Here is a 144,179-nt window from a genome sequence, read left to right as displayed (position 1 = left end):
AAAATAAATTGTACTTACTCTCAGTATCTGCTTGAGCATTAATTCTGAAAAAAAAAACATGTCAGCTATTGTCTACATTACCACAACCATGCAGAATAGCCAATAAACTCATTTCCCTAGCTGTTTGTAGTTATGTCATATTGTAATGGTGTTACAAATGACACTTTGTACCTGCTGTAATGGCATTTGTTCAGTCATTGTGTCATCACTGTGTGTGGCAAATGAGCCCATTAATATGAGAAAGTTTATGTATGTGTATGTACCCTGTCACACACATGTACACGGAGGACCAATTACACTCTATGTGTGTGTGTGTGTGTGTGTATGTGTGTGTGTGTGTGTGTGTGTGTGTGTGTATGTGTGTGTGTGCGTGTGTGTGTGTGTGTGTCTTAGGGATTTCTATCTCTGTGAGGACCACATCTAAATGAGATACGCACCAATGAGCAGGTACACTCTAAATTTCTCTTTTCTAGTTATATTATCTGCTGTGAACAATTGACAGGCCCCCATGTAGGTAGGATGCTCAGAATGTTCATTTTAAAAGACAAAATCTGTATTGTTACATAGGCTTTTGCAGCCAGAGCATGATGTGTTTAATCTTATTCCATAGAACTGATTAGATCCACCCCAGTAACCAGTATCATGTTCAAATTCTCATATTTATAAAAGCTAAATTTCATAAACAAGTTACAGTCCATATCTGTCAATATACATTGTATTTGTTTACGCATAGGGGCCAATGATGTATCAATGTTTCTATATCTATGGTTGTATCAGTTTAGTGTGGGGCGGATGCTCTGCAGGTGCACTTGATTTGACCGACTGGGAAAGAGGCAGAAAAAAGGCACATAGAGGCATGAAAGAGAGTGCACAGTTAAAACACCCCAAATAACAATCACTCTGACAGAACACAAAGTGCACGAGACATAACAAACAAATGTGTCGAAACACAAGTCACTCAACGGTGTGGCTCACTGATGTGTTTTTAAAAGCTTTTGGACAACAATAGAAGTCTACAGCACAAAGGAATACAATGTAACAAGCTTTGGATATACTGTACAAACAATACTTGTAAGTAGGAACTGTTCATTGTTTGTTTGGCTCTGTACGTGAGATTTGTTGACATTATTCTTTGAATTTAATAACCCATAAACATTTAAAATTATTACATATGAGTAACACGATTTTTCTATAGTGCTAAATATGTCATATTCATAAATCAACTGTAGATAAAAGGACAGAGATTATATATGAATTAATGTGTGAAGTTATCAGACAGAAATGTCAGGAAATTGATTTTACACATCTGCCTGAAGCCATCAGATCAAATAAGGAAAGGACTCAAGCATTAATTATTTGTCTCATTCATGATTTTTACTGGTGAGAAATCTTCACCTCATGTAGCATGAGCAGAATAAGATACTACAGTTAATCCACCGAGACGTATTAATCAATGTGAAAGACAAGAGCTTTGTTATGTTCAATTAAAAAAAAAACAGCCATGCGTCATGTGCACTGATTTCTTTTGAGACCAGTGTTGTTAATTTCCCCTGGATCTAAGTCAGTCGCCACAGTTTGACACATACCACAATCACTGTATTGGCATGAAAATGATGTATGCTTAGGATCATTTAAAAAGTGAGTGTTTTTGTTAGGGAAAATAGATCTGATTAGTGACCACAAGGACACCCACTATTAAATTACCCTACCTTCCATGAAGACTGTATCCAAGGTTATTATAATTAAAGTAAGACTAACATCTGCTGAGCAGCTGCAACAGTAGCCTTTGCTGCCACAAGTGTTAATTAAAGGACATATCCTACTTTCCTGTTTGTATTTGAAGATATCAGCCTCATTTTACTACTGTTTTCTGATTGCTTTCAGATGAATTGGAGCTGTGTTGTTATCTCTGATGAAAACATTTCTGAGTATGTGTATGAGTCTTCAGCTAATTAGCACCAACTGATTCACCTGATGAGCCCTTCATTGAATTACTAATTTATTATCACATGTTATCTCGCCAAAGTGTCAACAGAATTAAGATACATACGAGCAACCACCAAATTCTTTCCCGCAGTGTGTGAAGATGATAATATGAAGCAGTAGCAGCAGGAAACAAAGTTGGAACCAGGCAACTCAAGTCAGTCAGTGTACCATCAAATGATTTTGAAGCTGTTATTTTAAGGTAAAATACTTGGATAATGTTGCTTTAGAGCTGGAGTCCAAGACTTTTGTCTCCCCCTTCTGGCAGTGGGAAGTTACAAAAACCAACAGACAAACAGTATCTCAAAATTAAGTAAAGGCTAAGACAAAGCAGCCCCTACTACCTCAACCAGCACCTGCAGACAGTGAATCACATCAGTAGCAGAGGAAGGAGGACATAGGACAAAAGTAAAAACTGTCTGTACACAGATAGGTTGAAATTGTGCAGACTTGTCTGTAGATTGTGTTATATAGACAATCTGGCAACTTGGGTAACAACAGACAAACATACAAAACTTGCACAATTATTATTCATTAAAAAAAAGGTTGAGGGCCATGCAAATAAAGGGATGTTCCTAGGAGAAAAACAAAACAGTAGCAGAGTGGGAGAAACCAGGGAAAACGGGAGTGTTGACAAGTCTGGTTTTATGTGGATAATTACTGCATAAAGGATCACTCCAGTCCAAATTGATTTAGTAGTCACAAGCAGTAAAACAGTTGCATAATATCCTGTGTGCCAAGAGGGAACTTTGTCATGTCTGAGAAATGTACAAGTGGCAACAACTGGTATCATAGATTGGAGACTCTTTTTTTGTGTTTTGTTTTGTTGTTTGCCAGAAATCCTATTTGGGCACAGAGTTTGATGGACCCACACTAGGGACCAGTCAGATTATGATTATGACCCTGAGCAATAGTGAAGATCACACACACACACACACACACACACACACACACACACACACACACACACACACAATACACAAATATGTATACATGTATATGTCAACAATTTTCCTCATCCAGAGGAGGTGGGGTGGATGGAGGCATTAACCCAACAGTGAATTTTACCACAGAATAATGCTGTTTGTCCTGTTTCCGACTGTGAGTCAGTGTCCCAAACCTTAACTCTGACGTGTTTCTCTTTCCTTAACAAAGCAATAATTTTAACCAAAACCTTGATCAACCCAGGTGATTTTTGTGCCTAAATCTAATCAGATCCTAACCATCAACCTCCAACTATCTTAGCAGTGATTTGTAATAATTGTGAAAAACATTTTGTCATTCTGGAGTGTATGATCAAATGACATATTTGGTCAGTAAATTTGGAGGACTTGTTGCATCAGGGTTATGTTCAAGTCTTTTAATTTCTGTCTTTACAGTACTTACATGCCCATATGTAACTACAATATAAGAGATGGGGGACAAAATCTGCTAATATGGGGCTTCAGCAGTCTGAGTTAGCTAAATTGTTAGGGCATCCTTCATAGTTACAGTCCATTACATTAAGTCTCTATCCAAAATGTAGTACAGAAGGAGAACGCCAGGACTAGCAGGAGCATGATGCACCAACAATTAATGAGTAGCCACAATCAAAAAGAGTTGCAGTGGTGCCCTCATACTGTTGCTGAGTGGTTACTGCATATGCCATACACATTTCAATGTCCCTAGTTCACATCTGGCAAGGAGCCTTTGTTCAATGTCATACCCATTTCTCTCCCCCCTGGTTTCCTGTCTGTTTTTGGATCCACTCAGGAACAAAACATAATGACACATTTTCTTTACTCTTTTTTCATTTAAGCTACCGGGTACTCTTTTAAAAAAACGAAACCTTCAAGCCATACTAACCAAGAACAAAGTTCGTGACAGTAAAGCAGTTAAATAAACGTTGAATATTTCATTTCATTCATTGTATACTTCTGTAGAAACACAGGTGCAGCTCCACACTTTACTGCGTGCTTATTTCTGCCACCTCGTCATGTTGTTTAGGTCTGGAATGTCAAGACAAACATGATAAGTGGCCTCCTGAGGAAACACAGCCCGTCAGCTGAGACAAGAATAGGAGCCACTCCAATTGAGCTCTGTTGTCTAGAGCTGCCTGTGTTGGCATGATAGGCAAAGGGGGAAGATTAGTGTCAGCATTGATTGTGTTTAAACTGCATAAATTTGAATTCGGCATGCTCACATTGAAACAGTGAATCAAAAAATAATGAATTATTAGAGTAAGTTATTCCAAATCCTATATTTGTAAGAAATCCTCTTTGCACCTTGTTGAATCCTTGACAGCATTGCTTTGGTGTAAAAAGGCCATTGAGGGTATACTCACTCTGACTGTACTGTATGTGTAAGGGGTCTCAGTTCAGGTTGTGACCTATACTTAAATGTATCTATAGCGTGCCTATCTGCATTACATAAATCTTCATTATTATACTTAATGCACACTATGACATTTGGGTCAACAAGCTGAGGTTAAACAAACACCATGTACCAAACCTCTGATACTAAACAGAGGTTTGACTAGATTGGAGCAGTCTGGGCAAACTAAACCCAACCCCCTTTGAAAAATAAATCTCTTATCAGTAGACAACCTTGTGACATCTCCTGCAAGACCCTGAAAGAAAACCACACAGAAACGAGAAAGATAGGCAAGGCAGCTCAAAGTCCAGTCCAGACCCTTCTGTCAACACTGGACAGCTAATCCGTGCAGTGCAAATGTATTCCACGTTGGCATTGACCTAATGCAGCGGCTCACTCTGTAGCACTCAGTTAGCAGTGACTTTAGACTGAAAGAATGGGAACTTTTCAGCACACACCAGAATAAAAGCATACATTCTGGTGATCTCATATTTTGCACATTTGATTGCAAAATATCTTCCGCTATAACAGCATAAAAAGACAGAACTGCACAAGTGTACTTTTGATGGCATTTGGAAAATGGTAGGACATTGCATCATGTTTATATGAGATTATAATCAGCAATGAAAGTATATAGGATGATACCTCTTTTCTGGTTTCTTGTTGCTCAAAATCAAGAGCTTATAATCAATTTAATTTCCCATTATTCCACTTAAAGAAAATAACAAAAAGGTCCCCAATGATTTATCGTTTTGTCTTATCACTATCTTATCACTATTTAGACTTAATTTTATCAACACTGAGATGAAGATTTTGCAACTCTAAAATCCCTTGTTATGTAAGGCAAAGAATCTAAACTATTCCGTTTGTACCTGTCACACAGATATATCAGCACCTTATGAAAATGATGTGGTTCAAAATGAGCCAAGTAAATCCAACAGAATCTTGGGTTTCATGTCAAGTTGTTATTCCATGGGTTATGGATCTGGTTAATGTGCCCTTGGAGCAGGTCTTAGGAGGGCTTATTCCCAGTGCACAGAGCTTCACTTCTTCCACTATATATGGAAAAATCTGTCAATACAGAAGAAAAGCAGGATGACCACAGCTATGGATCAATAAGGTTAGAGCTTTTTTTGAATATATTTTCTTGTAATAATGATTTTAAAATGGCTTGGTTCACGTAATAATCAAAACTTCATCAGAGATTTATTTTTCATTTTGCTGTCTTTTTGCATCATGATTTCTCCCACACGATATCTCTGCACGGTCCCACAGAACACCACTTGGCACATCATACATCTCATCAGCTTTTCATTATAATTTTTTAGAAAATGTACAGGCACACAATGTCAAGGGGCCAAGTGGCCACCGTGGCTCAGAGGAATCGCAAGGATTAGAGTCCAACTCTCTGTGGTTAAACGAAGTGAAAGAAAAATGTTCAAACTCCCTAGACACTCATTGAAACGCCTACTGATCCAACAGTAAGCCAATCTGTCGCAGATCCTAATGGCAGATACTACAAAGGAACAACTTGATCGGTGATCCCACATATCCTTCTTTGTGATAGCCCAGCACTGTAGCGTGAGACAAAGCAATAACGGTAAAGCTGCTGTGCTGAGGTAATGTGCCTGCCTGAGACAGCTCAGAGTGCTTTTGTGTGGTTACTTGGAAAATCACCAATCTTCATCTTGATTCAGAGAGCTGAAATCTGTCTCGTATTTCTTTGCTCTTAAGCTGATCAACACAGCACCATCTAAAGAGAATTTTAAGAAAACGCTTGGGTGGAATAGCCGCTTCATGTTGGAAAAAAAGAAAAGAAGTGTTGCTTTGTGTTTGTCAAGTATCTGTCTTTTCATTGTCACGGCTGGTAGACAAGAAGGATGTAAAAACATGAAAAGCTTAAAACATTTTGTCCTTTATTTAGGGGCTTTTTCATGTGACTAAATGCATAATTTCTATCTTTTTCCTCCTAAACAAGATGAAGAAATTTCTTAACACTTTTGTCCTGTATGTAGGGGCTTTTTCTCCCTCTGTGGGGACAATATATGGTGTCAACACTTTGCAGTTTCCTCTGCAAACCGGATCTCTGGGTCATCCTTAACGGAAAGCAGAGTCATTGGGGGCAGAGTGGCTGCTTTTTCATTCACAATAAGCAGCCTGGGTCCAATCAACCTCCCACCAACATGCTGACACTTTGACCAGAGAAAGCATGTCTGAGTATGAATGCATTCAATAGCTCTTCTTGGATCAGTAATTTATGAAATGAACTGCAGTACATAAAGCAGAAGGAAAAGTGAGTGTAAGCTGACCATGATCTGCAAAAAATGTTGTAAGCTGCACATTGAAATGTCTTTGGTTCAGGATACAATCCAATCACTGAAAGATATAGAAAGGCTGGTGACGCACAGTCCAGTGACATTTTAAACCTCAAACGCTAAATTTAACATGGGGTTAACAACTGAGCCAGTGAATTAAAACAACTCATCACCGAGCCATAACGGAATCACCAAAGGCCCAGCGGGAGCCTTTCACTGATGTGCTGCTGAAATACGACTGTCTCACATGTTGAACAGATGTACGAGGGGCAAATGAGGCAAACATCCTTGTGTGTGGGGGGGATTTTTTTTTCATTTGCCTTAAAAGTAAAGAACAAAGATAGTAAAAAATGTAAACATCATGTCTGTGACATCACATTTCTGAAAAGAACATTTGCAGTTGTTTACCACCACCTTTGTAAGTTAATTGAGCCAGAAAATCAAAAAATCCCTTTTTTCATTTTCTTGTCTTAAATGAGAGTTGATTAAAGGGGGCATGTTTGTTACTTTCCATAATTGATATACTGTTATAATGTCAAATTTCTATGTTAAACATTGTTTTAAAACTTGAGATGAGCATATAGTGTATATATATGTCTCAAAAGCCAGGTTTTCAGCCGGCTTTGATGCTCTTCTGCAAAATTACCTCTCCTTGCCCATCAAGCTGACGTCAAATCGTCCGTGCATGTCTGTTCCATAGTCTTTGTTGCCATGGGTTGTTTGTGTTGTTCGCTCACATATTTCAGATCAGATTTGGGCATGAACATGTAAAGATGTGTTAGTGAAGTTTATATTTTGAGTAAAGAATGGAAAATAAATCAAAATCAATCTACTATTGTATATTTACATAGCCTCTGGAGCTGGCCGAGGGGCAGTTTTTGGAAGCTAAACAATCACAACGTAGTGAGCTCATTTGGAAGAGGTCCTTAAAGAGACAGGAGCTAAAACAGCCTGTTTCAGACAGAGACTTAAGGACGTAACTGCTCCAAGCCAGTGCTCCAGCAGCCAATGTTTATGCTAAGCTAAGCTAACTAGCCTCAAACTTCATTTATAGATAAGAGAGTGGTACTGATCTTCTCATCTAACCCTCAGCAAGAGAGTGACTCTTGCTGAGGGTTAGATGAGAAGATCAGTAAACACATTTCCTAAAAGGCCAGAGTATTCCTGAAAATATCTTCTTACAGTAATAACAACAACCACCAAATCACAACACAATAGAGGGGAAATAAGCTACATACTGAGACTTCTCCAACACAAAAGTTGGGGGTTTTCTTGTTCCCAATTTCCTGTTTGTCTTGGAACAAGTATTTTGTGTAGCATCATTAGAGGAACTGCATCATAAGGAGTCACATTGGCCTCATTGTTTTGCTGTGGTGGCTGTTGCTCCGGAAACACATTAAAGACATTTCCAGCTTGGATACCTTTTTAAGAGGTTTGCAGATGTTTTGCCTTGTGCTGTGGCAAGACCGGTGGTTGTATAAAGACATTCAACTTTTTTTGTTGGGACATCATCTGTGACCTTATCTCGTTCTGTTTCTAACCCAGATTATTTTTAAGGTTTTACAATTTAATGCACAAGTCCAACATTTGACAACATCCATCATCGTGTCCAAGCCTGGATTTGGTCCATATGAGCTGAACTTCATTGAAATATAAACACTCGTGAGCGTAGTGTAAACACTCAGACATTCTGTTGGTATACAAAACCAGTCTAATATTTACCTCAGTCAGCATGGAGGTTATGCAGTAGACAACGTGGGTCTATCTCACACAATAAGAGGGAGAGGGAGGGCTGTAATTGGGTAAAAGGCCATGCTGGAGTGCCATTATCAGGAACACGGCCCCAAACTCAGACAAATCTATTTCTGTTTGCCCTTCGGCTTTCTCAGCAAGGCATCACAGAGTGGTATAAGTCACCAACAACTTTTGATTTGGTGTAACATGCAAATAAACTGATGCAGGAATGTATATGTATACATGAGGAGGCTCTTTAACTTTTGTTTAAATCTCCTTTTGGCTTTAAAGTCTGTGGAATTCCAAGCATCTTGTTATGAGTAGAAGGGATAATGATGCATGCAGCATGTATCTGAGGTCACCCACTTGATGTACACAAACATCATTTCTGTTTTATGTGACAGGTAACATTTGCTGCACTATTTTGATGTGCTTTCAGCTCTGGACCCTTTTTGTGTCAAAGCCTCCACCGAGTAACCTCAAAAACTACATCCAGGGTGTTCTAAAAAAAAAAAAGAAAAGATTATTCAATTATCAAAACAGTGGCTGATTAATTTTATGCTGATTGACTAATTGTTGCAGCTCTACTTTGGGGTTACAATAGCTCATGCCCATATTTCATGGTTTTCCCCTGAGCTGCTGTAGGTTAAAAATGACGTATAGTTACTGTGCCTCTCCAAAGAGAGATGTGATTGAGTACTCTATGTTCAGCCATCACTGGAAATTTAGAAGCTGAAATTGACTTAGTGGCAACATCTGTTATTTCTCTGGAGCTTGGCCAAAACCAAGATAAGACGGTAAAGGAACTGGTATTCTTTTTTATTTCAATTTTCAAATTTTTCGTAATATTTCACTTCCGGCAATGGTTGAACAGAGAGTGGATTGAACCTATCTCTGGTGTCCACGGTGTAAAACAATATTTTAAAACAGCATGTGTGGGTTTATACCATAATTGTGTGGGATGCATGCATCCATCTGTATCCTAAAGATAGTGATTGTGAGAATGTAAACAAAAGCAAGGATGTTTAGTGATGCTCCATCCACATTCTATTTTTGAGTATCAAATACACAGTCTGCTTGGGTTGATTTTTTAATGAACTTTTTATTCATGAAGTTTGTCTTTTCACAATATTGACCAGAAATTGATGCTTTATCAGAGACCGGCATTATCTCTGCCAGAAAAAGCAAACAAATGAAGAGATTGAAATAGAAGATAAGACTAACATAATATTTAATCAAATAGAACAACATGTGATACAGACATATTTTTTATAGATCTACCCAACAGTCCAGTTCCCTCCTAAACTGGACCCAAATTAACAGAGGGGGATCGGAGTGAGGCCTTGATTCTTCCCCAGGGGGTTGATGTTATTCGGTCACATGTGCGGATTCAAAGAGACAGCAGTGAGAACATTGCTGTCTACTCTCCTGATAGATGATACATTGTGTCATTGCCTGCAAGTTTCCCATAAGCTCTGATTGCAAGACACACATGGACACACGGGAACCCACACATATGCACACAGGAACCCTCACTGCAAACGCACCCACACATACGCCTTTCGAATTCCCTTTCAGCTAATCTATCTTCTTATAAATAACTTTGCTTCGTTTGGTTGTTTATATTGGAAATAACTTTCTCATCAGTACTGCATGCATATCCCTATTAAATGTCTCCTATTGACTGCTTAATGCAGGATTTTCTAACATGGATTATGACCATCAGAGCAAACTTATGAGATCAGGAATGGGATCAGGTGTTCTTTTTTTTCTTCATCTTACATTTGTCTTTAAAGATCAAGGCTCTGTTTCTCCCTCTTTGGATGATGCAACAGTCTCTTTGTTCAACGAAAACCTTTCAGTTCATATATCCTTCAAACAGCATCAACTTTCTGACTGATACTGACCATCGTTCTAAGCTGGGAGCGATTTCAAAGTATTTTGCAGCATAATATAGTAGTAGTTTTTAGTCACTCAACAAGAACAATGTGATCATACCTCAAAACAGATGTTCGCAAAGACAAAAGTGCAAGTGGTTTAACTGCACGGCTAGTAGTGAAATGTACTTTATTTTATTGTTTACTGTATCAGCTATGGGTCGGGGTCAAGTACAATATATCACACACTCAATCTGCACACTTTGAAGTGCAGTCAACTTCAATTACATCTATCTTGAAACAGTAAATCAGATGAAGTACTTTAGTTAGTCACGTGGGTGATGCCTTTACAAATAACATCTGACATAAGATAAACTTTTCAGGGAGATAGCTATATAATATACTCCATATCTGATATACAATGCAGTATAGTGAGTACACACTGCAGTTTGTCTCTCTCTAAACTCTATGCCAATACTGTCCAAGTATTATTTCCAAGTGTTATTACAACAACAGGAAGAGAGATGGTACCCACATGTCAATGGTTAACCATGTATTGCCCAGCAGGTCAGTTTCTATCTCAATTAATTGACCAAGTTCTGTCGTGCCAATGAGATTATTGATTATTGCAGCTGTTCTGATAACCATTGCACCTCTCTAACCTTCTGTTTATTTGAACACCTAAGCTGCGTGTCCCTCTTTCTTATCTCCACTATTTTCTCCTCCTGTCCTCTCTTGTCTCTCAGGCATCTCTTGTTGGACCAGCACCCATCCTGGAACTGCTCTGCTTCCCTGGCTGTCAGTGCCATTTCCTGAGATTTTGGATCTGGTTCAGCTTCACCTCATGTCTCTTTCTCTCTCTGGATGATGTCTTTATATTTCTCCCTCTACTCTGTGAATAATGTCTTTTTTTTGTCTCTTTCCCCGTGTATATGAATGGTGTGCATATGTAGTCGGTGGTGTCCTGCCAAGTCCCTATGACCCAGGTCCTATTTTGTTCTGGTGATACCTGAAAGCTGCTTGGCATCCTCTTTGTCCCTTGTGTTATAATTGTTATAATTTTGTTATTCTGTTCATCACTTTATTTTGTAGTTTGTGTTTTATTCTGTACACACAACATCTGTGTGCCTGTCCTGGTAGAGGGATCCCTCCTCTGTTACTACCATTTTTTTTCCTCCATTAAAGTTTTTTTTGTGAGTTTTTCCATATCATCAAACTCAGGGTCTTAGGACAGAGGATGTTGTCTTGCTGTACAGACTGTAAATTCCCCTGAGGCAAATTTGTGGCTTGTGACATTAGGCAACACAAATAAAACTGACTTGACTTGACATACTACACCACCCACATAATTTTTATACTCAATGGAAATATACTGTGATCCCCTGTGTTTTTGTTAGTTTGTTTGTTTCTTCATTCATTCATTTGGTTTTGTTTCTTTTAGTAACAACAGTTATTTTAATTGCAAAACTTAAAAACACACCATTTTTATGCCTGCAACCATAATTCATTCCAGCTGAAATGCGTTTTTTGTCCCTGAGGAAGACACCAAATATATCAATTCCACCAATATCTGTTGAGCCATTTCACTCAGACCAGAATTGTCAGGGAAATGTCAGAGGCTCACCAAAGTCATTGTCTGTGAACCAAGTAAAACATTTTGTGTCATTCCATGTAGTCGATGTTGAGATCATTTATTGGACAAGAGAAAGGTTTGATGGATTCATCCTCTGGGCTCTGTGGATGTTTTTTTTCTTTTGTTTCTTATTAATTCAGCCTGGACCAAGGCAATGAATCAACTGACCAAGACACTCACTGACTGACCTTGCCAGCTTTGCATGGCACATAACATGCTTGATTTTCTGTCATTGATACACTTTTATAATATCAGCTGTTTATGATACACATGGACAAAATTGTAAAACCTGAGGTGAACATCTGTAAAAGTGCTCCCTGACAGTCGAAAGCTCAGGGTTGTTCATATTGTCCACTTGCGTATTTGGGATTGGATTTTGGCTCAAACATACATGGATGTATTTCAGAAGGTAATATTTTGAGTAAAGACCAGGAAAAAGAAGTAAAATTCTACTAGAATTGTTTGATATGTCCCCTTTAAAGAGCAACTACTCACATAAATTCTGCTATCTCCCTCCCTCCCAGCATATTTTAAAAATTCAGCGGAGGCGTCACGGGCAACAACTGTCGGAAGTGCTGATGCCTGATGGCTACGTAGTGTGAGTGAAGTCAGCTGAACTGAATTTTCTAATCCAAGCAGACAGAAATAAGAACATTTCTGAGAAAAAGCAGGACATTTTTCAGAAAAAGCAGCCTACATGTGTACGTAAATCTATATGATTGTGTGTACAAGGTAGAAAAAGAAAGATTCAATTTAGGCTATAGTTACCCTTTAAGTATGCCGTACATTGTATATTATTTAAGACACTGATGATATTGTAGCATTTGTTATTAAGTGTGCAAAAACTATAAAGTGCTGTAAAATTATACATGAAATTCTCCAATAAAGCAATGAGGTGAACAAGAAACCAAAATTCAATGACATGAGAAGAGAAGTCTTTTAATAGGGTACTAATGGGTCAGTGATCTTGCAAAAGATAGGATCAGACTCTCATGTCCGTGAGAACAGTCGGTCATTAAACTGGCCAAGTGGATCTGAAGCCTGTGCTCAGCTGTGGAAATGGTCTCAAACAACTCACTGACCCATTGAAGAAGAGATGTAGAAGCAATTAGATTCAGCCTGGCTGTTATTGATTGAGTAGATTATACATGGCACTGTGAGATATTTTGAAAGCAAAAGAAACCAAAACAATGTTAAACATACACATACATATTTACACCCAAGTGTTGTGCTATGTTAAACAGATGGGCACTCATGTTTGGTTTATAAAGCCTGGCAGTTAATCTACACCAAACTGGGATAAACATTTCTTTATGGTGATGGCTTTTTGTAAGGTGGCATTGTCATGTTGAAACAGGAAAGGGCCTTCCCCAAACTGCTGCCGCAAAGGTAGTTTTATAGTATTGTCAGAGAAGCCCCAAAATCTGTAGGGGTAATCCTCTAAAATATAATTGTATTCTGTTAAGTTTCCTCCTAACAACTGAAAATAGACACTCACCAAAAGTACAGCCTTTTTTCATATACAGTAGTTCCTTTTGGACATAGAGTTTCTTTCTGTTTAAAACTTTCTTTGCCTCATGTTGCTTTGAAGTGTTATTATAATGCCTTTTATTGTAGAACTCACTTGTTTTCAGTGCCTCCTTTGTAGTGTTTCATTATTTTATTCAAAGGTTGTTGTAGGTCTACAAATTTAGAGAAATGTGTAGTGGCATACATTCATTTTTATGCAAAAAGAAAAAACTATGTTCCTATTTAACTGTTATAAATGAGACTATAAATCTCACTATAAAGTAAAATAAAAATGTTGCATAAGTGCACTCCTCTTATTATTAATTGTGTAATAATTTGTGGGTAGTAAGTGTGTTTTTTGGCCTATTCAGCCTTTTACATTCGCACCTAAGCAGCTGCTTTGAAGTTTTCATCATCGAGGTCTAGGTTGCATAACTAATGTGTGCTTGGTACGGATTTTCACGATCATAAACCTGAGCGACATGTTTACTGAAGCCCTGATTTATAATCATCCCTGAGGCCAAAGGTGAGCATGCAAACCTACATAAAAACTTACATAATTAATGTATTACAGGTAGACTCTGCAGAGGCCCTGTTTATTTTCATAACTTCATCCACAAAGTAAACAGATAATTCAATATTTCATTTGACGTAATCCGCAGTTGTCCAGGAGACAGAGTTTTGCTTTTATCAATATTATGTAGACAAACAGAGACAACTCTCTGGATCAGAAGTTCCAAACTCTTTTATGAAGTCTTCTAGATACAGTATTAGGAGGGTATTAGCCCTTCTTAAAATACTATATATTTTATATATATACATATATATATATATATATATAAATAGTACATATATATATATATATATATATACATATATATACTGTATGTCATATAGGTTGCATGATGATGATTATAATGCATGAGATGTTCAAGATATAAGCCAGACAGAACATAGAAAGCATGCATACTATGCAGTTTGCTAAAAGCAGACATTCACATGCAAGACATTATGTATGGCAGTGACCTACACAACATATGGAGTCCATAGAAGTAATGTTAAGCTTTCAGAAACTTTTTGTTTTGTAGTATTGGGATACACGATTCTTACTGATATATTCCATCAACTAGAAGATCAAGAGATTTCAGCCGTTGTGCTTAAACACTAAATAAAAAAAGGAGAGACATACAGTATGAGGAAGAGAAAACAAGATAAAAAGGAAAAAAGGCTGTAAATTCCATCCTGACTTTACTAAAGCAACATACTGCATTTAAAAGGTGTAATGAAGGTGTAATACTTTCTGATTTTAATTTAAAGTTATGTAAGGATTACATTATGTTATTTCACTTAGAAAATCTTAATTCTTTAACCCCAAGGATAAAAAAGAACTCCCAGTGAGTCTGAGGAGCTCTTACAGAACCTTAAGCCCGTGAGGAAAAGGGAAACATCACGGAAATGATTCAGACTGACTGCTCTGGCTACTGGAGACACAACATGCATTCCCATGATTCCCGGACTGAGACACACAGTCCGTAGATGAGGTAGCCGAACAGTCTTCATGTTTTGCAGCCAATGAGACAAACCGAGCCTGGAGCTGTAATAACAGCACAACATATCCACAGTGAACGTCTTCAAAAACAGGAGATGAGGGTAAACATGGTTCAGTCCAGCGTGAAGAGAGACATCCGTTCTGCTGTCCTTGAACCCTCAGGAGAAGATGAGACTGAACCAGGGTAGACGTTAATGGAGGCGGGGGGGGGGGACACAAAGTCTCCCATGGGAGGCCACTGGTTAGGTGGTCATCAGAAGTCTGCGGCATTAGAAATTTCCCTCACTGTGGTTCTGATGGGAAGATAGCGGAGCCTGACACACAGGGATAATTGAGGAAACTTCATTATTCCACTAAGCCAGTTCAACTGGCCAGCAGGACATTTTTAGAAAGGGGCTCCACTTTGCAAAACTCACAAGGGCCATCGGAAATGAAAGACAACAGACCTGGATGGTGAATGCAATGTGAACGCAATAAAGATAACTTTCCTCACTATCAGCACATGGATCAGATGAGCTGAATAGCTGCCGGATACCCACAACCAGTCAGTAATCATGTGCTTTCGCAATGGAAAATGTAATAAGCAATTTACATTGTTATGGGTCACTAGGAAACTGAGGCAGTGGTGCAAAAAATCCTGAACTAATTAAGTGCTAGACAAGTGTGGGATAGTGGATACTGAAGGGATGCTCAAAACAAGTGGAGATGAACAGAAATAGAAAAGGATAAAAACAGTGCAAAATGCTACTTCCAAAATGTACAATTTTAAATGTTGATGAATTTGTCAGGATTTCAAATGGTCAGTCCATCAAATTATATTAAAATATATTTCTCACCTACTTCTGATAGTATCTAAATATTCTGATAGTTCTGGTTTTCAGCTATTTTCCTCTGATATATTTGCATTCATGCCACTACAGTAAGAGTCGATAAAATATTATTTATGGAGATAACAGCATTGAAATATGTTTTAACCATTCAACAACTTTTTTTCAGTTACTGAGGATAATCTACAGAAGAGATTTGTGTATAGAGTAGTTCCAGTGAAATCTGCAGTGAGATGACTGAGGCACTGTTGAATATTTTAAATGAAATATTTCAGTGGTCTGAACACCACAAGCAACATTCTGCTCACTTCCATTGTACTGAGCTTGGTAGAAAGCTGTAGAAAAACTGCTCAGACGTACGTGAGATTTTGATGTTTGTGTGTTTGTTTTTTTAGAACTTAGAATTTAATACTTAATAATTATTAAGTCTTATAAGATGTTTTTAATGCTAAAAGTGCATGGTACCAGACACAATTAATGCAAGTGAAAGTCATCTAAAAAAAACATGACTGCTGACTCTCCATATATCTAAATTGATATTTGACTTTATATTAGAAACACTGGCCCAATAGAAATCAAGCCTTATGCTTCTTTGAGAAAAAAACTTCAGACACTTTTAATGACTTTAAACAGTCATTAGTTGCACTAGGTAATTGCTTTGCAGAGATGAAGGCAAACAACATTCCAGTCTGTTGGTTCAATGCATTTCGTATGCAGTAAATTATAATTTATGGGCCACATCACAAAATGCAGTAACAGTAAATTTTAATTTGAAGTTAAACTAACCTTACAAAAAGATATGGATGCTTCAGCTAAAACTTAACTGCACTAAGAACTGTGTCAATTATGAATAATTCATTCTGCACTTGGAAACACTCTGCTGTATGTATACACTCTTCAATTGCGTTTACTGTTATCTTTTTTAATGCAGACACAAGTGATTTCTAAACATGTGGCTCACCCTAAGTAGGAAATGATGTAGTGAGGTGGAGATTGTGTGCACCATGGGGGAGGGTTTGACTGCACACTGCAAAAAATACTTACATTTATTGTATAAGTCACTGCATGCCTGGCAAAGAATGTAAAAGTCATATTAGGCTAAAGGCAAAAGGAAAGAAACACATACTGCTAATAAATGTTTTTGTTGTTGTTTTTTTATTAAATAATTACTGATATGAGTACAATTTCAGGACATTTTTTCTTATGTTCAAACACATTCATTTTCACTGGAAAACTGAAATTAAACCAATTAAAACGTTAGGCTAATGCCCTACAGAGCGCACATATGTTGTTTTAGGAATAATGTGTCTTTTATAGAAAGTGTCACCTCAACAAATAACTTTTCATGGTCTTTTGGTTTCAGTCTTGTTTTTTGCAGTGTATCCACTTTACGCACAGGCGGCCTGAAATTTGATTCGAGTTTAAAAAGCCCCACCAGCATCTGAGAGCCACAGAACAACGGGTTCCTCTCACTCAGCATCAGGTAGTTCCATATAGGGATCGGAGAGGCACTTCACAGCCCCTCTGGCACTGTATCTACTAGGGCGCACAGAGGGGCAGTGCCATGCACACTCCTGACTATGCGCTGCTCCTGAGCGGAGGCAACCAGTCTCTGGCTTTCAGTTCAACGTATGATCTAATGATGGGGACGACGGGAAACAACACCGTCCACCCGAACGGATCCGACCCGTTTGCCAGAAATGAGGATGTGGCACAAATTGAGATAATGGTCCTGAGCATCACATTTGTGGTTGCTGTGATTGGGAATGTCAGCGTCCTGCTGGCCATGTACAACACTAAGAAGAAGATGTCGAGGATGCACCTTTTCATCAAACACCTCAGCCTGGCCGACCTGGTGGTCGCCTTCTTCCAGGTGCTACCACAGCTCTGCTGGGAGGTTACCTTCCGCTTCTATGGTCCAGACTTCCTCTGCAGGATAGTCAAACACCTCCAGGTGATGGGGATGTTTGCGTCCACATACATGATGGTGATGATGACCCTGGACCGTTATATCGCCATCTGCCACCCTCTGAAAACCCTCCAGCAGCCCACCCAGCGCTCCTACATCATGATCGTCTCCACGTGGATGTGTAGCCTGGTGCTCAGCACTCCGCAATACTTCATCTTCTCCCTGAGCGAGATCAAGAACGGCTCGGACGTCTACGACTGCTGGGCGAACTTTATCGAGCCGTGGGGCGCCAGGGCGTACATCACCTGGATAACCGTGGGCATCTTTCTAGTGCCAGTGGTCATACTCATGATGTGCTACGGGTTCATCTGCCACAGCATATGGAAAAATATCAAATATAAGAAGAGGAAAACGACAGCTGGTGCTGCGAGTAAGAACGGGATGATTGGAAAGAATTCAGTCAGCAGCGTCACAACTATATCAAGAGCCAAATTGAGGACTGTTAAAATGACTTTTGTGATAGTTTTAGCGTACATCATTTGCTGGGCACCGTTTTTCACAGTGCAGATGTGGTCTGTGTGGGATGAGAACTTCCAGTGGGCAGGTGAGTGCTTAAGAAACTAAAAGAGATATTTATTAATTATTACTGAATTTAAAACTTTTACAGCTTTAGGAATTATTTGATACATTAACAAAGAATAACACCACAAAAAGCAGTTGGTCACTGGAAAAAAAACTTACCGTGCACAAACACAACTCCAAGTACGCACAGACTTTACGCATGTATTTATTTGGTACACAAAAAAGCACAATATGCGTAAATAGAGTACAGATTGATAAAAAGAAAAAAAAAACAGAATTAAAAATACAAAATACAAATTGTTCAAGCGAATTTATTGTTTACAAGCCACCCTATATACATTAAATAACAGAATGCAGCATTGTGAGCCTTCAGAAATAACATTTCACTGTAGGAACGCTCTTAATTAATTAGGAGAAGTGTCCCCTGATATCATTACTTTAGTCTCAAAATTTTCTTTAACAAAGAGAAACAAGAGGAAAAATTTTTGCCTCCTTAGACATGACTTTATAGAAATGTTAACACCTTTCATTCCATTGCAAGATTCTCTATTCTGCAGAAGATATTTATCTTGAAACACTTCAGTTTCTTAAATTCTTTGAACATGTCTGGGACAGACTCAACATGCCCACCACTTGGACTCCTCAAGAAAATTAGACTTGATTCAAAAACGTCACAAAATAAATTTGATGCGCGACTGAAACAATACATTTGGTAACTCAAACCTGTTGAACTATTTGGCAGATTTTCTTTTACAGAAAAAATTGGTTTTACATTTCACCACCAGATGACCTGACTTAGGCATTTCTGCAGCTTAGCCTGAACCAGATGTCTTGTGGATTAATCATCCTTTTCCTCTCTCCTTTCTCTGGTCTCTAGATTCTGAGAACACAGCAGTGACTCTGTCTGCACTCCTTGCCAGTCTCAACAGCTGCTGTAACCCATGGATATACATGATCTTCAGCGGTCACCTCCTCCAGGATTTTGTGCACTGCTTCTCCTGGTGTCACAGAATGAACACTGACTTCAAGAAAGAGGACTCAGACAGCAGTCTCCGTAGAACAACACTGCTGACTAAGATGACAAATCGGAGCCCAACTGGCAGTACTGGCAACTGGAGAGAACTGGATAATTCTCCAAAGTCCTCCATTCAGGCGGAGTAAACATGTAACTAGGCAACAATGTTTACAGGGGTTGGGAATTTAAACATGCCCGGTAATGAAGGTACACATTATCAACTGATCTTAACTTTGGACATCTGACAATGACTGAATTGTTGCACATACTCTAGAAATATAAAGCTGATCTTTTTTTTGTATGGGAAAGATGAAACCGAGCGTGAGGTATAGATTGGTAATGATTCGCAACAAGAAAAGAAAATATGGACATGTTCCCTGTGTTTTCTTGCTGTAATCTCTGCACGAACATGTTCCTTTTCACATAACCTCAGCAAAAATGTTAGAAAAACATTTGGAAAGGAAGTGAACTTTCTAAAACCCACATACAATCATAATATATCATGCATGCATGTCTCCACAATTGTTTATAAAAGCACTAGATGCTGACAGTTACCTTTTTACATCATTTTGTTGAATTCAGTTGTAATACTTGGAAACCCAAAGTTTTCACTGAGTCCCAACATGATATCTCTTAGAAAGCCCTTTTCCAGGCATAATGATGCTTTTATGGGTGGTTACGTTTCCCCGCAGTGCCGGCGAACACCGTTTTGTCTTGGACTGTTTACAAAGATAAACCTTACTTGGCAGCCTGGTGGTGTGTGGTGGTGAATACAACTCTTCCAAACCACACGTCTTTAAGTAACTGAGACAGTCACCTCATCCTTTGTGTTTAGCTTTCCACTCTATTGTTTTTCTCAGAATAAGATTTTAGTGGGTTTTGTAAAAAAAAGCTTCAAACCAACCTTTCATTTCACCTGTAACAAAAAAGAGGAATCAAGGGTGTAAGTTGTGCCCTTGCGTGCATCCACATATTTATAATTTGATGAAGGGTTTGTTTTATGTTGCAGCAGGCAGCCATTTGTGTGGATCCTGGTTTTCATTTCTGTTCAGCAAAGGCATACAGGATCCCCTTGAGAATAGCAAGACATTACCAACACACATGCACATATGGGTGTGTAGGGGCTGGTGGGGGTTTGATGAAGTGAAATTGGCCACAGTTGGAGGAGTCCTACCTACCGACTCACAGACCTCTCCAATTGGCTTTCACAAAATGTTGGGGAAATGCTCACGCATTCCACACACACTACGTCAACATGCTTCCTGATTTTTTTTTTCTTGCCTGACATCCTGCACCATGGGGGGGTGGGGGGTCATGTTTGGTCTTCATTTGCACTCCAGACAAAAACAATTTCCTGCACATTACTGTGATTTGCAGAATCATAATGTTTATCAGACTACCTGTACATAGTATTGAGATATTTCTATCTGAATGTATATTTGTATATAAATGGCACTTAAATATATCTGTAAATAGGAGCAATATATGTAAATCTGGTCTCAACATGAATTCTATTTGTCTGTAATGGCTTGTGCACATTGAAATAATCTAAATATTCTATAAATATATATGTTGAAATATATATATTGATGTACTTAATACTGGCTTTGCCTCCTGTTTTCACAACCATGACGCAGATTATTTCCTTCATTATGCTTCATACAGTTGTAACACAACCATATATGATTGATTTTCTTTTATTTCCATGCACACAGTGTTAAACCCTCATAGATCTAAAAAAAAAGGAGTTTACAATAAACATCTCTGCTGTTATTCTTGCTGAAAATTGAGCAATTTCAAACTTATACTGTATTGCTTGCCAATGTAAGGCTAATAAGCACAAAAGCCTGCCAGACTTTGGAATTATGCAACAGCATGTCCTTTCAGTTGAAAATAAGGAAGAAAAAGGAAGATAGCTCTGTTAATGAGAGGCTCCTTGTCAAAACGTTGCCCTTTCCCACAGAACATTTGAAAGTCTTGCTTCAACTGATGATATATTAACAGATACCATAATAATCTAAAAAATTAAATTCTTAGTTCAGTGTATTTCTTTATATACAGCAGCAACATCATTGCATTAAATCGTCAGTTTACCCATAATTACCAGACAAATATTTTCTTGGTGGTATTAAGTGGTATTAAGCCACGCAAACAACATTCTGCATAACTTTCTGTTATTTGTCTCTAAGATTCCTCAAGCCAACCCAAAACACAGGAGGGAGAGAGAGAGAGAGAGAGAGAGAGAGAGAGAGAGAGAGAGAGAGAGAGAGAGAGAGAGAGAGAGAGAGAGAGAGAAACTGCGAAAACATGCAGTGACGCATGCAAAAATTGAAGCACACTAAATTTGTCAATAGATGATGTTTACTTACAGTAGCATGGCTTGATGGCTGAGGTGCACAGACCTCTCTAAAGTGGAGGGAAAAACAAAACTTTCGTGTTTGGTGGATTTAATTTTGATGGTCTCCATATGACAATAGGCATAAAGACCCACATTTAACCCAGCACATAAGTGACATGAGAGTGGTATTGTTATTCTCATCTAAATCTTGGAAGAAAGAAAGCTACTAATGACATTCCCAAAAACGTTAAACTATTCCTCTAACGACACATCTTCCCAGACACAATGACTCAGTAAGTCTGCATGGTGATAGATCATCTCTTTCGTAAAGAGTCGTTCCAAGGAAAACTGTTTAGAACAAAGCAAATGGATTATCCAGAGTAACAGAGGCATTAATTTCTGGAAGGGTTGGCTGCTAATCATTTTTCTTGTAATTCTTGTAATTCTTTAAATGTCTTGAATGCTGCAAAAGATTAAATGCCTTTATTTAAAGGGCAGGACATGTTAAAAAATGTACTTCTACACGTTTTGGCTAAGGAGCCTTCACCAGGAAGTGAGCAATGAATCTGTAACAAGTCAGGTTAAAACGCAAGTGACATCCAACAGGTGTGGACAATCAACAATTGCCAGTGGCAGACTCAGACAACAGGGTAAAAAACAAAATACAAAATACAAGTGAACAGCAAGGGGGCTCGTATCTCCCCAAGGGAGTAGGAATCTCTATAGAAGAAGAAAATCAGACATCAAACACACAAGCAAATATGGAAAACAATAAATGTATGTATTCACAGAAAATGTCAATATTGAGACCCAGATAAAGGGTTGCTTTTAACGTGAAGATCCAAAAACTCTCTAAGTTGTCTAAATCTATTCAATACTTATAGCCCTGAGGATGGAGGGATCACTGTTGTGTTTGTCCTTAAAATGACAAGCCATTGGGTAGTTGTCATTTTTAGTTTTTATCGCATATTTATGTTCAGAAACTCTATCCTGTAGACAGCGTTTAGTCCTGCCAACATAAAACACATTCCAATTTGTAAATCACAAATGTAGTCTTACAGTAAATAAAATGTTTGATTTCATAAGTTTTTCCTCCATGTATATCCTCAAAGATTTTACATTTGATAACATTGGAGCAGTGATTACAATGACCACACTTAAAGCTGCCACAAGGTCTGTAGATTTTGGGGGTGCTGATAAATAGCTATGGACAAGTTTATCATTCAGAGTAGGTTGAAAACTGAAAACTAGAGGCTCCGAAAAAATATTTCTCAAAGAAGCATCACATTATAGTAGATTCCAGTTTAAAAAAAATAATTTTCTTAATGTGATTTGCTTCTGTATTGAATCTTGTAGAGAAGAAAACCCTAATAAAAAACCCTCTAAAAGAGACTGTTTTGTTGTAACCTCTCTGGATACAACAATTTTCCATCCCTGTAGCCTTAGCATCAAAATCATTCATTTGATCACATACCCTTCTAAGTCTTTGGAATTGGCCATAAGTTATGTTTTCTTTAAGATGTTTAGGATGACAGCTTTTGGCGTGTAGTATAGTATTATGAGAGGTAGGCTTTCTGTGGATTGTGGAATGAAGAAGACCTCCTTTATCTTTATAAATTTCCAGATTCAGAAAACAAATCCTGTGTTTATCAAATTCCTGAGACAATTTAATGTTATCATTTGTCTTATTGAGAAGTAAGACAAATGTCGTCTATGTACCTGCCCCAATAGATGATCTTATTATGAAAGGAATTTTTGGTGGGGTCAAATACAAAGTCTTTTTCCCATTTACCCATATACAATCCTGACTGTAGCATGCTCCCATTGCACAACCTTTAGCCTGCCGGTCTTGAAAAAAGAAATGACACTCATGATCAGAAATCCAGTTGCATGGTTGTCTATTGGATTCAATCATTCATATAATTTGATTATTAAATGATAATATTTGCTAATTGCAAGACTAAATTCTAAATACTATTTTTTGCTGTAACAATCTTATAAAATCATAATGATGTAATGTACTAATGCAGTGATATTATGTCATCCAGCAACTTGTATGTCTTTATTGAATCTTTACTTCATTTGAACACTATTTTCTAATATTAGACAACAGTAACATTAGTTAGCTGCTACGAGTCTGTTCCTAAATGGTAATACAGTATCAACCATTTTTAAGGGTTCCCTTATAGTAACTAACTTTTGTTCCCATGTGGTTAAGTTTATCTTTGACTATCTCACCTTATGACATAAATGATCTGACAGTCATCACAGAGACCTACAGTATGGGAGGGGGAGTCCTATAGGAAATTGTGTGATTCCCTTAAATAGAGTAAGTCAAGACCTGCCACACACTGCAGAACAGAGATGGTTATTATCAGTAATAAAAAAAGAAGAAAACAAGCGTCAGGCAATCCTGGCTAGTATCAACTGGGATCATGCAGCTTAGATCTCTATTTAAGGAAATATGGCAGAAGGATGTCTGTAGGCTTGACGGACATCTCTCAAATTACCAGTCAAGCAGCCACTCTGCATCTCATTAGACATGCCAATCACTTAGTACCCTCTGAAAAGCTACTCATGCTAACATGATCTAGGCTAAGGTCATCAGTCACCGTCTAGACTGAACAAATACTTCAGAAGGCACAACTGAGTTTCCCCAGAGAGTTTGAAAATCTATGACTCCAAAACAGACAGAGAGGCTCATAAAACAAGTAGTAAAGAGTCTCTTTGTACTAGCAGACCACTGAATTCTCAGCTCATGAAAACACATTCATTCCATTCAATATATTTATGTGTCTGTGATATAAAATATATATGTGCTCTGTGACAATCTATAATTTATCAGCTTCATGATTGGTTTCATTGACGGACAAAAACAAAATGAATCAGAAAATCTATTTCACTATATTTCCTCTCATTCATACGGTATGTACTGAGCTGCAAGAAAGATAAATGGACCTGGCAGAGGTCTGTGAGGAGTGTAGAAATGCTCAGCCACAAAGAACATTATATTCTGTGTGCCCTTCGTGTGTTTTGTATATCGATACCTCAGGCAAAAACAGAGGTGGAGGGAAGTGAGGGGTTGAGCAAAGAAGCAGAATTGATCAGACATTTGAGCTGCACACACATATGAAGGCCATTGTTCCCTGGAATAACTCTGAAGAATGATTTCACACATACTGTTTCTAATGTTTCTCAGGCGTTAAACATGACTTCAAGAAGCAGTTTGCTGTTTCTTGGCAAACCGCTGAAATTTCCAAGTGGTTTTAAAGAAATTGAAAGAATTCCAATACTCACAGAAAAAAAGACTTATCCCATAGAATAGGACTCAAGATTGCTTAACAGAGGTCTCTTTGATGCATTCTTTAAACTAGAAAAACAATTTGGTCGTGTATCGTGTGGGACTTGTGCCAAGAAGATCCATGTTTCCTCTCTGAGTAAGTAAACATCTTCAACCATGTTTTTCTCTCAGGAAACAAGCCTTTTTTTGTTACGATTAGGACAATTGTGTCCACAGCTGGCTTCCCTCTACCTGACAATCTGGCCTTTCCTCAACCCAATGCTGAAATTGTTATTGGCAGACCAGTGTAAATTAAGCAAGCTAAGAAAAAGTCAGTTTACAAACATCCTCTTGTGGCAGAAATGATTATTTTTAACAAATAAAAATGTGCATTTTTTAAATTAGAATACTGGTCAGAGGTAACTTAGCGTGCCAGATTTGTTGGATCAGTGAATTAGACATCAACATGTCTGCAATACAGGAAGTTCTTTCAGCACCGTGATCAGAGGAGTTAGAAGAGACAAGGCTCTCCTGGCGTATCTGCCTCCATTACATGCAGCCCCCCCTTCCTGCTCCATTGTTCTCTTTCCATCATCCTTGAAAATAACACACATTTCTATTTACTATTGTGTTATTTAATCACTCCCTAGAGGTCATTTATTTTATGCAACCAACAAACAATGTCTAAAAATGCAGGTACACAAAATCTGGAATCTGATCAATCAGTATTAGCTTATCCAAGAGTGGTCACGTCCTGACAGTGGGTGACGAACCTAGATTGTTGGTAACAGTTTGAAAATTACCAGCAAAATTGGGTTTGCATCATGTAATTTATTGCTTCCTATAGTACCAGAAGGTCTAAGATCCTCTACAGGGAAGTGGATGTGGGTGACATCATAGTAAAGGGCAATTTAATGTTTGTCTTTGCTAATATTTCACAGTAACAACACAATTATTGATGAAACACACAGACAGTTACAATGAAACAAGAAACCATTATTGATCTGAAAACATTATACAGTTAGAAAACACACACACACACACACACCAAAACAATGTCAAACACCTTATTAGTGTTAATGATTGATGGTGAATATTATCACAATAAATTACTAAAGAAGTACAAAAAAAAGTCAAAATACGCCCCAACAAAAAGAGTCTACCACAGATTATTACAAATGATTGTTAAATTTTGACTTGTTAGCATCCATTAGTTTTTAACATGCATATTGCTATGCTAACATTTGTGCAGTAGCAATGTTAGCATTTAACTCAAGTACAGCAACAAATGACTCCGTTTAGACTGATTAGTTGAGCCATGTTAGAGCCTGAAAAGTTGAGACTGTAGCCATGTCCTAAAAATTACATTTGTACACTAAATGGTATTGACGTTTTATAAGAAATGTAATTGCTGCTTGAAATACAGTCACCAGCAAAGATTTTACGTTTGTGCTCTGTGGAGGTAGTGGGTGTACCAAGCCAAGAGTAGGATTTCTGTCCTGCATGTATTCAGGCAAAGGTTACAAAAACACTTGGGATAGTATGTGATTTGTTGAAGTTTCGGAAAAGATAACATTTTGGTTAAATAGTGAAAAACATGTCCTGTCTCACAGGCTAGCTTTCCAAACAAATGCAACGCATATTTTAACTGAATTTCCAGAAAATCAATGAGCATTTTTACCCACTGATGTTATGCGAATATTTGGAGTTGGCTTGTTGAGATAAACAGGTGGTGGCTTAATTTTTCACTTGGGGGCCATTAAATCATTGCAGAAGAAGTGAGACTATGGAATAATAACAGTGCCAGTCAATGTCATTAGGATTCCTCTTTATATACAGTCAATGAGATTCCTTCTCTTGGCAAAATGGATATCAGCCAATTTTCTATATATTTCTGTTGTTTGTTTGTTTTTGGTTTTTGTCTTATTTACCTTATTGTGGTCCTGACATTTAAAATCCTGGTTGAAGCCTGCAAAGCACTTCTAACTTTGTTTTGAAAGGTGCTGCATAAATAAAGTTTATTTTTATTAATGCCAGTATTGCCAATATTGAACTGTTCAATTAGACAGACTAATCTGCAGTATTAAAGAAGGGGGGGAAACAATGTAGGCTGTTTCAGCCACTGAATGAGTAAGTTGGGCCCAGGTCCTAATGGACTTAGCAATGCAATATTTTTAAAATATATTTTTTGGCATTTTGTGTCTTTGAATGACAACAAAAAGTCTACTGCAGGAATCAAATGTCAGTCTTTAGATATGACATACATCTTAATCAGTCGGCTATAGGGACACACCGGCATTAGAGTATTTTCACATTGAATTAGTGAATGATTTTTTTTTAAATTAACTAATTAACTTAAATAATTAACTAATGCAAATCAACACTGTTCACAGCATCTCATCAACATCTGGGATGAGAAAAAGTTGAAACACCCTTTCCATGCTCTCCTAGAAAACATAAATTACCCTCCCTTGAACAATAAAAAAAACACTCATGCATCCACCTCCTTGCCAGGCTTGGAAATGAATTTTGTACAAACCATAATAACCTTATAGAAAATAATCTAGCTATTTGCATAGAAACTATAATTAATCACGAGATCACTAATGACACTATGTTTAAAATAATAGAGAGGAATGCTTTCTCTCTGTATTTCATCCATTCAAATGTTGTTTTCTGGCTTTACATTACAGCTTCACACAAGTATAAGAATATGTAGCTTTTCAGTTTCATATCTCAAAGAGAGGTGGAAAGGTCACATCAAAACATTATTAATCAAAAATGTACTTTGATATGCTTTGGGATCACAGCATGACCGTTGCACACAGATGATAGACTTGCTCTGTGAGCATACAGACCAGGTGAGAATCAAAGGCAGAGCCAGGGAGCTGAGATGACTGACTGCTGGACATGTTATCTACACCTTCATCCTGTCTGTTTATGGAGAACACAGATAACACAAAACATGACACCAAACCTACAGTAAAATTTCTGCTGCCATCTATCTCACTGAAATAATCTGTCATTAAGTTCTGATGTTTCCAGATATATCTTATGTTATATATGAACACTATAAACATGAAGAAGTGTTTATGTCACACACAAATGTCAACCTTTATTATTTGATATAGAACTGACTGATACACACAAAAATACACACTGCAACCACCAAAATATGAGTGGCATGTAATGCCTTCACAGCCAAGTTGTTGCCTGGAAACCAGTAGCACGTTAAATTGTCTCAGCAGGCAATGATTAATGAAGTGTCACTGCGGTAGTTTTCACTCTTCATGCCCACAGGTCAAGGAAAATTAACCCTTTCCAATAATGAAAGCCATATTTGTGAATAGTAATGTCAGTAACACAGAGAGATGCAGAGAGAGATGAGGTGTTTCTCCTAATGCCTTTATGCCTGGTTAATGCTGCATGTTCCAGTATCTGACAGAGCAAAGCTGTTGCCTTCTTTCAGATGTGTTTTCTGAGATTTTATCACAGCTTGTCATCTGGACCATGTTAGGCAGTGGGCAGGCTAAATGCCAAGTTCAAAGCGCCAGATTTGTAGTACACTGTGTTGTGTTCAAGGAGAATAGATCAGTCACTCAGATCAACAACTGGCAGGATCTTGGTTGACTGTTTGTTGGATTATTACAAATAGGGTGTGATAAGAAAAAACTCTACAATGAGAGTTAGATAGTGGGGCTAGCTTAGAATTCTAAAACCAAATCTCCATCAGGGGATGCTAGGTTGTCATGGAAACACACCTGTTGACATGCAAGTTTAGTAGAAGTTACTATATGATTTTATTCAGGACTTTTAGGACTTTTGGTCCATGTTAGCTGAAAATTTACTTCAGATTTGACCAAAAAATCCCAACCACCTCACCAGCTTTATCTGGAAATTTCAACTAAATAACAGCACTATTTCCAATACCAATGCTTAAACACAGTTACATTTGCATTCAGTGTTTCTTAGTAAAGTACTTAGTGTGTTTCCATTAGGCATAAACCTCTATTGTTATCATCAACGTTACCTCCAACAAGCAAAAACCTCAAAACCTCTACAGGGTACTTTTAGCTGAAATTGCTTTTTACCACAACAATACCACCCTTTCCATGAACCCAGTTGGAATATTGCAGTTTGTTGCCCCTCAGTGTTTTTTTTGCTGTTTTTTGATTTCTGTTGGAGTTGAAAATAATTTTAAATTAGTACATTTTCCATCAACCTTTGACTTGTTAAACCATCTCTCTGCCATAGCTCTGTTTGCAGCAGAAGAACAGCAGTCCCCTCCTAGTTCTGTGACATACAGCAGTGAGAAAGCAACAAAAGTGACACATTTGCACATCATGTAAAATGCCATCCTGTGTTAATGTAATCTACTACACAAATGCATCTCATTTAAAACAGGTACAATTTATTTACGTTAACATTCAGCAACTTAAAATCATTTAACTGAACATCTTCAGGTTTTTTAAATCTCAAAGCATACTGTATAAGTAAAGACCACTTTAATTTACACTATTTTACTGTCTTTTGTTGAATTAGCCAAACATTTGTATTGAACAGTCTATCTGTGACTTGTAAAAACTCATTAAAAATGTGACTACATGATTTTCTGTTCCCTTGCATGCTACAATAGAGGCATCAGTGCTCCGGCTCTCTATTATCAACAAAGGCTGCAGAGGTGTTTACTGCTTAGTATGCATTGATTTGTACATTGATTAGTGTTTCTAATGTCATTGTGTTGAGGAACAAAGTAGCAATATCCAATTATTTCTTCCAAACTGCAGCTAGAGTTGTCTTCTGTAATTAAACATGGACTTCAAATATGATCATGTGTGCTTGTCAGGTACATGAAAACACTTCCAAAATGGTCAATTTGAAACAGCTCCTCTTCTAAATAATAAGTTAACAATTGGGACACACATTATAAATTAATAAGCTGTCTTGCTTGGTAAATAGAATAGATAATACAGAATATAACTTAAAAGTTTGGGGATTGATTGTTTTTTCAAAATGCATTTTTATATTTGAGTACCAGATGAGAATGCTAATTATATTATCACAATTGCCTGTTCTAACAGACTTTTTTACTTATCGCCATGTGACTGTAATATCCTTCATAATACACCATTTCCTTGAACAGAGTTTGATGCTAAACTCCATCTTGTTATGAGTGTTTACTGCAAGTATATTTCATAAAACACTCAACTGATCACGGATAACCATTCACCAGGTAGTGAATTACTTTTTGTGTAAACTACAATCTCAATTGTACTGACAGTAAAACTGAAACAAGACCAACTTTTAGGGATATTACAAGAATTTCCTTTTATTTTATGCGCCCTGCTTCATTTTTATTTATATCTTTATATATAATGTTATAACATGGTATTTGATTACAGATGATACATCTTTGATTTGGCTAATTGTAGCACATCACAGGCTTTTTTTCTGTCTTATACGGACCTTCTCAAGTTATAAAAACAATATATGACCAGAGCTTGAGTGATTTGTGAATTCTCTAAAGGATTAGAATGACAACACATGCATGCGCATACTTTACAACAGCACAGCCTGTCTCTATTCCTTTTCCAGAGGCACAACCTTGGAGGAGGAAGGTGTTGTTTACTGCAATGTGAGGAAGGTAATAACGGAGACAAATGGTCATCCCCAGCTTAACCCTCTGATGGGACAGATGGGAATGGAATCTGCACCCATCAACACCCATAAATCAGAGACATTCACAGATCCAAGACTAGGCCATTCCTGGTGCTGTGTGACCAGCTGTATGGGTGAGTATATGTGCATTGACTACATGAACAAATGCAGACATATGTTTTGCACTATGAACTTATCATACATATATATATATTCTTACACATGCACACACATACACACCAACAGATGCCTTGGTTTTATAAAGTTGAGGATCAGAAAAGATTTCCCCTGAAAGATTCTCAGTATGTTGGTGACATCTGTTGGTCAGAGATAAAAACAACAAGCTGAGCTATACAGGAAGTAATAAAATTATCATCACTATCACTAAGTTAACTCACACTTTCAGTGCAACATGTACAGAATACTGAACAAATGAATTAGTTAAGATAGCATAAGTGTCTTGAGATGCATCATCTTGTTATCCAAAGTGCCATTACATTTTTATCAGCAAATGAGGGGTCAACTCATAAAAAACATACAAAGAGACACAGAAAAAAACATGACAAAAAGTAAATAAAAATAATGACAAAATCATTGTCTTTAAATGTTTTTATTAACTTTGATATTTATAACTTTTGTCTACTTTTGTTTTGTATTTTTGCTCCAGTTATTAAATTTAAAGAGTGCAGTCTAGACCTGCTCTATGTGTAAAATGCCTTGAGATGACTTTTGTTGTGATTTGGCGCTATATAAATAAAGATTGATTGATTGATTGATTGATTGATTGATTGATCTACTGCAGTAATAGGCCGAAGTAGTGGCGTTGAGGTCAGGAATAGCTTTCTAGTTGTTGTTAAAGCTGTAAATGTAGCATTAGCAGTAGCATGGAGGTTGCCCACCTGCAGCTCTTTGCTTGTCTCTATTTGGCTCTTATGTTCATCACAGTATTCCTTATTAAGTTTGAATGTCAATTATATATTAACAGCCAATATCTTAAATCAGTGGAACAAAACCACATACCTATATCAATCACTTCTATAATATACCACAATCAGCCACTACAATAATGGTAGTAGTTGTTTACAAGCCCAGTAATAGCTTTTAATATCACCTGAACACTAAACTGTGTATATGTATACATTCATTGTCATGTCTTGGTATTCCAGTTACTATACTTCTGATATATGCCATGCTGACATGAGGATGTGTGGAATTTGTCTTTCTGTCTCACTCACAGATGAACGCACACCAGCCTTTGCGATCATCCATACTCAGACTTGGGTTCACCACCTCAAGAAGATAATCCTCTGCTACAAGCGCGTGTGGGCAGCTGTCTGTGTCCATCTGTGAGTCAGTCATCAGCTGAGCAGGCCGGTTACACATTACATTACATTACAATACACACACACACACACACACACACACAAACACACAAACACACATGCAGGCTGGTATGACAAAGATATTCTTCAAACTATCTTGACCTCATCATCATAATCCTGCGATGAATAAGACTAAGACAGAGCTGGAAGGAGGTGATGTGCAGGAAGTGGACAAAAATAGCAACACCATGCAACAGCATGGAGTAGAATTTTTTATTAGTCTACCATAATTTACTAACAATGAAAAATGATGTAATCTGGCAAAATGCACAATGACATACTGCCTGCCAAACAGAGCAAACAGGGGGTGCAATTAGAGTTTCATGATGACTGATGCTCACCTGCTGGAATATTTTTTCAACAATACAAACTACAGTCAAAAAAAGCACAAATATGCATTACAAACCTGTACATAGGAATGACAAAATATCTCCAATGATAATTTTGAAATACAGATTTGGATCTTCACTTATGTGGCCTTAGCACTGACAGGTCCTTGTCAAGATATTTATCTTACACCACAACTATGAAAAACATATTCTATGCTATTATCTGTTCTGTGGCTGCAAGCAAGCTGTAGAGTTGATTTAAGGTTCAAATCACTTCTTTGTTAGACTGATTATCTCCTTACAGTTTACATACCAAACAGATCATTGCATCCAACTGACTGTACAAGCCTACAGTGATGTTGCATTTAAAAAGTCTGTAACCGATATTTTAAAAAGAATTTAGATGGCATTATAAGCTATTACTGTTATTATATTTTTTAGGGACCACAGTAAAATTAGTTTTTCATATTATATAATTTTTTGTTTTTCTTGCAGCATGTATCTGTAGATGGCAATATCAACTGGCAAGTTCCCCCATCTTTCCAATAAAAATACACTACATGGCCAAAAGTATGTACAGGTTATGTGGAGCCCCAAGCATCACGCCTACACGGCATGTAAGTGCATCTCATTACATCTCATTGTAAAGTGATATGATTTAATATACTGCTATGACAGCCTCCACTCTTCTGATTTTCCAAACGACTGTGGAAGGGATTTGCTCCCATTCATCTACAAGAGCATTAATAAGGTCTGACTTGATGTTGAGTGATGAAGCCTGGCTTGTGGATGGACTTTAAATTAATTTTGAAGATGTTGGATGGGGTTGAGGTCAGGACTCTGTGCAGGAAAAGTGTCTGTTAGTGTAATTGGAATGAAGGGGCCTTGCCTAGCCCAACAGCTCCAGATTAAAAGAATAGCCACCTCCACCTACTTTTGGCCATAAAGTCTATCTAGTGAATAAGATTAACTGCTTTGATATGACATTCTTGTCTCTCAAAACATGATTCATCTAGACTTTGGTCATCATGACATTTAGGATTACATATGCTAAACATCAGCATTTTCCCATTAAATAACTGTTCATATCTGATAGATGTTATTTACATTTACATAGTTTACCATCTTACCAAAATACATATAAAATAAAACATGGCTTCATCACTGAAGAGTCTGAATTTCTATAGTATGGAATAAACCTCAGTCCCACACCCTTCAGGTGGGGTATGATTTGCTGCACCCAGCGCACAGACAGGCTTGTTGTGTATAATTAGGTCAGTAGAGCTCTGCTGGCAAACTCATGAATTATTGATCTGCAATAGTCTGCCAATATGGCAACTCCACTTTCATTGGAGTTCATTCATTTTCACTGTTTCAGACATTTCAAATGTTCATATATGAAATGTTATTTCACATGCAACATATCCCAAAACCACACGCTCCTGTCAGTCAGTGACCTGGATTTTCTTTTTCAGTATTTTAAGACCACACCTCCAAATCTGCAACAAAGCATAGGTTGTCTTTTGCAGCAGATACCCTAAAAAATCACACATGAAATTCATTGTTTTCAGTGAGAACTGAAAACACAACAAAATCACCTACAGGAACAAGTGGTTATGGGGCATTTCCATGTAAAATATTGAATATTATATAATTATATAATATACAATGTATATTATATAATATCTCATGTGCATAAGATGTGGATTTTCTTAAAAGTAAAATTTGTTCAACATATGTCACCTCTGACTTGTAAATGACCACAAATGTATTTACACACAGAAAACCTCTGTGTGTAAAATCACATAGTATTATTTAAGCACAGGACTACTGATGTCTAGGTGTATAACGAAGCCACTCAGTCTAGTAGTCTGTATGGGATATCGGAAGGTTTACACATACAGTGTACCCTTAGGCAGGAGGTGGGTGGGTTGGGGTTAGTAAGTGCTTTTTGGGCCCCCAAAAGATTAATCAACCCATTCTTGACTTGAGACTTGAAAGCAAATAAGTAATGTTCTCATTACTGGAGAATTATTAGGAGGAAGTGAGTCTTCTAATGAAGCCCATGTAACAGTAAAAGATATAAGGGCAGGTATTATATATTGAAGTACATAAAAGCCTTATAAACATGAAGAGATATAAAGTGCCTTAAATCAGTTATGCTTGCGTAACTCATGCTAAATATGTGTGGGCTTCTCTTTGAAGGCAGATCAGACATCTGCCAACTCTCAGCAGGCTCAAGCAAAAGTTGACTTAAGGGCTGTTGATAGAAGCAGTCTCACCAAAATACTGGCAACATTTTTTTCCAGTGAAAATTTGGACTAAATGGATTTGAATTTATTCCCAGCTGAGTTGAACAGTGCCAGTATGTGACAGTCCTTCTATCAAAATAGGTTGGTTTATAAATCATTCTCAAACTGCCATGATTTCAACTTCACCTTTCAACACTGCAGGTCCATGAATAGAATGAAGCCTGTGTGTCTGCTCTGTGGGTTGGCAGGTCTGCAGCAGAAGTATTGAATAACAGATCATTTTGTGAGGTCCACTTCTCCAAAATGCAGCTCTAAGTGTGTTTGTAAGTTCATGATGTCTAGACACACATCCTGGTGGGTTGGCTTAATGCCCAGCCAATCAGGTTTTCACCGACTCTCAGGCCAGAGCAAACAAGGTTAAGAAACAACAAGAAAACCATAGTAACAATAGAAAATCACATGTGATACACCATGACACTTCCCAGATGTGTCATTTTTGCAGTAATATATCTGGTTGGATGTATATGGTAATTTATCTAGTTGAATTATTGTGAATTCAGCCCTTCCGTGCAAAGGTTTGCATAAAACAATTTTTTGTTAAAACTAAAGCTAAAAAATAATAATAATGTGTTTGGAACAAAGTATGAAACCAAGAGAAGATGGTGCAGGGTGGCTGTCAGCAGGATGAGAGGGAATTACCTAATGGGCTAGCTTTTATAGCTTGGCAGGCCCAAGTGAACCCTATGACACTGACAACCCTTCACTGTCAACCAATATCCAGAAGGCAGCCTCTGAGATGGCAGGAGGGTTTGGGCACCCCCTTCCCCTTAAGATCAAGGCTCCACCACATATATATTCATGTCAATGAATGACCAAATACCTACAACCACCACCCATTTCAACAGATTTGAATCCCACCACAGCAACCTTGGATGCTGATAAGCACTTTTAAGGGGGAGTACCCAAACCATCAAAACAGAGAGGCTAATTATTCGGCAAGCAATCATGACAAGACTTGCTCATAGCTGGGTGTTTTTTCCTGCACTTTTGATGAATATCCAAATGGATTAAGACGGTACCCACCTCAAAATGATTATTTGTCTTTGCAGAACACAAAAACTGAAGGAAACATCAATGGCAAGAAATGTGGTCAGGATAGAATCAGGTTCAACCCCTGATGCAAAGTACACACAAGTTTTGGTTAGAATGAGCACCAGGCCCTATGTTCCCACAGCTCTATGTTCCCACAGCCCTATGTTCCCACATTTCTAAGAGATTATAAAAATTTAGACCCTATGTTCCCACAGCCCTCAGTCCAACAGACATGTGGGGTGTCCTGGTAGCTCTGTGAGGCTACGAGAAATTAAGCACTGGGGCGGGCACAGCCGTCTTTTTGCACTCGCAAGATCAGGTAGACCAAGCTTTTCTCCTCATTGGGTTAACCAATCCATCTGATACGGCACGGCACAGCACATGGGCTTTGAGCACTGGCATAACTAGGGACTTATGGACTTATGGCCGAATTTTCAAATTTCACAAATTTAAAACATTTAAATGTTAAAGTTCTATCCAATCTGCTGATTCACATGTGACACTGGGTGCTGTACACCTGGACAAGTGTGGGGAAAATTTTGGGGGATGAATGTAATGGATACAGTTGTAAAATATAACCCTAACCCTAACCCTGTGGGAACATCGGGCCTAATTTTGAACAAAAAGTTATAAAAGTGGGAACATCGGGCCTCATTTTGAAAAGAAAGTTAGAAATGTGGGAACATCGGGCCTAATTTTGAAAAAAAAGTAAAAGTCTAATGTGGGAACATAGAGCTGTGGGAACATAGGGCTGTGGGAACATAGAGCTGACCCAGGTAGGTACCCTCTGTCCTTGGTGTTTTGTTGATAGGCCCACGCAGATAGGCCCCCAGCAATAGAACTTAGGTTTATGTGTGCTGAAATCATTACAGAGCCCAAATTTTGACTGTAGTTTAAGTCTATTATGGCTGTGTTTGAAGCTACACTGAACACAGTTTGAGGAAATGAGGCTGCAAGAGTCAGTATCATATTTTAAATCTTTTTTTAATTGGAGAGAGCACATCCTAACTTGATATACTTTATTTTTTGTTTTTTTTTTATTGTTATTTTATTCCTTTTCATTTATTTTTGGGGAATTCGTTTTAATTTATCTTATCCTGGTCCAGTTTAATGTCTTTTATTTTTCTATTTTCTATTTGCTTTGATAATCCCTCGCTTCTTTTAAAACTCCTCCTCAAATAAAGATTGTGATTGTGATTATTAATATCATTATTACTTGTATAAGACTCATGTTACACTTCATACATACATAGCTTATTTGACTTCTTCCCAGTGACAGCCTTGGTTGTCGACTCCACTCATTGACAAAAGAGGTTTTATCAGGTAGTAGAAGAAGCATACCAAAGTCAGCTGACCAGACACACACTGTCTTCCTGTGTATGGTGTGTGTGTGTGTGTGTGTGTGTGTGTGTGTGTGTGTGTGTGTGTGTGTGTGTGTGAGTGCGAGAAGGAAAAGGGTTTCTATGGCTTTATGTCATTGTGAGTTCTTTTCCTTTCGGTTTATTCTTACTTATGAGAAGTTCCTTCTTCACAGGCAAACAAAAATAAGGTTTGTATTAGGATTACATGCAGCTGTTATAGGAGGACAAGTTGTGCTTTGGGTAAAATATATAGGATTTCTGTAAATGTGGGCTTGATAGTAGTGAATGAGGAACTAAACTGAATATTCTTACATGTGGTGGCTAAATTGCAAGTGTGTGTGTATGTATGCATTCCAGTCAGTGATGAAGGAAGTATTCAGATTCTCTAGTTGTATGTGTACCACCATGAAAAATGACCCTTCAATGAAAAAAATGACTTAAGTAAAAATAGGAGGGACTGATAATGCATTTATTGTGTGAGCAGCATTTCACTGTTGTAGTGTTTTTTATAGGGTAGCCTACTTTTTTTTAGCTCAGTTCTTATTAGTTGAATCTATAACAAATGTGTTGTATCAAAAATCTTAGTGGGGTGAAATAAACTGTTTCCCACAGAACTGTAGTGGAAGTAGAAGTATTTAAAGTGGCATGAGATGGAATTATTCAAGAAAAGTACAAAACCTCAGATTAGTACTGTACAGGTTGAGAGGCCATATTTCAGTTCATATGTCAGCCCATCTTTACACAGCACACAGAGCTTCTCCGCACCTTGCCCGGGAGGTAATCGTCACTTCAGGATTACGCACCTTTGACCTCAAGCACTGTCAACAGTAAGCTGCTCAATGAGATGCCAGTGGGACCAAATCCACCAGCAACCGGTTTGTCACATGACTAGCAAGCAAGCGCTGCCTGGCTGCTAGTGTGTGTGTGTGTGTGGATTCTTTTTATTTCCGCGTTCACTGAGGGAGCACTGAATGACTCTTTTTACGGCCGTTGTGTGTCTGCCTTTCACGCCGCAAAACTGCGTCGCCGTGCGGGGGGAGACTCACGCAATCACATCGCCCGGACCCACGCTCCCGCAGGACAATGCTCACGCGGGTGAAATCGGCGGTGGCCAATTTTATGGGTGGTATGATGGCTGGTGGCTCCAATGGTGATCATCCAGGCGGCTCGGATCTGCCGCTGAGATTCCCGTACAGCAGACCGGAGTTCCTGGGACTGTCACCGGACGAGATAGAGTGCTCGGCGGACCACATTGCGAGACCGATCCTGATACTGAAGGAGACCAAGCGGCTGCCGTGGTCCACCGGCTACGCAGAGTGAGTAACCTGTATGCGTCCATCTTTTCTTGCACAGCATCCTTTGGAAGAGAGCGCGTCCTTCCTGGACCACAGTCACTGACTCTAATCAACAGCCTTTGCAAATTAGGCTTCAAAACAGACGAACGCGCACAAACTGACCTTTCATCTGTTTACACATCTGAACGATAACTGCCTTTTCATCCATTACCATGTAGAAACTCCACAGTGGGAAAACCATTAGGGCACCAAAAAAAGATTTGATCACTACAATCTGCCTCTATCGCCTTACAGTGGGGTTTTTCTTATTATGATGACGTAATATTTGGGAAAAATATCATTAAGTAGGCTGTAATAAGGTCACTGTAAACCTAAGTATTGGTGCAGACTAGGGCTGGGTGATATGGACAAAATTCAATTTAATCACAATATTTTTGACCAAATACCTCAATATCTACATTGCAACAATATAGTAGGGATGACTATTGGTTCAAAATATTTTGACTATGAGATTTTTGATAAATAAAACGTCAGTAATGTGGATAAAGGCCTAATGACTTATGTAAGTAAAGGCAAATAATAAAACAGTATGATAAGTTTAGAACATTACATGACTTAACTGTAATGCTGCCTATAACCAGGAAAAGACAACACTTATGCTATATCATGATATTACAATATCAACAATCTACAACGATATCTAGTCTCATGTCACGATATCAATACATAATATTGATATATTGCACAGCTATAGTGCAGACTCACTTTAATACAGGAGATCATAGTGTTTTGAGTGTTCTGTACTCTCAAATAAGGTTTTGTTTTAAAAAGGTTTTGTTACCACTTTACCTGGTTCAATGTGTTCTGTGTTGTCGTCTATCCTTTTTTTAAAGCTTTTTGGCCAACACCATATGTCTCAGTAAAGCTGGTGAAACCTGTCCATGTACTTTACATGTCATACATTGAAACAGACAACAATCTTGTAGAAGAGCAGGTTTGCAATATTTGCTTATTCAGTGTTTGCCTTGTCAGAAGGCTGTCATCCTGCTTCTATATGATGAGTTAAGATCATCAACTGTATTATTGATATCACATCTTATGCTTTGGCATGCAGAATTCTTTTGGCTCCCTGTGTCTTCCTGCCATGGCAGTTATAATGCGACCTGATGTACACAAACAAACCAGTGTATTTTCCATTTCATGTTACATCTATCTTTGTAATTCGTAATCATTTCTACTCATGCAGTCCCAAATAAAGTATCAGGGTGGTCTGGTTGGTGGTACTGAAGCTGTCTCATAACTGTAGAGGTCACAGTTGAGCCCTTGAGAAAGTCATAACAACACAGTGTATGATATGGCAGTTTAGTGTCCTAATTGTTAGTCTTTCTTTGTTTCCACTTAGTCTCATCTCCATGCTGTTAAAAGGATGTTATGTATGATGGAGTGCCTATTTCCTCAATTGTTTAATCGATGTTGTTAGACATTCTGTAAGAACGCTGAGTGCAGAAACTCCCCCTATCTCTTTGCTTCTAATGTTTCAACTTCATCCGTCCTGCTGCAAACCCATTTTATTTGTGCACATGCTTATCATCGCAAGTCAGCCAGGGCTTTTGCTTGAATTAGGACCAAAACTAACAGTTATATGCATTATCAATTAAGGTGTTGATTACTTTTTGTTCTATTTGTTTGATCTATATAATGTCCTGCACAATTTCCCAGAGCTCAAAGTGATGTAGCTCGTTTTGTCTGACCAACAGTACAAAACCCAAAGATATTTCATTCACTTTGATACAAAATAGTGCAAATTGTCATATTTCAGGGGCTGGAACAGGAGTTTTTTTTATCTTTTTAAAGATTTTTCAGCATAGACACCTTTATTCAACAGTAGTCAGACAGGAAACATGGGGGGCAGCAGCAAAGGACCTCCGGCCAGGACTCGAACCAGGGTCGGCTGCGTACGTGGCATGCGTTCTAACCACTCGACCACCTGCGCGCCCGGAACAGGAGTTTTATTTGAAATTTTTGCTGGATTAGCTAATTTAACATTTTATCATTTCATTTTCTGTTGATTGCCCAATCGATTATTGACTAAATTTGTAGATCTATATTGTCTCTGATTCCTATAAAATAGATGTAAAAAGCAATCCTTTGAGTTTGTAGGATCCTCATATACTTGTGTAGTGTTCCTTGAAGATGGTTGTTTTTATATGTGCTTCCTCATGCTAATCTGCCATGAAGAATTTTTGAATCTCAAAATATGCCTATGTGTTCATAAACCATCACCCAGTCAGTAAAAAAAAATGTATTGACTTAATTCCACTTAAATGGGATATATGAGTTGAAAGGATCAGTTGAACGCCCTACTTCTTGAATAGATGTGATGCTGCTGCCAGAAGTGTACATGCGTGTGTATTTATGTGCCAGCTTGGTGTAGCATCAGCCAGGACTGAGCTATACTTGGGATTTGTCAACAGCTGGCTGACCAGCAGGCTTTGTTGTTGTGAAATCTCACTGCCAGCAGAGAAAACCTGAGCCCCTGATCCATACAGATCCACTCAGGAGAGTTACCAGGGTCAGATACCAGTGGGTCATTCTGATAACACTAAAATCCAGTCAAGAAAATACTTAAAGTTCATCTGAAGACTTGGTGGTTACATCTAACCAGCTACAAACACTGTGGGAAGCTCTTATGGGTGGTGCTATTATAAATTGCTTGTAACATATTAGATGTAACATGTGATATTTATAAAAGGCTAACAGGAATATGTATTATATGTAATACTTTGATTTGCTTCTTTACATTGAAGAAAACATGCATTAGTATGTGTATCTTGCCAGTTTCAGTCACATTATCGGTTCTATGGCACTGCCGGTCTGTTGTTAATCAGTAATCATTTTTGGCTCAGAAGATAAATCATAATTTTCTTTTGTGAACTTCAGACTTTTCCTCTAGTACCACCATCAGGGCAAAGTTTATAGTGAAATATCTCAACAAGTACAGGATGGATTGGTGCAAGATGTTGAGACTTTTTTTGACATTCAGTCACATTTTCAGATGATGTATCTTAATGACTTATTTGGTTTATAAAAATACCTGCAAAGCCAATAACATGGTGATAACCAGCCTCATGCTGTACTGTGTTTAGTTAATGCTAGCATGCTAACAAGCTAAACTAGATAGATAGTGAACATGGTAAACATTATACCTGTTAGCATTTTACTGTAGCATTGTCACTGTTAGCATTTTAGCTTGCTGATGTTAGTATTCAGCTCAAAACACCTCTGTGGCTAACAAGAGCAGCCTCACAGAGCACAGAGCTGCTAGACTGGCTGTACTCTGTTTCTATTTTCTGCATACTTTACATATACTTTGGTTTGTAGAAAACATGGTTTGAAGGGAATTTCTGACTTGGATAAGAGTGTACAACCTGACAATTTCCCCACTTTTTTATATCTCATTTCAACATCATGACTATTTTATCCACAAAAAATAAGTTAAAGGTTTCCATAGTGTGGGTATTCCAATATTTGAAGATCATCAGCAAAATGAAAAAAGATGAGTCATACAGCCATACTCTGTATTGTGTTTTTCTCCCTCCTGCCCCTGCTCGACTATAAGTAGGCCTCTCTGAGATTGCCAGGGTTATGCTGGGTTATTGCTTCCAGCGTAGAGACAGGACGCGCAGTTCTGCTTTATGAGGAGGATTCTGATGCCCTGCTTCTGTGGGTGCACTGTCAGGTCCAGTGAGCATGATCCATTGAATGGATCACTGAGTATTGCTCACTCTAACTTGTGCCACCCTTTCTTCTCTAGCGCACGTACAGGCCTCACTTTTGCAGAGCTACATTTACTGCACCCTTTCTTTCCAGTTCTTTTTCCCTCATCATGTACACAGCAGCACTGAAATTAATCATTTCCCCTTCTGTGCTCAGTTTGCTGTTTGGGTGCAGTGCGCCATGTTGCATGCTGCTAGGTGTTTCCAAAAGTAGAGGAGAGGAGGGGAACTGCTCATCTCCTCTATGAAGTCACCATCAGTGGTGTTTATTCAGGTTTAGAGGGGTTGACCTTGCTGTGACCACGTCTGCTTCCAAAACCAAAAATGACAATACAATCACATTACCATATATTGACATTTGTGGTAAAGACAGTAATTTGTAATGTTACTATAGTTACATCTCAATTTCCAGGTTGGTGTACACAAACATACATAGACATCACTTGCCCCTTTGCCCCCTTTCAGCTCTCAGCAGGCCTGACAGTTAAGAACAGGACATAGACACTAATATTACCATAAATTCTGATATAGCATCCAGGACCACAGTGGGGAAAGCTGCAAGAGCTGCAAGAGTTAGTTGATTATTCCATGGGCATAAAATTAATTTGGAAACTACTCAATTGTAAATGTAACATTTCATTGATTTTTTTATGTTTTATTGTCCAAATGATTAATCAATCTATCATTAAAAAAATAATAAGTAATCAGTAGTTGTAGCCCTAAATGTATCTATAATCCCACATAAAAGTTAATGTATGTAGCTAATATATGCTTCTTGTTTTTGGAAGTAACGGTAAGATACAGTATGTAGTAAGCTAGTTAAACCTACATGCTGATGTTTGCAGCTTAGGTTCCACTAACCTTGCCCTTACACACTGTCCTCTGTTTTTGGTTTTGAAAAGGCTTAAAAAAACACAATACTCAAGACTTACCATACTGAGTGCACGCTGTGTCAACATTGAGAGAATTCCAAAGCTTGACAGGCCTGCTGTGCCTTATTACTGTTATCCATGGATATTTGTCGTAGACTGTTTGGATCCAACCTTGTTTGCTCCAAGTTACTTTCCAGTAGGAAAACAGTGAGGGATGGCAATGTGCTTGAACTCATTGTGCTCTTGAGAACAAGTCAAAGCATAATTCAGCGTAAAAGCATAAAATACAGTGGACAGAATCATTGTGTCCAGAATGATTATGCCAAAGCTAAATCTTTGTTTAAGTACCCCCCCAAATAACAGTTGTGTGTCTGTATGCTAAACACAAACACCACCAAGCACACTGTATGTTTTATCTTCAGGTCAGCAGCCAGGCATATGTGATGGCCCTTCGGATTATGGAAGGCAGAAAGTTGGCATTAGTCAGTGTTATAATCTGCATTAAAGAAAAAGAGAAGAAAGTGACGGCTCCAGGGTGTTCAGCAGTGTGAGTGTGAAGCAGGGTGTTGCAGAATGAAACCAGAGCATGCATGTTCGGCACACATTTCCAAGATATAGAAGGGTCAAAACATAAATATCTATATCTGGTATGTCCTTTTAAAATAGTTCTTCATTATAAAGAGTTAAATAAATCAGTCAATGTCACACTCAGCTGTGAAGAAGAAGCACATGAGCGACACTTCAGCTTTCCAGTGCTCAATCATATGATGCAGCACATGTTCTTGTGTTGTTTCTGCTACATCAATAGGGCACATCATTATGAAGCAGAAATGGTGTAATGCTGTTTCAGTTCTATGACAGCTTTCCTCAATGTGTAACTATAAGCAACAGATGTGATGCAGTGCCATAATCACATCATCGGATCATCTTTATCCTTATCTTCAATCGACTGTGGAAATGGTGATGTTGCAGCAGAAACTACAGTAGAAATACAGAGAAAAAATGTTATGCAAAGGTATATAGCAAAAATGTATTAATAGATCAAATGAAAGACGTTAACAGAAGCATATGTAAAAGCAGTGGGTGAATGTTAAACAAGGAACACAGTATGCAAATATCGTTTTAATACATCACATGGTTCATGATTGTAAAACGCATAATAACTGACAACATGGTGGCGCTATTTGTGCAATGTTTTAATATGTTAAGCATTTCCACATGGGACACCTGACCATGAAGTGTGAATACTTAAGCATGTTTAGTTTTTGAGATATCAACTTCCTTACATTCCTCCCATAGACTTTGCATTATAAATGTTAGTATTTGAATCACTGGACTATGCTTGAAAGAAGATATGTCATAGTGGAAATATTCCTGAAAAGCTGAATGGTGTAGCTGAAAGTATGCAAAGTATGCAGAAGAACAGCAGCATTCACATTGATCATTTTCACTTTCAACAGGAGCCATATTACACATTAAAGGATTACTTAACAAATGTACTGCAGATGTCTTGTAAAAAGACAGAACTGTCAACAATATTTAAAAAAAAGAAACCCCTATACATTCCTATGTTTGTTGTATTCTTTGCCTCCAGGCCCAAACGGCTGTCTATACATTTTCTGTTGACTTTATCAACAAAATGTTTCACCCTTGTTGTATTTTTGAGATATTATGTCATTATTGTTTTAACTACATAGCTGATTGTAAAGGTTTTTTCTTCATTGGGGTTTTTTGCCCATAATGCTAACCCTAACCCTAACCCTAACCCAAATTAATATCTTGAGAAAGATGCACTGCCTTTTGAGCAAAACTTCAGGTCAAGTGTTACTGAAAAAACAACCTCAAACCAAAGAAGACTCTCTAGTTTACAGCTCTGGCTCAAGGTAATTGAGGTCATGCCATTGTCTTAAATATGAAGAAGTGAAACGAGGTAACCGAATATGACAGCTCTGGTCTCGAACACTGTTGAGGCCTCAGGGTGTGGAAGGCTTTCCTCTCATATCAGAGATGAAAGGCTTGAAAGCTCCACTGTTGTTAATCTTGTGATCTTCCAGGGTCAAATGAGCCTCACTCCCTGCAGTGCTTTGGTCTCAGACACGCATGATGGTGCATGACGTTTGTGGCCTCTATTCATCATATGAAGTAAAGAGAGGACTTAAAGGACCATGCTGGTGGTAACTGCATATTGCTTAAACTGTATACTTGATGTTACAGCTGGCCACCTTCTAGAGCTTAAATGTCATACACTGGTGCAAGACTTAAGAGTTGCCAACCTTCTTAATGTAAGACACTTAACAAATTCACAATATCTGTTTCATCAGTCCATGCATGCTTATTTTTGTCTTCAGGGTTTGACTGTGCTGAAGCTTCTTTACTGTTTATCTGTGATCGTATATTCAAAGATTAATGTTGAGTAAATGTTTGCTGAGGTGAAGTTGATTTTAAATGTAAAGTAGCATGAACTCAAACTGCTTCCTGGAAGGTTTGACTACTGGATCTAAAAACATTTAGTATGCTGTGGAAAATAGTCGGCGGTAATGTACAGTAAAAGTGGATGTGTGCATTTCTTCCAGACCACTGAGAAGAACATAAACTAAAGTGAAATTACAAGCATGGTTCTGACTTTGGGAAAAAATTGTGCTTTCATGTGTTTTCACTCATTTTTGCCCCCCCACACCCCAACTAACCTTTTCAGTATAACTCTGATAGAGTGAGCATTTGCCACACTTCAAACGTGTTGCTAATTTAAGATATTTATGGTTATATTTGGGTTGCTGTGTAGGCAAATGAAGTGTTGTGCCAGGAGTGTGCTATTATTAGTTTTATGGATGAGGAAGCAGTGAACAGCTTGAGGACAACAAATGTCCAGAGGAAACAAAAAAAAACAAAACAATCCTTAGTTAAGGTCTCCTGGTTCAATTTCCCTTCAGTTGTGCAACCCTCAGTGTTTTCTTAGCTGGAGACATGATCCCTGCTCTGCATGTTCATCCCCATGACTAATTAGGATTATTTATATGGGATCCTCCATAAGAAAGAAATCATGACTGCCTCTCACATCGACATGTATCAGAATAATTGTCTCATGTATTTACTGATAGATGAGTCTGACTTGAAACATTACAATTGAAAACAATTTTCATACATGTTGACAGAAGAAACAGTTAAATAAAGTGACAGAATTTCCACAAAAATACATATTTATAGTTCACATTTTGTTCCTGTGTGACCTTTGCTTACCTAATCTCTTACCTAAGCTCTATTTTCATAAACTACTATTTGCACAGTTTTAATAGGGCCACTGTAGACATAACATCTCTTATGGTGTAGCTAAATCGAGAATGCCTGGGGTATTGCTTGTCTATGACTACATTAGCTCACAGCAGCAGTGCACCATCTGCCAGGTGTTGTATAATGCAGTATTTATGTGGTTTTCTGTCCTCTGCCCTACATGTGTGGGTCTTAAATTGAAATGTGTACTTAAAGATTGTATATTGGCTGACTTTATCTCCTATTGTCTGACTTTGTTTAGCAGAAACACTAAGACAGAAATTGAGTTTGTATGGGATATACAGTCCTATAAAACTCACAGGGAGAAAAGGATATCACTATATCCTGTGCATCAGCTGAATGTGTCTTATCAGCAGCCACATATCATGTCAAATTCTCATTTCAGTCACCTGGTAAACACATCTGTTTACCATCTGTCAACATCAACATACAGGAAATGTGTTATTTTAGGAGTAATGAATACAAAGAGTCACAATCACTTTTGAAAAATCTAAGACACAGCTGTGTGTGATAGAGGAGAGTAATTTAAATGGCGTGAGTGGAGATGACAACTGATGTCTTCGTTTATCCCCCAGGCTTTAGAAATTTTAGACTTCTAGCTAGGGGTGTGACGAGATCTCGTGCCACGAATCGCGGGACTAAAACGTGATGATATTTCTCGTCGAAGTGAATGTTGTCTCGCAAAGCTATAATTAAGGGCGCTCATTTGGACCTCATGTCTTCTTTTTATAATTAAATACCGAGGTCAAAAATAAGATCACTAATTATAAACATGTTCAGTGTAATCAATGATGTATTCATACCAGTTTCTTACTGTGCATTTCTCAGTAATGGTCACTCTTGTGGTCCAGTTCTTTCTTATTGCTTCCAATTTTGCAACTTAAATCAACTCCTATTTCAGTATTCTACAACTTCCATGGTTGCATATTTAAAAATAAGAACTGAAATATATTATTTTCTTTGTTTGTACTTAAAATGTGGAATGGAGCATGGCCTGGTGGGAAAGGGAGAAAAGGGCTCATCCAATGAATGAACAGTTCGCACAATCGGTTCAAGTCAAGGCAATGCTCATTGGAAGTTCTCAATACTGTCTGTTTTGACAATTGACGGTTCAACAAATATTGTCAAACTGGAGCATGGCTTAAATTCCCTTTTTGTGTCTTGTCATTTCTCTGTCTAGGGTCATCAATGCAGGAAAGAGCACATTAAATGAGGACCAGGCCTGCTGTGAGGTGCTGATGGTCAAAAGGAGACTTGCAGGGAGCCCCACGCATAACCAGACCCCTATGTCCCGCAGGAGGTCGTCGCTGCCCAACGGAGAGGGTTTGGGCCTTAGGGAGAACCTTGTGAGTCAAACTGAAGGGGTTGGTTCCATCATTCATGAGATATCCTCTTAGTAAAACTACATTTGACAAACATTCAGCTGTTTTTAGAAGGTCAATCCACAATGTCAGGCTGTTAAAAGAACAGTGTAATTCCTTAAGTTGAAATGCAATACAGTGTATTCACAACATTTCCTCAAACAAATCTATACACAGACACAATTTATGGAATATGTGATGGAAATAATTGATTTTCAATTGGGAGCGAAAGATAAACTGTAACAAGATCTGGTACCTCTCTTTTTTTAACATTTTTTATATCCCTAAAAGTAATCACATACTGACACAATGTAAAACGTGTGTGCTTTTGGGTATTGAAGTAAAAAAAAAAGAGGCTAACAACCATAAAAAAAACATAATTTGCAATAACATAGTCTTATTCTTTAATTACGTATTTTTAAGCAAGTGAAAGAAACAAAAATCTAAAATATAGAATATAGAAGCTTCTGCATATGATCAATTGTAAGAGTGGATGTAGTCCTTGAATGTCCCTGCAGCCTGCTGCTGGGACCGATTGTCCCCTCATCCTGTCCCATCAGCAGCTTATTGGGAACATTGTCCTTTACACGCCACAGTGGCCTTCAGCGGCTCTAGATAGCCACTAATGCAGGCAGGCAAATGTGACTGCATTTATTTTGATCACCAGAACACACAAGTAGACTCTAAAGTCAACCTTGTTTTCTTCCCTCTCGTTATGACATGTAAACTCATTGCGGTTTGCTTTTGTGGGGCACTGTTATACATACACGCAGTATGTTGAGGCTGCACTGAACACACACACACACACACACACACACACACACACACACACACACACACACTTAATTAAGTTACTAACAATGGTGCCTCTGTCCCTTCTGCTAGGCTGAAAACCATGGTCAAACCACTAAACATTGATGTCTATCTCCTTTGTTTTAATTGTCTTTCTGATTTTACATGCTCTGTGGTTTCTGTACTACCTCATAGTTCTTTCATCTCTAACAGGGCTTTTACAGCAAGTTGTAATTTCATTTCCAAAAGCAATATATCTATATAAAGTAATACTGCTGCAAAAATGTTCTCTCAGCCCACCAGTACTGTGCTCAGGTCCACCCAGAGCCTACAGCAAACTCATGCAAGTACCTCGTGACTCACTTCTGCAGTGATACTAGATCAGTAAGAGTAGTGATGAGCATTTTGAGTGCTTTTTTGCTCGCTTCGTATTCTCATGTTGTAGAACCAGCATGCAACCAGCAGCATTTAGAAAATCAGAGCTGTAGTGTGTGCAGAAATATGTGCTAGCAATGATCTACTCTCAGTCACCAGTTGAAACCCTGCCTTTGAAGAAGTCAGCGCTCCTTTATTCACTTCACAAATGTTACAAGGTATAATGAAATACAGACAATAGCATTACTGTGTACATGTGACTTAAGTACTGATGGCAGAGTTAAATTGATATCTGACAGACTTTGAAAAAGCATGTCCAGTGGTTCCTAGAGGATGGGGTTGACCGTCACTCAGATCATAGAGCTTTTGAGCTTTTTGAAGGCGGCAATCTCAAAGGTGTACAATGAATAAACCAGATCATAAGAGACATTGTGGAAGCATTACTTTGTAGATGAACAGTACATCATACTGAGTCTATAAAATCCTGCATATTGAATTGTTGATGTCACAGAGAATACATTAACATCATAGCAGATCCATCTTGCAACCCCACAGGGAACCTTACTATCAGATCAGAAAACATCAATAACCTGGCTTCTGAAGACCCCTGAAAGCATTCCTGCTTTAAATGCAGTGTCCGTAGAAAGGAGCATTCACCCGTTAATAGAGGGCAGCTACGACAAACACAGACATCTGCACAAATAAGCTTACCTGAATAGTGCAGCTTCCAGCTTGAGTCGCTGGTGTGACTTGTGGCGGCTCTAATCAGGGCTAAATTTGTTACAATGTGGTACACGGGTTTCCTTTCTGGTGACTGACTGTATTAGTGGTTCCTAACCTTTTTGGCTTGTGACTTCTACTTGTGACTTGTTATCATAGGTTGCATATATCTGTCAGTTTCGAGTAGTTCAACCACTGATGTTCCTCTCTCAGATAGTTTCGTTATAATAGTTTATAGGGAACTAAAGAGGTAATATAAGGTTATAAAAGTAATAAAAGTGGTATTTTTTTTTTTAACAATATCTTTATTGACTTTTTCCCAGATACATTGACATTATGCAATATTTGTGACAGGAGAAATACAGAGATTGTTAAAACCTCCCTCCCAAACCAACCCCTGCCAGTCTTCACCCTCCCCATCCCTCCCCATCCCTCCCCAACTAATCTATCACTTCTCCCACAAAAAAAAAGTGGTATGTTTTTTATTTATTTCCCCTTATGGTGTGCCCTGTGCTCCTTAAGTTATAAACCTCACAGAAGGACACAGCTGTTTCCAAGGCATCCTTTGATAGATGCCCATTAGATATTTGATTAGTTGACTGACTGTAGTCAACTTCTGATTAAGTTGAAGAAACAGTATTAAATCAATAGGGAACTAAGTAAAGACTTTTTTTCTCTGGGCTGACCCCAAAAATTTGGACAGTCTTTTCATCTAGCAACAATCTGGAACAGTTTGCTTCATTGGAACTAAATAGATTTTCATTGACTAGTTGATTATGTTGATTTATTATGTGTGAATATGAAGTCTGACAAAGCTCCTCTGCTCACATGCTACATCCTGCAGAGTTAATTAAAGACAAAAGTGACACAGGTGATTAATGTGTTGGATTTCTATTTGACTCTGTATCTAGGACAACTCTGAAGACCTGACCTTCCATTACTGGGCGATGTTTGATGGCCACGCTGGTTCAGGGGTAGCTGTAGCGGCCTCTCGCCTCCTCCATCACCACATTGCCCTGCACTTTCAGGAAGTGTTGGAGATCCTTTGCACACCAAACCTGTTGGCCCCAACCTGCCTGGGTGAGGAGCCTATCAATCATCATCTCACCCCGACAACCCAACGTGCCCTGACCAGGGCTGCATCGCTCAGAGGGGCCGCAGGTGCTCCGGGTTCACCTAGCACCCCACCCACACGCTTCTTCACTGAGAAGAAGGTTTCGCATGAGAGCCTGGTGATTGGAGCTATGGAGAATGCTTTCAAAGACATGGTAAGAAAAGTCTGAAATTGTTGATAGAATGAGCTGACGTTTCGGTAAATAAGGTCTAAAATAACATTTCCAGTGTTCAATAAAAAGACATGTATACCAATAAACATCATCTACATCATTATACAAAATGTAAAAAGCATCTTTACTCAGTGCTAGCAATCCTCTTTTACAAAAAGGACAACTCAACTTTCACGCAAGCTCAAGACATAATACCTAATTTTGTTTTACTTTCTTCTTAGCTCAGCTTATATGGTCTCAACATAGTTCACGGTTTCATAAAAAGTGACCTGAGAGAAGATCAGTGTATCTTTAAGCTGGTATACTGTATTTGATGATTTCTTATACATAACTTTGTGGTCTGCTGGCTTTGTTGAATACACTTTACCCTGATGTTACTTTTGTTGCTAATCTCGTTTCCAATTTTCTATAATTACCAGAAAGACCATAGACATTCACCAATCAAATCAAATCTGGTGGCAAAATGCACATTAGCAACTATCATCACCAAAATAGTTTAAAAAAGGCTTCTTGTGCCCATGTGTGAAAAAAGCTATTCACCTTGTAATGCATGGACACAGGATTTTACTACCAGAGATAAATATATTTTGTTATGAAAACTAAATACAAGCCTGCAATCCAAATAATGCATGTGAATTTACACACACAACATAACAGATGTTCATACTTTACAAACTACTATTTCGTTATACAACAGTGTGCTACATACAGAGCAACCACAAAGCTTACGCAACATCCATTAACCTCTAACCACTTACTAAGTCAATTGATATTGATTCACTGTAATTAGACAGTCAAAGCAAAACTCATATGGGCCACCCAGGTTCTTGCTGTTGTTTCACAAAGATGAGTGTAAACAGTAGAGACTGACCATTACATCTCAACCTTGAGCTAAAATAACACTACAAACAAAATCTAGCCATTAAGTATAAAAACACATCAAGGTTGTAAAATGTTTGTGGTTTTGGTCAGCTTGAATTCATTCCTATAGTGGCAGATTTTCACAGTGGAAAAAAAAAAGAATAGAAACTCTTCAAACCACCATGATCCATTTGCTGTCCACTTGCGTGCTCATTATGTTCCAAAGAATCAGTATTTTACCAGAAATTACAGTTTGACTGTTCAATGACTATTTATACAACCATCTATCAAGCCACACATTTATATTTGATTCTCAAAAGATATCTCTGAGTTAGTTGAAGTACAACTGTAAATTGAAATGATGTTGTCTGGGGTGACACTCTTTTCTAGCAGTACAGAGAGAAGAGTAGGCGTCACCAGCTGGCAATAAGTTGAATAAGGCCAGGGGGCGATCACACACATAGTGTACTGTGTGTGTGATCGTAATACAAACATACGCATACAAACATACGCATACACATTCACACACTATGTGCCTTTTCCAATCTATGATGTATGACAGTTCCTCTCAAACTGGAAGTATATGGTTGTCAGTCAGTCATGTCCTTCAGTTAGCTCACAGCCTCAGAACCAGGAGAAGTGTTACAGTCTTCCCCACTAGCTGCTGCAGGTCACACACAATGACCATCTGGCTGTGCTGTAAGTGGATGTTGGAGACTTATCTCATGAAGAGGCCAAGAGATCAAGACAAGAGCCAATCAAAACAGTGCGGGCCTGCCTGACAGGCTTTGAGGGCGATGAGGTCAGAGATCATTGTACTCAGTTTCATCATCAGTGTTTAAGCAACAGTCTCTGTTATGTTTTTCCTCTGCTGGGTTGTGAAAGAGCAATGTCGAAAGCTATTTTACACATGATAAATAAATTCAGTACAGTATAATAAGTTCCAGCTAATTTAAACTAGCTCATGACTTTGATCAAAAAGCTTGTTAAGTATGCAAGAGGGGGAACTAATTCCATCTCAAAAAATTAAGGGCAAAAGGTTTTTTAATGTATAAAAAGTTAAAAAGCCTTCATTGGCATGACTACATGATTAAAAACAAGAACAGAGTCAAACGTTTATAGTACACAATGTGACAACCCCAGGGCCTTTTCCAGCACTGGTGTGTAGTGTGCGTTGCTGTGTTGTGTATTTCAGTGTTGCTGGTTCCTGGTTGGTTGAAGCTGGAGGTCATCAAGGAATTGGAGGCAGCTGGCCACTGTCTCCAGGTGTCATAAAAGCCGCCAGGTCTGGCAAACAAGTCAATCCTATTAACATACTGCAGACCTCAATCAAAAATGTACGATTTATCTCAATAAATTCACATGGTACTCGTAGTAGGAAATAACTATTGGTACATGTAGTCATATACAATATTTAAAAAAGTTTGAATTTTTAACTTTACCTCAGTATTTACATTTAATATAATTGTATACTTTTACTCAACTACATTTTTGTGACACCTGGAGTTACAATTTACTTTATACATTATTTTTTTTTAAAAAAAGGTATTATAATATAATAAGTATTTCATACCGTAAGTATAATTGACTTCTTTACTTTTACTTCATTAAAGGACTGGAATACTTTCTTCCATCACTGCACAGCATTATGAGAACAGTAATGACGTGAAGTGAAAAAAGAAATAAAATTAGATCCATTTAGCACACTATTTTTGTGACTGACAACTAACCAAATGTAATCTGTGTTGTGTTGCCCCAGTAAACCTCACCCGCCTGGCCTTTGCAAACAAGCCTAAACATACCCTCTGAATTAGCTTTAAATGATTCTCGACCCACGTTTGCACAAATATTTAGCTAAAAGCTCACATCTTGTGTTGTCGGTGACATTACTCAGGGATGTTAAATTACAGTTATCTTGATAGATGGCAGTGCAGATCAATATATAGGTGCTCAGTTGATCCTGGTGCTTCCACTTCTTTGCCACTAGGTGGTAGTATGCAATTAAGTATTTTCACCAAGCTGTATTGCCATAAAAAAGTGAAATCATGTATTGGGGCAATTTTGTCTTGGTGTATATACGTGTAATTAATACTTACATGTTTAGGTTAATAAATAGAAAGAGCTACTGTGAAATTTTGCTTCATAATAAGCAGATTTTTAAGCACATACTCAGGAGGATTATGTTTTAAATTACTTAATGATGATAATAATAATAATAATAACAATAATAATACTGTATAATAATGTATATAATAATTTTTTGTCAAGAATGTGTAGCAGTTATCCAGTTTTGAGCAGGACTTAGATCACAGGAATGATCATCCACACCGCTGTATCTACGGTACATATTCTGACTTGCCAATTAATTCTTATTTTTCTCTCTCTGACCTTCTCTCTCCATTGTTTACTTGGCATAAACGTATCTGCCTACATCCCCCAGCAATCAACATCTCCAGTGTGTCTCCCTCTGCTTCCCATTTCTTCTCTGACATGGCTCCATTTCATCCAGCTCTTTAGTAGGCTCTGAATCTTCCCTCTGTCTCCTCTCTTCCTGTAAAGGTGAATTTCACTGAAATCCCCCATTTCACAGACTGTACATAGCTGTTGCCTAACACATCTCTTTGACTCTAATACCTCAATTGTTAAAGCTCACACAGCTACCAAATAGGATTGCATAACCATGGTCTAATGTTGTTCTTCAAAGTGGTATATGAAATTATAGCCAGTGTATCCAGTTAATTCTTTGTCCAGATGGTTACAGCATTTTTTTTTTTTTTTTATAATGAAGCTCATTCTTTAAGAAAATGGGATGTGTCAGAGAATCTTTAGGAAGGTTTGCTATCACTCTAAATATCCGTTTGAGAGCTCACCAATCCTCTGTATCTTAGCGGGGTCCACCTTTAATTCTCCTCAGACACGACTCACTGCATTCTTATGGAAGCAGCAGGATTGTGTAGAGCGGCTGCTAAGGCCCGATAAACACTCAGGGATAATATCTATAAACATTCAAACCTAGGTGTAGCTCAGAGACGGAAGCATATCAGTCTGAGCTGTTTGTTGGCCCAGGACAGCAATAAGAAGGGATGAGGATCACTGGTCTTATGTGCCTCTCCTCAGTATGAGATATTTATCTGTAGCCCTGTACCTGGCTCTGTATATGTGTGTGGCCATGTTGAGCTATATTTGTGCAAACTGGTTTTTAAATCTTAGGCTAAAGGGGATAGTTCAGTAGGTTGACAAATGTGCTTATTCACTTTCTTTTCGAGTGTGAAATGAGAAAAGTGATACTGCTCTTGTGTCTGTGTGTTTAATTGTGAGTTACAGCCAGGAGGCAATTTGCCTAGCTTAGTATGACTATAAGCAGGAGTACAGCTAGCCTGGTCTCTCTCCAGAAGAACACCAGTTTATCCATTTGTGCCCCAGTAGTGATTGTCTTGCAAACTCACTGTGAGGATAAGACTGAAAGTCACTGCACCAATGCTTAATGGTTGTTCACAAAAAATTGCTAAAGCTACGGCACAAAATTCCCCTGAAAACTACAAATTGTCATTTTTCTAAGCAATTAGGTTAACTTAGCATAAAAACAGAAAGCAGGCTGGCTAGCCTAATAGCCGAGATACAACAAATAATATTACAACCAAGAATATACAATATACAATACAACTTTATTTGTTAAGCACTTTAAAACAACAACAGTGGACCAAAGTGCTGTACAGAAGAAAAGTTGTAATAAAAGGTATTCCAGCTCAGAGGAGGCATAGAATTGCATATAAAATACAAATAAAATGAAATAAAATCAATTAAAATACGTAAAACATGGATGAAAATATAGAGCCATACAATAAAAACAATCAAATCAAATCAAATAAATAATATCAATGTCTCACAAGGTGTCAAAGGCCAAGGAGAAGAGACTTTAAAACAGACAGAGAAGAGGCCTGTTTAATGTGCAGAGGCAGATTGTTCCATATTTTTGGAGCAGCAACAGCAAAGGCAGGGTTCCCTCTGAGCTTCAGTAGCTAAAAGGATATCATTCAAAACTCTTGCAAGAGCTGATTCTTGCTGTGCAAGGTTTGAATGGATTGGAAAACCTCGAAAATATTATGCTATCCCAGAGAGGCCATTAATTGACTGTGAACTATCTTCTCGAAGGATTTTTGAAAGAAAAGGCAGTTTGGAGATAGGCCTGAAATTAGCACGAACTGCAGGATCTAGACCAGGTTATTTAATCAGTGGTTGCACTACTGCATGTTTAAAATTTTCAGGGACCACACCTGAGGAAAGACTACTATTAATGACTGCAATAACCGATGGTCCCATGGTGGGGAAATCCTCTTTTAAATAGTCGAGGAGGAACAGCATCATTTGGAGAACCTGAGGGTTTCAAATGACCAACAATCTCCTGTAAAAAGGATAGAGTCACAGGTTCAAACTTGTCAAAGACAGCGGAGCAGGGGGCAGAGATTGAGGGGTCATAAGCAGATGTTGAGATTATAATATATTAGAAATGACTTTATCAATAAAAAAGTGAAGAAAGTTTTTGTGAACATCAGGGGAGGCCTCCATACAGACAGTCTTCGGGGCATTAAGAACCGTGTCAGTAGTCTTAAACAATGAGAATGATGCCAGCATGAAATGACATCTGAAGTTTGTCTTTTTTCCACTTGCGTCTGACAGCATGAGTTGTGTCATTTAGCCAGGGCTCAGATTTAGTTTTAGCCTGCCTGGTTTTTAATAAAGGAATTTTCGTCTTAACAAATTAAATGAATGGACTGATGAACAGCAATTTCAACTTCCTGTTCTTCTTTGGTGAACAAACTGGCTTCAACATCACTGCGTTTGTATGTAGATACACTATATCTATGCTTACATTGGTCAAACATATGGCTCAATGATCCTTTAGGAAATATTTTAAAGCTTTAAAGCACATAGATTGTCATTTGAATGAGAGCTATTGAGAGATGTGAGTTTAAGTGTATGGTTTTTTTTGTAAAGGCTTGATACAAATGAAACCTTTTCTGTGTACTTTTGTGCTATCGGTTATTTTGGTTGGTTGTTAGATTCTTGCTAGCGGAAGTGGAGAGGAGAAAGGTGTGGATGTTTATGCAGACATTTTCATTATTAAAGACTGCCTGCAGCAAGAGGTATTGAATAGAGTGAGGATAGATATGTGTGGCTCGGTATGAAGTCATAATTCATCCAGGAAGGACATATTTGTTCACCTCCCCTCCCCACCTCCCCAACCCCATTCAAACACACACACACACACACACACACACACACACACACACACACACACACACACACACACACATACACACATCCATCTTCTACACTCCTTCATGCACTCTCACTCCTGAGAAATGTGTTGCTTCTTCAAGCAGACAGCAGCAACAGTCTTGTGTGTGTGTGTATGTGTGCAAAGGAAGATAGAGTGCAGGCATACAGAGACTCACATGCATACAAACACATACACACACTGTAATTCCGTCTTGTACAAAATAGTTTGTACAAAAACACATTCATGTATGAGGTCATATGCACACGTCTAGTTACATAGATGTTTCACACATGCACACACATGCAGAACTGTGAACACACACTGGCATTCACATTCACACACACACATCCTCACATCCTTTCAAACACAAACAATACTTAATACATATTTATGCACACATAGAACATACATGCAGTTACTGCACACATGCACATGCACACACACACACACACACACACACATTTACATAGTTGTAATCAGGTGGAGGTTGTCATCTCTCATGAGAAAACATGTTGAGGATGGACTCAGTGAAAAAAAGCATTTGCCAACATTTTTCATCCCACTCAGAGGCGCCTGAGGGTTCATCCATTTTACTGGAATAACTTGCTTCTGTTTCACAATTAAAGGCCCCTTAGGAACCATTAACAGCAGACGAACAATAGCCAGACAGAGCATAAAAGGGTTAAACCAAGTGTGAGCAGCTTGGTTAAAATTTATGTTACTATTTTGATTAATTCAGTGACAGGTTAATTATTCATCTAATTAATGAACTGATAGCTAAAGTCATTTTTTTTTGTTTAATTAGCACCAAATTAATCTGGGCTAATTAACTGGTGTAATAACCAGCGGTCCCTCCAAACTTTCTTTTCTATCCTTTTGGTTTCCATACTGTTATTGCTCCTTGACTCATGGTGCTCTTGATAAATGAATTCATTATGGTGCTATAATTAATAATAGCATCATGGCGGATTTTAAGTATCAGGGCAATATTTTACTCCATATCAGGTTGTGGCTTAAAAGCTATGTGCCTTTGTGATAGGAAAACGTTTTTGAAGCCTGCAATGATTAAAAACATGATAATGTGCAGACGATGGGTTTGGATTTTGTGCTTTCATCGGGACTAATTTGCGTGTGTGTGTGTGTATTTAGGATGTCCAAATAGAAAAGGAGAAGGCAGTTTACAACATCTCAGGTGGCTGCACAGCTCTGGTGGTCGTTTATTTGCTTGGGAAACTCTATGTCGCCAACGCTGGGGACAGCAGGTAAGAGACACACAAACACACACAGTTATATGTACTCGCATTAGGCCCGGTTGCCTTATACTGTGCCCGGGAACGATTGCCCCCCCCCCCTCACTCCCATGCTGGCCTGTGCTCACATTGCATATGACGATCCAGACTAGAGCATGCCTATGTTACCACCATGCGATTTGTTTGTGTTTGTGAAAGAGGTCTCACGCAGCACAGTGTAGTTAGTTACTTTGTGCCTTATTTTGAATCATTTTTAGCACGGTGACACATGACCCTCACACATGCCTCATAGAGCCTTATCAATTATGCAACGCAGGGATTTAATTGGACAGTCACATCACTGATGTCACAGTTAGCAGTCACACACATTGCCCCAGTCCAACTGAATCGTGCCCGGGCCCACCTCTTCAAGCCGTGCCTGGGCATGGTACAAGGCAGTCACACTAGTCAAACGAACCAGACTTTAGGGGTCAAATGTGCTCGGGCACAGTATGGATTACCTAGTGTGAGTACGCCCTTACACACAAATAAAGAATGTAAAACACACATAACGTTCAGCCGTCTCTTCTTTGTCGCTCACCTCCTCATGCCCTGCAGGAGCAACATTGTCCTCGCTAAAATAATAAGAGCTTGTTTTGTCTGCTCTTGTCCCTCAGAGCTATCATTATCCGGGCCGGGGAAGTCATCCCCGTGTCAACAGAGTTCACGCCAGAGTCAGAGAGACAGCGACTGCAGTTCCTGGTAAGAAAGAACTTATCTCAGCTCCTTTTTAGCGAGCACAGCTGTCAGATATTAGCAGAGCTGACCTCCCCTCCTGTTGAGACACAGGCTATGCTTAGCTTTGTCTCTCTTACACCGCCTGCTCTCTTTGCCAGTGTAATAGACTATGGAATTGTTTTTCCTATCCCCTGGGCATGTCAATCTTTTTTTCTGTTTCTTTTTTCATATCAAAGGCCTACATGCAGCCCCACTTATTAGGGAACGAGTTTACACATCTGGAGTTCCCGAGGAGAGTGCAGAGGAAGGAGGTGGGGAAGAGGATGCTATACCGTGACTTCACCATGTCAGGATGGTGGGTTCATTCATTCATTGATTTATGAACAATTTAATTGATTAAATGAATCATTAAAAAAGCTATATTATGCCCTTTTCCCAGTTTATTATTTTCCTTTCTGTGTTTTATTTACAAATTATTTATATGTTTTTATGGTTAAAAAAAAGCACCTAGTTACAGTTACAGGTCGTGGATGCAGCCTCTCTGTCTCACTCAGCCTGAAACGGGCTGTTTTGTGTCTCCTCTTTTTTCTGATTGGCTGACTGTTTTCTTGGTGACACACACCCAGGCCAACCACAGGGAATGGATTGTAGCCTGCTGTAGTCAGGGACAGAAAGGGCTTTGGGTAAAACTTGGGTAAAATTTTCTTCCTGAGATCTAGCTACGACACAGCATTTCCTCTGCAACTGTGTGGCGTAAACATAAATTGCCCCTCCAAGATAATAGTTGAGAAAACACTGAGCATATAGTTATATAAAGACACAATTTCTGAATATGGGCTGTGTACCATAATAATCTAATTGTGATAATGATAATAAAACACTGACACAGACCTTCTGTCTGCTTGAGTACATTTACTTTTGTAAAGTAAAAGCACTACTGAGTAAAGCAAACTATACTTACAGGCAGAATGTTATATTTTCATTATGGATTATTATTATTAATACATTAATATGAAAACATGTTGTACGTGATATCTGGTTGAGCTGGTTGAGTTGGATGAAAATGCAAGTATTTTATAGTATTCCGTAGTCTACTTAGTAGTCTTTTTTGTACACTTTTTAATATAGTATTATTAATATTATAATTACTAAGCATAATCTTAACATGCAGTAATTAGTAACTAGAGCTGTCAGTTTGATATGATATGAGAACATTTTTCTCTGAGGTTGTGCTTAAACAGTACTCCAATGGAGATGCACCAATACCAACACTGAAATTGGATATTGGGCCCATACTGACTCAAATAGCTGGATCAGGTACCCTTTACCCTTTATAAATGTTAATGATAAATCCTCCATGCAAACAAAAGTTAGACACAGTCCTCAGGGTTCAGTGCTTGGACCAATACTATTCTCCTTATATATGCTTCCTTTAGGAAACATTATTCAGAAACACTCCATAAATGTTCATTGTTATGCAGATGATACGCAATTATATCTTCAATGTGCTTCTCTCGCCTATCCTTCTCTTTCCTCTCTACCCCAACTGGTTGAGGCAGATCGCCGCCCACTTTGAGCCTGGTTCTACCTGAGGTTTCTTCCTGTTAAAAGGGAGTCTTTTCTTGCCACTGTCGCCAAGTGCTTGCTCATGTGGGAATGTTGGGTCTCTTTAAAGTTAAAACCTGAAGAGTTCGGTTTAGAACCTGCTCTATGTGTAAAGTGCCTTGAGATGACTTTGTTGTGATTTGGCACTATACAAATAAAGACTGATTGATTGAAATTGATTTACAATGGGTTAACCTGATATCAGATAGCATGATTTTAGTTCATAACACTAACTAAATGTATGTAAATTCATGATATCAGTCTCTTCCACACTGGTATTGGATTGGTGCTCAGTATTGGCCGATATCCATGGCCCAGATGGCTCAGTATCAGGACTGAAAAAGTTGGATATATGCATTCCTATATTTCAGTAAATTTTTGCAGTGATGATGAAGTCATTTCAAAATTGAAGGATTTTTTGTTTTTATTATTTAGCCTGTCCCTGTACACAATGTATGCATAAGCAGCAGAGAAGGAAGGAAAGAAGGAGAGAGTAGACTGAGGACAAAGCAGGTGACTGAAGAGAGAAAACAGTATATTTTCTGACACCACCTCCGTGTGGTTTGTTTTGCTGCACCGCTGGATTCAGCAGATGTAGGTCATTCAGTGACTGTGTTCCTTATTGAGCCCAGAACTCAGCCTGTCGTCTGCCTGCTTACTGTCTCAGCAGTGCAGACAGCCTGTGATGTTTTTTTAATCAGGTTCTACCCATAACCCAATTCTGCTTGTTTCACCTGGACTGAGTCTGGGTCTTAAATTAGTACTCTGTCAGTCGGCGTGGCTGATCTCTCTGATGTGCGTGGGTGTGACTTAACTGTGTCATCCTGTATAGGTGCAGTTCAAATGGTCTATAAGTACAGAGGATCATTTTTTTTATGCCTCTGTGGCTTTCTTTCCGTGCATGTACACGTTCGCTTGTATCTATGTGCAGCCTGTGTGCCCACATGCTGTGTGTGTGTGGGTGTACGCCGGCATCCAATTCCCTCAAAGGCATCCATGATCAAGGCTGCACTCTAATGAAGGCATACAGGTCTGCAGCCCACCTCTCTCAGTCTTCCTCCCTAGCTCTTTTTTATTTTTTTACCTCCCTTTTCTTGGCCAGTTGGACCATAGTGTGAGCTGGCTTTGGCGTCACAAACTGTAATGGTTGTTTTTGTCCAAGAATGGCAAGCAGTTTTGTTTGCGAGACGTCCTGGAGTGAGGGATGTTAAGCGGTCAGCTGTGTTAGACATGATCCAAAAACCATGGCAGCATAGCCAGCCAGGCAGAGGGAGGGTGGGGAAGAGGGGGCGAGGCTGGAAAGGACAGAGAGAGGGAAGGGAAAAAAAGAACAGATGAGAAGGATAGGCTTCAAAGAAGTACAGAAATTGAAATAGATTGAAGTAAGTTGCAAAGACAGAAATAGAGGCTGGGTAGAAAAGCACGGGAAGACATAGAGAATGATGAAAAGATGGTGTGTGTAGGCCACACAGGAGGCCGATGATAAATGATAATGAACGGTGCTCAAGCTGTCTCTCTTTAGTGCCTACGCCCACTGGGGTGTCTGTCCTCCCTGAGTTCCAATGGACATAAAGGAGAGAGGAGGGAGAGTAACACACATCTTCATCACTGTCATATATTTTCTCTGCCTCTCCCTCTCCCTCTCCCTCTCCCCCTTCTTTTCTTTCTTTCTTTTTCCATTGTACTTTATACTAGTATAACAGATACCTACAGCTTGCATTTGCAGAGTCATTGGGCCACTTCCATTAACTCTGGCCTTGCTTTGCTCCTGAAAGCACCACTTAATTTATGAAATGCCTATCAAGGTTGGCCAAAAAGTTTATTTGAACCTAACTGTCAATTGTGCCAATTTGTCTGACTCATCTGATGCTGACACAGGCCTGCCACAATGTCATCTCAAAGTCTGGCGACGAGTGTGTGTGTTAGGTGGTGCTTGCGTATCTATTTCTGTGGGTAGAGGTGTATATAATAATGTGTGTGCAGGTCAGGATGCTGAGCACACATTGCTAATGTTTCTCAGTCACCCCTATTTGCTCAGAGCACCTGCCTGACACTCCAGAGATGACATCACTTCTCTTCTCTCCTGCCCATCACACCTCATTCCCTTCCTCCCTGCATCACTCCTGTCTTCTCCCCTCCCCCACTCTCTCTCAGTCAGTCACTGCAATGTACCGGGCGACCAAACAGCCCTTGAATGTGAAAGCACTCAGTGTTGTGGTCAAACAGTACAGCCCTTGAGCAACTCTCCGTGCTGTTTTGTACTCTGTGTCCCAGAGCGGGGAGCAGGTATCATAGCTGGATTAATGTGCATCTCTCTCATTCTGTCACACACTCGTTATCTCAGGTCTGACAGGCTGGATTCGCTGTAAACACAAGTCTCGAGAGGGAGACTGTCCCCGACAGCAGGCTCTGAGGATTGAAATAATGACAAGAAGTGTGCGTCTCTATGTTGTAGGGTTTTCTTGGGGTCTTATTTTCGAAACTTAACTCCTCTTGAAGGTGAAATACTGAAAAAAGTTTAGAGTGATGTGGCAGCAGAAATGTGTTTTCTAAATAGAGAGGGTAAGACCTGCCCCAGTTTAATTAGTACCTCTTTTAATGCTCAGTTTGAGTCTTGCATCATCAAACCATCAAAATGCTGTTATAGAGGTTTTTCTACACTATGATCATTGCAAACATTAGTGTGGAAACACTTCTATGGACCGTTATTTCGTTCTACAACTCTCCTCTCAGAAGACTGTCAGGCTGAAGACTGTATTTCTGTGTCTGTGGGCTGCGTTCACAGTGATAGTCCTCGCTCTGCACACTGTTAAAAAAATGCTGAGTGCAGCAGTATTGCACTCGCCTAAGGTGGAAACATATGGTCTCTCTGAGTGGAACCAGCAGTAATGTAAAAACCATCCTGGCCCCTGCTAATCTGCTTCACAGCAGCTGAAATACATTGGATAAGGTGTGCGGGGCTGGCCTGGATCACATGATATTTGCAAATAACACTTCAGGTTTGTTTTAAGCAGATTTTTGGACTACATGACTCTTCTTTTATGTTGTTTTTACAATAAAAAACATTCTAAACTCACTTAAAACTATGATAGTTATGAACATGCTTCATGTCCTCTAGTCTTAATGCTAAAATAAAGAATAACCTGCATTTGTAAAAGTTATTTGATCCAGGTCAGGACCGTGCCTTCATAGCAAGCCAGATTTTTATATGTATTGCACCTGGTGTGAGTTGTGAATGGAAAACTTTGTGCTGGCAGCACTTCTGGAAATTGACATTTTTTATGTTTTCTGGTATAGTGACACAGCTGTTCCTCTGGAAAAAAGAGTATACTTGTTATGAACAAGAATGCAAGGTTTCTCCACTGATCGTTTCTGAGCAGGAAAGGGTTAAAAGTGTACCTTAATTTGTCATGAATACATACTGTATTATACAGTCTTTTTCCTTGTACTGCAGTTCTGTCTGGTTCCAGTCTGAAGATGGTAAATTATTCATTAGTTGGGGAAGTTTAAAAACTGCTCTGAGAACTGGGGAATGGGAACGTGGATACTCTTGCATCATTCAGCCGTTTTACATCCAGACTTTCAGAAACACACATGCATGCACACACACATGCACAACACAGCAGGCAGTCACAGAAAACCAACAGTAAACCAAGAATGTCTCATACATCCATAGACGTCTCTCTCTTTGTTAAAAGGGAGACTTTTACAAGATCAGTTGGAAAGGGAAATAGAAATATGCTAAGGCTCTGTGTCGCTCTCTTTCTGATGTCTGTGTGGTTTCTTTTTTTTTCTCACTGGCTCTATTTCCTCCAAGCATACTCTTTCTTTCTATGCCACTCGCTTCGGCAGCAGGGCCTACGGGTGCGCGGAGGCGATGTATCTCCAGGGCACGTGTACACCGCCTGCCATAAACCAAAAACCCATTAAGTGTCCTCTTCTCTCTTCCCAGGGCGTATAAAACCATCGAGGACGATGACCTAAAGTTTCCCCTGATCTACGGCGAAGGGAAGAAGGTAAGAAGTGCTCGGCAGCTGCCTGCTGACAGAGTTACTCCCACAGCCTTGTGCCTGTAATCAAAGCTCGCCAGGGCACCATTAGTCAGCCCCCCCCAGCCCCCCTCCACTTCACTGTGTGGAAGAGCCAGCCAGTGGAAAGCATTCCTGGCCTCTTTTTCCACAAGGATTCACATCCTGCACTAACCTATGGCATAGAAAATATCTCTGCTCTAATGGACCTTGTGCTTGTATGCCCCTCAACAGGTAAACAGTGGTAAAGCTAGAGGTCATAGGTTATTCTCCCAATGAATCTACCAAAAAGTGTCCCAAAAGTGACATATGTTGATTGGAATATATTGTTGCTAAAACACTGACTTGTAGGATAATGTTGTCAGTGACTTGACTCAAAACACAAAAAAAAGGTCAAGGTTTCAGCACACAGTTCATGACATTTTCTTTTCCCTCAGAGATGCTGTATGTGGTGTGGTATGCAGCATCTTGTCCTTGTTGTAGTGAAAAGGTCAGAAAAGAAACATGATAGATCTGAATATGTTCTCACTGTGGCCCTCTCCAGTTTTCTATTCAGTACAGACAGACAGTAGATTTATGTATGCCTGATGATTGGGGCAGATGTCGCCCCACAGTGCTCTCTGCCTGCAACCACATTCGGGTTCACCCCTGCACAGTTGGCCATGCCCACGTCGCGTCCTCTTCCTTTGAAGTGAGGTGCGGAGAGATGGATGGCTAGATAGAGTGAGGGGGCTTTGTGCGCGAGAGAGGAACGCCAGAGCACTTCAAAGCCCCGCGCGCAGCCTGCTGTGCCCCAACGCTCAACAATTAATCCCAGGATGTTTCCCCTTCTGCGCCGGAGGAGCTTTGCCGCCACTTTGAAACGTTCTCCCTCCTCTCCACCTCTCTGTCTCTGTCTCTCTCTGGCATCTGTGCTGCATACTGATCCAGGCTCATTCCTACCAGGCCATCTCAATTGCAAGCTCCTCGCCCTCCTGCTCCTCTTCCCGTTCTTATGTGCCACCCTTTCTCATATGCTGTACAGTAGATTCAATTAGCCCAGTTCCCCAGTCCTGTGCCAACAGCCATTTTTAGAGGTGGCAGTGGCGATTTGTGCAGACACTTAAGAATAAAAAGGAAATTCAAATAGACACAAATTAGTTCTATGGGGACTGATCATTAAGCACTCACAAAAGTGGAAGATGCTGACGATGAGCTTGTGTTTATTTGCCTAAATGCTGCTCATCCATCAAGATCAAGATTCCCACTGGGAGTAGCTTGTATCCTTCAGTGTAATGTCGCAAAGAATACACAATGCAGATTATTCTTTACAATTATCAGTGATGGTATACCTACAATAATAGTTAGTGATGTGGATTTAGAGAAGGCTCTGTTGTATAGTATTTTAATGAACTCTTAATTTCAAGGAGGATTCACTGAGTATAAATGCTTTTAGTTCTTCACATTCACCGTTACAAACATACAATTGAGAAACCTTCATGATACAATCACAAGCAGGTCATTAGAACAATGTGGAAAATATAACCTTATTAAGGGCACCTAAACAATTGTTAGAATATTCATCCACCATCACACAAAAGCAGTTTTACCTTCAAATTAAATGGGTTAGAAAATCTTACTAAACTGTTGGTTTGTATACAACCTGCTTAATCACATGATTGCTACAGTATAGTGTTATTTTTTCTGTCTGTTTTATTTGTGGTAATGTCAATATCACAGTGCTCTTGGATCTATAATGATCACCAATGACAGAAGAATAAGGCCGAAGCTCCAAAAATAAGACCTATGGTGTAATAATTGTCCCCCTATAAAACATGTCTCATGTCAGATTCTTTTTGATAAGACAGCATTAAGATCAAAAGAAATAAAGATGACTCTATCAGAAGAGCCGAACTAAAAATACTAGCGAGCTTTTGTTGTTTCTTTGTGTGAGTCAAATGGAAGCTGTGCTTTACATGTCTCTAATGGCTGCTCTCTTGCAGGCTCGTGTGTTGGCAACCATTGGGGTCACCAGAGGCCTTGGGGATCACAATCTCAAAGTGCACGACTCTAACATCTACATTAAGCCCTTCCTCTCCTGCTGCCCTGAGGTAAGCTTATTCTGAATTGTATCCTCCATTATGTCCTCCCTCACAGTGTGTACAAAGTAGAATTGCTCATTCATGTTATGCTTTACGCAAAACTGAACGTTAATTGTTGCAAAGAAAGCTTGATTTACTTGTTTTTATCTACCAACTCAGCTTAAACTGCGATTTCAGTTGGCGATTTTCTATATTTTCCACTTTCTGATATTAACAGTAATTATCCTCTAGACATGTAATCCGAACGTGTTTAGGTACACAGAATGAACATGAAGCACATCTCTTGCACTAGGTTTTGATAAAGAAATCTGTGCCCTGTTTCCCTGGATTTGTTCATGTGTGCATGTTGATTTACCTAAAGTATAGTTCAAAGATTTGTCTATGAAAGTACAGTGAATTTGATCAGGAGTGCCAGAAACTTGCATCTATTTTTATTACAAGCATATCTGCAAACTCAAAAAAATATGTCAACATACATGATCATTTCAGTACATTTGATAACTATGAAATGCAACTAACATCACCAATAGAATTGTGTCAATGTTACAGCATTTTTGTTACAATTTTACTTTTATTTGATAAAAAGAGAGCTCAGAGGTAAAGATGTAAAATGCCTTCGGCCATTAACAGTCCACACAGTGAACTGCATGGTCAACGTGCACATTAACATTCCTCACTGATCATCACTCTCAAATGACTCCTTTCCTTCTTACTGTCTACTGAACACTATTGCAGTAGTCACAAATCCTGTGAATTCTCTTGATCTTTAATTCATTGCTCTTTTGAGTTCAGTCATAGTTCAGCATCTTTTGATGTTGTGTATCTTTTCAGATATTTTCACTTTGAGATAATCACAGTCACTATTGTTTCAGATAGAGTGTAAACACATTAGTACTGTATATGTGAGATATGTCAACACTGATTATTAGAGGTCCCTTTGGATGTTAAATGCAGGAAAAGACAGACACTTACTATAAAAAGAAATCATATTTGTGGGAGAGCACCCTGCAGGGTTTCTGAAAAATCCTTCCTGCAAAGATGTCAAGTTAGAATTAATGATTGCTCTCAGGTTATAAATAAAGTCTCAGAAGAAAAGCTGACCTGAACACTTGGACTCATTATTGGATCATACTCATTGTGAGATCACATAGTATATGGGTGTAGGGTTAGAAATCAAATGCTACAGTCATCACCTCTCTTCCGGGGATATATCATTGCTGTTGAAATCTTTTGTGAAATCAATTGTACTGTAGCTACTGGTCTCTTTCAGGGATTGGTAGCCACACACTTCCATATTCCTGATTTAATCCTCATAAAGTTTACCACAACATGTAGGCTGATGATCCACACGCAGGTCACTCTGATTCCTTTACAACAGCTTTTCACAGATGTTGTGGTCATGCTGTTGTTTTCGCACTAGCCTCAGTAGGCAAGAGTTGGCGTGTCTGCTGGGGATAGACAATCTCCCCATGGTAGCAAAAGAATTACTTGAAGCAACCACACTAAACAGCAGTTCTTTTATTCAAGGCCACTGGCCATTATTTTGTGTGCTATTTCAGAGTATGCTTTTGTTCAACCATAGTAATTTGAGAGATTGTGCCTCAGAGGAGTTGCCACAGTAACGCATCTCTTTGCCTCAGGATTGCTTTGACAGACTGAGGCCATCAATACCCCTTCAGAAAAATATACAGTGGAGGATGTGCCAAAAAAATGAGAATAAAATAGTCTATTTACTCAAGTCACAAAAACAAAATAAAAACATTTGGAGCCATGCAAATAATATTGGTTTTGTTTGCAGCGGATCTGAGATTTGTGTCTACACCACAGTGCAATAGAGGTGAACTGAATTTAGTTTGGGGATTGAAATTTTAAAAAATGACAGACATCACTGTGAGTACTTCTCACTGGAATGACTTTCTACCAAGGATCCCTTTAAAAACTGTTGTGTTTTGTGGATTATCAAGAGTGACTATCAACCCTAACCCTAGATGGAACTATCTTTACAATTATTAAACAAGTGTGCAGGATTTAGTGGCATCTACTGTAGCAATAAGTTTGCTGTTTGTAACCAACTGAATACCCCTCCTCCTCTCCCTCCTCTTCCAAGTGTGTAGGAGAACCTATAGCAGCCGCAAAACTCGCAAAAAATGTGAAAGGTCCTCTCTAGAGCTAGTGTTTGGTTTGTCCCTTCTGGGCTACTGTAAAACACTGCTCTAGGACTGGGCAATATATCTATATTGGAGGGAAGGCAGAAATCTTAAAGTTGGGTATCTCAAAACCTATTCAACCTAAACCAAAATTATTACCATGTGAAAGTACAACTAGGGGTGAATGAGAAAATAAATTTCACTGGAGATTTATGTACTTACTTATTTACTTACCCTCTGTTGACAGGATACAAGTGATTCCTAGAAATCACATGTCTTCCAACTTTCCTTTTTTACCCCCCCATCACCCTCAGGTCAAGGTTTACCCTTTGGCACAGAGTGAGCACGGAGCCGATGATGTTCTTGTGCTGGGAACTGACGGTCTGTGGGACGTCCTCTCCAACCAGGAAGTAGCAGAGGCTGTCACCTGTTTCCTGGCAAACTGCGACCCGGACGATCAGCACAGGCACGTTCGCTCATCACAGCTGCAGCCGCTAGTCAGGGCTGAACTTCCTCTCACCCCTGTCTTATTTGGAGAGGATGAACGCTGTTATCTTGTTGTAATTATGCAAATTTCAAAACAGATTAGTCCTTTCTCTGATGTCAAGGAAAAGCTTGTGAGACTATTAACAGGGCACACTCACTCATCTTCTCCCGTGGGCTTGAAAGTTCACTGTAATATTTTATGATTATTTCACTGGCTGCAGGCAGCTGTACTTTCTCAATATTGAGCATGATTCTTATCAAATTTGACCATTTAGCTTGTTGTGTATCTTCATGCTATGACTATAATGATTTCATCATTTTTCTAATGTCAGGTACACAATGGCAGCTCAAGACCTTGTAATGAGAGCCCGTGGGGTGCTGAAGGATCGAGGCTGGAGGATATCCAATGACAGATTAGGCTCTGGAGATGACATCTCTGTCTTCATCATTCCTCTCATGTACGGCAACAAGCAGACCTAGCCAAGCTACAACACTACAACCACCGTGGAAATATAACCCTGCCTTGACCACCCAACTTCACCTCTGCAGTTTCCCACATCCCTTGTGCTCTTTGAAAGTGCTTTAGTGTGGACTTCCTCCTTTGCTGTGGGATTCAAAACATTTCTAGTCTGAGACTGCAATTTCATAGGTGGATGATCGTATTCCCTCTTTCTGTCCGGCCTTTTTTATAGAAAAGAAACTGCTGGAGAAGTTGTATCATAAAAAGAGCTGTTGAATAGTTAAACTACTGATTTTTTTCCCCTCAATCTTAAAATTCTGTATTTCACTGAGGAAGCCATCTACGTAGAACTTAATTGTGGAGCAATGCCTAAGGTTGAGAGCATGGACTCACATTGGCGAGATGGTGTTGTACATCTCAGGATTGCTGTTATTAATTAATGCACAATATTTATAAATGTGAAAATGTAAATACTCCAATCCAAGGCCTTGAGTTGTTTGTGTGCTACCTGTACAGTGTATAAAACTAACCTGAAGACTGATGTCTTGTATATATATGAATCTGTTCCATGTAGACTTTTCCTTTAGCCAGGTTCAGTCATCTGCAGTTAGTCATTTATCAGCTGTTTCTCCCAATGCTGCAGCTGCTATATTAGTTCATTTGTTCTCATTTTATTGCAGTACTGTACTCATTACTAAGGAAAACTACTTCCATTGACTCTTTGAAGAAAAACATTTATGAAGGAAACACTAACGGGTGGAGTCTCCATTATTCTGATGTCAGCTAAATGTGACCCTGACTTACTACATCTCATCATACTATGAAAGCTAGCTCAGCTTTTACATGAATTCAAATTTTAAAAAATTGAAGAAGGAAAAACAAAGTAGTATTTCTGTTGCACTCCTTCAAATCCAGCCATCTACCTCATGATTTTCCTCTTTTATGCTATTTAAGACATGTCATCTTAAATACTGTACCCGTGCCATCATTCTTATCTACCATTTAGTACTTAAATGTTTGCAGAAATGCACTGAAGCCAACAAAACATGTAACGGTTGTGTTTTTACAACAAATACAGATATTTTATGCTCAAAAATCCCATTGTCATGCTCAGATTAACATAGCATTAATTGGTGGCAATATGGTCCTTATATAATATATTCCCCTCCTTGTGGATGGCAGGTGCCTCTAACAATGGGAATCCCTCTGATTTTAAACAAATGTGACTTTTAAAGGAAGTGAAGTGACAAAGCCTATTACTGCAGATACTTATGTTAGACAACTCTTACTGTGTGTCTCTACAATCAATGTTTTCCACCATTTAGTTGATTTACAAATGTTGTATCTTGACTGTGTGACAGTGTGAGTCCCTGGATGCTGTTGAAACATGGAACAGAAGTCATTTAATTTAAATGTAAAAATGTAAATAAGGTTTTCAGTGGACAATTCCTTTCGGTTACTGTAAGTTGTGTACATCTTACTGAAACAAGACGTAATTTGTACTGTTTTTGAGACCTAGAATCAATGTAAAAAAAAATAAAAAATCCTGCTCTATTAAAGAAAATTGACAGTTTCTGACCTTTGAGTGCTGTGTCATTAATAACACTTTTGTACACCAACTGTATTGTAGCCAGGAAAATTGTCTATGATAATTGTCTATAATTGATCCTAGCTAAGGGATGCATGTGCTTGAGTATAGACTTGAATGGGGACAATCTCCCTTACACTCAAGTAACTGTATAGAATAAGACCATCTGAGAAACTGTGTCAAGTGAGTCCCAAAGCAATATGTGAAGGGTATCAGTTCACAGAATAGCCTGACAGAAGATTTCAGTGTTAACTTGACTAAAAAAAAAAAGCCATGAGACGTGCGCCCCCGTTATAACTAGTCTTTCCCTTTAATATGTCATTTAAATAAGTAAAAACTGGTGTGGTAAAATAAGCAATCAAGTTTACTTTTAGACATATTCATTACTCAAGTTCTGGTAAAGTATGTCAAATCACAGGATTAAGGTTTCATGAAAAAGGATTTTCATTGTCTTGTGTTTGTAAAAGGAAATCTAAAAGCTTTTTGGCACTAGACAACCTTTTCCACCTCCATTATACACAAATGTTTGGTGTTGTCCTGCAGTTTTCATTGTAAACTGATGTTAATGGGAATATTTTTGGAGGCTTATACGCGAAACAAATAATTGAAAATACTCACAGGATTTTGAATTGCCTCCTTTTAGGGGTTAAAATGCCTCAAATAGACATTCAACCAGATTATGAGACATTATGATACAAAAAAATGAGAAACTCATGTCTTGCTGGAGAGGCAGGTATCACTACAGGTTTTAGATATAGCCACACCTGAAACTAACTAATTAAAATCTCATTGTTACTATCAACAGCAGGTGACATAGACATGCAAACCAAATCTGCCACTTAAAGCACTGTTATAGACTACATTATCTGTAATGGTGGCAATAACGGGTTACAATTTGACTAGGAAAGGCATAGGTGACATTTTTGACAGTAAAATAGCTTTGTTCTATTCAAGAACCCCAGTAAGCCATGACAATGCGACAGTGAGCCAGCATGCACAATACCAGGACCATGAAACCAGAGCAGCTAAATGGGATTCAGTCATCATTGATTTTGCTTTTCCTACTGCCACATGTCAAAATGTCTTCCATGAAAAGAGCTGATGGATCTCTTTGTCTTTTCTTTCATCATGAATCACTTTCTAAATCTTGTCTTGACAATTACACACACACACACATATATATATACAATACATACACATATATAGATATATATACATATATATTCATATACATACATACACACACACATATGCATATATATATATATATATATATATATATATATACATATACATATATATGTGTGTGTGTGTATATATATATATATATATATATATATATATATATATATAGTTAACTGGGATTGTGATATCTGAGGCATTAATTAACTCTTTTGTGCTGATGAAACTGTGAGTAGGAGGCAGCTAATCAGTTAAGACTGTTTGCACCTGAGACCAATTAATACACTGCACACAAAATATGTGCAAGCAATTTTCACTCTATTTTAAAAAAGCATGAAGTCCTGTGGTCTTTTCCATTCATATTACACGGTTTTTGAGATTGTCTAATCAGCTAGGACTACTGGCACCTGAGACCAATTAATACACTGCTGCACATTACACTTTAATATGTGCAAGCAATTTTCAGTTTTATAAAAGCACACAAAGTCCTGTGGCCACAAGTCCATTCATATTATATGTTTGATAGTCTTTAATACTCAATATATGTAAAACATGTTTTTTAGCATCTTATCTGTCATTTGATCAATTATCTCTTCCTTTTACCACTCATCTTTTACATTTTTCTGTAAAACAAATGGGCTTTTAATGTCAAAACATAAAGCAGAAACTTTGCAGGTTAAGTATAAGACACATAAGATGCAGAAGAATAAGTAAATACAGTTTAATTGTTAATACGTGATTTTATTACTAACTTTTTTTCTAATTCATGACATCCAAACCCACAAGTGGAGACAGGAGCACAACACACCAACCTAAACACCCACGTATATTTGCCTTTACACACTCTCAGAGGATCATAAAGTGCTGTCGTGGGAGCCTCACACTCCTGGGTCCTCTGCAGGAGCTGGAGGGCCATCTGGTCCCCACCGGCCTGCGCTGCATCCTCCTCCAGTCAGGCCAACACTGATCTGGCACTCCACTCCTACTCTCCACACGTGTGTGTGTGTGTGTGGTCCAGATTGCATGACGGTACTGATGACAGTCATTCCTGTGGGTGGCTTGTTTTTCCAAGGTCACAGCACTCCCACCCCACCTGTGGATAGATCTGAGGAGATGCTGAGTGGGCCTGCAGTGAGATACTCATCTGTTGTACGAGAAAGGTGGCACGCTAGCTTGCTGCAGTGCGGGGCCAAAGCCTTTGAGCCACCTTTCAGAAGATTCAGTGAAAAGATACAACTTTTTAAAAAATGTTCTTAGGATGTAGACTTTCTACTGCATTCCAAACAGGAATGCAATTTATGATTATTGTCATAGATTATTATTCCATTATTTTCTCAATTGTTAAATTTTTTTTTCTCCATAAAATCATCAAAACTGTTGGTTTTTTTGTCTGCTTAAAGTCCAAAAACTAAATGTAGTCAATTTAGAATATAATATACTCATATATTCATTTGTTGATCATTTTTCAAATTGACTATACACTTATTTAGCATGTCGAACGTCATGGAAAATTCCCATCACAATATCTCAGATCCCAAGGTGTTATTTTCCCAATTTCTTGTTTCCAGTTAAATTAAAGGCTCAAAACTTAAGCATATCTCATTTTTTAATGATATAAAACTAAGAGGCTGCTTATGCTGACATTTGAGAAGCTGTAACCAGCAAGTGCCTGATCTTTATTCTTGACTGATCAAATACAGATTTTTTTGGCAATGCATTTTCTGATAATTAACTAATCAATTAATTGACTTATGGTTTTGGAGATAATTCCAAACATGTTGCATTGCAGTGGCAGCATCTGTCTGATGAAATCATGGCACACAAACACAAAGGTTGACTGGCATGTCAGTCCAAAGGTGCGGCTGCTTCAACGGTGCAGCTGTGATACCCATCTGAGTGGGTGGATTTTTCCACAGGGGGCTCTAATTTACTGCTTTAGGGCTTCAGCAGCCTGAAGCATGATTTATCTGCGGCCCGCTCAAATGAGTGCTCCGACACAAGATGGATGGGGAAGACATGGGCTGCATCTGCACTGCTCACTGGACCACAGGCTGGCTCACACTACAGTCAGGATACGATATGGTGTTTGGTTTTGCCCCGGAGACTGAATTACTTGTACTTGTTTCTTGCATGAGACAGACACTAATTTGAGAATATTTAATGCAGACCAGTTGGACTGCTACTCAACAGGCTTGACAATAACTACAAGCTTCCTCTGTGGTTTGTTTACTAGTCAGCCTGTTCTTTGAAGGAAAACAACTCCCTCGTTTGAACCTACGTGCATCTCTGCAGTGAGTAGCTGGAGTAGAACGGATTGTGTAATATCAGCACAGATGCTAGTGGGCAGAACTGTGCCCTCAGGATGAAGAGAACTCTGCCTAACACACTATCATATATATAACATAAATATCTCATGCAAGTCTTCTTGGAAGGTCAAACGCAGGATCCAATCTTTAGTCAGCCTATTGAATTGAATTGAATGAGTGAGCAGCGTGCCATCATCTGGGCTGTGGGGGTCTGAACTTGAGACTGCAGCCCCTGCATGGTTTCATCGACCCAGCCTGCCTACCCCTGCAGCCAATCAAAGCTCATTATCCATTCCGGTCCCCACCCCCATCACGAGACCCCTGACTGGCCATACTAATGTGATACAGAGCAGCCAGATGCTGTTGGGCAGCAGAGGGAGGATTTCAAAAGGTTAACTCACAACGCATGACCCACATCAGCGCTCCGCTCCCAGACCTCAGCGAGGAAAGCACGGCTCAAACGCCTGTGGGGGGTTAGGTCATGTGGTTTGTCTGTCTGTGCTCTCTGCACACTATTCAGATCCAATACTGAAGCACGCACCATCCAGATTTAGCATAATAATCAGATTATTAGGTGAACAGTGCCAGCAGTGCTGTGCAGATTTATGTCTGCCTTGCATATAAGAGGTGTTTAAGTGTAGGAGCAGCATACTATCTGCTCCAGTGTCTGATGGTATGCAGCATTATCAACAAAGGACGTCAGGGAGAGCCATAAAGCCAGCGTCAGTGTACCAGAGCAGATGTACTGTAGGATACCTCTGTGGGCAGCAGGAGCCACGTCACTGACCTACATGCTTTCTACACAGCCCACTCCGCCTAAGGTGGTGGAAAACTATGCAAATCCATAAATCCATATGAGATATCGACTTCCTCGTGCATTTAAAAATGTGCATACCAAATTATACAAACTGGCATATCAGATTTCAAGCTAACACATGCAAGCTTTCTCTTGCATCCTGCAATTAAAACCAAAATGCATGTTAATGAGTCAACATTTCATATCAGGGAGGTATGTGTGTAAAATTAACAAAACTGCATACGACAAAGTGCTCTTTTTTCCCAACGGTCATTGAACTATTTTATTGGATAAAACATGGTACAGCTCAGAAACGGCTTTAGTTGAAAATGCAACGCAACCACAAGCTGTTTACAATGATAATGCAGTAAAAATCAAGCCCAAGTGGGTAACACGGTTAGCTGGATGTAACACTAGCGGTGTGCATTACCTGGAAAAACCGTCTAACAGCGCAGTGAGCAGGGCTTTTTTCCTCGGTTGAAGTGAAGGCACCAGCACTAGCAAGGCAGTAGCTTGCGCAGTCATCTCCATAGCGGGCAGTGTCACAACCCAACCAACAGCACAAACTACTACCTCAGCCAGTACGTGGTCAAAACGCGAGAGAAAGAAAGATAGAGAGGGAGAGAAAAAAGCAACAACAACAACAATAGAGATAAATTATCGTAAAGCTAGAGAAATGCACCGTCTCGAGCAGAGCGACATTCCCATGCAGCCGGAGATGGTCCGTCCTCTCCCGCTTTGCTCCTCTTCTGTAAAGACTTGAATTAAGAGGGAAACCCCGCCCAAGCAGACCTGCTCCCTCCGCTCCTCTCCTCCTCCTTCTTCCTCCTTTCTTCAGTGCAAAACCACACAATACCACCACGGTCCTTTCCCCTCATATGACCTAGGCTGGAGGGGGTGGGGTGGAGGTCTACAATATAGGGCTCGTGGACCTCCAGAGGACTCTGAAAGGAGGCAGACGGGTCCCCATTGCATGCAGGGATGGTTTAGTCTAGAGACGGTGAAGAGGTCTATTCTGTTGGAAGTACAGGGCCCACCTACTGTACTATATTAACCTCAGGGGTCTACTCTTAACTTTATTCAAATGGAAAAGCCATAGCTAAGCCTCCATATAATCTATTTTTTTAAACTCAAAATTAACACCTCATTAAAATAAAATATAAACCTCATCCGTATTGTGGGTATGATCAGTGATTTCAGAGAACAGTAACATATGAGGAAAATCATTACTTAGTATACTTGAACAGTGTGAAAAGTGTATGTCACTTTACTGCAATGCAACCTTTATGATGGGAATCATTATAATTATGATACCAATGTGATAATGTGTCCAATTCAAATTCAGTGTGGTTTTCATTTGTCGCCTCATTGTGTGCCAAATGTATAATTTGAGGCCTTGTTCATCATTTTAAAAACACATTTTGCACAGACTAGCTAATTTTTCCCCAGTGGCCACCTGTGGTATTGCAGAAAAAAAGAATCCCTTTTGGTCCAAAAAGCAATTTCTCCACAGACAGCCAAATTGTTGACAGGACACCTCAAACTGCAAAGAAGGTGAATTATGACTCTTTTTTTCCCCCATCGAGGTTTAATATATGTAAAACTTTCTTTGAGCCAAGAAAAGCAATTAAAAAACTCAGTGACATTACCACAATGTAAAGTCTACAGGCCAAGCAGGAACGTGCGGACGGGATCAATAGGAGAAATACTACTGGGTAAATTCAGTGTGCTGCATACCCCTGGAAGTGAACCCAGAAGTTAGGAACTTTTATGGTGAATGCACCAGGAGAGATATTTTTACTGGATTGAAGAGGCCATTTTAGGTCCGGCATTCAGCTCTTATAATATGTCCATGATGTAGAACATAGACTGTAAAAGCATTTTTTTTTTGTCGCCACCTACAGGTAAAGACAGTACTTGCTGCTACAATTTAGACTTGTGCCATCTGCAGGCAATGTGTGTTACTGCAGCATTTCTTCTTCTTTTCGTTCTGTGTTTTTGTTTGTTTTTGAGTTTTTACATTTTAAAACATTTGTACTGTAATGATGGGGCCACCAAAGGGCCTGTGGGGGTATCTAATCTGATATCCTGGAGATAATAGTTTTTCAGCATTTATTTGAGCCAATATGAAAATGACATAACAGTAATGCTAGTAATGCATTTTAAATAAAAGTCAATGGACATCCTGGCTGAAAAAAATGTTTGAGTGGAAGATAACATTTCATTTAAAGCTCTATTCTAGCATTTTATTTCTGTCTTTCTATTTTTCTGTACTTTGGAGGGGGGTTAATTGTATGTTTTATTGTTCCTCAAATTGTATGTTTTACTGTTTTACGTAAAGCACATTGAGTTGCCATTGTGTATGAAATGCGCTATATAAATAAAACCTTGCCTTGCCTTGCCTTCATAAACAGATTTTGCACATATTGATAGTAAAGTAATGCATTATAATTGAGCCACACACAGCACTAAGCTGATTGTAGAATTGTCCCATTTATTTTATACAGACAAGTACATCCCTTCTCAGATGGCTGGTTAAAGATGACATGGAATGTTACAGTAAGATTTGTTTTCTTGCATAAAATCCTCACTGTTGAAAATGTTGCAAAAGTCTAAGTGTTCTTTTTAAGATCAATAAAGCCCCAGTTTTTGCTTCTTTTTTTTCATAATTACATCATCAACACTATCACCACACACTGTACATCGACTCGGCCTCATCGGAAAAATAAAACAAACTAAATCCAGAGGCAACACTGCAACTTTTTTTTTTTTTTTTTTTTTTAAATCTCTGTAGTTAACACAAGAGAGCAGCCAGTCTGTATGAGAATGGAGGGGCAGAGGCATTATCAGCTCACATGAGAAGCATACAATGATGTGTATGAAGGTCAGGGTCATCGGCGTGGTCCAAGTGGGCCTCGAATCTCTGCTCATCGTGGGTTGCTTCATGTCACTGTAGATGGGGCTCACATGGAGTTCATGTCCGTGCACTTGTGAAGCACGTGGGTCAAGAAGAGACATTCAAGATTTCTTCATTATAAAAAACAAAGAGCTGAGAGCGAGCCTGGTCAGGACTCTCCGTTCTGGACTCTGGAGATGGGTGGCTGCATAAAGTCTTTAAAGGGCCCTAGGGCTTCCTTCAGGGCTGAGCTCACCTCAGACGAGGAGCATGTAATGCACTCTACCAGCGTGGGGTACAAGGCAATCACCTGAGCCCATGTGTTGCCATCCACTGCAGGCAGTAAACAAAGGAATTGCATAACAAGGGGGGAAATTACAAAGAAGGGTGGGGATGGGAGGGAAAGGAAGGAAGAGAATATGAATTGTGATAAAAGGCAATCAAAGAAATAATTTCCTTGATAAAATTCCCACAGGCAAATGGAAATGAGTTTTGCTCTCGATAAACGGCCATGCAAACATCTTGAAGGACACTTCAAAAACGTAATTTCAAAATGTCTCACTTCAATCTATTGTGGTTTTTTAAAAAAATCTTGTAATTGACCTTGCTGGAAATGTAAACAGTTCTCCCTGGATTGGAGATAAAACTCATTTGAAAAATGGTCCCAACTGTACTCTGACACATTTATTTGAAATGAATAGATGATAGATGGCAGTGGCATCATTGTATTATTATTTTTTCTCTATTGTCTCACCTCTTTCCAAAATATGTATGTAATCATTGACACAGTTTGATACTCACCATTTTCTGGCTGTGTCTTTTTGAGGGAGTCCATCAAAGTACTGATAGCTTTCAAGACAAAGATAATCTCTGTCACTTGTTGCCTGAAAAGAAAAAAAGAAAGACCTTTATGAGCTACAAAGACATACATAAAACCAGTAAATGCTACCAACAGAGGGTGGGTGGCGAAACAACAAAAAGACAGCTCATCTAATGAGTTATTGCACGTAACCTTAAAAATAAAATGTGGAAATGTGTCCCTGAAAGAATAAGTTAAAATTAAACAACAAGCCAACACAGAAAGAAATCAATCTAGTTTGTGAAAATGGTGACTTGCTGCCATTAACATGCCTACATAGAAATCAAGCTTCATATTCTCATCTCTATGAAGACAACAGTGAACAAATTAACCCTGTGTGCCTCTGATAATACAAAGAATGCAGTTTTAATGAGTGGGAAAAACTGACAAAAGTGTTGTTGTTGATCAATCAGGAGATCCAGAGAATACCGAGACTCTACCTCCCTAAATCAAGATCTGACCAGTGTGGAAAAAGTTGTCAGATTTACCGCATGTACTCAACTCAATGGTGTATCAAAGCAATATTATTGTATATAATTAAAATGATGCATTTAGTGTGCATTCTGCTGTTTTCTCCCATCTTAACATTTCCTCTCATTAAGTATAACACATATGGTATTTATATGTTACCAATTTCATTATGAAACCATTGATTACTTTTCATGTTGTACATATTTTCTCACACTTTACATTCATACACGTGTTTCACATATCCTAGTGTTAAATGTTGTTTGTCTAAATTTGCAGAATCTTTCATTTTACTATTCATGAGTATATTATATTTTTCTGAACTCCCCTGCCCATCCCTTGGCCAGTTCTGCACTAATGGCATGACTTCCCCGTGGGCATCATTTAGCTTTCATCATGTTTTATGAAAAACATGTATTGAAGGATTAAGCGTTACACCCAATCCTAAAATATGGTGCCAGTGTGTCAAACTGGATAAGTACAGTGGTTTTATGTTGTTAACAAAAGAGAAAAAGAAAAACAATGCATGCATGGATGAAGCTGGGGTGCTCTTGCGTTGCTAAATGTCTTGGTGCTTAAATCCTGGCGCTAACAATTCTTGAGTTCATATCTGAAATCCTGATGGGGCTTTCTGTCTTAAAAATGTGAAAAAATACAGGTTTTTGCCAAAGCTATGCACCCTAGTGCATGTTTACTCAGACAAGTACAGAAAAATGTACCTGGGCAAAGGACAACGTCCACTCAACCTCTCATCCTCTACATAGCGCCGGAGAACATCCTGGGACCTCTTGAGGAGCACAGAGAGTGCCATACGTGAGATGTAGCCCTCCTGTGGGGTTGACACTTTGTTGCTGAAAGAAAACTGCAGCAGCGTCTCAAAGCAAACCTTGGAAAACTCCTCCCTCATCCGAACATCGATTTCTGCCTCTGTCAAGAGAAGGCAGTTTAATTTTAGATTTTAGATGTTTAGCTGACGCTGCTATCCCAAGTGATTTACAATGAATCAACAGACAGGCCCAAAGTGAGAGCCACAGGGAAGGCTTTTGTAATGGACCAAGGACTTAATGGTTGCAGTAGGATTCTAACACTTGGCCAACCTGCAGTTCCATTAGTGTAAGATATACAAGTAAACAAAACAGCTGAAGTCAAACAATTTTAGCTGCCAAAATCACATCTTACCTGTGAATGAGGGAGACTGGGAGTGAATAGAACCTTTATTGAGCATAGTCATGATCTGGCCAACAAAGTCTTTGGGGATGAAATTGGCAAACGGTAAAATCTCTGTACTGATCAGCTGGACCACCTAAAATAAAAAGAACAGAATGCTGATGTGAACAAACTCATAAAATCACATCGACAGACTGGATGGCAGAAACAAGCACTTACCTCTACATCAACAGCTTCATTCTTCTGAAATTCCTGGATGGACAGGTTATCTGGAGGTGTGCTAAAAACAATAAGTTTGCTAATCAGAACATTTCAAAACATTTATATATGAAAGTGCAGACTTTCTAAATTCATACCTTTTGGTAAAAAGAAAGTCTTCAAAGGCATTGGCCAGCTCTGGCCACATAGTGTCAAACTTTCCAGAAGAGGCATGCTGACGCGCCACAGGCAGTCCAATAGACAGAACCTTGAGCAGAGAAGAAACGGCAAGCTTCCAGGTGCTCTCTGATGGACAGGCATACTTCAAACCCAAGGGCATTCTCAAGGTCTTCAGGAACGGGGGAGACAGGGAGGAGACAGCAATAGCAATAGATCATGAGACTGAAACACAACAAGACTTCAAGGTAAGAATCACTAAGACTAACTGCCGTACTGGGAAAGCCATTTGCTGTTTCTTTCACACTGAAATGTAGAGACTATTTTTGCAGGGTTACAAGTCATTAAGTCTTAAAGTTAACATCAAGGCAGTATTTCAAGATATTTTGCACCAGACTGAAGTCCTATTCCATAAAACCAGAAACACTTATAGACCATCTTTTTGACAAAGTCTTTTCAGAGAACAGCTGGGTTCCCAAAGGTTAGGATTTTACAAGTATTGCCTTCTGGTTCTGGAGTCAAAAAAAGGGTGGGGCTGAGAGCTGGATCTGTCCATGGGGAACCTTTTCAATAGTTCCTTGGCAAATTCACTCTCTTCAATTTGGGATTTTCTATAACCAGACTATGGGGAAAGAACAGTCAAATGCAGGTGTCAGATTGTGGAAAGAGGCTGAAAATGATTTGGTTTGCATTTAGAAAAGGTTTGAAAAATGTTGCTGACATCAACTGCGGGCATCATCTTAGCTGCTGCATGCAAGATATTTAGAGATTAATACTGTCAAGGCTATAGATAAAAGTAAAGTGCATGTTGCCTGGATGCCGGAGTACACCGATAAGACTTCTCATACAGTAGCCAGCATTAAATGGTCATTTCAAAGTATACTAGCAGTGAAAATGAACCAAATCAGTTACTTTGTGGGGTGGGAAACCAAAACAATGATTTTTAAAGGTTATAAAGCTCTGCAAAGCTGAGACATGCAGACAAATTCAGAACCAAATAATAATTCACTGTAGGTTTGTGATTCATTCATAAAACAAGGATGTACTCTCAAATCAATTTAAGAACAGTTTAGGACAACGGAAGGACATTTAACTTAATTTGTTAATGTTCAAAGTGAAGTAAGGCATTGCTGTTGGCTTCCCAACTCATTTTTAAAAAAGAACAAGACAAAAGAAAGAGAGGGTGCGGTGGTGGTTGAGTGAGCTAGAGAGTGAATGAAGAGAGGGAGCAGTGATAGAGAAAACAATGCCAATGACTGAGAAAAATAAAATGATATTTTCTGATTGTTTGACGGCAGTTTCATTCTAAAGGAGAAATAACCATTAATCAATAGATGTTATACTGTGGATACTTTAGTTTAATTTTCACCTTCTTCCTCTGCATTTCACCTTTTCATTCATTTATAACATCCAAATCATGCAGCAGTAAATACAAAGAAAAAGGATTTTATTTTTTTATCTATTTTTAAAAAATTGATTACATTCATTTTTTTTCACTGTTTAAATTGATTTCTTTCACAGTTTTGGAGCATTACTGTCTTTCAACATAATAGTCCTAATTTTGTCCCTGATGGTGTTTTGTCCCGATAAAATATTACACTCTAAGTTAAGATTTCCTCCTCTCCCTTTGTTATTTTCCTTCATTTCTGCAGCTACTGCCAAAGAATGTGACACAAAAGCAGACATATGTATAACACAGATGCACAAATACACATGCATGAGCTGAGAAACAGATGCCCTCCCTTGTCTTGTCATGCATAGCTAGCCGCTGAACCACAGGCCTAACAGACACCCAGGAACTATTTAAAATGAGATCACTGTGATTACCTCAGCAAAACACAACACAAGGTTTAGCATATTTTTTTTTTTTACCATTGGCATTGCTCATTTTATTTCTTGTCATATAAGCTGCACATACAGATTTAGGATTATAAAATATACATATCTATGAAATTGAAGTACCTGATGATGTGTCTGTTGCATGGTTTTACTTAATTGTGTTTAAATCATGGAAATGCTATGATCAGTTATTCTGCCTCCTGTGTTTATGCATGCTGTTGCTGGAAGAAGAGGTAAATTTGACTATCTTGTATCTTGATTTGACATATATGTGTTATCGTTTCCTCATGTGTTAATACTGCCTCTCTAAATGCTTCCATCATATTTAAATTCCTCATGGGTCTAATTTGCATCATCTACCAGGTTCCTCAGATGCAATGGAAACACATAGAGGACTGCACTACAGGGACTTTAAAGTTCCAAGTTTTAGACCCTGGGATTAGTTTCTCTGGTTCCAAAGTATTTGGACCTTTTGGTGGAAACGGGGCTTAAGTGCTATGACACTGGTAATGTGTTTGAAGAGTCACAGCAACTGCATTTTAGCTCAAATACATTTTAGATTTTCACAGCTTTTACCATATTGGATAAAATTCCATACATAAATTAGAAGTTTTTGCAACCATGTGAAATTTAAACTCCCCACCCTGATGAAAATACCTTGATGATGTTCTGCAGAACCTTCTCATTGATGACAGCTTTGTGGCATGCTGTTTTGTGGTACAGGTCCACCAGCACCTCCAAGGAGCGCTCAGCAAAGGGCACATAGTTTAAGGCAACCCATTCTGCCTGCAGGAGCAAAAATATACAAGAGAAAAATAATAGGGGCGTTAGTAAAACTACTTTGATGAACTTTTGGCAGAGCCACACTGAAAGCTGTTTTAAAGGCACACTTTGTATGAGCACACAATTAGCACACAAATTTATTTCAAACTTACAGAGGCAATTAGTCTGCTTTAGGTTTTTGTTAGGCTTGTATGAAAGCTGAAATGGCATAGCCAAACAAATGACTTTGAAACTACAAAGTGTGTCTTTAAGAATTATAAACTGAACCACAAGTGTGCATATGAACGTCACCAAAAACACAGACTTAACTGAAGATGAAACTGCACAGGGGCTGTGCACACAAAGGCATATAACCACCAGTTAGTGGCAGGCAGAGAGGGGGGAGCATGGAGTGAGTGAGAGACGCAGAGAGCCTACCATGCAGTGTGATATCTTATCCACCACAGAGGGTAGGCTGTCACCATTCAGCACAGCTTAGTACAACTATAGAGGGGGCTGAAAGAGATGATGAAACTCACCGGTGCAAACAGCTGGATCTAAAATGGTTATCCAGTGAGTAGTCCCAAGAAACAGAGTGAGAAAAGATTGCAATTAAACCGGTGTTGAAATTGTATAAAATTTTCAGTGGCTTGAAGGTTAAATGAGATTTTATAATAAAAAGTGATTTAGGGGAAAAACACTCACTCCTTGCAACGTGGACATTTGAGGCAATCTGACAACTTTGGATTAGAGCCAACAGGACAATAATGACCACCCATAACATCTGTTTGGCTGGGTGGGAATTTAGCTTGAACCCCTTATTTAAACAATTTAAAAAGATTCAGATCAACAAAACTGTCCAGTCCAGTGTAAGGCTGAGTCTGGGCCCCAACTGCAGTCAGGATTTGAGTGTGCATTGCTAACATTTATTAGCATGATTGTACCAGCCTGCCGGTGTTAGACCAAGAAAGCTGTCAGCATTCCCCACAGGCATAGCACATGCTGGATTCTATGACTTCATGAAAAGCTATGTGCAAGTTTCCAGAGCAACAAGGTGCAAGACAGACAGTGATATGAGAACATTGTGAAATGGCTCCTCTGTTCTAAAAAAAAAAAAAAAAAGAGTTGTTTGTGGTGTTACAAATGAAGTCATCTTGCCCAAGATCACTGAGTTCCATTGAAATGCATTTGTTTTTTTGCGGTTGTTCTTCAGATGAATTTGAACTATGTTTGAACATGAGTAGTGTATAAATAAGTAGTAGCAAAACATTTCTCTGGCCAGCTGCCAGCAAGAAGAAGCATGAGGGAGGGAATATGAGGAGAGATATGGCTTGGGGCAACTAATGGAGGTCCACACGGGCTGAAATGGCATTCAATGGCTGTCGAATGAGTAACAGCATACATCATACAACGTTTTAATGAAGCTATTTGTGAAAGGAAATAAAAACAAAGCAGTTAAGGGCCAATTCAATTTCCCGTACCTGGTTGTATTTGGCATTGGCCACGTGTTTGGTTTCCATCCTGCCGTACTGAGGAGGCTTGCAGGAGAACTCCACGAAGAGTAGCAGCTGTTCGAAGATGGCCGGGTACATGACCTGCAGGTTCTCCGGGCCCACACAGATGGCCTGCAGCAGGGAGGGAAGGGAGGAACAAACACTGCTGACATCCACCACAGGACTGCATATTGCATAATTTAGCAGACTGACACATTGTTTCCTGGGCTGAGTTGACACAAAATGGGAAGAAATAACTTTTGGTAAATAGGAATAGGAAGGCATTTCTCAAGACTGTGTTTATAGATTTATGGCAGAGTGGAGTTACTGTAGGAAATCAAAAATTCAATTAAAATACAAGGAAGTCTAACATTCCAAATACAAATATATCAGCCCAGTTAAAGTGTAAGAGGCTGTGAGATATTATGGAACCAAACCTTGGTGTTAGTTGATGTTGATGGAACTGCACTGGAATCAAATTCAACCAGCTGGGTTGTGGTCATTGAATTGGAAATACAAAAAGCACGGCTTAAACGATGAGTTGATTAATTAATTAGTCAGCCTTAAGAAAATTCATTGCCAATGACAACTGGTGAAAAGTGTATTATCCAGAAAAAATGGCAAACCTTTTATAAATCCAGCTTTTCAAATATGAAGACTTCCTGTCGTATATATTATTTCAAAAAAGGAATATTTTTTGGTTTTGGAATGTTCAAACAAAACAAGACATATGGAGATGCCACCTTGACTTCCAGGCACTTTTCATAATGTTAAAGTTTTGGTATATAAAGGATAAACAACACAGTAAAGCATTATGGCTCCCATATAATAGCACAGTTTTTACGAGATAACAATTTCTGTTCTAACTTGTTTCTTATCTTGGTTCTATTTTGTGTGACACATAATCTATTAAATCGAATACTTAAAATGTCCTTTGCCCACCTTCTGCAAAACATCCAGAGCAGTAAGCACAGCTTCCTGAAGGCTGGTGAGCACCGCCTCAGTGTAGGAGGGGAGGATGAAGGGCGAGGCATCACTGCTGATAGGCACAGACACAGCCCCATGGAGGATGACTCCCAGCTTCTTCAGATCCTCCATACTGAAGTTGGCCTTGATATGCTGGTAGAGTGCTGGGAATATCTGGATCAATGCTGTGAGGAAGGGCTGGCTGGGGATGAAGGAGAGCTTCTCCGTCACGCCACTAGGCGGTCTCGTGCTGTCAGTTCCCGTTCGATACCACGTGTTCCACGCAGACCACCACAATGCTGAGTCCTCTAAGGCTGACTCCTCTCCTGGTGGAGGGGCCTGCAGTTCAGCACCATTGTACCGCGTTAGCCGCTCAACTAGTGAATCTGAACGCACCAGAGGTCTGCCAGGACCAGATGCTGAGAGGGGGTCAATGAGCACTGGGGGAACACCCATAGCAGCAAGTGCATCACCTGCTTTGTCTGAGTCTTTAACAGGTGTGACAATCTGTAAGATCTCTTGAAAGCTCTTGAGGGCAGCCAGGGAGACTTCGTTATTCTTGCTGAGAGCAGCTGACTGAATGTGGTTCAGCAGCACCTCCCAGGCCTCAAAGAAATCACCTGCAGATACACCAAAAATGAAGGAAGTGTGAAACTGTCAATGAGCGGTATGTGTGAACTGTAAACAAGGTGCGACAATTGGCAAAGTGATGTGTGTGTTTTAAAAGCAACATGAGTTGACAGAAGTTCATATTTGGAAGTACAACCAGAAGTCACAAAAATAATTTCCTGTGATCAAATTTTGTCAATATTACTTTGAGTTTATTTTCATCCTTGGAGGCCCATGTAGTAATACAACATATCCATTTATTGATTGTTGTTCATTGTATCTAGGCTTAATGAAAGAAGGCTTGTAACTGATTTGTGTAGTGTGTGGAGTAGGCTGCCAATGTGTTGTATATGAGTAACCTATTGTAATTTGGCACTAACGATCAGAGGGATGAGAGCATTTAATGAGGAGTTTGTGTTTTTATCATTCATATCTCTCTGGAATATTAATCCTGTCCACATGGGGCTTCACATGACTTAATGGGTGGTAATATTCCAGTAAAAACAGTAGAGCCAGGACTATTGCTCTTCTGGAACAGCTTCATGAATACATTTTAATATGTAATTTTCATCGGTTACTGTGAAAATCAGCGCGACTCAGATGTCTGACCGACTGTAAAATCCACACTACAAATGTATCATGGTTGTCTCTAATGTATGTACAACAGCCTCAGAATCACAGCAGATTACATGTGACTCACCTAACTGTTGGAGGAGATACCGTCTCGTGTTGAAGATGCGTGCCACCCCAGCCAGAGTCAGCACCCACGTCTCTGCCCATTGTTTTTCAGCTGTGTCTCGTGAGTGGTGGATGAGGATGTTCCCGCCACCGGACTCAATCTTCTCCTTGTCTGCTGTGGTGGACGACGTCCTCACGCAATCCAGCAGGTGGAACAGTACCTAGTGGTGACACCAAAATACTTAAACCAGTGGCTAGATCATAAAATAAATGACAATCCAAAGAAATCAGTATAAGTAAAAGTATAAATGTAAGTAATAATACAAAAAGGAGCATTTGATTTACACAGAAAATGTAGAGAAATAATACATATCTTGGATGTTTTTTTCATCCACTATAATCAAATCAAATATTCTTGGATGCTACCTTCCAGATCACAATATGCCATGTTGGCTGCTGCAGCAGGGTCCCATGGGCAGCGATGGTGGAGAACAATGTCTGCCCGGCGCTTTTACGCACAGCAGGCCGTGGATCCACACATAGTTCGCCCAACTTGGCATACAGGCACAACCACAGGCAATCGAAGGGAGGGGCAGGGTGAAAGGGCCTATTCAGGGTCTCTCCCTTCTCTTGGGCCTGCTTCTGCAGAGCCTCCTCCTCCCTCCCCAACTCCTGTGTGATGGCGTCGCCCCTTTGGAAGAAGTAGTCCGAAATGTTCCACTGTGGGTAAAAAGGAAAGTGGGGTAGGAGAGTGGGGGCAGAAAGTGGAGAGAGAGGAAGGTTGGTAAAATGCTTCTGGCGGTTTTGCGATCCTATTACCATAAAGTAATCTCACAGGAACTGCCACACTCCAAGAGAAATAATCCTGCAGACCACAAATCAATATCAGGTTTTGCATGTCCTGAATACTGTGTAGAGCATCTTTGAAATGTCAGCAGGGCAGTTAAGTGCTGTTAAATTGGATATAAACATAATGCAAAACATGGAATTATGGGATATTATAAATGTTTAATCATATTAAACGGGTTAAAAGTATTGGAAAAAGAAAATTGTCCAACCGGTTGCTCCTTTTAAAACACTTCACATTAACATACTGCTTTTCAAAACTATTACTTATGTTCTCTGTTAGCATAGCCTTACTTCACTTTTATTTACACCTGTGAATAGACCAGCTAAATTAAAATATTCTAGTGGTGGCCACTAAAAATCAAACGTTTTTCAGAGTATTTTTGCGGTACATTTTATGCAAGTGTGTGTTAAGAAACTTATCTGTGTGTCTAAGTATGACCCTTCAAAAAAAAAAAAAAAGGCCACATCAGAAGGACTAACCAGTAGGCCGATAGAGGTGAGGCTGATGTTGAGCTCCTGGTTCTGCAGACCGAAGCTGCCAGCTACATCCACTACGATCTGGAGGCACGTGCAAGGCATGGTTGGCAGGAAGTCTGTCACCACCAACTGCAGGCACTGGAAGGCTGTTCGGATCAATGACTCGCTGAAGGGGAACAAGACACATGGGGTACGTTTGGTTTAGTTTCTTGAATTATTACAACAAAAACTGGACACTGCTGGCTCATTTGTGCTCTTACCCTTGATCATTGCGGATGGCTCCTATGACGCCCAAGACGAGGGGCCACCCAGGGCCCAGGCTGTCCCCCTGGCTCTGTAGGATTTGCAGGACACTCTCCAGCTGTTTCTGCCGGATGTCTGAGTGCAGCACGTTGGACAACTCCTTCAGGGGGTTTAGTAACAGGAGCTGGAGTCGCTTAGAGACACAAACAGGGAAACAGTAATGAAAAGGCAGACTGCAAAGCTTAATGTTGGGAACATTTCAGTGTGGGACAGTTAAGTTATTTTTATTCTTCTAATGATCCAGGTTGATCATGAGTGGAAGACGTGGATTAGCAGGTCTGAAGAAGTCTAAACAGTCTAAAGAAAGATGCCTTAAGACATGATTAAAAAAATAAATAAAAAGAATCAATTTAAACTTATTTTATAAATCAAAATGATTTTTGCCCCTTGGAGTTGATTCTAAAGGTTGCCAGCAAAACTCCCGCTGTCTGAGTACCATGAGTAACAAATGAAAAGAAAAACCTGAATAAATTACTGTATACACATGTAACACATTCATGTATGTTATGTGTAACAGACTAAATGACCTCTAACATTTAGTTTAACCCCCTCCCCCCCTTTTTTTAATTCACTATTTTAAAACACTTATGAAGTATTGTAGGCACTCAACCTAAATTATATTTCTAAAGAGCATTTTTTCCAATTGATTCTATATATATGAAACTGAACTGATATGCATTACACGGATGTTCCACTTTTATACCATTTGATCACACTAACATACAGTGGTAAAATCTTGCCCACACAACAAGAAGGCCTTGAGGAAGTCACTGTATTGTGCGTTTCTACAGGAAAGGCATCCTTTTTATGGCTCTGTGCAGTTCTATTAACCTCCACACCATTCTTCTGCCCTCTTTTAGATAAGCTCTGTACAATTCCCTTTTATCTGCCTGAACAAGGTGAAGGTCACAGACTCTGTGCTTGTGAGTGACAAGAGAAAGTGTCTGTGACATTTCTGTTTTTCACATTTTTTGCCTTTAGCAGACATTCTTATCTGTCGTGACTCGTGACTGACAGTGCAACAGCGGAGGAGATTTCTATCAGTGTTACAAACAACCAATATTTAGGAGGAAAACCAAATAATCTATCAAATAATAGTGTGTCCCTACAATGTTCGTAGGGACACTCATAAGTAGAAAAGGAGCAAAGCAGTGACTTTTTTTTGTGCTTCAGATTGTGATACATACAGTTTCCTCAAGCAGGCTTTTGTCTTTCAATTCAGTGTACTTTGTTCACTGAATTGAATTAAATAGTTACCTGATTTTGGGCCAGGGGAGGGTCATGTTTATAGGCCAGGCCAGCTTTGATGAGCGCAGTCAATGCCTCAGCCCCCCATTCTCTCATCCTGGAGTTTGGGTGCTGACAAACCTGCAGGACACATCACATATACACACAAATGCAGACACATGCATGCAGACACATATGCATAGAGACATCAGACAATAGAAAGTGTGTGTTTGTAGAATCATCTTTCTTTGTGTGTCATTTCATTGCTACTGCAGATCAGATGTAGAGGCTGCTAAGAACAGTATTTCCCAGTGCTCACAGTGGGTGTGTGAAACAAGTGGGTGAAATAAACCACAGACAATGTGTGATAGAGACTGGGATCCCCTGCGATAATGGATATGCTGTGACAGACAGTGTAATCACAAAAGCTAGTATAGATACACATGGAGACACCAGGCTCAGCAGAGTGAGGTATATTCGGTTTGTTGTATCTCAGTAAAAAATCTCATCTTTTTAGTTAATCTGTGATCCAAACTGATTATTTCTGGTGTGTAGTAAGGCTTATTGAACAGAATTTTATCCACACAACATAAAGACATACTACTAAGGAGATTGCTGTACTCTGTCTGAATCACGATGGTCCATGTGTATCTATAGTAGTAATAATTTGGCTTCCAAAGTTCTGCATGATGATTAATGCCTCACATTATAAACCTAATGTTTATCATAATATAATTCATTTGTAAATAAAGACATAATTATGGCAAAAAGCACTGAATTTGAGTTTGAACAAGCCTGCAAAGGAAGATAGGCAGCATTTTATCTGAGCATAAAGTGTCCTTTGCAGATGCAGCTTTAGATTCTGCTTCTGTGTCAAATCAGAGCTTCACATTGCACATTATGCACAAGAATGTAAGATCAAACATTGGTAGCGGAGAAAACACACTGTGGACACATTTTGACATAGTGACCTCTCAACTCCAACATGTTGATGCCAGACTGAGAAGGAGAGAGAACAGATTGGGAAGAAAAGAAAGAGATGGGAAAAGCCAACGATTATTGGAGGAGGGAATCTGAGCTTACCTTCTGCAAAACAGACAGGAGTGCAAAAGAGAGGGGAGATAGAGAAAGAAAATGTGAAGAAAACCTCCAAACACACACCTTTACACACATATAAAAAGAGAGTCCCTCTTACAAATATAAGGAAGTTGCTTCCAACAGCAGAGACAGTAGTGTATTAACCCCATATCTGTTAGTCACTGGTGCCAGGGCTTAACTGTGTCTGTGCACTGTCATCTCCTCATTCCAAAAAGCAGCCCACACATTTGAAAAATGCTCCTTTCAAAAATGTTGTGGATATATTATATCATCAGAATATATATAATCTTTTATCACACACTCTTATTCTAACTTTTTTAATGTATGACTAACTTGCTAGACTGGAGCCATTTCTCTGTGTTGCAGCTTGTACAGTAGCTTTACTTCTAGTTTAACTTTAAGGGCTTTTGTGCTCCATTTCTGCAGACTTGGTGCTGGGTAAAGTAAAGCCGAAATTATACTTTTCACATCTGCAAGCACACAAAGGTTTACATGATATATATTTCATCCTAAGAGGGTTACATATAGTTGATGAAATATACATCTTGTGGACCCTTATGGACGTGGAATGTGAAATAGTGATTTATCCCAAAACTCTTAAAATTTTCATTTTGTATCCAATTATATCATCAGTATTGGAAAAAAGGTGACTATTACTGTTACAAGAATAGCTGATGTGCCAAATTTAAATATGTATTTCTAGCAAATTCCTGGTACACTTACTATACTAGGTGAAATAAAGTCTGCTCAAAGAGTAACAACTAAAATAAATTGTCCTTTTAAAGTAAGTGCAAGGATATTATTATGCAACCTTGGTTGACAAAATTATACCACATTTATGAACTGTATCTTTCATTATTTTCAACAATAGTGTTTCAGAGCAGAGCTCTTTATATGCACTTTGCAGGCTGTAGCTCTGAGTAAATGTTACCTCTAATAAGTGGCCAGTCAGGGGTCTCCACAGGATCTCTATACGATCCATGTTGACTAGGCCAGTCTCCAGCAGCTTGGCCACCGCAAACAGAGATGGCTCCTGAAACCAAAAGAAAACAAGCTTTAGATGAATAGTGGATACCTTGTACCCTGACCTTGCTGATCAAATGTGTTTGTATAGGCACAGTGTAAATCCAAGTGTACAAACATTAGCTAATGCTGCGTAAGATCACGTTAGTCATGTACAGCACTATAGTCGACCAAATCAGTAGATTTCATTCATGAAAGTGTATTTGTGATGTTGGCCTAAAGCTGCTGTACAAATACAGTTGTTTAGAAGAGATTATAAGCAACACAACATCCAATTTCTCCAATTATTCACATTTTAACCAGACCAAATTCAAAAATATAAACATTAATCAAATTTTACTTGATAATGACATACAGAAAGCTTACCTTGTTGTTTCCATAAGCCATTTCCATGGCTTCCAGGGAGAGAGAACACAGAGCGTTGATCAAGTGATGAAGGGATACATCATCCAGATACCTAAATCACACAATAAAACATACATATAAGATCTGCATACTATGCATAAAATGGGAAGTTTTGAACACTAAGGGCCCCATCTTGCGGTTGGCGCACAGCGGATGGTGGGTGTGGAGTATGTGTCTTTGTTAGTTTCCCCCGGCACAGTTGTCATTTTCTCGCCCTGCGCCCACGTTGTCTAAATAGCAAATGCACTTACACCAGTCTGTGTGCCCATGGGCGTGTTGGTCTCAAAATGAGGTATGATCAGGCACATTGCTATTTTGAGGCAGAGGAAAGCGATTGCGCTACGGACCAAAAAAAACAGGTCTAAAGTCACTGGCGCATATTTCACTGTTATTTAATCAAGAGTCCAATATGCTCCTAGATAGGCAGGTGCACAGACAGGCGCACAGCAGCACACAAACATTCCAAATAAAAAGGACCACAATGTGAATTCGTATTATGATGTACATCAACATATTGCATCACACATGACGTGCCACTATGTATCAGAATCAGTCAATCGCAGTAATGACCAATGAAACTGTCAAAGTAGTCACCAATGTATTGACCAATCCTGGTAAATCCGCCATCAAACTAACAATCTGCCAAGGTGACAGCGCTCCTGGATATTAAAGGGGATGGGAGATGACACTCTGATTGGTTTACTGCGCGTTACGCCTAAAACACGCCTATGATTAATGAGGGGTCCATCCCTTTTAGACCATGTGCCTGGCGCAGTGACCATTTTTCCGCCGTTAAAATAGCAAAAGTGGATTTGGATATGCCCTAAGAGTGCAGACTTTTAATGGGAAACATGAATTAATTGGATAACTTTATAAGAGCTACATTTCTTAAAGAAAACTGGATAATCCAAGAACATAGTGATCATTCACTAGAGTTTGTATACTGAGTGTTCACAGATGAAAGAATGGTCCTTACTGGGAGCTCTCGAATAGTCTGGACAGGATGTTGGAGATAACGGGTAAGTCTGTCATCACAGCTGTGGTCAGCACCTGTTTCGATTACAGACAAAACCACAACCAGTTAGCTCATTGCCTTCTACAGTGAGGCACAAAACATACAGGTGCATGCTCAACATATATTTTTCCTCTAAAACTCACCGTACTCGGTCCCTCCACAGCTCGACCAGGTTTCAGGGCACCGCCCACCCCTGGCTTCAGCCCCAAGATCCACACTAAGTGCTGGGAGAGAAAAGTGAGAAGCTGAAGGGTAATTCAAAGGACACTAAATCGCCTAACAAGTTAATGAAATGTACCCTGACATACTAGTAGATAATGCAGTCTATTCACCAAAAGTGAGAAGCAAAAGTAGATTAGAAAGTATCAAATTCAGACTCCAAATCACCTCTTGTTTGTTATACAGTATAAGTGCACATTTGTGTAAGTGTAAATGTAATTTTGCCTTATTAGAAGAGGATGTGTTTTTTTTTACATTTGTGTAACTAAGAATATAACCTGCCCATTGTGCCCTGCCTTACCAGATAAACAAGTTAGCACAAATTTGTGTGTACATGTGTAGTGCCAGGTGGTAGCTGTACCTGTAGTGTAGCAAGCACCAGCTGCCAGGAAGTGCCCAGCACGGCCCCATGGCAGTGGGCTAGGTTCAACAGAGTTCGCATACACTGGATGTTCTTGGCAGTCAGCTGACAGAGAGAAAGAAAGATTATAACATATATATATATATAATATTTTATTGCAAATCATCAGGCATCTCTCTGGAGCAAATCACAGCATGTCAGCATCTTATTGATATTGTAAGTCATTAGCATCAAGTACAGTACATTACATCCCTGTAACACTTGGAAAAAAATATGCATTTAAAATATAGGTGAATACATAGTGTAAAAGTTAAGAGCAAATCTTTAACAGAGCACAAAAACATGTTTGCTTTGTTATCATTTCCAATTACTGCATAATCATTGCAGGTTAGGGTCATGGTCACAACCCATATAGTAATAAATGTTATTGCCCCAAAGGAAATTTAGATGCACAGGTTTGTTTGACCTGTCTCTGTTTATAACAGTTATCGGAATGGTCCCTTGAGAGACAAAGTGTGGAGGTTATTATGTGACTGTTATTATAAAGTGGGGTCGTACAAATTATGGATATTGATTACATGGACAACAGTCAACAAATTGCATTGACTTTTATTTTACCTGTGTGTCTATGTGTTGTTAGAAGAGACATGTATTTTTTTTGGGTATGAATTTTATGTTTGAGTGATTCTATAGCTTAAAAGTAAAAGGTAAAACGTTCTCCTTTCTGGAAATTATGGCTGTTGATTTGTCTTGAATACAGCATGCTTGTAAGACTGTAGTTTCGTAAACCTGCTACATTACCTGCACATACTATAGCCTCTTCATAATTGTTTGTGTGTCTGTGTGTGTGCCCTTACCACCACAGTGCCCTGGGGCTGGGCAGTGAGTGGCTGCCCCACAGCCACCACCTGCTGATGAGATTCACTGGATGGGCTGATAATCTGCACACTCTGGCCCTGGATGGAGTAGGCTGTGGAGAATACACATGTGCAAACAGACACTCACATATGTGTAGGATTTAGTCTTTTGATGACAGTAATACACACAAACAGGTTTTGTAACAAGCTTACGACATGCCAGAAAAGCTTTCTTAATTAACTCTGAGGCAAACATCTATCGTGGGTTGAGACCCAATTTACCAGCTTTATCTCCACAAGCTAATATGCAAAGAGTGAATGTCTGAGTGGTTGGTTTGAGAGCAGCTGTGTGTGTACTTCTACATTCCCCAGACACAGTCTCCTTGGTGTTCCTAATTAGAAGCCACAGTGGAAAGTTATGGATTAATGCAATAAGAGTGGGGTGTTAGGGACAGGCAGAGTGCCAACAGTTTACATGTTAAGCTTACTTTAGCAGCATGCACATCTAACCATATGGGAGATGAGAAGCCCTCATTAATTTAACATAAATGTACATGACCAGAGGCCTTCCTCGGGGTTGTACAAGGAGACTTTCAGCTGTGTGTGGTGCAGTTATATCAGCGCACCTGAGGGTCTGTATTCACTGTGTTTTCTATGTCATCTTAAGTTCAGTTAGTTGCCTTTAATTCAGTACGTCATGACCTTGGTACTGCACGGTGGGTCGGTTTCTGTCTCGATTCATTTATTAAGCGTTATACTGTCAATGAGATTACTGATCATTGCACCTCTTTAACCTTCTGTTTGTTTGTTTCACAAGCACATGAGCGCCTGAGCAGTGTGTCCTTCTCTCTTCTCTTCCCTTCCCTATTTTCTTCTCCTGTCCTCTCTTGTCTCTCATCTCTTGCTGGACCAGCACCCATCCTGGAACTGCTCCACTTCCCTGGCTGTCAGTTCCATTTCCAGAGGTTTTGAATCCAGTTTCCTATTCTGCAGGAGTTCACCTCATGTCCCTCTCTCTGCTTGATGTCTTTACACTTCTGTCCTGTGTGAATAATGTCTTTTCTTGTCTCTTCTCCCATGTATGTGAATTATGTGATGTGAGTCTGCCCTGTGTACATGTGTAGTCAGGTCTCCATGGTAATAAGCGTTGTATGGTTCAAGTCCTATTCTGTTTTGGTGGTACCTGGAAGCTGTTTGGGCATCCTCTTCATTATAATTGTATTATCCTGTTCAATGTGATATTCTGTCATTTGTTTTTCTATTGTGTACATACATCATCTCTAGCACATATGTGTCTACTGGAAGAGGGACCCTTCCTTTGTTGCTCTTTCTAAGGCTTCTTACATCTTTTCCCCATTCAAGGGTATTTTATGGAGAGTTTTTGCTTATTTGAATCAAGGATCTACAGACAAAGGATTACAGACTGTAAAGCCCCCAAATTTGTGATCTGTGATATCATGCTATGCAAATAAAATTGACTTGACTTAAGTGTTGCCATCAGCTGCAGAGCCCTACCTTTGCTGGAGAGGTTGGCAGCGTTGCAGCTGAGAACAGTCAGGGCATAGTGTGGCGGCAGAGAGGCCTTGCAGATGGCTGTGATGAAGGCGTCACGTGGCGTCACCAGGCTTAGACGACCACACAATGAGGCCATGGTCAACTCTGCCTTCAGGATGTTCTCTGTGGCTGTCTCATCAGTGCTGGAATCACACACAGAACAGTTAAATATGTGGTGGTCTATTATCTAGTACATCTAACAGTATGCTTTAACAGTTTTGGGGTGGGTTAGCAAAAAACACAGCTACTTGAAGATGCCACATTGAACTTTAGAAAATTGCAACAGGCATCTTTCACTATTTTCTAACATGTTACCGATGTAGCAATTTGTTGATTTATCAAGAAAATAAATAATCTATAGATTAAATAGATAATGAAAATAATCCTTAGTTGCAGCCCTAGTCATATGTCAGTACTGTGTTACTGATTACTTTGAGATGTCTACACCAATGCTCCAGATTCCTCTACTTTTCATGTGTTATTGGAGAAAGATAATCACTATCTTAGAGACCATGTCATTAAACACAGTAAAAGGAAATTAACTTAAAATGCACACAGATATGACATCTTTGTGAATCCCCACAGAGTACAGACACACACAAACACACAACTGCTTGGATTCCAAATCATGTATTCACGACTGCATGTGTTCAAGACAGAGAGCAAAGAGGCTATTTACCTGGCGTCAAGCAGCAGAGACAGAGCAGCCAGCAGACCACACCAGCAGGCGCTGACCATTTCCTCCCACACCAGATGAGCTCCTGAGACAGAGACAAAAAGTATTAATAAGTTTAATAAGTTTATTCAACATTTCTTCCATCTCACTTTAATCAGCATTGCTTGGGAACAAAGCATGCCTGTATATTGGATGTTATTTGAAAAGGTAATCAACAGATATAATAGCAGCTACCAGAAAAACAGTGTGTACCGTTTGCATAGATGCTCTGGTATTTCCCCGTTTCTTTTCAGCTCACTGTACCTCTTAAAGTTTGACTGCATTATCAGATCTTACTTATCTTCCACCATCTACCCCCAAGCCACACACACAGTTCATTCTCACCAGCTGGTGGCTGCCATTCCTGCTCAGGGTTAGCCTCTCTGAACTCCGCAGCTGCCTCCTCCTCCACGGCAAGTTCTCTCTCAATCATGGTGGTAATGCCTCTGACCAGGTCTAGCAGGGCACTGAAGGCCACCGACATGGCGTAACCCTCTGGGATGGATGGGGGCTCTACTTTATCCAACATTTCTAAGCTGGAGGATCAAATATAAATATCAAATATATCAAATATAAAAGCAAAAACATGGTGGTTCAAGTGTAAGAATGTGCTGGTGTGAAATTACTTTTATCAAAGAATTCAAATGACAAACATCAGTTCATTCATAAATTTGAACATTTGGGTGTTGATGGGAGTTTCTGTATATATCACTATCATCTTGACATCTGAACACTGTCTCCCTCTACACTGATAACTGCATTACATCGTTTATCCAGACTACATCACCAATACAATATCATTTATTATTATAATTTAGCCAAGGTGTCTCAATGAATTTACTGTCGTCTCACTCTTCCCATCATGATTTAATGAGTGAAGTCTTTACAACATCACAGCTTTTATCAGCATTCTGTTTGATTTTATAGAGAAAAAGCAGCTGTTGCTTTGACCTGCACTTAAAGTTTGCCTAACTCTCCTTCACACTGGGCAAAGTCTGCTGATGCATCCTCCAGAACTAAAAGCAAGAATCCTAATTACAGCAAATAGATTCCATTACTGTCGGAGAGGGCAATTTAGACAACACCTCTCTTAGAGGAAGGCCTCTGGCTAATGTAATTCCCTGTATTTTAAACTTTGGTTTCCTGTGAAATACCAAAGACTAATGACAATAGCATTTTCACTCCTCGAGGAGGGTAAAGACTTTGATCTATGCTTTATTGCGATCCCCTGTGGTTTAAAGCAAAATTGTTGTCACTACTTGCAGGATACAGCTAACTGAACAGTGATTCTACAAGCTTACATTTATGTAGTACAGAGTTTCCACAAGTTTCACATGTTCACTTGTTCTTTCTGTGAACATTACAGGTGTTACAGGGATGAAATATTTATATACACTTGAAATAAAATAAAATAGACAAAAGGAAGTCAAAAGAAAGGTGAGCTACATAAGTCTGTGTGGTACGAGTACTTACTATGTAGCCTTAGCACTGCCCTGGACACTAACAGTCATAAGGGGGATCCAGGTGCCACGGTATTCAAAAGCAGCCTGGGTGGTCAGGTTGCCACTGACCCCTCCTGTCCCCGGGCCGCCCTGTGCTGCACCCTGGGTTACCGAACCTGAACCGCCTTGCCAGAAAGTCAGAGAGAAGTGAGAAGGGGGGAGGGTGAATTAAATGAACCAGAAATATGATGCATAATTATCACAAATGATCACAAAGTCTAAAAAATGTGTAAAATATAAAGAAAACACATTTTTGCAACCAGATATCAATGACTAGTTATGTCTGCACATCAAGAGTGTGATTTCAAGTCTTTTCAAATATGTCCTAATTCAATTAGAAAATTGCATCTAAACACATTTCTAATCTTCAGGTTAATTTTGGTTGTATCTTCACAACATTATGTAGAACAAAAAAATCAGTGGCTGTGGCTTTTCCATGGCTGTAGGAATCCTGAATGTTTAGGATTCTGTAATGTCTTACAGTCATCACTGCACTGCATTGTCTCACAGATCAAACATGAAGATATAAGTCTTGAAATCAGTGAACTGACCAGCTGGTGCGCTGATGGCAGCAGTGTTGCCCGCATTGGGGACGATGAATAGAGACTGGATGAAGGAGCCCAGAGCATTGACAATGTCTCTGAATACCTTAGTGGAGTGCTGCTTCATGTCATATGACTGGCAGAACGAACTGAAAACAGAAAAGAGCATAGGAGGTGAGAAACTAGGTCCTATCAGAACATATTTAAAATAAAAACACCGCTTCGGTCAGACCAAACTATACTTTGTCATCCTCAGCAGCATTCAGGCTTAAGATACTACACTTTACAGGTGACATACTTATATAGTTTTGTTAATATTCTCATATCATTCTCTTCCGGGATCATGAATATCTGCACCAAATTTACGTTCATGTTTCCAATAACTGCTGCAATATTTATCACCTCATCAAAATTTTGGACTGAGAAATTGGAACAGATTGAGTGATTGACTGATCAATCAGGACCTGTGCTGCCTGCAGGGCTGAAAGTATTCACACTAGTCATACCATTTTATTTTATCATTTTATATAACAGATAAAGTGAAAGTCAATTTGGTGATGATTATTTAAGTTAATGAGATGATTATTATAAGTATGTTTTGTGTTTCATTGTCTTCTTGCTTTGTATAACTTATATTGTTGTATCTAAGGGGACTATGTACACATCACCAATTACAGATACATTTAGCGAGCATAGCATTGTTTGGATGCTAATTAAAACACTCAGAAGTTTAGAACTGATTGTCATCAATCAAGAAGTGTGAGGCACAACATATCAGCAGTATTTTCTAAATTCAAAGCTGCTGTAGAACATGACTTAATACTTTAGATAAAAACAAACACAAAATAAGGAAAACTGTGTGATTGGGATTATGAGATTAAAATGTTGAGGCTCATGACCTAAATTGTGTGTTGGTTTTACAGATCTTAAAGTCTAAAGAGAAGGACTGTGGGTTTGAGCCTGTTAGGTAATGTATTAGGACAGATCCTATCCTTACCGTAATAGATGTGGCTGCACACACAGTCTGTGGACTGATTCCACAGCCACTGCTCTTAGCCACTGTGGCTTCTCCCCATCCAGAAACTTCACCAGCAGAGACAAGAAGATCTCACACTCAGTCACCTGCAAACCAAACACACACAAATCAGACGAGGCTAAACAGAGTGACTGTCCTGTAACTGGAAGATGGCCTCTGGCAATCACTGAATCCCTTCAAGCTATAATGAAGCTTTTCTGTGGCTCAACAAGCTTCATGACAGAGAAGGGTAAAAAAGACAAATTTCCATTTCACAGATTGATAACAACACTAAATCACAGAATCACTAAATAAAAACAGCTGCAATGCTAGATTACTCAGATGCAGCTAAGCTCATTAAAGTGCTTGAAGCAGAACTAAGACAAAACTACTACTTCACTAATCCAATGCTAATCAGACCAGATCAATCAAGTGCATCAGCTTTGTGCCTGTGAAAATCCCTAACTTGTAAAGCACCCATAAGGCAAAAGTTCTGGCCAGTCGACCATCGCTGCTGCGGATTGGCCTCTTACCAGTAAGCTGTAGAAGTGCTTGATGAGGACTGAGACCACGCGCAGCAGCCTCATGCAGATGGGAAAGTAAGGTTTCTCCACAGGGGCTGGTGAGGCGGCGCTGTTGCTGCCCTGCCGGAACTTAATGTTGGGGGAGAAAAGCTTGATGACGAGGGGACATACCCGTTCCTTCAGCAGGAAACTGAACTCCTGGTGCTGGGTGGGACACAGGAGGAAGTGGGACAGTGAAGATCAGACAACAATAGTAATACAGGGACACATTACTATTAAAGTGTATAGTTACATTGCACTTTCTTTTACCATCTCTGATGTTAAGATAATATATAAACATATAAGACAAAATAAGAGGAACGCCTGATCAAATCAAGCCAATACTTAAAGTATAAGGTATGCCTCTGAGGTCACATTTGTGTCTTTTTGCTGTTTCCTCCAGCTGTATGTACCTGTAGGAAAACCCCAGGAAAATCATTAAGGACTGACTCCAGCAGCTCCAGGCCGAACGTCCGTGTCATCTCTGTCATCCCCACCAGCCAGTAGGGGGCATCAGCGTTCACCAGCTGACAGAGATCCTGCAGTGGGAAACAACAGCAATCAAAACTATGGACTGTAATGTTCCACACACACATAACAGTGACTGAAATAGTCGTCACTAAGCTGGGAATGGTTGAGGAATAACAAGGGACAAAGTATCTCTAACTGGCAAAGTTTGCTTATCTTCAGACATGAAAGCAATTACTAACTTATTTTCAACATGAAAAGTCAGTGTTATGAGGTTGGTAATATCATTAATATCCAGCCGCAATGTCTATTTTAATTCTTGCCTGTGCTCTGACAGACTGAAACTCTTCAGTGTGAAGTCTGATCCTATCCACCAGTGATGAATGAGCTCATGAGGAATGTCTAAAAAGAAACCTGGTCTAAAAGGTTTTACCCAGTGCAGATAGGAAGAGGGCATAAAGCTGTGAAGAGAACTGCTGCCGCCTGGTGGACGTACCTGAAACAGCATGTAGGCATCTTTTGCACTGGGCCTCAGAGTACTAACAGACCGTCGATTGGTATTTCCCTGGACAGGAGGAGGCTGCTCCACAATGCCTAAGGGTTAAAAACAAAAAACATGTTTATATTTTAGGCATTTAAGCAACTCATAATAAGCAGTAATAAGAGTAAAGTAAGAGAATCATAAAGGGTAAATGTTAGTTCATAATAGTGATGCTACAGTTTTTCACAATTGTTTACACACTAAAATTGGAACTTGAAACCCAAGTCTGCAAAATTGCAAGCACAATTTCTGCTTTTCAATTCTAAATCACACTTTTAAAAAAAAAAACAAAAAAAACACTACACGCAATTCTCTACATTAAAATTGAGTTCCTTTGGAAGGCAACACCAATCAAACTTCCAAGCTTTATTTACCAATTGGCACCCACTGCTCACAGGTCTTAACACTATTTACTTAGTGTTCACTTCAGAACTTTAGCACAGTGAGGAGGCCACAGATGAGCCCTCCTGCTTTGGGAGGAAAATGGAGGTCAGGGCTTAAGTAAGAGCTAGAGGTCAAGGAGTGACACTAAGAGAAAGAAGAGGATGAGGAAGGACAGTTGTCTCAGAGGAGGTCAGGGCCACATTGGTTGTCCATGTGCTCAACTATGCACTGAGTATGATAAAGGCCAGACCAAAATATGAGACAGGAAGGAGCATTATTTTTTTGCTTGTGTCTTTTGGTTTAGAAATTCAAAAAAAAACAACAGAGCTTTTTTTTTCAGAAGGCCCTTTATCTTACTGAATGTTTTCTCATGTTACATTTCTTATGTAACGTGTTACATACAAAAGACAAGTGTGTTTGACAGTGTGTATTTAATAGTGTATTTGGAAAAAAGTTTGCATATATTTGAGTAAGTAAATATTACTGATAAAATCTTTCACAAATGCCTACAGTTTAACATGGAAAAGACAAAAAAGAAACCTTTCATAGTAGCTGTTCATAGCAGTGTTTTATGTTGAGCACATCAATGTGCTGTTGGTTCGGAGATTTTGTTGCAAAAGAACATTTTGGAAAGAGATAAAATAGTTTTGAATGCAGTATTTGCTTTTGCTAGATTTGTAGAGTTTTGCATTTTGTGTTTATGGTTTTGTGTTTTGTGCTTAAGTTTTGAAAAAATGAGTCCAAGATTCAGAAAACCTGAGTTAACAATTGTGAAAAAAACTGTAATCATACATCAATATTCAAATCAAATAACGAATCGAATGATTGATAATTTACTGAAGACAAAATGTATGTAGTTGTACATACTATTGTGTAGCATGTTAAGCATAGTCTTGTTAAGCATAATGAAGAGTTTTAGACCATTCGTAGAAACGTTTTAATAAATGGATCCCTGTTTTACACATGTGCACAAAGATGAAGTAATATACACTCATGTCTGGATGGTTACCCTAGATTTGCAAAAAGATCTCGCATGGTGATCATCATTTTAACCCAAATCATAATCATTCCCTAACCCTGTTTTTGTGTGCCTAAACCCAACCGGACCTTAACTACAGCTTTGTCACAATATAAAACATAATTATTTTTTACAATCAAGACAAACAACACACACAATGAAGGAACAACAAGTACCAATGTCACAAGTGTTATGCAAATCTAAGGTTACAATCTAGCCATTCGAGCCAATGGTTTCACACTCTTTCACTGATCTACAGGTGGCGCTAATGTGTCCAGAAACACAGCAATCTGCCAACTAAAAACTGCTATCAATATTTTATGAGTGGAAATGCATTCAACACATTAATTAGAACTCAAAGATATACACATTGTGTTTTGGGGAGTAACACTAAATGAAGTACTTCCACAGGAAACCTTTAAATGACTGAAAAGAATATCAAATGTCCATGTGTTGAACTCTAGTCTAAACTGTGTGTGATTAACTTTTTCTTTACATTTGTGCTATTGTATATTCATGTTTTTTCACTTTTTTGGCGAGCTGTCTTCATAAAATACAATTTATTGTGGCTCCTCTATTTTTGAGCTGAACATTCAATGAATCCTGTATTAACCTGTATACTACTCTGTAGTCTACAGTCTCTATGTTGACACCTCCTTATCAATGCACAATATCCATAAATGAGGCCTGATGATTACATTTGCTGTAAAACGCCCAAAAAATGCTATATGTGCTAAATATTCACAGACACATTTCTCTCTGAATATGTCTCACAAAACTTCCACCACTATATTGATATCCCATTCCCCTCAAATATTAGTGACAGCATCTGACCTTTGAAACGCTCATCCTCAGCCACCATCCTCTCAAACACCACAGTGACGACCTGTCTGACGGTAGCGGCCGCTGTGTTGTTGGTGATGTTGTCCTTGGTGAAGTGAAGACGGAAACACAGCACAATGGCCTGTACAGAGACAACACATTAAAGCATCGTGCCGCATCTTCAAATATGTATTAACTGAGCCTAAATGAAGGTTTGCAGAATTACTACTGGTCCGTCTTTATGAGGGGTCAAATAAAATCATATTCCGTCTCCTCAGCCATTAAAGGTGGCAAGGACTGATCTGCTAACGGCATACAAGGGAGACTTTAGTTTTAATTTTCAATTGATCAGTGTCATTTAACAAAATGTTTGATCTGGATGGGCCTCATTGTTCATATAATTTGGCACTGTATTATAATGCTGCACACACGAGAGCAAGGTTACCACAAATCTGAACAGTTCGGTATAACAAAATTTTATAGCCACAGTTTAGATAAAAGATGACTCACTGAGAAAGAGAACCTGCAAGGCTTTAAAGACCGTGTAAAGTGAATTGACAGGTGACACTTGGTAGGGGGCGGGGTTTCAGCAAACTCAACGGGCACTCCCACAGCGTTTGGGAGCAGAGACAGAGGCTGATTTTTACACAACTTTGAAGCCTAATTTCATATATTTGGTGATTTTTTTAATCATTCATATTTGGCAGGGTGGTTAACAACACACTTTTCTGTAGTATGTCAAACTCAGAAAACATATTTATTCTTACTTTACACAGACTTTAAGTCCACATACATAATATGTATGTATAGAAACAAGTGAGTCAGAAATACAGTAGATATATCAGCAGTTTGTGTGAAGGAGTGTGTTGGCTTTATACCTTGGAAAGTACTTCATCGTGTACGACCGTGTTGGTGGTTAACAGGACCAGGACTGTCTGTAAAAGCTTCAGCTCCTCCAAACCGTTCTCCATCAGTTGCCACAACATGTTGATGATGTTCCCCGCTGCAGCCTGTACACACCAATCACACCTTCAATTATTTACCACCAGTGTGCACATGTCATGTACACATGTTTTTGCAGTTTGACTCAGGTGGCAGTAACAGGGTTGGTAGCTTGTAACAGAAAAAAAAACAAGTGAGAGTACAGCCTGAGGTCACACAGCCCTAAATCACAAATACGCACAAAAACACAGTTGGTACCAGCTGGTGCTTCTCACTCAGAGGTCACAACATTATAGGGTTCAATAAAACCAAGTCTGGCCGCCAGTTAATATCATGTCACTTGATGCTGACAGTAAGTGACACTATATGTCCTTTCTTGGGTCAAGCTGTCCAAAATATGACAACTAGACACGGAGCCCCTCTGAGCTGCTCTACAGTGTGACTGAGTGAGTCTTTACTTCAGAAAATGGAAAAAAAAAAAAACAGGAACACTTTAATTTCCAGTTCATAATGAGTTTTTGCAACTTATGATTCTAATCCACATTAGGGCAGCAAATAATTATTGCTTTAATAACTGATGAATTGGTTAATTATTTTTCAAAAATTATAAATTAATCATTTAGCCTTTAAAGTCCTGCAAAATAGTAAAAAAGAGTCTTCAAACTGCTTGTCAGACCAATAGTTAAAACAATAGTAAATTTATAATCTTATTAAACAAACAAGCAAGCAAAAATATTCTGAAAATCCTCATGTGAATGTTTCTGTTTGATCAATAACTTAAAATGCCACCAGCACCACCACATCCCCACACTCTGTCCACACAACAAAGCATCAGACATGGCCCTCTCCTCTCTTAGGAATCAATACTGAGGTAGGTCAGATATTGTCCAGCTTTTAAAGCTGCAATGCAAGGTGCTGCTGAATTTTCTTTTAAAAAGCTACAATGCCCAGTGGATCAGAGTATGTGTGTGTTGTAGAATATTTGAAGTTTGTGTCCTAGATTTTCTGGATGCTTGTCTTGGTGCAACAGTGTGATAATAACTGCTCAAAGGACGAGGATAAAGAGGGTAGTAAAATAAAAAATGAAGAAAATGCAACCTTAAAAGGCCAAAAGAAACTCCCATAACATCAGACTAGCTGGAAAAATCTCATTCTGAGGTTCCTTTGAACAAGATCATGGTAATAGGAGTGTGGCTTTACTTGGCATCTTAAAAGGCACAACAAAATGAAATAATGTAGATTAGTGCCGAAACTGTTATTTGATTAAGTGATTAGTCGATTGACTAAAAAATAAATCAGCTATTTTGTTAATCAATAAAATGATTTAAAGTCATTCATCAAGCAAAAGTGCCAAGCTTTCACTGGTTTAAGAACATAATCTTATCAAATAGGTCTAATTTGTGTCTAGTTTATGGGTCCTTGATGTGAAAAAGCTTGAGAAGCACTGGTGTAGAGCACTTAGTCTCTCCTACCAACGGCAAAAGCCGGTGTTAGCCTAATTAAATAAACCCTTGACAGCAAAATGCGGAAGGCATAGTATAGCTCAATACACTTTTAATAACAATCTTTTACAGTGTATTAACAAGACAGTTGTGTCGCAGCTCCAGGGTGCCAGCATTTAAACAGCTCTGATCTCAGGTCTGACTCCAGCTGGATTATTCAAATACCCATCACATGAGCTTATATTACACAAAATTTGCATTTAAGAAATTACCCGTTTTTGAAGATGGACGCCTATTCCACCCTCTTCAGGGCTTTAACTGTCATATAATATAGAGATCATATGAAGCTAGCAGACATCCAAAAGATAATTGTTCTGGTTTCCAACCTCAAACATAGACACTGTGTAGATTGCCATCTTAAAATCTGAAAGGCGTCACGCAAGAATTAAAGGATGCTCCCAAGACATGATGAGGTGTAATCTGTCAGATGAAGCCACCAGTGATGGAAATTAATTTAGATTACCAATTCTCATATTTACATTGCCTGATTGGGTATTGATAGGTTGCACTGATTCCTGTATTGATCTGAATTAATTACCCTTATGATGCATCAAGGAAGAGGCAGCTAAGGTGGTGGGTACATTTAAATTTAGAAGTATCTGAACACTGAATGAAGCAACATTGGAGGCAATATCAATATGCATTTATTCCCCAGATGTGTGGGGAATTGGAAAGCGAGAATGAACAGCAGCCATACATTGTGACAACCCATAATATCTAAACTAAACTAATCAGGGGCTTGCACTGGATTGCAATTTTTTTTGTGTGAAAAAAAGACCATTCACCTTAAGGATATGTGTATCGATTTTATACCCTTGGCATTCTGTGAAGCATTATGACACCAGGTGATGAATCCAGATTAGAGCAACAGCCTTTTATTGGAAAATGTAGATGGAGGAAATTAATCCTGAGGGATTTTGTCAAAATCCTGTTTTTTCTACTATTTTAAGCTCAGTGCTTATGTTGCTTAATGCATTTAGGCTCTGATTCAGAATTAACACAAAGAAGTCCTGGACGTATACTTCCAATATAAATACTACATTTTATTAATCAGTATTTCATTATAGTTTTGATTCATTAGGTTTGTAATATGTTAATCGGCCAGGTGGAGTGGACCTCTTTATTAGCTGTTTTATAGAAATGTATGCTTGGGATTGCTTTTTTAAATATTATTAAGCCTTTATACTCGAACCCCTCTGCCTGAGTCAACACGAGAGAGACATTTATCCTGTTATTGGAAAACAGTTTTTAATGACTCCAGCACTATTCATTCAATTCTACCCCTGAAACTCTTCATAATGCAGTAATGAGTTTATTCTTCTTTTTTCCAGTGAAGAAATGTATTTGATTTATATAGTTTATGCCACACACTCCCTCTGTTGAAATGTGGCTGGAACACATTGCTGCCCTGACGCAGCTAGAGAAGCTGACTTATGGTTTGAATCAAACATGTTTTCCAGAGGTTCTGGGAACTATTACACATATTATTATTATTATTATTATATTCTTTTTTTCTCTTCCTTTCTTTCTTTCTTTCAATTGTTGTGGTTGTGCTGTGCTGTTGGATGGGTTGGGTGTACATGCTGTTCTGTATTATGTTTTGTATACTGTTTGTATTTGCTTAAACTTTAATTATAAAACACTATTGTTTGTTTGAATCTTTCTCAAGTCTGAACATGAGCCTTAGTGTACTGTGTGTATTTGCTAACATGTAAAGTCTTCGGTTACGTCAGTGTCCTCACCTCAGATACCACCTCATGGGACATGAGTCTCTGAATGGCAGCAAGACACAGCTGGGTAATCTTGGGCTCTTTGGTGCCACAGCCCATCAGAAAAGGCTGCACGACCTCGGAGCTGTTCTCCTTCAGAGCTGCGGGGACAGAACACAGAAAAAGGAAAATATCACTGTATTTTAAAAATGCAAATATCTTTTGTAAATGTTCTACTTTCTTCACCACCTAGTTGTTAACTTTGTGTGTGAGTGCCATTTTGTGCTGACAGGTATCATATAGTGAGTTTTGAGAGCCGCTGTATACACTACATACACATATCTGTTTTGAGTACTGCTACTGCAGAGGAAGGGATAGAAAACTAATAAATATTTAAAAAGGTCAAAAATGCAGAATAAAATCACAGACAGAAAGAATAAAAAAACAACAGCCTTCTAGTGTCAGACTCTGCACATACATAGTTCTAAATAGTGAAACCCCATACAACTGAAGGAACAATAAGCAAAACACATTTTTGAGTGGAGGAGTTCTGAGTTTACGTCTGACGGCTATCAACATTTGAGAAGGATTAGTAGTTTTATTGTGTAATTTTAAGTAGTTGTTCACAAAAAAAAGTGTTTTAAAGAAAGAAAAGCATATTTGTGATGTCTGATCAGAACATAGTGAGTCAATGCTTTCCCTCCAAAAATATTTTTCACCTTCATTACATAGGATTTAGCTCTCGAATGATTTACACCTTCACGACAGGTTTCATCGTCTTATCTTCAAATCTTTATGTAATCGAAAATCCATCCTGGAAACAAAGATCATTCGACTCTGCAACAGAGTTTACAGTTTAGATTTCAGTTTACAGTTACAGAGGGGGCAGTTGGAGTTGCACAGTGGAACTCGGAAAATGTCTACTATGTGTCAACTCTGCAAATGTCACCAAAAACAGCCTGACTCTTTTATCGAGACAGCATAGAAACAATTTCCTATTGTTGAGAGATCAGCCTAGTGCTTTATAGTGAATGTGAATATAGAAGTGACACTATTGTGTGCTCGTACGTTGCATGTATAGGAAAGACACTGTGAAAACATCCGTTTAAATAAGGCAGGGTTATAATTTAAAACAGAAACTCTGCAAATTTGATGCCAAGCAAAGTAAAAATAGACATCATCAATTTCAATTTAGATAGCCATCGGCTGATATTCTCCTTGTTGACTAACATCGGAGATACAAGATACAATTTGCTGGTAATAAGCAGGTAACTATATAGCAGGCTGAAGGGATTTTTTTTGCTTTTTGGTTGTTTTTTTTTTTACAATGATTTATTTTGTTTTTTTATAAATAACAATAAAACATAACATCATCATCAAAAAAAAAAAAAAAAAAATCAGTATATATCGGTTATCGGCCAAATTCATGTTTTCAAAATTGGTATCCCTATCGGCCCAGAATTTCACAATTGCTGCATCCCTAAAATACATTTCATGGTGGAATTAAAGTTGCTACAAGGAACTTTTAACTGGTTATGAAACTGTCTCATGATGCCTCTAAATGACCTTCATAAGCAAACAAGACTATCAACGGATTCCTCGCAAAATCAGACTAAACAATTTACAGCACGCAGACGGAGAAGCCAATGTTTAAATTACATGATGGAGGAGAAAGACGCTAGGGTGAGGGGAGGAGGGGTACGATGTTTCTCTTTGTCTGATGACGTTAAAAGCAAAGTTAGACTTGTTGTCAGCCAAACTCAATTTAAAAAATACGAGAGGAGCTAGAGAGTGAGCGGCATAGCAGGAACAAAGAGTGAATCTGAGAAACATAACGTGTTTTTTTTTTTATGTTTCACAATGGTGATGTTCTCAATCACAAACAAACACACCCACACCTCTTCATAACCCTGCAGGAAGGTGTCGCGTTGCCGAAATAGCAGACAGATTATCTCACTGTTACGCATACTGCAAACAGCTATGTTTTAAAAAAAAAAGATAGCATTAAAAATAAGTAGCACTTTATTTCTCTCGCTTCCAAAACAAATGCTAGCGATGATCTTTAAGACACAAGGTGATAGCGCTCATGGGATATGCTGTCTAGATTCTAGGAAACTATTCATGCTTTTGTCCACAGGGGCTACTAAAATCAACACAGAATGAAAGTTCCTTGCAGTGACTTGATCAGCAGATCACACCTCACACTTCCCTGATAAATCATAGTCTCCCAACTAGATATGTCACTTATGGTAAAACCACCAGCCATCTCACGTTCTCACTCACCTGCCAGTATTTCTGTATTCCTGGCTGCGATGGTCTTAATCTTCACAATGCCAGACTCTGCGGCCTACAGGAAAGAAAAGGAGATGAGACATTTAAGTGAACATTAGTTATGAGACCATTTAGTTGCAAGCCACTTTGTTGTAAGCCACTTTGCTACTAGTGGTAGAAACAGCTTCTTGTAATGATGGCCACAGGGGAGAGACAAAAATGCCTGGCTGCAGAGAGACAGAGGGAGGGCTGGTAAAAAATCTGCTAAGAATGGCTTCAACTTGAGAGGGATGTGCTAGTAGGAAGTGATTTCCCCAGCGAGGTGTATTGCGGAGGTGAGATGCAGGGAAATGGAAAGGGGGAGAAATGGGAGGAATGCCCTGACAAAAAAAAAGGCGAGAGGAGAGGATGACATGTAGACAGATTAAATATGAGGAACACAGATACAGAGATACTGAGCATTTACCAGTCAAAACAGAGGTTGTGCTTATCTCTCAATGCCGACCACAAACCACTGCACGCCTGACAAAACTTCTCTTTTTCTTTCTAGTCTTCCTCTTCTTCCAGGACTATAACCAGCCTCTTGAAGCCTTTCTGTCACTTCTATAGGTCTTCCCCTTTCTCAGCTTAATCTCTTCATGCTCTCCCACATTTTCCTTCAATTAACGTCACAAAACTACTACCTTTCATACTAAAACCTTGCTCTATTTAAGATATTTTCAGCACCACAGATATATGCCATCCTCCTTGCAAAAAAGTAGCATGTAATCAACTGATTATTTTATTCTGGAAAAATCTTGCTAATTGCAGCCTGTAATCACTACATCTGGTATATCAACAACACAAATAGTAGCAGTGAGATCCTCAGCTGAGCAAACAGCCAATGGGCGAATGTTACCTTGATGCATTTTTCATACACACACTGCATGGCCTGACAACATCCCGGGCATGCGTGTGTTACAAATGACTGGACCGGCACTGCCCTTTTTCAAAAACTTCATCACCCTATGTTGTCTGCAGCCACAGACAGAGTGTCAGGCCAACTTTTGAAAACTAAGGTTTTTTTTTTATCTAAGTGAAGACTTCCAGGCCAACTTGATGAAAAACCTTACTAGATTCATGCAAAACAAGAAGAGCAGAATATCATTTACCACCACTCTGTTTAAAAGATTTAAGCGAAATATTATTGTTAGCAAGGCAGACTACTTTTGATTTAAAAAACACTGACAATTAGAGCTGTAAAATTAGTCAATTAGTCAATTAATCAATTAATCGATCAACAGAAAACAAATCTGCATTTATTCTCATTATCAAGGAGATGTTTCAGTCAGTTTTTAAAGTAAATGTGACATGATAGTCTCACGTTGGGCTCTAAGAAACTGAAATGTGCTTTTTTCATTATTTTCAGACATTTTATAGAAAAGATATAATCTGCAGATCAATCAACAATGAAATCAATTGTTAGTTGAAGTCCTTTACATCAGCATGGCTGTTGAGCGTATTCTGTGACCTCAATGTGATTGTATCACTTTTAAACATGTCATTTGAACAGTGGAGCCACTGTGGAGGACCTGCTGGACCATAGGTTACCAAGCAACCACTGGTTGGCGGGTTTGCTTGTTAGTATGAACTGGCCTATTACCAAACAGCGCCTTAAAGTTAATCTTCAAAAAATGCTAGTCTCCCTCTTCTCCTTTGTTCCTCAAACGGAGCCAGAGGTCTTAACAGGGCAATAAGTAGAAGGCAGAGAGCTTTTCAATCCCCAAATACCTACAACCTCACAGTGGCTACTGATATCGCTAAGACGATAATATACTGTATATTTTTAAAAATTTAACTACTGAAACAATATTTCAAGCTTTCTAAAGAAAGCCTATGTAATGTTTAACTGATACAGTTATTTAGTTCAGGCTGGATATAGCTGAGGAGTTGAAATTCATTAGGTGCTAGTTTTCAGATATCTTCTCATCTGCATTGCTCCATCAACACCTAAAGACAACAACGTAACCTAACTACTCACTGTATTACAGCTGTCCATCTTGTCAACTGAAATAAAGAATCAGCCAGTAATTCAGCAGCCTGTTGTTCCCTAGCAGTGAGAAAGAGAAGCGTGTTTTCTCCAATTTCCAATATATAAATAGTATTTGAAGTAGACTCCGGGTATTTCCTACAAGAGCCTTCTTTGTACTTCTCAAAAGGCCCAGCTTGGTCAAAGTGTTCATGTGTATTGAAGGAGTAATGTGAGTATTTATTCATCATGATTGCTGGCCCCTGAGATGCTAATTAGCGATAATAGTGGCTGTTGTGATTTAACAGGATAACACCCTCTTTGATTTGCTGAATCTGATGAGGGTGAGATACAAAGGGACGTCTTGAAAAGGACTATTGAAATATATCACCGGTCTACTGCACAAGTCCTTAAAAAGACGTTTTTTTTTTCTAATGCTATTGCAGAATCTGTGAGTCTATCGAATGAGAGGACCAGAAAACCAACAAACGCCTCTGATCAGAAGCAGATTCTTTGGATTTCCTTTGAGCAGCCTCGAGAGGAACCACGTGTTCCATCTTGAAACCAATTACCATTAATCCTTCCTTCTGACAAATGTTAATGCACAAGACGTTATCAATCTTCACGATCACAATTTTCTCACATTGGCCTAGTTACTGATGCAGTCCTAGGTTGACTGAAAATAGTGAAATCATAATTTCCCCAACACATTTTTCCACATACTTCCTCAAAGAAGTTGCTGTGTCAGCTTTATGTTGTAACGTGTACAGCTCATTTCTCGCTGAAAACCATCAGCACTATGACGTCACCGCCATGTAGAGTGAAACACCATCGGCCTGATGATGTCAGCTTCCAGTGTAACAAACAGTAGACGTCCTATTCTCCTACAGTAGCTATCCTCTAACTGTTTGTCTACAGATGATTCCTTTATCAGTCTTTGTGAAAAGTTAAGACAGGTTCCTGCAGTTCCAATTCCATTTCATATGTATTATTCCATTTCATATTTCATTTCCCACATGGATTCTTTAGAATTATTTGAGTGTGGATTATTTGTTGCATTATATACACAATACTGGACAAAGTTGATTTTAAAATCTCCATTAGGAAAGGACATTAAACACTAGGGCTGTGTTGTACTAACAATGTCAGACCCCAGCTGTATCAGGAAGTGCTCACTATTTTCAGTTCTTCTTCAGAGCCTTTTTTGTGGGAGATCCTCAAAGCAGAACTGACCCACGTCTGAGAGCCAGCTCATTTATTTGAAAAGCAAAATGAGTGCAGCTCATCAAAGACTGACTTCCTTAGAAGGACAATGTGAGAGTCTCTAATTCAGCAGTTTTATTGGACCTGATTAAGCATATTATGAAAACACCAGATCCTCACTCCATGCTGCTTCTTATTTTGTCTCTGTGTAGCCTACACAATCTGTCTGGGAAATGAGTTGTGTTAAGCAAGCCATACAGAGGATGCTCATACTGCTTTCATTAAATTCTTATCCCAAGACAAGGTGTCGCCCTTCACCATGAGCTACATGCAGTTGACGACACCTGACTCATCAACAGTGTTATTTCACCAGGGCAAAAGCAATCAGAGCACAACAAACAGGAAAGCCTTGGTGGTTTCATTGACTGTTTGGAGTGTGAAGCTATGATATAAAAAAATCAATGGGACTCTTCTTGGCTCCTCTTAACCTAGAGAAACAGCTGTCTGTGGTGCAATGTCGCTGTGAGGGATGGATTGGGAAATATGGGAGGAACTGGAATTAAGACTGGCTTGGAATGCTTTACTATTACATTTGGTAACACATGAACACGCAACTATATAAAACTGGTTAGAGCTGGAATTGTTGATACGACATAAAAGCATCTGTCCACTAGAAATTAAGGAGATTGTATGAAAACAATTGTCATACAATGAAATGAGGACCACATGTGTGTGCTGTAACAGGCTTACACATAATTTAAATTAAAACAACACAGCACCTGAACAGCACACACATACAGTAACAGCTTGTTTGTTGCACAATAACAACCCAGCAAATACAACCATGACTGCTAAAATTGGAAAAGGTTTCTCCAATCAAAACACTATCAACCAGAGCGTGAGTGAGTTCAGTCTGTGGGGGGGGGGGGGGGGGGGGGGTATGGCATCAAAGTGGCTCCCTGCACTCCTGTGATCCCTCAGGCTAAGACGCTGGTAAGGACCAGAAAACCTGGGTGATGATAAATCAATATTTGAAGGAGATGCTTCATGAGGCCCTTAGGCAAGGGCCAGCAAGCAGTCTGCTACAAGAGACTAGCTGTATGCTTTTCATGGTGCTACGTCGTGACACAGCTCATTTTGGAGCAGTTTGCAATGGCAGGTACACAAAGGAAGCGGAAGACCTTGCTGAGGTATTACTCTTTTTTTCATTTTAAGACTGTTTTTATCTCGTGACACCTGAGGAAACACAAACTAAGCCGGTGTGGCCTGATATGCAGGTGAGCTGGCTGATAAATATTTCCAAGGCCACAAAACCCTCCACATACAGCACAACATTTCATTTAATGACTTATGTGGCCTGTGTTACATATGCAAGCAAACAGTGAGCTTGCTATACCTGGGAATTACAGGGAATTAGGGTAAGGAGGCTCTGACTGAGATGGTGTCAGTTGAATTACATAACTTTGGTAAACACTAGCTGCCCTCTCTTTAAATGCATTTCATTTACGAGTAAAATTTAAAAACAGCATCAATATATCCACGCCATCAGGAAATGCAGCGAGGTCAGACCCAAGTGGTTTGTGAATAGAGGTTGTGTTTGTTTATATCATATGTCGACAGCCTCTCTTAGTCTTTAATTAATGCTCAAAAGAAAATTCAGTACATTCCAGATATAAATGAACTCTGACCCAGCAGTGTGGACTCCTGCAAAGCAGAGCATGTAATAAAGAGAGCTGTGTTGTTTGGGACAAAGTGGAGTCATAAAAGCTGGGTTGTCTTCTACGTGTGAATCTAACAATACCCATTTACTGTAAAATGCCATGACATCGAACCTCCTTGTACTATTCTTTTCTCAAAATAAGTCATGATGTCACCAGAAACGTTACTGACACTGCTACACACACACACACACACACACACAAGTAAGCCAGTCAGGAGCTGAACACAGTAACTTATTCTAGGGAATATTTAAAAAGAAGTAGAAAAAAAGAAAACAACGGTTATGAATTCACGCTTGGCTGTCTCAATACTAGCAAGCTTGTTGTGAAACCGACTTCCAACGTGAGATCCTGAGAGAGACCAATGTAGGCCAAACAGGCCTTTAATGACAAATGTCAAAAACATTTCCCTGAATACAGCTTACATGAACACTGGCCACATAAATGAAATGCACTGCTGCCCTGGGATTAAAAGCTATAAATGTTCCCAAATGAAAAAGTCACTAGTGGGATCTATCTAGCCATACATACAGTTTAGGTTTTAGGTTCTGAGATATCCCTGTGATGGTCCTGGTGAACATAGTGAAACTGCATTCAGCTATTGTAGCTGGAATAAACTTCTGGAAGATCTTATGTCTGGTTTCTAAAAAACAAACAAAAGACTTTCATAATCACCCTTTGTCTTTAATTGATGCTGATAACTGCACTATGAATCTAAATAACATTAGACTTTTATTATTTCTAATGTCTTTCATACTTTATCATTTATACTTTGGTACTTTATCTTTTTATTTTTCTGTGCAATCACCCTTTGTCAAATAATTGAAAACTGACATGTGAAAAACTAAAAAGCAACATGTCTTCCTACAGACAATATTTTGTTTACTCAGGATCAAAGCTGCCAGGACTATCAATATGTTAATCAATAGACAGAATAATAAGCAACTATTTTTATGACCAATAAGTCATTTAAGTCTTTTTTCAAATAGAAATGTTGAACACTACTTCCATCCTTTCAAATGTAAGAACCTACTACTTCATCTTTTGGTTTTGGACTGTCAATCAGATACAGCAAACCCTTTGAAAAAAAAATCACATTGGGCTAACAATTTTGTGATATGTAATAGACAAAAAGATAAATCAATTGATTAAGAAATTAATCTACAGGTTAAATCAACAATTAAAATAATTGTCTGTCGCAGGATGACAAAGGATGATCCACAGAACTTCTTGTGAGCAAGTGAAAAATGTAGCTTTTTTGTGATTTGGATGAACAAAGATGTGGCTTCAGAACTGCTCACTTTGTAAATCAGGGGAATACAAATGATCCAATCCACAGTCAACCTAATGCAGACATTCAAAAATGTAAGTAGCTAGGTACTATCCATTTTACTTAATGTAAAATATCCTATTTGTTGTGATAGGTTTGTTCTCCTAACTTCCTGTTTAACCTACTTTTAGTATTAAGTAGCTATTGAAAACATTGTTTCATTAGCGTAAGTTCTGAAATCTACAGGACTAGAAGTTATCTACAAGTAAAAAATGTTGTTGTCGCCTTGTTTAATATTTTAAGCGAAGCCACCCTTTAAATAACCACACCTGCATTTAACCAATACACTAACAGTGCACAATGAATAAGTCTGGTTAATGACACGCATGCCAATACAAACGTGTAAAATTGCTATGTCAATAAGAACAGCTGAGCTCAGTTAACCCTGCGCTATATGAATGCTGAATATGAGCCATTTAATCAAATGACGTGGCACAGGCCACCGTAAACACCTGTATAAATTCATTTATTTGAACGCCTGGTGAGCAGGGAGGCCCAGCAGCTGACACAACTTTTAATGTACCCGGACAGTATGCCAACAACTCAGTGTCCACACAGAGCCAAGCACAGGCCCGGTGGCTGATGAGGAAATGGACTCAAACAAATATGTACAAATCTACATTATAACGACTACAAAATGAGAATCACATCTGAGACAAGCTGCTGAACACCGAGGCGACTGCTCAGTGAAGCTAACTAGCCGGCTGACCTCTTTGACTGGGGGGAATTTCTTCTTGCACTCCATGGACAGAGACCGCAGGTCCGTCTGCATGTTCTCCAGCAATTTCTTCACCGCCTCAGGACTGCTAGTCGACATCTTTGACGGCGCCTTCGACAAAAATCTCAAGAAACTTCAAACGATAAGGAATGTGGGAGCGCAGTCTCCCCCCACCACCCATCCACAGCGGGAATATATCCCGTCGCTACTTTATTTGCCTCCCTTGCAAAAGAAAATAAAAACGCCGCGGTCCATTGACACACTATCCCACTTCTCTGCTATGAGTGGCAATGACACCGGCATATGTTCCCCTTCTTCAAAGCACGGTGACATTAGCTTCGTGAAGTAGCATCGTTCCCCCGGATTTCTGTTTCTTAAAGCTGCTCACTAATCGAAGATATTTGCCTATTTGAGCTGTATGTATGCCATCAGCGGCCGTCAGCCCCGCTTTCCTTCCCACAATGCTTCAGTGGACAGTGACACGTCACTAGGACTTCCGTAAACACTGACCCATTCAGAGTAATGAGTGCAGCGCCCCCTGCTGGGGAAGAGTGCTGCAGACAGGTGACGACAAGCCAGAGTGGCAGAGCATTTCTGCGCAGTTTCACGTTCAAGTACCTCCCCTCGAGAGATGCTGCCAGGATCCCTTTATGAAGGGATGAAATATGGTTGACTGGTGACGTATTGAAAATAAAGAAATAGATGTTGAAGCCAGGAGATGTCATGTACTGAGATTGAAATTCAGCTGACAGACACAACTTTTTAAGTTTGTGTACAATTGGTATGTGGGCCTCACCTTATTATTTCAAGAATTATACATTTAATTTTCGCACAATTTCACTTCTGTGAAATTGCACTACAAATCTATTAAAGCTGGAGTGATAGGTTCCACATTTAGAATAAAATGTTTTCACACAACTGGATCAATGTCTAAACTGTTGCAATTTAAATTCTACGGAGCTTTATCATTGGCGGTAGGTGGAACCCTCAATATATCAAAAAGTTTTCATATATGGACCTCTATATTTATACATATAAAGTCGGAAAATGCATCCAGGCAAGAGGCAAACATGCAAACTCCACACAGAAAAGCCCCATTTGGCTAGTAGGTTCAAACCCAGAACCTCCCTGCTGTGTGGTGCGGATTGCATGCCACGTTTTTAATTAACCTTTTAATATACAGGACATTTTAATTTTTTATTGAAAATATATTGTATGATGCATAATTTGATTTGGTATTGCATCCACTAGCAAATGAGATATTTGCTTTATATTCAAAATTGTATGCATTATAAACATTAAAGTTTTTCATCAATGACATTAAAATGACTAAAAACACAAATTTCTCTACTATTAAACATATTGTATACACTGTGCCGTACATGCTGTAACTTAGTGGGCTGATGCTTTAAATGCAAAATTAGGTATTACATGTACATACATCTTGGAATATGTACAGTTTTTAAACTTTAGAGGGAAAATGACATGATATGACAGGATTGAGATATTACTATTATTTGTTATTACTGTGAATATTCTAGGGGTGCCTTACTAAAATGCATATTTCTTTCTTCTCATAATGAAATGGGCACAAAAAAACTTATATTTTAACTCTGTCTTAAAATGATAATTTGTGTACAGAATAATTGTATTTTAATATATATATAATTGTAAAGCCCACAAAATATAAAAACACATTTCAATAGAAATTAAGAAAATAAGGTTTCAATTGATTTTTATTCAGTCATAAAAAAAAATCATTTTAGCAGTGATCATTTATTAAGTCCAACATCTAAGGAAGCACAGGCATATGTTCATTACAATACAGCAGCAGCAAAGATGACAAGAGAGATGATCATTTTAGAATGAAATCCTTCAACCATTACCGCATGCCCTGCCCACTATCTAAGTGGTACAACTGTCTCTTTTAGGCACTTTACATTTTAACTTCATAAGATTCAATGCATTAGAGATACGGCAAAACTGGCACTAAATTAATTCATGTCAATGATCAGAACACTGACAAAAGTATGTAAAATATTCATGCAACTGCAAAGCAAAGGAAATTAAAAAACATACACTGAATTAATGAACATACTAGCATTCATCTGAAAAAAACGTAAAAGCTTAGTTGAGTTGAGTTGTGTCAGTTCAGCTAAATGTACATTTAAAATCAAAAATGTTTACATAATTTCAAGCAATTTATTTGTTATTCATATGCTTTTAAATACTTTGTTTTATTAAAAATGTTCACATCCTGGGATGATAATTCTCCACTATACAGTAAAAACAGAGCTGTCAGCACGATTGGATTGATGGAATTAATATATAAAGTGCTCTGTATACTGTACATTATGGAAGTGCATTACACTTAAACACAGATTGGTTTTATTCAAGCAAGATATTATTATCCATGCACTCCTTCTGTACTCCATTCATAGCAGACAACTATTAGAATCATTAAAGTAGCTGGAATGTCATGTCGGACTAACTGAACATTAGAGATGTCCATAACAGAGAAAAAAAATGCTTCCTTAGAAAGCAGACATGATCAAATGTAAATTCTTAGCCACTGCATAACAACAATGGCCACATTCTTTCATTTGTACATGTGACTCTGCCACTGGCAAAAGAGATAGTAATCAACTGTCCTAAAAAGGATGTGAATGTTGAAGTAAGAATGGTTTTGCCATCATACTGTAATGTTGAAGGCACTGTACAAAGGAGAAAGCTCCAGCAGCAGATCAGTAGTTACAGGTCAGGTGTCTCTTAATGTCCGTGCCTGTTTCACCACCTTCTCTGGTGAGGTATTACAGAGTTAGGATGGGGCCAGACAGTGTCAAAGCTGAGGAGTGACCTTTGACCCCTACATGGATCTGAATCCAACTCTCTGGTGTTTAGCAATGAGACTCCTTTTCATCAACAGGGAAGTAGCCTTCTTTAGTTGGAGGTGCTTTCTGTTGGAGGCTGTCACCGTCTGCGGCGAAGATGGCCAGCAGCTTCTCCTGCTCTTGTTTGGTCTTCGGTAACTCAGTGGAAGGAGTAGTAAGGAGAGCAAGACGCTGTAATTGAAGAATGGATAAGATATTGTAAAACAATTAATATTTCAGTGATATTATGTTTGATTAATCAATGTTTATTGGAACTGACACTAGTAATAAACTAATTAAGACATTAGTCAGTAACATTATCTAAAGGATCATTTCACATCAGAGACACTTTTGTGATTATTTAGTTTTTATTTTTCATTTATTTTTACCATTTTGCCTTTATTTGTACCTGCCCCAAGAATGTCAAGTTTTAGGTGCAACATACTGTACCTCTCTCAGCGTTCCAGGCGTGTAGTACAGTTTCATTGCTGCCCAGAGAGGAATACACAGCATGGAGGACAAGGCCAGGATCCAGCCTATTCCATTGCCCCACCAGGGATAGACATATTCATTGTTGTACTTCAGAGGCGAGTACTTGATCAAGGCGAAGGCAAAGGTTCCCTGACAAAAGAGACAGAGAGCGAGACTTAATGGCTTTATTTTGTTGAGTAGTGACTATACTAAAATATTATTTGTAACATTAAGTAAATAGTTGATTGTAATCCTTAGCTCCATTTTAACCTTAACCTTAACCATTATCTTATTTTAAAATATAGAAATAAAGGTCTTCATTTGACCATTTGCGGTCACTGACAAATTGTAATGTATTTGCAATTATGGCCACCAGAGGGTGCTACTCTTTAAAGTGAGTGGTGTAAAAAAATATATTGAAAATGTGAAACCCACAAAACATGTTGCAGGGGTGAAAAACATCCAGCAGTACTTGATGACAGGGCTGGGGCGATAGCCAATCATATCCTCTATGTTGTCATAGAAACGGTCAGCTCCTGTAATTAGGGAGAGAGGAATTAGGAAATGCAGTGGAGACTTTATATATCTTCATAATCATCTGTGTCAAAATTCAAGATTTGTATATGACATGACTTACTGTTGGGAACCTAAATTATCTGGTTAAATTAGTTTGTATTGATTTTTAGTCAGTTAATTTTCTAATTGTTTTTTTTTATTTATTGACCCTTAAATAACCTAAAATTTAAAGGAAAACTCTACCGCTGTGAATATGATGAATTCTTAAAATGATGTCACCTATGTAGCAGAAATGTGCAATTATTTCTGAAGTTGGTGGCCTATGATTAGAGTATATTGCTCTTAAGGGGGAATCAAAACAAAACAAAAACAACAGATCATGGTCCCAACCAATCTGTTGCTAATGGTGTGTTTAAAGAAGGCAGGTGGGTTTCCCAGCCCAAAAACTGGTTAGCAGAGACAAAGTCAGTGAGCAGTATTGTAAATCTTTACTCAGGTCAATTTTCATTCACAAAACATTTTTCCTCATTGAGTGAGGATCATAAAACAAAGGTGATGCTGGAGTTTGTTATACGGATCATTGCAATCTCACGGTGAGCTACACACATGCAAGAATGCTGTCAGAGCTGCCACTGGAAGTCAAAAAACATAATTTTGCCATCTTCATTTCAGACTGGTTTAAGAAACAATCTTGGGCAACAAACACTCTTTCTTTTAGTGTTTCAGACGACGAGGAACTGGGACCTAAATGCTCAAGCTGAACGCAACCGCAAAAGTTAAAGGTAACACACATTCACTGATATGCGGTTCTATATTAAAAGTTGGCAAAGTCCCATAGAATGTTCTGTCAGAAAACAATGTCAGTTTTACCAAAGCACAACAGAGTTTGTTGCAGAACATCATTATCAGATCTGTTTCCATTCTCTCTGATGATCCTCACCAGGCACCGGTTGACACTGCAAAGCTACCCTGGCTGCGGCGCCTCTCTTATGGCTTCTGCTGTATTGTAGATCTGGTGGTTGGTTTCTCCTCTACACCCTGTTGTTTTTGATTCCACAGCATGATATTTGACTTCAAAAGTTGTTAGAGTTGCGACACATCTCTGCTCTGACATAATATTGTAAAGTTACTGTTTTTTTGTTTTAGATTCAGCTTTTCTGACCACCTGAGGATCAACATTATCTGGTTCACTGGGTCAGCAGCTGAAGTTTGTGTATCAGGCTGCAGCTGTGACACAGCTCCAGTGGTCACTTTCTCCTCCAGACTCTATTGTGTCTGATTCCACAGTGCAATATTCAACCTCCTAGTGTTCTTCCAAATATGCTGATATTAGTATTTAGTATTATGGTCTCTATCTAAGGCCGATCTCCAAAGTCTGGTAGATGGTTTTGCAGACTTTTGCAGCTCATAAGAGGGATATTTTATTACAGGGAAGACAGTGGAAAATGCAGTGACATTTCTAATTCTTCACACATTAAAACCATAGGAATCAACTTTAAAATTGGTGAAGTTTTCCTTAAAATAACAACCCCCACAACTCAGCATTATGCCTTCCAATCTGTGAGTCAAACACAAAAGACCCCTACATTTTTATGAATTGGCGAGAGGCAGTGAATGGAATGAATAGTGCCATGTGAACATAAAGCCTTTGTCTTGTAAATACCCCCTTCGTGCATTCCCCAACAGCCTTGCTAAAACACTCACCATAAATCCAAGCGATACAAACAGTCTCAAAAACAGCCACAAAAAGCAGACACATCCCACTGGCAGCATAGTAGTCAAAAAGCTGGAACACGTACATTCCTCCCTGTGGAGATAGACATCGGTTTGCAACCCTAACAAGCAAAAGAGAACCTGTACGCTGTCAAACAATGGGAATGACTAAGAATATCTCCTGGTCACTGATTAGTTTTGCATTTGAAACAAATCTGCAAAGTGTTACACAGTGTTGAAAAGAGAATATTCAGTGCAAACCATAAAATAAACTGGCTAGACATGAATCAGAATCTGCATTTTATGTAAATTGAAAGCTAACAAGAGACTGTAACCGCTCTACAGTTTAAAATGTGATATCACTACATTACTAACCTCTGTTAGCATTATGAGCCCCAAGAGAAAGGAGACCACAGCCACTCCCAAGATGAAGAACTCCCTGCGGTTTTTACGGCGAAAGGTGGAGGGATACATATCCACCATGGCTGTCACCAGGCTCTCCACACACACAAACTAATCAAAGGACAAACCAGACATATGAGATAATATACACGAGTGTGTATGTTTCTTTGTGCATGTTAGATGGTTCTGTAGATTGCTGATCTATCAAAAAGTACCAAAAAAGGAAAATCTGAGCATGTGTGTGTGTGTGTGTGCGCATGTGTGGTGCATATGTTGGTCTCACTTGACTATCCAGTCCCAAAAAGACAATCATAATGAAGAAACAGCAGGCCCATAGGGGGGAGAAAGGCATCATGGATACAGCGCGAGGGTACGCTATGAAAGCCAAACCTGGACCTGTGTTAGACAGAGTTCACATGGCTTTTCTCATTCATGTATCTTGGTCATTGGAATATTCACTCTTATCAATTTTTTGGGATTCATAAAGCTGACATCCTGCTATACATATTATGTTCATTCAACATTTCAGTGACCCCCACACTGACGAAATTTTAAAATACCAGTACAATGTTTAAAGAAAATTGAATTATTATTATATTTCAGGCAAATTAAATTTCTTGAAAGTTAAGTATAGAGGCCATTTAGAAGCTGTAGAAAAACTTGCAGTTTTATACGCAGTTAAACAACTACTAACCAGATTCAGCCACTTCTGAGATAGGTATGTTCTGCTCGTAGGACATGAAGCCCAGAATGGAGAAAATGGCGAAGCCTGCGATAAAACTAGTGCCACTGTTCAGAAAGCAGAGGGACAGGCAATCCCTAGAAATGACAGAGAGGGGAACAGAACTATTATGAGCTTCATCTGAATGAACACGACACTGTCTAAAGATTTTATTAGGGGGGGTATAGTGTGCACTTGGTTGTAATGCCAACTGCATTATCATTTCGGTTCTTACCTGTAGCAGTTGTTGTTGTATTTGTTGTAACTTCCCAGAGCAGTGAGACAGCCGAGACAAATGGCATAGGAGAAGAAAATCTGAGTTCCAGCATCCATCCACACCTTGGGACAAAAAGGAAACAGTATAGTTAAAGGAAGAAAATACATTTAAAGGGTGAAATTAACTATAATTTAAACATAGATTAATAAACTTAACTTAAAATAGCATTTTTTGTTTCTGGGCTGTCCTCAGGCCCAGTCATGTTGACTTTGAGGTAAAGTTCAAAGTGAAAAGTTACTTCTATCTGCTGAGGAAGACTATGAGATGAGGTTGAGAGCTCAAGATAAAGCTACATATGTGGAGCTTATGTTCCTTGTGTGAGCATTCACATATTTTTCCATGCTGAAAATATATTTATTACATGTAACTGTCTTGAAAGTACAAGTTGGATGTGCAATTATTTTTGAAAGAAATGGTATATTGGTACAGACTTGATTCAAACCAGCAGCTTCTCTTTCACCAAACCTGCTGAGCTATCGCATACATACACATACAGAACAAACTGTTTGGAAATAGATATTAACCCCACACATGTTACAAAGGACCTGCTCTGCTCTTTTGGAATGTTTCTTGTGAAGCTTTTTCAACACATTGATGTCTATTGTGATTTTGATTTTCACACAACTTCCCAAGATACTTTCATAATGAAAGAGCTAACTTCACTCACACTTTCTCATCTTTTTTGACACAAAACCAAACATTACCCCAAATTTCACCCTCTCAACCCACCATCATCAGTGCAGCAAAGCCTGTTATCCATCCCAGTCTCTCAAAGGCACAAAGTGCAGCACTTTTCCACCCTCATTTAAAACACCCACTCGCACTTCAAAATTCTAATTAGTTTTTTCTTTATTCTTGCAGTTCTGGTGAAGTGCTCCCAGAGCACTAGGGCATGTTTTAGATAGCTGGCAGGCAGCACTGAAAGTCTGATTGACTCGGGGTCCAATGAACAACATGAGCTCTGGACACAACATCACACAAAGGCAGGTGTTCCCAAGGCACCAACTCCACCAGCCTAGCTTGTCTTGGCTGGCAACACACAGGGCTTGTATTCATCCCCAGAGCCCTGAGAGGGATTGAAGAGGGCTTCTCTTTTTGATTTTCATGCTGGATGCAATCTACCAGTAAGGAGAAAAGTAACTGTGAAATCCCTGTTACCACAACCACTACTACTACCACCATCCCTAATTCACTTTCTTTATTCAGGAGCTCACTGTACTCAAGAAAAATCGATGGCATCATTGCTTCTTTTTTTTTTTCAAATAGCTTATGTTTATGTATAATGCAAAAGCTGGTAGTAGTGTGACATTATACACAAAAAGGTATAGAGATGAATGCATGGATGCTTACAGTATTTGGCACCAAAGACAAGATGGGTGCCCTTCTATAGATCAGAATCACTCATATTGGAGGGACGTACTTTGTTGACAGTATAGCTTTTCTTAGTGGCCATACAGAAAACTAGCATAACAAAACTTTCAGGTAAATAGCTACCAGCAGATCAAATAAAACAGCGAAGCAGCTTTCTTCCCTTTCCTCTCCATCCCCACCATTGACTTGATCCCCTGCCATGCAAAACAGGAGAGTTACCCATGCCAAGTTCCTTCTCTATTTTGTCTTTCTATTTCAGCTTAGCTTTCCTTACTTAATTTTTCCCATTTGTGGCTGCCTCTGCTCTTTGGGTGGCACCCCGCTTATAAAAAGATATATTTTTCTTGTTTCAAAACAGATTTGACAAATTTTGTTTTTGTTGTTAGGGAACACTGTACACAATTTATGAGGGATAACATTTTCTTCACATGAGGTCATATAGTATAGTATTAACAGCCTCAGTCCATTCATCAAGGTCACTTCAGGCATCTTTAAAAATGTCCATAAACCCTTGTTTGACATCATGGTGACTACGTCCATATTTTTTTATAGTCTATGGTCACCACAGGTGTAATGGCCCCTGTGTTTTTCTAACCTACCTGTGGGTCAGACAGCCGTCCCAGGTCAGGGTAGAGGTAAAAGTGGATTCCCCTGGAGGCTCCCGGCAGGGTGACCCCTCTGATCAGCAGAACCAGTAGCATAGCATAAGGGAAGGTGGCTGTGAAGTACACCACCTACAGGGAAGCAGAATTTCTCATCAGCCATTTGTGCCGACAATGCTTGTGCCAATTCCTTCCTTTAGGCTCAGATTTGACTGTTGCATTATTAAAAAAAACCTTCTGCAGAAAGAAAAGACAATCTGTTTTTACTGTTAGTGTTGTGCGTTTTGTATAGTTTAGTTGATGAAGACTGAGGTTCAGGTGTCAGTGTCAGTCCATTCAACAAACATAGCCAACACTGCTAACTGGCACTACCAAGTTATTATTCTTAACTGCTGATTGAGGAAAACCAGAACAAATCAGCTTCAAATGCTGAAATGCTACAGATAATCATCAGTAGACTATGAAAATGTGTCTGTCTTGAAAGGAGGGAAGGATTCACCTTGCCAGTGGACTTGACACCCTTCCAGATACAGAAGTAGCAGATGACCCAGGCAATGGCTAGACAGATAACTAGGTCCCAGTTCAAAGAGCCAATGTGATGAATGCCTGAGGAAATTCTCAGCACTCTGCGTCTGAGGCAACAGATCAACATTGCAAATGTCTTATAATACAGTCTTATCATTTACAACATTCAGTCTATTTATACACTCAAGAGCTTGTAAGAAGGTATGGGTCTGTAAGCATCTCAAAAGGCTGTAAAACTCTGCAGAGTCTGCGAGATATAACTTGTTGGCACCTTTGAGGCCATTTGAGGACATAGCCAAACAAAAGGGCACTTACTCCCAGAACTCAATGACAGGAGAGGTGGTGTTCTCATGGTGATTGATGGAGCTATTCCCCCTCTGAAATGCCATACAAGAATCTTGAATGAAAGAAAGACAAAAAGACATTCAATGTTTTGAAGAAACCCAAGCTTTCTCCAAGGTTTCCAAGTTACACACAGGCAAGTGAAACAACGCCACCGCTAAGACGGAGAAGAAAATTGAAGGAGGGGCACTCACTTCGTTCAAGATAAAATCAAACTAACCAAATTAATTAAATGATGAATGGGGAAACTATAAAAGTTTAGATAAACAAAATGTAGGATAACTAGATCAAAATAAAAATAAAATCTAAAACAGTGCCTCAGTCCATGAGTTAACGCTAGCACCAAGCTCTACCATCAGTTCCCTATTGCCGAATTCTATTGGTCTTCTTCTAAGCAACGTTATATTTTACCTCCATGAGCATGTCAAGATAGAGGCTGGGCTACAGGAGATTTATTACATGCTTACATATACGCCACACGTGTCTGGCAGTAGCACATCTTTTGCTGATGCAAATAGTATCCTGTATCTTACCTGTGTTCCAGGTGTTGTTGCAGGAAGCCCAGGGCAGGTCCCAGGTAAAGGAGTTAGACAGGTAGAAGATTGCCCACGCTAACACAACAATGTAGTATATGTTCAGCAGACCAACAATTACCTGGGTAGCATAACCAACTCCTGCAAGAAAAAACATCAAATTAATGGCACTGAGCAGTAATGTGCTATTCTGGCAAAAATAATCAATTCATAGCCTTTTACAGAAAAAACTGAAACTGTGAAGTTTGTTTTTGAACAAACAGAGTTGGGGTGGGAGCTGTGACTAACTAGAAATACTCATCAACACACAGCATTTGGCTCTGATCTACACAGCTTGTCCAGCGTGATCGAAATAGCCCAATCAAAGCCTAAAGTAGTAAGCGGAGCTCAAAATCACACAATAATGAACATTATTATAATAGAATGAAATAATGCATTTATTGTTGTATTTCATGGTACTGAGAAACCATATGTTCGACGTAGCATACTCATAGCTTCACATGTCAGCAATTATTGTTGTGCTGAAAATGATATTGAATCAGTGACAGAAAAAAGAGTCATACTTTTTACCTTGGAAAAAACATGATCTGATTAAACTTCAGTTCCCTTTACAGTTGGGTGAATGACATTCAGAGTAAATTATAATATGAACATTGTTAGGTTTAACACAAGTTCCAACACAAGATTGCACGCCTGACATGACTCTTCACCAGATGTCATCTGTGGGTTATGATTATGGTTGATTACAGATTTATTTGAAAATAGCTGAAGGGGAGAAGCTGTGGATGGATTGATAGGATATTAGCCAGTGTTGGTTACTTACCACACACACACACACACACACACACACACACACACACACACACACACACACACACACACACACACACACTTTCATCACACATTTTTCTTACAGACAAATTTTAATTTGTTAGACTGATTTGTCCTCGTAAATCTTTGTATTCCTGTGTAGCGCACACGCAACTCTTGGTTTCAGAATAGCACACATATACTGGGATCACTACATCATCACATTTACATTAAAACATCATTAATATGTTTGATTATGTGAAGGCTCTCCCACACAGAAAGCCTTTACAGGTCACGGGAAACATTTTAATAATGTCATATGAAATTACATTTAAGGAGTGTTTGATCCCAACAAAAAGCATGTATAGTATATTTGTCCAGTCGTGGTACTGTAAGATCTTTCTGAATACAATCAACCATTACACCAACTTTCCTGTGGAAACTTGTAGATTACCTTCAAACAGAGGGCAGACCTTCCTCCAGCAGGTAATACCACCCTCATTGGTGAACTGTCCCAGAGCCGTCTCCAGGAAGAAGACGGGGATCCCACAAGCAAACAGGAAGATGAGATATGGGATGAAGAAGGCACCTGAAATAAACGCACACAAATTAAAGGAGCGGATACAAAATTCACCTTGAAAGAGTGGAGCAAATTTAAAATCATTCAAACACTTTTACATGGTGGGGAAATGTCTCAAAGTTAAAGGTTGAATATACAGAATATTTATTAAAAGATATATATTTTAAAAAAATAATACAGCCACGGGGCGTTTTGAGGGGTACAGAATGAAAGTATTGCGCATAATAGGTTTGTATTTTGAATGTTGAATTTTAAACTAATTTAATGTCGCTATGAAAGGAAGGGCACTGAGGAAGCGCTCTGCCCCAAACATCTGTGCCGTAATAAAGTGACATTGAGTGATCAGAGTGCTGTCCGGTAAAATTGTCCGATAAATTAATATTGTATGATCTCATGAATTTACACATTAACAGAGTCGGCAATTTTCTGCCAGCATTCCTTCCTGGCTTTTGCTGCGGCAACAGTGTTGCTTTTGGCTTGGATGACGTGTTTGAATTCTTCATATGTTTGAAGAATAATCATCTGCTCCTCCATGGTAAAGTAGTCTGCTCTGCAGAGTTTCTACATGTTTGTGATTGGTCAGACGCTGCAAACACCTCCCTTTTATGTGAGCGTGCAGAGATCCAGATTGGAAAACCCTGGGTTCAATTACCGAGTTGATAACCAGCTTCGTAGTACCGCTTATCCTAGATTGCGAATGTCTGGATAAGTCAACCCAGGTAATGGAGAGATATCCTGGGTATGTTAATCCAGCTTCGTAGTACAGGCCTCGGGTTGCCAGGGTTGTCTGTTGTTCCAGCGCAGCTACTGTAGGCTGGCACTGGGTGAAATGGAGTTGTAAACAAACAGAGCTGTGTTGGATTTACTAAAACCAGCATTTTTTGCTCTCAAGTACAACTTTTTATCACAAAACTTCGAAGGTAAGACAGAATATCTGTTAGTCGCTGTAAATAAGTGGTTGTTTACCTTTGTATTCTTTGGCTGCTGGTTCACTGAGTTTTTAGCGCAATAATAGTGGTACTGTTGAACTCGCCAGGGTCTTAGCTTTCATATGAGATGCTATTTGTTCGTGTACCATGAAGTATCAAAACGGTAGCAATGGAAATGTGGAGAGTGGGTTGACTTTCTGACGCTATTCGGATTTTGATATTTGATAATTAATACGCTTGGTGTTTGAGTTGTGTTTGGTGTGTGTAAAAATGACGTGCTTGTAGCAGAGTTTCTCCGGAGCGGAGTTTCTCCTCCATTTGATGTGCAGTATGACTGTATTAGTACATAATTAGGGCAGCGTTTTATGCCTTTTGCTGCGGAGAGTCTCAGGGTCTCCCAATTGGGGGACCTTGGAGTTTAACCACTTAACACACGCCCCTGTTTTTTATGCTGTTAGCCTAAACGACATGCCCAAGTTGTGAGCAGCACAGATCCCACATAGTTTGAGACTCAGAGATGTGTCTGGTATCATTGGAAAGGAAACACTCTCAGGATTCTTGTAAAAGTGTCTGTGTGATTCTGTGACTTACTGACAAAGAGTGGCAGAGGTTACAATGATGGGGTTGTTTACTCGCCCATAGGTTTGCCTTTACAATGACATGTGTACAGACATTCAGGGACCTCTCAGCAGGATATAGACACAATGAGGCCACAGCTACATGTCTTGGCTTCATGCAGTCCAAATGGAGTCAAAAGACCAAAAGATGAATTTTTCAGAATTATTTTTCAACAGGTATGTCCATGCGTTTTCCTCAGGTCCTTTTTGGAGACTCCAAATGGACACTTGGTTACCAAAGCTGTATAACCACAGTCAAACACCTATAACTTCACATCCCCTTTGCCTACAATCAAAATCTTGGTCTCTAATGAAAGCTGACGCCATATTATTATTATTATTATTATTATTATTATTATTATTATTATTATTACATATAACCATATTTTTTTGTTTGGCCATATCTATCTATCTATCTATCTATCTATCTATCTATCTATCTATCTATCTATCTATCTGTTTATTTTGGTATAAGTCATATGTCAAGTTGAAGAAGAACCAACTGTGTACCAAAATGCCGAGTGCGTAATGATATATGGTTCAACTCTTTTACGCACAGGGCGCACGCCGGTTACGCTTGGAGTTTGTTTATGGACAGCCAAACTAATAGCTTAGTGTCATACACTGTTGGAAACCTCTGACTATTGGCTAAAAGGTTATCAACTTCATTTCACCGAATATTTCCATAGGCTAGAATAGCAGTCAATCAAAGCCATGTCGTCATTGTTGTCAGTCACATGTCCTCATTGGCTTTGGAGACATGTACTGCCTAATCCTAAACACCGATTGGCTTGTGTGTGGTGTCGTCAGAAGCAGAAGAGGCTCACGGTCGTAAACATCTAGTCACGTGTACTCTGAGATGGACGTGCAGGTCAGGAAATGACGTAAACGGACCGTATGTGGTTTGTTATTTGTGTTATTACGTTACGTGTTGGACTAAATACATGGACATAATGAGGAAAGTATTTCGGTTTTATGGAAACGGATTTCATATTTCACAAGAATGGATATTTGGCGAGCTGTACAGAAAGTGCTGAGTCATAAGATGATCGTTGTGGATAAAGGGAAGACTTTGAAGGTATGTAGGCATTATAGCTTTTCTTACTTAGCTCAGGGGCTAGCCGAGCTAATCGCTAATACTATTACGGCTCTGAGCAACCATATAAGTCGTGAGTGGTCTTGAATGAATCAGGACAATCTAAGCTTTCCAACGATGTACGGCATGAATATATATGTTTAAGGGTTGGTGTTTATAACATTCAGAAGAACTTGTGGCTACCTCCTAACATCCGTCCCGTCCCTTAGACGGAACAGCGTGCGTTAAGTGGTTAACAGGTTTAACTGCTACTCCCACTGCCATTACAATGTAATGTACCTCAGTGGTTTCAAGAAATTACAGTGACGGTATGTTCGTTTCCTGTTTTCAAAATAAAAGCACTAACTCTATCGTTATGGTTTTCTTAATAATAAAAGGCAACGGGTGTTTTATTTTGTGAAAATGACCGGAAGTGCGTTACTCGCTACGGCTAACTTGAGTGGCTCCGAATTCGCAGGAACAAAACTTGAAGTAGGTGTTATTTGGACAAATTAGCGTCACATTGGGGATCTAAAGGGCTACTTTCTCGCCTAAAAAAGGTTAGAAATGTGGATAAAGTGGTATATTTACAGAGTTAGAGCTAAAATGAAATCAGCTTCAGCCTGCTGATTTCAGCTCGGGTAGGAACGAAATGCATTATGGGTTATCGTGTAGTTTACTGACTGGTCAGCTCACGCCGAGCAGGCTACAGAAACAAGCAATCATTTTGAGTTGGGAGCTAGCTAGCTAATCGATTACACACCACTCAAAGAAAGACTTCCAGTTGAAGACTGGCTAACGTTAAATACTGTTGTAAAATTAATTGGTAGAAATTTGTCGTTACCTTGTATGATTCATCACTTGACATGGCACAGGCTGATCGATTGACATACTCTGGAACGAACCTGGCAACTCGACTGTTGGAATTATTTTTGGTTGTTGCGACTATGATCTCGAGACACTAGATGGCGGTGTTCTGCTTATTCTCCATATTCAACCTTTAAGGTGCTAAACATTTTTTAATTAATGTAATTTTTTGGCATCTTTTTCATGTCTTAGTTTCATTGGCTAATTCAACCTTTCTTCTTCTCTAGACTAAATAAATAAAGCACAGCTTTCATATAGCACTCTTAATATATCATAATATACATTATGCAAAACATTATTATAGAAATCTGATCCATTTTTTGGGCAAACAAATCAAACTAACCTCCTAGGGCATACAATACAAAATTGTATTCTTTGCGCTGATTTTTTTTACCCTTTAACAGAATAAAGGAGGTAATTGAAATCGTGTGTGTAAGACATTAGTTACAGTAATTGGCTGCATGAAACGAAGCCAAAATCTGAACAGCTCTTTGCTTATTTTGAGTTAACTGTGACCTACATTGGACAATGGATCCCCATGGAATAGATCACAAATCAACCCTTGTGTTGATATTGAACTTTCCTCTCAGAAGGTTATTCTTGTTCTCACACAACTACTTTGCAAGAAGGTGAAAATATTGAACCCTGTGAACCCTTGTGTTTTTGTGAATGAACAACTGTTGTGGTGCAGCCAGCATTGATTTCTGAGGGAAGGAAAAGTGGTGAAAAAACCCTCTACATATACAAAAAACAAATCTGTGCAAATCAAAACAAACCTACCACTCATCAGTCACTACACCCTGATGTTTTACATGTTTGACTAAATGAAAAAACCTAAGCTTTAGAGTCAAACAGGTGATAAAATAAAATAATAATAAAAAGAAAAAAACATAACAGAGATAAATAATTCTTGCACTCACCTCCTCCATTCTTATAACAAAGATAAGGGAAACGCCAGACATTCCCTAGGCCGATAATTTCTCCTGCCACTGACAGAACAAACTCAAGCTTGTTGCCCCACTGACCCCTGTCTGTCATCTTCTCCTCTGTACTCGGCACAATGTCCAGGGGCCGAGGTTCCACCTTGGACTGGTTCTCCATGTCACCTGTGCGTCCTGAAGAGGAAAGAACAAACAAACAATAGTTACAAAAAGAAAAAAATACAGCAAATGCCTAGATATTGTCTGCAGCATAGCAATGATGCATTAGTCATTACAGGGTGCCATGCCACTGGAAAGCCATCATTTCATATATCCTGAGAATCTTGGAAAAATGTCTTACCTCTGATTTATTTTTCCTTTTAAACAGTTTTTCGGAAGTTCAGTTTAAATAAATTCATACATTTCAAGTTTAAACTCCATTTGAAAAGAAGAAAGAATCCAGCACACATATGCTTAATGCAAATTTAGTGTAAAGCACATTAGGTTCAGTTGTAATTAAATGTGCTATATACAAATATTGACTTGCATTGCCTATTAAATGTGGTCCATTTGAAGACTTAAGCCCTGGAGGGGGAAGAAGGAATCCCAGGACCTTGGCAAGTTTTCAAGGAGAATTCCCATGTGCCAAACATGCCTGCTCACATTTACATGGGCTATGATATACTATATGTCATTAGTTTTTCTCTCTTGGATGAGGTCAGTAATTGCTTGATGTTACGTGACCATGTTAGAAGCTGGTCAAGCCCCTAGCCAGATCCTGTTTCAGGGCCAATGCTGCTGAAAGAATTTCTCTCTGTGGAGGAAACAGACAGCTCACTGACTGTGCTCACTCCTGTCAGGTTGCATTAGCAGGCCTCTCACCAGCCTTTCTGTTACCCTGTTTCCTCTTTCTGAAGCACATTGCGGAAAGAAATGATCAGTCTGCAAGAGATATGCTCAAACTAATTCAATTACAATAATATATGTGGACACTAAACTATCACATCCTCTGTCTTTCACACAAACAAACCTGTAACATGTTACCAGGCCTGGTCTCACGGGGCCTATGAAGATGTTCTATTGAACTGAAAACAATGTAGGACATGGAAATCCCATATATCCAGAAGCCTTGTGTGAAGCCACCTTTACGGATGTGTGCCTACTGGCAAAGGGCAGAGGTGGAGCACAAGTGTGACTTTGTGTGTGCTGTGTGCATGAAGTTCGAGGTTGGACCCCTTCCATGAGCCAAAATCTCCTACACTTGGGCCAAATTGCGGCCTGAGGTAAAAATAGAGCCCCTTGTTTTCAGAAGGTACTTGGTGGGAATGAAGGCTTGGTGCAACAAAAGCAAAGGAGTCCCTCTGCTCTTTGCTGGCAAATGAGAAACCTCAGTGGCCATGCAGCCAGATCACAGTTTACCTCACTTTTTCACAGTTTCTTTGTGGACACTGGGAAGCTCAACACACAAGCCTAATACCTCACTTCAAATACAGTTCTTTTAATAGGTAAGACTAAAACCTATCATTATTTATAGCAGAGTCAGACTGAAATACAGTCGGTACAGAAGGTATAGTGTGAGAAAATATGCCAAGACTGGGAATTACCTCATCTAGGCTATAAAGCTTTATCCCAGGAAACAGTGCCAACATCTCCAGTCTTTGAAAAGTGGTGGACTGACTGAACAATTCACTGACTGAATGATTGGCTGACTAACATGGCGGTCTCCATTTTGTACTCGATATCTCATTTTGATGAGCTACTTAATAACACACCTATGGACCTATGTGACTAGATTCTGAGCTATTCGACATTTGGGGAAATGTTTTAACAGGTAACTACAGTGGTTTTACAGCAATTTACATGGCACTTCTATAAAGTTTGGGGACTCAAAACAGACACATTTAAAAAACTTTTGGTCCAAATTGCTCAGAGTCACGAAAGACATGACATTCTGATGAGTACTTCTCAAGATGAGTAAAATGAACTGGAGGGTCGCTTTAACACGCTCTGAAAGAAGTTTAAAGTGTGTTACACCTGTAACCACATCCAACAGTGATGTCACAGTGTACTGACTGGAGTACACTTCTACATCACTGCAGAAAGGTGAGCCCTTAAATGACTCAAGGTCAACACAAGTGCAAAAGAAAGAATAAAGTGTGCACACTTTAGCTCCCTTTACAAATACAGATTTCATGGGATAACATTCTTCTGCAACATCCTTGATTGCTCCTTTTCAAACTCTGAAGAAGAGTAGTTTGCTTGAAACATCACTCACCTGGTTATCCCATCAAACCTGCATTTGTAAAGGAGTCTACAGTGTGTGGACCTGGTTTAAGTTTTGTTCTGGGATGTGTGCGTCAAACACACACACTTCAACAAAACAATATTCTCAGATGCTGTTAAATTGCTCCAAAAAAAAAAAGCAATAACTTGAGATTAGATTGTTGTGTGGGCATTTGTATCCCAAGATCAAGAATGTACCTTTTTTCTTTTTGTATTACTCCACATATACTGTATACCAGCTGGTGTGAATGACCCTTACTTGCATAAGCAGGGCATGCACTCTGATACCTGGGTAAAAGTGAACATTCACTAAAGAGCAATCTGAAAGATCAGTCGGGAATCAATATGCTGCTTCGTCTTATCAATTCAGGAACAAAAGCCAGAAGATGTGAAATTACAATCTCCTAGTTCTGTGGGTCTTTGTGGCAACTCATGAACAAAGGCAATAGTCTGGGCTCCTCTTCCAAACATGTGCAGCTAACACTTGTGTATTCATAATGACCTGTACCCTGGAGGTAGGTTATCATGAATTAGTTACACGAGGTAACTACCTGTACACATTAAAGATTTACAGCAAAAATCCCGCATGTGATGTTGAATACCCTGTCAATCATTCACTTAGTCAGTGATTTAGTATATTAGTTTGATTTATGATCCTCAGTGTTTTTCTGTTTTCATCAAAATAGTGTTTACAAAAGTTACAGAACAATGCTCATGTTTTGTGTAAAAATGCCCCACACAACACTTTTTTTGATAAATGACTTTTTCTAGATCTGAGAAAAGCGATGCAAAATAATTTATTGGCTACGGATGAATTAAATTCTGTATAAGCAGCTCATAACTTAAAAAAACAGTATTTTGAATCCAATTTGATTTGATGGAACAGCATGACTATAAGCAAGAATAAAAACTTGTGGAATGAAACAACAGGATAATACATTTTTTTCTCCTTTTCATTGCAGAAATGACATGAGCTGGATATCATTTAAAAAAGAAATCTACAGTCCAACTATAAACGTGTTCATTTACCTCAAAAACAGTAAAAATTGTGCTTATCATCCCTTAGAAACCAGGAAAAAAAATCTGTTCATGTGATCTGCAGGTCTGGCATCAGAAATTAAATCAATAAACAAAAGGTACTCACCCTTCATAATGTTGCACAATGACAGTTGCAAGAACAGAGTGCGGCACCAAATAAAGGCCTGCTGCCGCTTCAGGTTTCACTATATAACATGCATGGAGGGGCGGAGATCTGAAAAACTGAAACTTTGGTGCAGCCCGCAAAGAGTTTTCCCTCTGCTTTGCCCCACTCTGAACCCCCCCAACACCCTCCCGTTCACCCAAATCCATTCAGACACCCCCACACACACACGCATACTCACTCCCCACAGCACACTAGAGGTCTGTGCCGTCTCAGCGTGGTGGGCTGATTGCGTAACCTTTTGACACACACATTTCCCAGGGCCTTTCTCTCTGCAGAGCAACCAGAAATGTTGGGGGATAGGCTGGTCAGATTTTTATTTAGGTGGATGTACAAATTCTTTATCATATTATTGCACATGAGAAATAATGGTCTTACATATTACTAAGGCTGGGTTGAAAAAGATAGGAAAGATATAGAAATGCATTATCTAAAATTACTTTTATTTTTATTTGTGCTTTAATTTGTATACACGATTCACAAAGGAAGCCTGCAATATTTCAAGACTGCAATATTTCAGTGGAGAAATTTCTAATCTGTCTTTTCTGACTGACTTATAATTAAACAAGCTTCATCAAGCCCCTGCTCCAACACACATCCTGGATTCAGCCCCCAGAAAAGAGTCATTATTCCCTCAACCAAATTCCTTCCCCACAGACCCAGTAGTCCATTCAGAACATTTTCCCACCACAGGGGTCCAGAGTGGCCCAGTTCAAGGCATTTGTTCGAAGGTCACAATCCAAAGGGTCTTTATGGAGGTAGGGATGGGGGGAGTGATGTGCTTTTGCTTTTCCTGTCTGAAATCTTTCAGGGTGATGTCTTTTTTCAGTAAACTCCCCACCCCCCACCTCAGACCAAATTATAATTCAAGACACGGTCACATCAGCTTTCTGTAAAAAAAAAAATTGTTTTAAATGAAGCTGTCTGCCTGACTTCATTACTGCAGTAGATTTATGTATGAGCACCCAACTACCCAAACCATGTTCCTTTATTTGGTAAGAGGTCAAGGGGCCTAATTCAAGTTTTACATACCATAGGGGTTGCTAATTAGTGGTTATTGGTAAGAGTGGGCCTATCAAATGCCTATCAAGCCATCATCACCCACTGTAGTTAAGCCTGAGCAGATACAATATAGATACAGTGCCTGGCCAAAAAATAGTCGCCACCAAAAGGTCACACACTCTAATTTTTCATTGGACCGCCTTTAGCTTTGATTACGGTGTGCATTCACTGTGGCTTTGTTCCGATAAGTTTCTGCAATTTCACAAGATTTATTTCTGCCAGTGTTGCATTAATTTTTCACCAAGATCTTGTATTGATGATGGGAGAGTCGGACCACTGCACAAAGCCTCTCCAGCACATCCCAAAGATTCTCAATAGGGTGAAGGTCTGGACTCTGTGGTGGCCAATCCATGTGTTAAAATAATGTCTCATGCTCCCTGATCCACTCTTTCACAATTTGAGCCCGATGAATCCTGGCATTGTCGTCTTGGAATATACCCGTGGATGCCTGTATTAAACATAGCCCTGAGTTCTATTGTTGTTTTTCTACGATTTGTTTTCAACAAACGTTTCAAATCAAATCGTAGAAAAACAACAGTAGAACTCAAGGCTATGTTTAATAGTGAAAATAAGAGCATTACCACGCGCACAATGCAAAGGGAACTCAAGGGATTGGGACTGAACAGCTGTGTAGCCTTAAGAAAACCACTAATCAGTGAGGCTAGTCGGAGAAAACTGCTTCAATTTGCTAGGGAGCATAAAGATTGGACTCTGGAGCAATGGGTGTGGTTTGATGCGTCCAGATTTACCCTGTTCCAGAGTGATGGGCACATCAGGGTAAGAAGAGAGGCAGATGAAGTGATGCACCCATCATGCCTAGTGCCTACTGTACAAGCCTGTGGGGGCAGTGTTATGATCTGGGGTTGCTGCAGTTGGTCAGGTCTAGGTTTAGCAACATTATGTCAGCTGAATGAGGTCAACTGACTACCTGAATATACTGAATGACCAGGTTATTCCATCAATATATTTTTTCTTCCCTGATGGCACGGGCATATTCCAAGATGACAATGCCAGGATTCATTGGGCTCAAATTGTGAGCATGAGACATCATTTTCATACATGGCTTGTCCACCACAGAGTCCAGATCTTCACCCCATTGAGAATCCTTGGGATGTTCTGGAGAGGGTTTTGCGCAGTGGTTCGACTCTCCCATCATCAATACAAGATCTTGGTGAAAAATTAATGCAACACTGGACCGAAATAAATCTTGTGACATTGCAGAAGCTTATTGAAAGAATGCCACAGTGAATGCGTGCCGTAATCAAAGCTAAAGGCGGTCCAACGAAATATTACAGTGTGTGACCTTTTTGTTTGGTGGCATCTTTTTTTTTGGCCAGGCAGTGTATAAGGCCAGGTCATGCCACTGAGTGTCTGCTCTTTGCTTAGGTGTGGATAGAATGGAAGGATACTTTAAAAGGCATACTTGGCCAGAATAAAGAAGTTTTCTGATATAACTATTTGTAAGGCTAGTTGAGTTAGATGAATAATGATGGCTGGACTGCTGAGTGGACAATGGCATTATGCTGTCTATCGAGCCAGGCCATCCACACATCTGATTATATCCTGTTTTAGATTCCACTTCTAGATATTGTCTTAACTTTAAGAGGTGTGATGGAACATGGGACATGCTTAAAAGGTGCAAAATTTCAGACAAATGTCAGCATTATACAAGATAACAGATATTTACATCTACAGACAAGGCTTAGTGAAAACTTGAAAATCCTCCCAACTATAATTATTTGTTGGTTGGTCCATGCGGCATCAAAAATACAGTTGTGTAAATATTCTTTTCTTCCAAATCATGTGTGTGTAACTCATCTAGAGTCATTGTGGTGTTTGCAAAAGTCTGCAGGGTACAGACAAAAGAGGACAAAAACAACAGAGGGGGCTCATTAATGAACTGTATTTCTTTATTCTCTCTGCAGCTTCCTGCTGCTCCGTAACTGATTGTACAACCACAGGTCACTGCTCAGATTGTTGTGTGTTTTCTCTGAAGGGTCCATCCTGTCTCTTCAAATCAAAATCAAATGCGCTGGTTAAATTAGATGTGAGCGAAGTGTCTCATTTAAGATCTCCTAGCATGCAAGGTTAAAATTTAGTCCACGGTGGTTCAGATGCTGTAAAGGCTCACTCACAGGGCTTGTTAATGATTAATGTCAGACCAGTGTGATGGAAAACACTGGATGACTTTGGCTGACTTGAAGCCAATGCTTTAAACTGGCATTAAAAATGTAATTTCACTGCATAATGCTATACATTTGGAGGCATGAACACATCATTGGAATGAGTTGTTGACTATATTTTAAAACATTTTTAAAACTTGTCTTAAAACCCATTTTTATTCCTTGGCTTTCAACCGCGCATGAGACTCTGCTCCTGTTTTAGTGTTTTATGGTTTATTTGTTTTTTAGTTATTGTTTTATTGTTTTGTTGTTGTATTGTTTTCTTATTAATTGTTTTATGTTCCTGTGTTGTTTTATCTATTTATGTACAGCACTCTGTTTCAGCTGTGGTTGTTTTAAAGTGCTATATAAATAAAGTTGAGTTGAGTTGAGTATATTAATACACATGAACTCATTCTCCCATTTTTAGGTTTCTGAGAAATAAATGACGATGAACTTTGGCATATTCAAATATTTACTTTTATCAAGAGCGACCTTATTAAGTAAGTGGTGTCTTATATGATTGTTCATTGGAGAAATAAAAGATAATTTTAGCAGATCTTAACAGGCATAATAACAGAAGAAGCTACTAATAACAAGATCCCCACATTTGTGAAAATGCAGTCTCTCCTTCCTTTCATTTTGTGATGGAAAAGTTCTGCCCATGATAGTCAGCCAGGCGGAAAACTGGTCATAAGCTATAAAGTAGGTTATAGGTGTGTAAACATAGATTACATGGTGTGTCAACACTGTGCTGACCGATGTGATCAGATTAAACTCGTCTACCCTTTCTGACCAAACAAGATAGAGATAGCTCTGAGTTAACCAGTCTATTCATATCAAGGTTTGGTGGGCAGTTGTCATCAGCTGTCCACACTCTTAAAACTGAATAGACATACTACTTGAGGTACGTATTTTTTTAGAATTTCTTAGTGGTGACTGGTTTGCTTTAATTACAGCCTGCGCTTGAGTTGGAATCATCTCCAAAAGTTTGTGCAAAACCTGATGACGCATGTTATCCCAGCATGACTCGACAATCTTCCAAAGAGCTTCTTGTGATGTCACAGAATGTTTGGCCTTCTCGGTCTTTAAGTGCTCCCATAAATGTTTATTGGGGTTGAGGTTAAGTGACTGTGGAGCAAAGTCCATGACAGTCAGGACTCTTTGGTCTTCAAGCAGTTCTTCCAAAGCTTTGAGGTGTGTTTGAGGTCATTATTCTGCTGCAGTACGAATCCTTTTCCACAAAGATGCAAACCAGAGGGTATTGCATGTCTCTGAAGAATGGCGTGTACTTCTCTTTGGTCAGGGCGTAGTCAATTTGGTGTAGGAGCTGAAGGGAGTGTGTTTGGTTATTAATAATAACTAATAATAATTATTAATAATTATTCATTATTAATAAGAAATTAAAGAATAAACAATATTTATGATTCATTTGGGGCACCACCAGAAAACCATTGAATTAACCTAAATCAAGAATGAATATTGGAAATGTGAAGGAGTCCGAGCTCTGACCAATTTGATCAGCCACTCATCACAATAACATATAACAAGCTATTAATTAACAAGTTAATCAATGTTTAGTCCTACCATTAAACTACTAGACAAACAGCTCTGAATGAATAAGCCTGTACAAATAGACAGGTGTTATATACTGCAGTATCATTCTCTCTCCTTTGTTTGTGTTGTTTCATACACCCTTCTTCTGTTACTGTAATACATCTCTATCTTGGATTAAACAGAAAATAGGACTTTTTTCCAGATGTGATGTGTTTGGCCTCTTGTTTGCTTTGTTGAAGTGGTTTAGAAACTGGAACTCGTCCTCTTAGACCACTATGACAGCCTTCTTTTGATAGTCCTTTTTCTGATTGGAGCCTTATGTTTATTTAGCAAATACAGCATTTTAGAGTTTCATGCACAGCCCCTTTAGACACCTTAAGTCTTGCAGTGATTTGACGCTGAGAAATCCCCTCTTTTCCCCACTATCACAATGCTACTTAATAAGCCAAGATGTGCTGGACACTTCAGGCACAGCCATATTTATAACAGATGAACAATGACCGCAAGTTGAGTTATTTGAACAAACCTGTGATGAGTAGATCAAATTCCTATGAGTGTTACCTGAATGCAAGGATGTATTTCGGTAAGAAACTAACCCCCAAATTCCACAGGAGCTGAAATGTTAAAACACCAGGAAAATATGCAATACCCACTGATAACACCACATTTTTGTAAACAGTGTGGTATATATGTAATCTGGCCTTTACACCTTTGACATGGTTTGTTGTTGAATTGTGCTGCTACATACAAAAATAATGCCACAACAGAAGGGGGCAGTATACGTTTCATGCACTCAGAAATGTGTGATTGATGCAGGTGTAATTTATGCTCTCTGTTTCAGCATTCCTCTTCTGGCTCTTTAGCCCTGTTATTGGTAAGCTTTCACTGTTAAAATGCAAGGTTATGGTATTATAATACAGCCATGATGATGATAGATGTTTTTTAAAAAGTCATTTTTTTTGGACAATGGTATATATGTATATATATATATATATAAATGTATAAAATAGTCCAGAACAAGAATTTTGCCACTTAAGTGCCCCTGATAGATCTCAAGGTTGTGAATTCCATCCCTGCAAAGGACAGCAAAGGGAAAAATGCACATGTATACTGGTGCTCCCAATCTGCTGATTGAGTCTGCAAAATGCAATTCCTCTGCCTTTTTTATGCAAATAAAATATGGAAATCCGATCTTGCTTGCTGTTTGTTGTGCCACATGTTATCTCAGTGCATTGCATTAAAACATGACACTGTAGGTATGATTCCACCTGCAGGCAATGTTAGTCAATGTTAGAGGAGGAGAGAGGAGCTCAGTGCATCATGGAAAACCTCCTGGCAGTCCAAGCCTATAGCTGTATAGGCAAAGCAAGTGTGGGCTAGCCCTAACTAGCAAAAAGCTCTTTAAGATATGATGGCACCATACCACTAAGTTCATTGCAGGTGAGGAGAATGGTTTTAAATTATATTCTGGATTTTACGGGGACCCAGTGTAGAGAAGATAAAATGGGAGAAATATTCTCTATTTTTTCTAGCTTTTGTCAGTATGCCTGAAGCTGCATTCTGGACCAGCTGGAGAGTGTTTAGAGATTTATTAGGGCAGCCTGATGATAAGGATTGCAATAATACAGCCTATAAGTAACAAATGTGTGAATTCGTTTTTCTGCATCTTTTTGAGACAGGATGTGCCTAATTTTTGCAATGTTATGCAACTAACTTTCAATGTTACATAACTGACTTCTATATCTGGGTTGTTTGCTCTAACAAGCCAGTTT

The 144,179-nt window shown here is 39.0% G+C and overlaps 4 protein-coding genes across 9 annotated transcripts; 2 read left to right on the top strand and 2 right to left on the bottom strand.

Annotated features, from left to right (window-relative positions):
- The first annotated feature begins 17,343 nt into the window (after positions 1-17,343).
- avpr1aa (arginine vasopressin receptor 1Aa) lies at positions 17,344-19,437 on the top strand. The gene is made up of 2 exons (XM_053319488.1): positions 17,344-18,292; positions 19,148-19,437. Exons 1-2 carry the CDS (start codon positions 17,344-17,346, stop codon positions 19,429-19,431), a joined length of 1,233 nt encoding a protein of 410 aa, XP_053175463.1. The 3' UTR covers positions 19,432-19,437.
- Positions 19,438-37,780: 18,343 nt separating this feature from the next.
- On the top strand, positions 37,781-71,171 carry ppm1h (protein phosphatase, Mg2+/Mn2+ dependent, 1H). The gene is made up of 10 exons (XM_053319487.1): positions 37,781-38,293; positions 47,389-47,554; positions 50,368-50,724; positions 58,034-58,146; positions 58,791-58,875; positions 59,088-59,206; positions 64,409-64,472; positions 66,467-66,574; positions 69,027-69,178; positions 69,531-71,171. Exons 1-10 carry the CDS (start codon positions 38,061-38,063, stop codon positions 69,676-69,678), a joined length of 1,545 nt encoding a protein of 514 aa, XP_053175462.1. The 5' UTR covers positions 37,781-38,060; the 3' UTR covers positions 69,679-71,171.
- A 6,833-nt stretch (positions 71,172-78,004) lies between these two features.
- mon2 (MON2 homolog, regulator of endosome-to-Golgi trafficking) lies at positions 78,005-118,439 on the bottom strand. Of its 4 annotated transcripts, none has more exons than XM_053319481.1 (35): positions 117,993-118,439; positions 111,037-111,100; positions 108,787-108,914; positions 105,479-105,610; positions 104,613-104,742; positions 102,332-102,429; positions 101,781-101,906; positions 101,338-101,532; positions 100,787-100,911; positions 99,799-99,938; positions 99,219-99,372; positions 98,091-98,281; positions 97,710-97,791; positions 96,992-97,173; positions 95,477-95,589; positions 94,620-94,724; positions 94,183-94,263; positions 94,001-94,074; positions 92,986-93,076; positions 92,528-92,629; positions 90,529-90,639; positions 89,229-89,404; positions 88,972-89,134; positions 88,069-88,362; positions 87,665-87,863; positions 86,332-86,975; positions 85,378-85,521; positions 84,436-84,453; positions 83,792-83,920; positions 81,277-81,467; positions 81,140-81,200; positions 80,933-81,056; positions 80,473-80,680; positions 79,228-79,310; positions 78,005-78,759 (listed from the first exon to the last, which is right to left on the bottom strand). In XM_053319481.1, exons 1-35 carry the CDS (start codon positions 118,098-118,100, stop codon positions 78,596-78,598), a joined length of 5,130 nt encoding a protein of 1,709 aa, XP_053175456.1. In that variant the 5' UTR covers positions 118,101-118,439; the 3' UTR covers positions 78,005-78,595. The 4 variants fall into 4 exon arrangements, with proteins under 4 accessions (XP_053175456.1, XP_053175457.1, XP_053175458.1 ...); XM_053319482.1 differs by having other exon boundaries at positions 99,219-99,363; XM_053319483.1 differs by lacking the exon at positions 84,436-84,453.
- Positions 80,079-137,736, bottom strand: slc6a13 (solute carrier family 6 member 13). 3 transcript variants are annotated; one of them, XR_008321425.1, is made up of 16 exons: positions 137,570-137,736; positions 134,143-134,337; positions 129,609-129,743; positions 128,345-128,485; positions 127,785-127,866; positions 127,444-127,576; positions 126,942-127,076; positions 124,930-125,033; positions 124,668-124,792; positions 124,257-124,369; positions 123,947-124,084; positions 123,563-123,665; positions 121,778-121,878; positions 121,322-121,492; positions 119,904-121,063; positions 80,079-80,091 (listed from the first exon to the last, which is right to left on the bottom strand). XR_008321425.1 is itself a non-coding variant. In XM_053319485.1 (15 exons), the coding sequence occupies exons 1-15, from the start codon at positions 137,574-137,576 to the stop codon at positions 120,899-120,901; spliced, it is 1,848 nt and encodes a 615-aa protein (XP_053175460.1). In that variant the 5' UTR covers positions 137,577-137,736; the 3' UTR covers positions 119,726-120,898. The 3 variants fall into 3 exon arrangements, 2 of the variants coding, with proteins under 2 accessions (XP_053175460.1, XP_053175461.1); XM_053319485.1 differs by lacking the exon at positions 80,079-80,091 and having other exon boundaries at positions 119,726-121,063; XM_053319486.1 differs by lacking the exons at positions 80,079-80,091; positions 137,570-137,736 and adding an exon at positions 137,455-137,483 and having other exon boundaries at positions 119,726-121,063.
- Positions 137,737-144,179: the final 6,443 nt, after the last annotated feature.

Source organism: Scomber japonicus, chromosome 5 (assembly GCF_027409825.1).
Source record: "Scomber japonicus isolate fScoJap1 chromosome 5, fScoJap1.pri, whole genome shotgun sequence".
In the NCBI taxonomy this organism is placed as follows: Eukaryota; Metazoa; Chordata; class Actinopteri; order Scombriformes; family Scombridae; genus Scomber; species Scomber japonicus.
Note: the sequence above shows the minus strand (reverse complement) of the source record. Positions and strands in the feature narration are given on the sequence as shown.

What these genes read in the sequence shown, in the direction of transcription:
- slc6a13 (XM_053319485.1), bottom strand. An exon ending in GACGGCTGTCTGACCCACAG is followed by an intron (nt 125,034 to 126,941) that starts GTAGGTTAGAAA and finishes TTTTGTCCCAAG; the next exon opens with GTGTGGATGGATGCTGGAAC. An exon ending in CTCAGAAGTGGCTGAATCTG is followed by an intron (nt 124,370 to 124,667) that starts GTTAGTAGTTGT and finishes TGTCTAACACAG; the next exon opens with GTCCAGGTTTGGCTTTCATA.
- mon2 (XM_053319481.1), bottom strand. Translation starts at nt 118,100, where the DNA reads ATGTCGACTAGCAGTCCTGAGGCGGTGAAGAAATTGCTGGAGAACATG. An exon ending in GGCAGTGCTAAGGCTACATA is followed by an intron (nt 98,282 to 99,218) that starts GTAAGTACTCGT and finishes TTGATCCTCCAG; the next exon opens with CTTAGAAATGTTGGATAAAG. An exon ending in TGCCAACCTCTCCAGCAAAG is followed by an intron (nt 95,590 to 96,991) that starts GTAGGGCTCTGC and finishes TATTCTCCACAG; the next exon opens with CCTACTCCATCCAGGGCCAG.
- avpr1aa (XM_053319488.1), top strand. Translation starts at nt 17,344, where the DNA reads ATGCACACTCCTGACTATGCGCTGCTCCTGAGCGGAGGCAACCAGTCT. An exon ending in TGAGAACTTCCAGTGGGCAG is followed by an intron (nt 18,293 to 19,147) that starts GTGAGTGCTTAA and finishes TCTGGTCTCTAG; the next exon opens with ATTCTGAGAACACAGCAGTG.
- ppm1h (XM_053319487.1), top strand. Translation starts at nt 38,061, where the DNA reads ATGCTCACGCGGGTGAAATCGGCGGTGGCCAATTTTATGGGTGGTATG. An exon ending in TGGTCCACCGGCTACGCAGA is followed by an intron (nt 38,294 to 47,388) that starts GTGAGTAACCTG and finishes TTCTCTGTCTAG; the next exon opens with GGTCATCAATGCAGGAAAGA. An exon ending in GACCCGGACGATCAGCACAG is followed by an intron (nt 69,179 to 69,530) that starts GCACGTTCGCTC and finishes TTCTAATGTCAG; the next exon opens with GTACACAATGGCAGCTCAAG.